Genomic DNA, 144,179 nt, shown 5'->3' on the forward strand with positions numbered 1-144,179 from the left:
GTATTTATTCTAATCTGATCTTAATCGCTCTCTGCGCTGTTGCAGTCACTCCATTTCCTGATGAGCTTCATTAAACCTTCATGAATTTCTATCTAATCAAATTGTAATTATGCCTCTATCATTGTAAGTCAGAAAAATACTACTGCATGCATGTGTTCATCCGTCAAATCAATACTTGACATGTAAATATACAGTCGACTGTGTAAAGTATGTCAGTGCACTCTTTCAGTCCTCTGAAAGCATGCAGCTGTTGTATTGAATTGGCGTCTATAAGAACCTGTTGTTCTAATAGAATTATAAAAGCCATTAAGTTTTATTTTTGAGATTCAATTTGCACTCCCATGCCGTCATCAGGTTACCATGGATACATACAGCATCTGGCGAGCTCTACCTTGTGATTCCCTGTCAAACACATGGGTAAATGTTACCCAATTGAGGCATTTGTAACACTGCATCTTCACTCTGTCGTGTCTCTAATTTTGGAATCCTGTTTTTCAGTCAAACAGAGCTGTGTGTTTCAGGATGTGGCGTGCTTTTGACGAGGGATTTACGCACAAGATTGTATGCAGAGATACACTGACACACATCACTTACATATCTGAAAAGACTTTGCAATATAATCTGACGTGCAGTTTAAATAGCATTACCTATACATTAAGGCTGTCAAATACAATAGAGCCATGGCCGATAAAAGTCTCACAATACACGAGGAGGGCGGAGGAGATCATCAAGCGTTGGCAGGATCCTCTATAGTTTCTGAGCCTTTTGAGCGCAGCAAAATGATGTTTAATATTCATGCATGTAATGACATGCCGCAAACTGTGAAACTAATCAGCTTCATGGAGTTAAAATTTCTAAAAACTAACTGCGAAAATGTCTGACATCCATCTCGTCTTTCAAATCAACTTTCTGAGGTGTCTTTTACTTCTCATTAGCTCCACTAGGCACGTGCATCATTCAACACAAAGAATGTGGACATTCATGTCAAATCTGAAGAAATTCCATCAAGGAGTTCTTAATGTGTCCACCAATATGGGACGCCTTTCAGCCTGCAACATAGTGTGCTGTACGATCAACCCAACATGCTGGGTCAAAAAAAAAACAGTGTAGGGTTACTTTGACCTAAAGTAGTACAATTAAAAGGAAATATATCTCTGTTATAATTCTTTGCTGGGTTATGTAAAAGTAACCCAACACTGTTTTTGTGTTTTTTGACTCAGCAACGTGGGCTGTATAATCAACACATCCCAACATGCTCTACTGTTTTTGCTGAGTACATCTTAAAGTTATCTCTCCTACCTTCCATTCATTTTTATGCACAGAACAAGATTCAACTTGCAGAATTCCTAAAACCCACAATAAAGGCAGAAAAGTTGAAGCATACTTCCTTTTGATTGGACTACACAACATGCTGGGTAAAAGTAACCCAATACTTTTCTTTTTCTTTTTCTTTTACTGAATGTGTTGGGTTGATTGTACAACCATGCTGTGTCACTGTAACCCAAACACTGGGTTTTTTTGACCCAGCATGTTGGATAATACAATGAAGCCAACATGTTGTGTAAAAGAAACCCAACACCGTGCCCTCTGGGATGTCCTTCCAGTGGACAAAATGTGATGAAATCCATCACAGCTTTCAGTGCGCTGGTGCTGCACTGCATACAACTGGTGCTTCTTTCTAATATAGTCATATTTGTGTTTTTTGATTTTTATTTTTATGTGTAAATTAATTGTCTTTGAGTACTTTTGTTTGCAGGCTCACTTGTCTCCAATTGCTTTCTGAGGGACAAGTAAAGTATCTTGAATTGAATTGAATGAAAGCAAATTTACAATTTAAAAATTACCAAAACTTGTTAGACTGATGTTGTAATGCAAGCTTAGAATTACATTTTTGCAGAACAAAGAGGGTTTCACCTACAATGTTTGTCCAGATGTATTTGACAACATGTTTTTAAACAATAAAAGTGATTTCCTCTTATCCAAATGTAAGCTGGGTGGAAAAGGTCAGCTCTCTAAAATTAAAGATGATTCATAAAACCTCAGTATGTGGACATCAAATTAGAAACATCAAACTGAAACACCACTTTTTAAGGCAAAAACCAGACAGCACAACATTCGAAATACAGTCTGTTTGGAAAGGAGCTAACAATAGCATGCTGGTTGAAGATTGTAAAACGTGCGCACAGACAAATGAGCGCACAAGCACGTTCATGTTCATAGACATGGATTCACAAACACAGACACACACTGTTTCTCTCTATGGCTTCTCCATTCATTCTTGTTTACTTTGTCCTATTTTTAGCTGCAGCTCTGCTCAAATGCCCTCTGCTGGGCTCATCAAAGCAGCTCCTTCCTGTTGTCATAGAAATGGACTGGCACGTCTATTAGCCTCTCCGTCCAAAATCAGACTTGCCAGAGGAGGGAGCACAGCTGTGCGTCAGGTGGATTCATCTGTACAGGTAGATCATTTAGACCAAGGGAGGGTGTAAATAATCCAACTGTTATTTCATCATACATGAGCAGAAAAGATCACGTCTCATCATGTAAATATGTCTAATTAATAGAGGGGATCAGGTGTTTCCACCTCAGTCTTTTCATATCCCAGTTTTCTTCTGGATGATCTGTGTATGGCTGCTGTGTGACAGTCTGACATAAGAGAGCCGCATCGGTGATACAGACATGTTCACTCCATGTATGACCTTGTGCTGTGAGCACCAACAGCGCTCCTGGGAATTACACAGTTCAATCATCCCCCTGCTGCTATGGTGCAGCCGGGAAAATTGGTTATTCAGAGGAGCGGGTCCAGCTATGTGTGTGAATTTCAGCCACACATTGTGACTGAATGAGATGTGTTTCATAACTCGCTGTATACTGACTTATATCACCCTGTTTACATTAAATTTATTCACTCCAAATGAGCAAGGATGTTTATTGCCTAGCAACAAGCATCTCAGAATATGTTTAATGCTGATGTTGTAAATGTCAAATGAAGGCCCTAATGTGCTCAGGGTGGTGATACTATATATACATATATTTTATATCAGAAGCTAGTGACTGATAATGGATTTTAAGCCCTTTAGTATTTCCAGCAGTCAGTGTTTATAAGTATGGCTACTTGAGGCAAACATCTCAGTGCAGAAAAACTAATGCCGCAGGAACACTGAGGTCACAAAGTCGTGTGTCTGACTTCATAAATAAGCAAGATGCTGGTGTATCTGTAGATCTCTCCGCAGAATTTTATGACATTGTAAAAATGTAGTAAAGAGCTATGAAATAAAGAAAAATAGGTGGCAAAAGTCCACATATTCTTTACTCTAATAGAAGTACAGAAACTGATTTAACTTCTTTACTCAAGTAACAATGAAAAAGTACAGGCTCTGATATGTATTCAAAGTATAAAAGTAAAAAGTGGCCCTCTGAAGGACATTTCTATCAGATGTTTCTGTGCAAAACTAAATGAACCTCTTCTTTTCTCCACGACTCAATCCTCCTCTGTCTATTTCGTCTTGTTACGTCCTTTATGTTGTTTACATCTCGTTATGTCTTCTTACGTCTTTTGCAGCATTTTCAGTCTCACGTTTCCATTTTTGAGCCAGTAATCTAGTTATAGGTTTATAGATACAAAATTTAATGAGAAATGAGTTGGATAAATATAAACATACAATACACATTAACATATAAGTAGACTTCCCAGCATGCATTGTTCTCCTAAGATATTTTAAAGAAAGCATATGATGAAAACTTGATTTGTCTCCAATACACTTTTCTGTCTTCTAACGTTTTGAATCATTATAAAATTATTTCAACTTGACTTTTTAAGTTAAAGTCTTTAAGTTAAACACTATTTTTTTCAGCATATGGCGCTTGAAAACACCTGCTGTAAAGACACCATAGTCACAAATTGTACCCTCAACCATGTTATATATGAGTCTGTTTTCATTGTACTTTATTTGCTATATTTTTAATATTAACTCTGTTTTGATGAATACATCACTTTGATGTGCTTTTTAATAGATCGTGTGGTGTTACAGAGAATACAAGTGATTATGATGTTACATAAAGGCCATTCTCTGCTCTGAACCTAAAATCTTATGCAACCATCTGAGAGTTAAGAAGGCAAAGACTATCAACAGGTCGTTAAATGCAGCATTTTCCATGGTTTTCTCTGACGCAAGACAGTGAGGAGCTGTTTCCATAGTAATAACTTCCTACATGTAACACAAATCAACTGGAATACTAAACTTAAAATGACATGAAACAATCCAGCATTAAAGCTGTGAAAGGTTTTCATCTAAAATATGTTAATGTATTGGAAAAACAACGCAAGGCTGCAGATGTACACACAAAAATACCAAGAGATGAGACAAATGCACTTTTATTTGTCTGTAGTGTTCTCAAAACATGAAACGTAAAAGTAAAACTAGTTTTAACATATATTTTATTATGTCAGTGCTGCAGTACAATTGATTGAGGATTAAATCAAATCAACAAATATCTGTTTAAGCAGTCCACTCAGACTGAGTGGCTGGTGTATTTCTGAATTGTGATCTGTGACGCCACCATGTGGAAAAACCTGGTAACTAAATTCTGATAGTTCAGTGAGCTGAGCAGGGTGAAAACGTATGATTCACTCAATTATTCATAACTGAAGACATTCTCTTTATTGCATTTTTATATTTTATGTGACTTAAAAATTATTCTGCAATATTAGAAGCACTAATTCCTAAACTGCCTGCAATTCAAACACATTTGCTTCAAAATTAGACGATATATACGTCTGGAGTTCTTGTAGAATTCATCTTTATTCCATTAGTCTGTCTACACATCATTCACAGAGCTGATCCAGTTTTATTCCTATGCACCCACACAGACACGTTTGCCTGGTTATGCCTGCAGTTTGCGTTTGAGGTTGTCCAGCTGCTCCATGTCCACGCTGCAGCCACCGCACACGATCACCAGCAGAGGGCCAGACAGAGTCGGCAGCCGACCTGGAAAGAAGCAGTGCAACAGAAGTGACCATCTTCTCCAAAAGTTTCCCCTCATTAGAAGCAGGACAGGAAGTTTCATGATAATAAATGCTTTTAAATACTTTTTACAGACATGGCTGGAGGTCTTATGATCTAACATGGATGAGAATAAGACCTGTGAGTAAATAAAGACCATTAAGAGCCACATGTTTGCCAACTAGATTACTTGTCCGAAAGGCCTCAGACACTGAGTCACTGTTATCAACAAACAGAAGAGCTCAAAATTAAATCTAAATCTTAAATCTACTACAAAGTATTTAAACACACACCTCTAACCACATTATTTAAATTTTACAGAGCCAAACATATTGTTTCAAAATTGGTGTTTCAGATTTAGTTTGAACTGTTTAAGTGTAGTTGAACTGAATGAAAAAAAGATATTAAATGTAACATTGTTTTATTAAACAACAAGCTACTTTTAGTTAGGATTAAAGGGTGCTTTGTTTTTGCGTGTGCTTTATACATAATGTTCCTTTTCCAACTGTGAAAACTAACAAAGTGGATAAAAATGTATAAAACTTAAAAAAGTGGCAGACAGGACTGAGCGATATCTAACTTTCAGACCAATTGTGATGCGATTTTCAATGATTCACTGAAGGACACAGGAGGTAACTGTGTTATTTTTACAGGGAGAGATGGCATCTCTGCAGCATGACATGGTTTTATGTAGAATATTACTCTGTGTATTTCTTTTGGAACAGTATTTTGACATCTGTTTCTGACAAGTGTTGTGCCTTCTGCTATTTGGAGGTTTCAGTAGGAACAGGGTCCTTCTGTGTTTGAATTATTACTGCTGATATGTTTGTCCTTTATGTCTGTCTGGTGTTTTATGTATATTCTATATGTATGTACACTGCCCGGCCAAAAAAAAAAAAAAAAAACAAGTCACACACTCTAATCTTTTGTTGGACCGCCTTTAGCTTTGATAACGGCCTTTAGCTTTGATAACGGCCTTTAGCTTTTCCAAGATCTTGTATTGATGATAAGAGAGTCGGACCGTAAAGTCTTCTACAGTACATCCCAAACATTCTCAATGGGGTTAAGGTGTGGACACCCTGAACCACTCTTTCACAGTTTGAGCCTGATGAATCCTGGCATCGTCATCTTGGAATGTGCACGTGACATCAGGGAAGAAAAAAATACATTAAAAACCTGTTCATTCAGTATATTCAGGTACTGAGCCGACCTCATTTTTTGGACACATAATGACCTTTTTCCATTTGCTCCAGAGTCCAATCTTTACGCTCCCTGCAAATTGAAGCCTTTTTTTTCTGATAAGCTTTTCTGATAATTGGTTTTCTTAAGGTTACACAGCTGTTTAGTCCTTTACTTTCACTATTAAACAGAGCTGTGAGTTCTACTGTTGATGTTTTACGATTACAACGATTTCACCAAACGTTTAAGTGATCTCTGATCACGATCATTCAACACACCACATTTCTTCCTTGAAGATGATGCTTCACCACCATCCTTCCAGGTTTTAATAACGTGTTGGACAGTTCTTAATCTAATTTTAGTAGTTTAATTAATCTCCTTAGCTGTTTTCATCGCTTGATGTCTTCAGACATGGTTGTTTAAGAAATGAGAAGCTACTCGCTGCATCAGTTAGGGTTAAATAACTTGTTGCCAGGTGAAACATATTAATCACTGCAGTAATTATCCAATGGACGGCTCTGACCTGTTTGCTTAGTTAAATCCAAGTGGTGACTTCTTTTTTGGCCAGACAGTTTATATTGTTTTTTTCTGGCTGTAGCATGGGTGATGAAATGTTCCCACCGTGCGGAACAATAAAGTTAATCTTGAATCTTGCATATAAATGTGCATCGAACCCATGGCCTTTGTTGTGTTACCTTCCTCCTGCAGTCTGTGAATCAGTCCACTGTAGACAGCTGCTAGTGCTGCTCCACACGCCATCTCTACCAACACACGCTCCTCATCTACAAGAAGACACACACACTGAGTTTAAGTCAAATGAAACCAGCATGAAGTAAAGTTTATGTACTTCTAAGGGAGATTATTCATTACAGTTCCTTGGAACATCAACATGCACGCTGAAATAAAGAAAGGGACTGACCCAGGAATGTTTGGACAGCCTGCAGAGCCTGCTGGTCAGTCACAAGCTCAGAGATGACCTTAAGCTCGCTGCACTGGCTGTATTCAAAAGCTTTCTGGCAGACCGTCTTCGCTCCGAGACATTTAGCCTCACTGTGGACACACACACGAGGATGAAGTCAGTCAGTCTGGTGGGATTCGTGACTGCAGGAAACATTTGAGCCACTTTAACCTCTGACCTGGTAATGTCATCCAGGGTTACCACCCTCCCAGCCTTGACCGCCGCGTTGAAACAGTCGGCCCCTACTGTCTCCATGGCGACGACCGGTACGTCTGTCCAGCCGACGTCCTTCAGGCCCTGGATGACACCACAGAGGAGGCCCCCTCCGCCCACAGACAGCAGCACAGCTCCAGGCTTCACGTCGGGACCCAGAGAGGCTGCAACCTCCCCGATCATGCTGGCGTGGCCCTGCCTGGGCGCGTGGCGAGGAGGGAGATACAGGAGGTCATTTCATATTGGCACTTTTACAGTTCAGCCATTAAACTTACAATACAGAAACTGTAACTGTGATGATTGTTTCTACCAGAGCAGCGGGTGATCGAACGGAGGAACGTAGGTGAGTCCTTCAGTTTCTGCCAGTCTGAGAGCCTCTGCATTGGCATCATCCCAAACCTAAGAAGAAGAGGAGTTTACTTCAATTTCTCTTCTAAACTTCATGTTCAATTCTTGTTCTTAAGACTGAAACAGATTCTGAAACCACAAAGGTCCTGTTCAGACCTAATATTAACATGGATCCTCAGTGATCTGATCACGAGTTGACAGCCTGAAGTACAGGTGTAAACATTAATGAATTTCTTTGTGGAAAAAAGATCACGTCTGTCTGTCCCAGCGTGATAATGGCGGCTGCTGTTGAGCCGCCTATTAAAATAAACAACACACTTTGCAAACATGAAGGGACAGTTCACCCAAAAATGAAAATGGCTGTTTTGTTTCCGTTTGAAAACTGGTCACCATTCACTTTAAAAAAATTTTTGGGAGATTCTGCAGCACCGATTTCCTGTGAAACTCCAGCTTAGTTTTGTGGAGTAAAAAACTAAACCTGACCTTTGATCGGTCTGAGGATGAGCAGATATTAACTGAATTTTCATTTTGTGGGTGAACTATCCTGTTCAGTTGTTTCTTTCCTTGTAAAAACATCGTGTTGCTGTGAAGAGCAGCACTGGTAAAATGAGACTCACTGTGGGCTGATAGTTTAGTGTGGTGTTGAACTGAAAACAACAAAAACAGGAACGAATAAACCACCAAACAGGCAGTAATGGACATTCAACTAACAAAACAGGCCTCTGGGAAGCAATTTAATAGCAGGTGTGAACTCATGAAGTCAAAGCTGTCCATGCAATCGGACTACACAGGACGCATGTTAACACCAGCTCTGAAGAGGCTCTAAGAGACATTTACTTACATTTAATATTCTACTTCACCTTGCCTGTGATCTTGACAGTAGCGTCTTGATCCTGGAGTCTCTGAACGACCAGCTGAGAAGAGGAGGAGGGAATGACGATGGTGGCTGGCAGACCCATTTTTCTGGCAACATAGGCTGCAGCCATACCTGCATTACCACCTAGAAAAATGCCATATTATGTTATATAACAGTCACCAACTGATGTAAGTGTATTGTGCATATTAACATGAAACGGTAGAAATGTCACCTGAAGAGCAGACAACTCCTTTAGACTGTCTGGCGAGCTGTAGGAAAGAGCAAGTTTTTTTTTTTTCTGAGATCTACTCCACCGTCAGTCAGTGTTGCCCTTTAATCCAAATGACAAATCATCAGATGATTTTTCCAAGCAGCAGCAAAGGGTTTGAGGGTTCCTACCTGCTGGCAGAGGTGTCCGATGCCACGGATCTTGAAGGAGCCAGAGGGCTGCGAGTTCTCCATCTTCAGGTACACGGAGGTTCCCACGCGTTTGGACATGCTGACGCTCTCCAGCAGCGGCGTGTTCAGGTGGAAATGCTTCGCCGCCATGGTGTAACTGGTTTCAGATGGCAAACAATGTGTGAGATAAGAAGAAAGCTGAGCGTGATAACAACTCAGCAAACGCCTGATGACAGCTGACACAGAAATATATTTTCATCAGGGTGATTAGGTTGTCAACAGGAAAATGCTTTCTTTACTCAAGAATTTTTATATAATAAATTAATATTATAGGTTTCAATGTTCAGACTGGAGTTTCCTGCCCTACTGTGTGACCAGTGCTGCCTTCAACTAGAGTCAGAAACATTTTAAAAGTTAGGAGAAGAGCTGATTGGCTGAAATGTTCTGTACATTTGTCATGACTGATGTGTTTTGTACATTTGTTCAAAGTGTCGTGTGTACTGTTTATTTAATCTGTGTGTACTGACAGTGAAGTTGTATTGCAACTTTTACTAGTTTTATTAATTTTTTCTCTTTTTTCATTTTAAATTTACTATTTACATTTACTTTTTGTATTTTGCTTATATATTAAAATTTACAGTTACACTTAAGAAATGCTGCTGGCAGCTCCCTGCACTTTTTGTTTTATGACAATGTTGGAAAATTCGATTTTCATAAAGCCCAACCAAAATATCAGTCGATCAATTTTTGCCTATATGGGTATCTGCCTATATGTTGTCTGATTTATGCCTATCATGTCTATATTTGATCATTTTTGCTCTAAATATTTACCATTTATGTTTTTTATTTAGCACAATTTGCAATTTTTTTTTAAATAAAAGTATTAAAATACTGATGCAAGTTTATTGTTTTTATTGTCGACCTTTAAAATATCCTGTCTCTTGTGTTAACCACTTTTGAGGGATCCTTACAAAATATGTGTGTATGTATATATTATAAATTCAGTATATCATATTCTGTAGAAAGAATATCTACCAATTCATCAATTTCTTTTTTTTTTACACCATAATATCAGTATTGGCGTCAGCTCCAAAATTCCACTTCCAATCCCTACATTAAACAAAAAGGCACCAAAAATTTTTATTTTTACTGCAAATATATATTGGTTCCAAATATTGGTCATTTGTTTTCCTGATAATCAGTATCAGGCTTGAAAGATTGACCTCTAGTGGAGTAGCAGTAACACAAGTAGGCATGTGACATGAACATGAACACGGAAAAGCAGCACAACTGTAATATTTCTATACTCTGTAAGTTAAGCTTTTTTTTTTTAGTCCATACCTGCTGAAAGTGAGCTTAACTGTTTGTTGTTCTGAATTCAGTAAGTAAAAAACAACAGAAATCCATAATGGAATGAGATCTAAAAATCAGTGACAGCAGCAGACATGTCAAACATGCAAACCCATCTTGATAACATTAGGGATCATTTTATTTTGATGCGTTTATTCAACTATTTGTTGTGATCAGGATTTGTGAATCTAGAGTTCAAAGTGTCTTGCTTTAAGTATTTTGTTTCTCAATCTTCACGCGACTTTTATCCACATAGTAGAACAAATTTGTCCAGAAATAAATGTGTTCTACAAGCTTTGTGAACCTTCATGTTCTACAGCCACAGGAGCTGTTTGACCAGTGACTGTGGGACGCAACAAATACAAAATACAAAACCTTACGTAACGTACACTAACTTACAATGTAACCTATATAATAACTTTACGTCATTACTTAGCAGTCTACTTTAAAGTATTAAACGTTGACTTACGTTTAGACAAAATGCCTTGTTGAACGAGGCTCTGACATTTAATGACGAGGCGGTTTATTTCATACAAAGTAATATTTTCAGTGCACGCTGCATTATGCTATCTGATGTAGCACAGAGCAGCAAAACACGACCACTTCCGGTCGCTACTTCAAAATAAATGTGGCACGTGATTTACTTTTCCAATAATAATAATAATAATAATAATAATAATAATAATAATAATAATAATAGTACTATTTATTCGTCTTACGGTAATCAAATAGGCTACTATTATTTTTAAGTTATTAGTAATTTCAAGTAAACTATAAACAATGGAATATTGACTGTTTGAAAATGTAAAATAAACAAATGAAAGGATCGATGAAAAATGAGAGGACAAAATGTCTGAAGAAAACTTCACATTTTTCTCTTAAATTCACTTTTTTATGTCATGTGGTAACCTGACACATTCCAGTGAAATTGATGATAAGAGGGACTGTACGATAAACTCAGTCAAATACAGTAATCGCACAGTGTGACAACATAGTGAATTAAAGTACAGTTGTAGAAATGAACTAACCTGCGCACAGCCTCCTGTCGATGTAGAGACCTGGATCACCTGTGAACAATAATTCCCCTCTAAAGTCCACAATTTATTACTAAGACATGAACACGTGTGTGTGTGTGTGTGTGTCAGAAAAAAAGTGAGAGAGAGAGAGAGAGAGAGAGAGAGAGAGAGAGAGAGAGAGAGAGAGAGAGAGAGAGAGAGAAAGTCAGCCAGAAAGTTCTACATTAATTTTCTTTGTATGTTATGTGCTTCCCTATGTTTTGTTTGATTTTGATGTATCCAGATGTTCTAACTACAACCAGCTCCTACCTTTGACACTCTTTCTTTCTTCATTCTTTGTGCATTTTATTCAGAAACTTGAGTAAATCGGTCACAGTCATTTATTCTCTGTATGGATTATAATTTCTTTATTATTATTGTACATTAGCTGTGTAGTTACAGGTTGCATATACACAAAGTAATGGTTCGCACTCCTCAGACCAACATCACTCAGCTTATTGCTTCATATTTTACACAGCATGTTAATAAAGGACATGACGATTTGTGTCAAACCCTTCCTGTACACTGGGTGGCAGCAGTGAGTGGCGCCAGCATTGACACATAAAGAAACGAGCAAATGTGTCTAATAATAGTAATAATAATAATGATGATAATAATAATAATAATAATAACAACAATTATAATAATAGAAAAACAATTTCCAAAGCTTTGTTTTAAATAAAACAACAAACCAGGAGAATAATACATTTCATACAACTACTGAAATATGTAAATTTGAAGAAAAAATAAAATCAGAGATGACACTTCATTCACTCTCGGCTAATTTAGCCCCATTCCAACACTAAAGCAGTTAGCCCAGGGATGATGTATACAACTATATTCTCAGCCTTTGTTCAAAATGTGGCAGGGTGAGGCTGGGTTTGCTATGACGATGTTTGTCTCGACTTTGAAGACAACACACAGTAACCACAGGAGTGTTAATGTGATATATTTAAGAGGACTGATGAATATAAAATCCTTTAACACTGAGCTTCTGGTAGATGAGAATCACTGCTTCATTATACTGTTAGTTTTAGAGCCTGGTACCGATACTGACCCAGTATGAAGACCAACATGTGCCAGGTCTTAGTGTGGACTAAGTGTTAATGGGTAAAAACTGGCAGAAGTTTTATTTCAAATTAAAATATTGTCACTTTCTCCTTCACCCCTAAACCCATTTTCTGGGTATTTTGGTTTCACAAATTCACTTCTCACATTCTTGTTTTCCTTCTTTTCCTCCTTTCTTACCAGCAGCAACCATTTTGCTGAACAGATGTTGATATGACAACATGCATCAGTGCTGAGTCAACATAAATAGAGAATAGTAGAATGCTGAGACATCCATAATGATTCACAGATGCCTCTTACAGCATTTTGTGAAATCAAAATGTTTTTCTGATATCAGTTCAAACCTTTTTTTTGTTTTTTTAACCATGCCATAAAATGATATTATCATCATTGTTGCTTGTGTGGGTTGATGTGGACCTCAGCCACCATGCATCAAAAGCTTGCTGGATTCTGCTTCTTTAGTCTTCTGGTTGCAGTTTTCTGTGTTATTTCTGACTAACGCTGCTAATCGCTGCTCCCTCAACAACCTAACTAAACCTGAGTTCTTTTTTGAAGCAGGGCAATATGACTTATCAGCAGTCAGTGTGTTACCTACAGGAGATGCCGGTATGCACACCCCCAGTTTGGAAAGCCAGCCATGTACTACTGTGGACAACTAAATGTAGTTTAGCCACATAAAAAAGGTCCACTGAAAAAAAACAAAAAACAAAAAACAACAAATCCATTTAATTGTACCCTAGACTTGTGAATATTTTTTTTCACCACTTTACTTTGCTGTCAAACAGCCTTTTTTGAAAACTACTGTTATATAAACCAAATATCAATATTAGGCAAGTCAGAAATTTTTCCTTGCAGAACACAGGAGCTGCTGATCTACTGCTGCCTCCATCTGTTAGTTTGTTCAAGTAACTGCGTGACTTCGGTGCTTTAAAATGAGTTTAGATTCACCAAAGTCACACGTTAACACAAATAAATGATTAGATCCAGGCAGCGGTAGAACAGGAACTTCTGGTCCTTTTTGTTTTGGCAGCGGTTTCCTGCCAGAAAAGGCTGTCTGATGGCAAAGTAAATCCATGAAAATATTCTAAATACAGAGTACACTTAAGCTGACATTGATCATTTTTAACGAGGACATTTTTAATGGCTGAAATATCTTTTGTTGCTGACCCTTCCAACAAACACTGCTTCTCCAAACTGGGGCCTCATTAGGGCTGGGTATTGTTTAAAAAAATGATGGCACCAGTACCAATACAAGTAAAAAGTGATACCAATACCAGTGGAGTACTTCATTTGATACCTTTTTCTTCATCATGAAGAATTTTTGGTGTAGTTGGCTGCAAGCAAAACCATATAAAAATGTTTATATGGAGGACTGAATACAGGTATTGTTTGAGTTGAAGTTCCAATACTACACGGTACTGACTTATTTAAATCAATACCTTAAAGGTATTAAGTACTAATAAGAGCCCTATACCTCATACAACCCCACTTCAAAAAATCAGCACTATCCCTTAAACAGTCATTCAGAGTTACACTGTCTGTTCCCTCTTGTCACTTTCCTCTGTCCAACTTCACATCTCACACATACTTTGACCTGATCTGTCCTATATATTTACTGCATTTAAATCTTCACATCACAGTGTGAAGGTGTTTTCAGACAACATACTATGTTCACTGCCATTGAGAATCATTTTGCTGTTGATGAACTTGGTTTTATGAAGATCCATCTGGGTGTTTTCTTAATTAATATCCTACAAAAATAAAGTGGCATTCAAAGATTGAGATTATTTGGGTAAATGTCAGATAAATCTTTATAATTCCAAGCTTTCATGTTCTGAGCTGGAAGAACTCAAAGCTGCATCCAAATTATGGAATAAATTTCTTTTTTTTTTTTTCTGTTCAGCTTCTTTCATGCGGCTGAACTGGTGTGAAGTTGCCAAGCTACTGTTGCTCAAAATTAGATTCAGGCAATTTCTTTTAACTGCAGCAACTCAGTGAAAATATATTATGACTCTACCATAAAGTGGCTCTGTGATTCCAGCATTACATCCAAACAAACGGATAAAAAAAAAGTTGCTTCATCAGAGTTGTGAGCTCCATCTATGTTTCCTTCTTCCTTCAGCCTCCCAACTACCTCCATCCTTTGTTCTTTTTTTCTTGGCTAATGCCTCCGCCCACGTGCCGCTGCTCCTTTTGTGCGTGCACGCGCCCTCTGCGAGCGTGCACGTGGCTCCTGATCTGGGCTTCATGCCAGTGAGCGTTGTCTGGGTTTGATCCTTGGATACAGCTGGAGAGAGAGCAACAGAGAAAGAAAGAGGGCAGGGTCACTACATCATGTTAACATTGTTCTCAAGGTGCCTGAACATCATGGAGGCAGACCGTAAGACACTGTGCGCGGATAAATCTGCTGTTTCCTCTGCTATATCACAGCTAATGTACTGAATGAACAGGGCGAGTTTTGGTGTTTAGTGTTTAGGGGGTGTGGCTTAGTGGTGTGATAAATGATTAACACAGTGATGTATTAAGTGTGTCATCGAAGTTGTCCAACTTTTCTATGGGTCATTAGAGTGGACTGAACTGTGTGCACACATTTTTGGAGAGGTGTTAGTTGTTGTAATGTCTGGTGTTCTCTCACCCCCAGCAGGTTTCTGGGCACGTATCCCTCGCGGTCGTTAAGCCGTGCCCACCACCACTCTGTCTCTGTGTCGTCACGCCGACGCAGGATGGTGAGGGCGTCCCCCTCGCTGAAGGACAGCTCGTCGGCCTGCTGGGCCGTGTAGTCCCAGAGAGCGTAGACCAAACCTTTGTTCATCACACCCAACTTTTCTTGCACACCTTGGACAGACACAGAAGATTCATACTAAAAACTATGGTCTTGAAAAATTATAGAAATAATTATATATTTTATATATAATTATATATATTTCTCTCTCTATATATATATATATATATATATATAGAGAGAGAGAGAAAATTTCTATATTTGGTATTTTCTTCCATAGGTTTGATCAAATTTTAAATGCTGACTCTGTCTGTATTTACATACCATAGAGGAACTGTGAACACTGTGTGTAGCCCTCCTCCATTTCTTCACATTTGTCTGCCGCTGTTTCGACATCACTAATCGTTGTAGCGAAAATGGCGGCCCCGGACTCCACCAGCATCTTACAGAGGTGGACGCTGTTACATGAAGCTGCACAGTGCAGGGGAGTCCTAGGAGGGACAACAGCAAATGTGACTTTAAACATTCCTCAGCTGGACAAGGTTCATTCACCTCTGATACAGAAAGGACAAGGATGTTCCAGTAGTGCAGTTAATATCGAATATCTAATAGGCTAAACACAATTAACATCATCACGAAACAGGCTTAGACATTAACTAAACAGGAATAAATCATTTAACTTCTGAATGCAGATCCTCATTAGACTTGGTAATCTCTTTCTTCAATACTGCTACGGCAGCTGAGTCAAAACTGAATTTAGAAATGCAATTATCTCTGTCATTGTTGCCTCTGAGCTGAGCTGCAGTATCACTGCCACAGAGTGTGTTCATTTCCCAAAACACCCTCTGGTCCTTCAGCAGCCACTGTGCTGTTATTAGACTGCACTATTACATGATTGAATTGAAGGTACTGACCATCCGTCACTGTCAGCTGCGTTCACATTAACTCCAAAGTCCAGCAGGAACTTAACAATATGGTGATGACCAGCGCAGACAGCGTTATGAAGAGGAGTAATGCCTTCATCATTAGGCATACTGGGATTTTCCACCTTAAAGATAGATAAAATGAGAAAAAATACAGCGAGACATTAGACTAGTTAGCTGTTAGACTGATTGGCTACCCACAGCAACAACGGAAAAAAAACGCAAAATACCCACATTGGTTCACTGAGAAACCTTTAACTTAAAGGGATAGTTCTGATTATTTGAAGTGGGGTTGTATGAGGCACTTAATCGATAGTCAATGTGTTACCTATAGTAGATGGTGGTCGACATGTTCCCAGTTAGAAGAAGCTATGCACTTAGCACAGAAGCTAAGCAATGTACCGCTGTGGGCAGGGTCAGCAACAAAATATATCTTAGCCACCTAAAAAAGAAAAACATTAATATCAATTTCAGTGATTGCTATATTTAGAATATTTTCATCACTTTACTTTGCTATCAGACAGCCTTTTCTGATGGGAAACTGCTGTTATACAAGCCAAATATCACTCTCTCCAAACCAACCAAATTCCACAGGTGAAATCAGTCATTTTGTCTTGCAGAACACAGGAGTTGCTGGACTACTGCTGCCTCAATCGGTTAGTTTGTTTGAGTTATTGTGTGACTTTGTGTGTGTGAAGCCAAACAATCCTGTTAAAACACCAAAGTCGTTCACATATGCAGTTTGGTTGGTTTGGAGAGAGTGCTATCTGACCTATATAATGTCAGTTTCCCGTCAGCAAATCCTGTCTGATGGCAAAGTAAAGCAGTGAAAATATTCTGAATATAGCAAACACTTTTCTTTTTTGGTGGACAACTTTAAGTGGCTAAAATACCTTTTGATACTGACCCTGTCCACAGCAGTGTTCCTCTCTGCTTCTAATACAACTCCACTTTACAAACTATCCCTTTAAGCCCCGGTGGAGAGCAGTATAGAGGAGCCAAGTTCCTGAATTCACTGTAAAACTCAGGATAGTGCAACACTTTTTTGAACAGCTTGGAAGTTGTTGAGTTGTTGAGTCTTACTGCCTCGGGGTATGAGAACGTCAAACTGAGCTTTGTTCTGGATGTGAAGCAGCTGAATGTTTCCTTGAGAGTATCAGCAAGAGTTTGCAGTTTGGAGTGTCAGTAAGCACTTTTGTCCAGTCTCCGAGTGAAAGATGTCAGGGATACATGAGGGTTTGTCTTAAAAGATTTAAGGCTTTGTTCTCGGTAGCTCTGTGCTGGTGTAGAAACGCTTTGATATGGAGTGTGAGTGTTCAACAATAACTTTCCACACCTGACAACTGAGACCACCTCTCCCCTGATAGAGCTGCTGAGGATCAAAGATATTAAACTTTGTAAGAATTGTCATGAAGGTATTGAAACGCTTCAAAAATCTTCCAGTTATTGGCAGATCTGTTGAGGCAATCTGTGCGGGGGTGTACGGCATGGTTGGCATGTATATCCTTCTGTTGCATAAGGTAATGTCTTTTTCATTCAACACTGGAACGTATCAAAAGCACAGAGTTTTAGAAGTGTAACCAAACTGGAACCATTCGAATTGATGATGTTCAGCTCTTTTTGACAGACTGCTCAAAAACTTTAAGGGCTCAACAGAAGATTCTCTGGTGAGATTACACTCACATCGCTATATTTTTACATTATCATTTTGATACTATTCTGTCAGGGTTTAGACTGCACCATAACACTGAAAAGGAACTAACCACCTGGTGGACACAGGTGTTAATTTATGGTAACAACTAGTCTCTCCATACAGTAAGTTATGGTCAGGGCTGCACCGTATTTTGATATTATATTGATATGACAACTTTCAGTTCATATCTTTGTACGTAATTGCCATTTTCCAACCAATTGGTCTTACTGCACTCCCAGAAGTTTGAGAGGTTCTCTCTCTTTGAATTGGCTCTCCATGGGTATCTCCATAGGATTTCTGGAGTGTAGTTTTTCATGTTTTCTTGCAAAGCATAAGATGAGTATGGAACCATTATTGATGCCGGGTTTTAAAGCCCTTTGAGTCACTGTAATATAGAGCTATAAAAATAAACCTGGCTTGATTTGATTTTAAATCCGCAGACAGTTAATGAGCATTACAAATTAGAAATATGAAAATTATTAGAAAACAAATACTGTAACAGCATCATCTTCTGTTACCTCATATATAATCCTCTGCACCAGATCAAACTCTCCCTCCAATGATGCATCCAGCAGCAGAGCGAGAGGGTTAAACTTGACTCTCAGGCCGTGGCCTGTTCGCTCTGATGATGGCTTCTTCAGGTTGGTTCGCTTCACCTGCAGCACACAGGGAAAGAAACAGAAAAGCATTGATGGTGCAGAATTTACTGCTTAATATGGCACATTAGCTTTCATTGAGAACAATTACTCTGTTTAGGTTAGCAGCAATATATTTCAAAGGAAAACGCAAAACAGTAGAAGACTTGCTAACAAAAGAAAGAAATGTTATTAGTGTCAATTCTAGCAAACAAAAGTTCTAATTTTAATGCGTGTTTCCCATATCAGGTGTAATTATAATCTATGCCTACCTTTGGCAGTGAAGGTGGAGCAGGAGGTGATGGAGAAGGGGAGGCGTGGCCTGCAGAGTTCTGCGAGGGACTAGAACCTCTCTGGTTGTTGTTGTTCTGGTCCTCTGGCCTCTCAGGTGCAGGAGATGGGCTGGGTTGGGCTGTTGGAGACGCATTATTGGGAGTTTCTGCTTTTGTCATTTCTTTCGATGTTTCTATGGCAACGGAAGGAGGGGACAAGCGGCGGGAGCCCGAGTTCAGGTTTTGAACTTCGCCCTCCGTGGCTGCCACACTGATGTTCTTGTCACCAAGGTCTACATTTCCATTTGCTGAATGGATGTTGTCCATGTCGCCCATGATGCAGTCAGGCTGGTAGAAAGTGTTGCCTGGAATTAAGAGAGAAACAGCTGATCTGAGCATCATCAAACCAAGAACATCCATGGGAAATACTATTAACATCAACATCCTGAGGCAAGGTCATATCATCATATAACAGTGTCTTACCTGAGCCTCCTTCCATGCCTCCTGCCAATGTATTGAACCTGCACACCACAACAGAAATCAGTTTTAACAAAGCTGTCACAACCTTGAGTCATTATTTACTTTTTTATTATATTTAATTAAGTTGTTTTCATGGTGGAGTACAGTTTACAATAGCGCAGACCTCTGGTACAGTAGTTTTTGGATGTTTGGCCCCTGTGGGCCCTCAGGCTCAGTGATCGAGCTCCGTTTCTTCAGGGGTCGTGGGGCATTGCTGAGGCGTCGGCGGAGAACCTCCAGGTCCGCATCACTCTGGTAACGTAGCTGGGAGTGGGCTGTGGAGGGATGAGTGGGGAAGTCTGTGATGTTTACAACTTAACACTTCCTCTTCTATTGAAGAAACTGTTTGATTTATTCTCTGGTACCTACCAACTGGGGTGAGTTTAGTGGGACTTAGGGGACGAGGGATGTTGTCCACGCTGGGTGGAGGGACGATTTGCCCGTCACTGCTCTCAGTTACTGCTTTCCCTCCTTCTTTATCTGTAACATCCTCTCCCCCTGCTTTTACTCCTCCTCCTTGAAGGAAAGGAACGGGGGACGGAGAGGTGGAGGAGGTGGGGAGGATGGGTTTACCGTAGACTATGGAAAAAAGTAAACAGGACAGCGTTATACATTCTCTATATTAGGTCTATGAATGCAGAACAGTGTGTAAAAATCTGTTTTATTCTGCTGTTTTATTACCTGCTTTGACAGTCGTTCTGTTGCTGAGAGATCCATAGTTTTTGGCCTGCGGGTGTTGGAGGTACATGCTGTAGATGGAGCTGCTGTTCATAGTGGCGGGGCCCTTCCTTGGGGACTGAGGCCTGGATGGGTGGTCCGGGACATAGGGACGAACTGCCACCGCTGGTGGGGGTTCTGTTCGCTCTGTTTGTGGGGACAAGGGAGAGGGTTGGGAGGTGGTGGCAGGGCCTAACATTAAAGACAGAGCAGGGAAAATATACAATTAAAGGGTACGTTTGGTATTTTTCAACCTGGACGCGATTTTCCCATGTGTTTGTGTAAATGGAAACTTTTGAAATTGATCCAGCACTGATGGAGAGTGCAGCAGGTGCCACACATGACACTAAGCTACAACGCAATCCCTGTGTACAAGTGTGCAAGTGTGGACCTTCATCATTCCCTAAAATAAGGAAGCTTGTAATCTTTTGTAAGAATTTTATTGAAATCAAATTTTAAAAAGTTGAATACTCATGTCCCTTCATCTTTAACTAAACCCAACCACATCCATCAATAATGTTGGACAAGGTCAGAAGTGAAACAGATTCAAAACTTTCAACCAGAGAGGGCAGCAAAATGCTATTTTATATTACCTTGGCTAGAATTTGGAGGGACAGAGATCCGTTGCTGTATTTGCTGTGAAGAGGAGGATGATGAAGAGGAGGATGAGGTGGCATTGGTGGCACTGGATCTGGGCCAGCCCAGTGTACCAGGGGCAGAACGGGGCAGGGAGCTGGTGGCAGAGTGGTGCCCTGCCGCCTGGTGGGTGGCACTGGGGTAAGTACCATAACCAGAGGGATGCTGAGGGGAGGGAGAGACAGTGAAATGAAAAGAGAGAATCTGTAAAAAGATTTTTCTAAATCCTGACTGAATAACCTCATTTTTTTCCCCCAAGATATTTTTTTCATGAGTTGAAAAGTTCACACAGTCAGAGCTATGCCCTAAAACAGCCTCAAGGAGGTCCTTAGCAAAATGAACCTAAAATAAATGTCTAATCTGGTAGTGAATGTATGATAGTGCTAACTTTCACTATTATCTCTCTATGTGTGGTGTAGAAAGAGCAGAGTACCTGTTCTGGACTGTTGGTCCTCCGATCTGACACACTCTTACTGATGCTAGGCCATGACGCTTCATTAGCTGAACAGACAGAAACAGACGGAGAGAGAGGGGAGGGGGAGCGTTGAGAATGGGACAAAGGTTACAACAGGAAAGGCAATTAAGGAGAGGAAGAGGCAAACATGACACAAACATGAAGGAAAATGACACAGTACAATGTATGTTAAAGGGGGTTAAAGTGGGTGAAAGGTGAGACAGAGTTAGAGAGGAGGAGCAACGCTGATATGAAGTTCTTTATGACAGAGGCTCGCAAGTAAATTTCAACATTCTCCATAGTTTAATGAATAATATCCAAAACAAAAAACTGAAATATTTCACGTCACCCAATGATGATGAAAAAATTTACCACTCGCTTTTTCACTGGCTCCAGTTCTGGAAGTGAGTTTCCCATTCATTCACTCCATTTATGTTTCAGAAAATCCCAAATAAAGAGTTTTAAGCCTGGAACCAAGCCGAGCAACTATGACCGCAAAACATCTGGGACAAGATGAAGATTGGAAATTGGATAAAAAAAAAAAAAGACAAAGGTACAAAATGTGTACACAATTATTTTAAGAGTGAAGGAATTTCTCATCTCATAAACCACTATGAATAATACTGCCTCTTCTTAAATTTAAACTTTGTCGTTATTATAGTGTTTATACTCTTAATAACAGCGTTGCACTTTGTTGTAGTTTGTGATATGTGTGTATATAAATTGTATTCACTGCTGCGTAACGGCATTATTAGCACAACCCATGTTAGCTACCTAGATAGCCACACTGCCAGCAGAACTACCTGTTATATTTTCTATTTTGTAAGGGGTCTGAGAAAAAAACTGATGATTCAGAGATTGCTAAATAGTGACCTAAATATTTTTACAGTAGCTGTCATTTACAGTTTTCCACTCCACTGACGCAATACAAACACACAAGGCAAAACAAATGACTAAAATATATATTATTAGTCATATAAAGGTACTTTACTCGAAGCACAACATAAAATCAGTGCAGTTCATTGTGTTAGATTGTGGTCTGAAGAGAACTACAAGGTCCATTATTTAGTCCCACATAACAATTATGTAATATTTGGAACAGACTCTGAGTCATCAAGTTATTTTTAATTTGATCTGACAAGTGTGGCTTTGAATTGTTTCTCCTCAACATAACAAAAACTGTAATGTAACAAGACAAGCGCTGAATTGCTTAACAACTACTCTACATGTTAGTGATTACAGTGTACACTCCACTGCAAACATGTGTTTAGCATCTTGTAAGTAGAACAGCAACGCCACTAAAGCCCCTGATCACGAGCTTTGGCTGCAAAATTTATGGGTAGTGAAGTTGCTGTCATGGTAACACCTGTATCTGATAATAAAAAAACAAACAAACAAACTGACAATTGCAGTCATAAAACTGAATTTTGGGTGCCGTTTTGCTATTTTTACCAGAATAATTACACTGAGTTGCTGGTTAACATGGGAAAAACTCATAAACACAAAGCTGCTGCCTTGAAGGTTTAAAACGGACTTGACCGACAAAGCTCTTTGAAAATGAAGCCTGCTATGTATGAAAAGTAGCAGTTTTAACGCAGCTTCTGTCTCCATAGAGGTGGTGTTACATAACTGATTGGCACAGTTCAATGCTGCACTAAGGTCACAGTACTGGTCAGTCACTTAATCTTGATCCACTGTTGCCTATTAACCAGTGACAATCCTGGAGGTCAGAGGCCGACCTTAATGCTTCACAGTTTCACTGCAGCTTGACCTCACCTCACTTCCCTATAAAGTAAAGACGAGCTTAAAGGACATGGGAACGACATACCACTGTAGGGTGCTGGCAGGCTTTTTAAGACTGATACTCATACCATAATTAACTCTTCCTAAGTCCCACAGTTTTTTCAAGATTGGTACTTTGGTCAACTTTCCTGTTTCCTGTACTTATATATGCTGTGTGCTAGGCTCCTCTGCCTTAAAAAGAAAACCAAATTTTATGGATTGTTAAAAGACGTTGATGGGGAGTCAGTAAACATAACATATATTTTCATCTTAAGTTAACTAATGTTAGCAAAATGCTATTTAACTGGCTAATCAGTCAAATAAAAATTCCACTACATGTCACAGTTGGCTACAAGTCATCATTCTTTGTCAAAGTATAATTTTAAATGGTTACCTAACCGTTTGGCCTAGCTCTCGGTGGTGCAGCCACGTCACAGTTTTGTTTTGGCACATACCAGACTAATACTGATTAACTACTGAACCTGGGAGTCCTAGAGTCAGTAAGCTGTGCTGTGTAACCGTCGACCGTAACCTGCTGACCTCAGGAAGCAAACAGTCACGACAGGAAACAAACAGTCAGCTCTGTGCGAGGTGGAAACTTGGCAATCTGCCTGAGAGTCCAGATTAGAAGGAGTCACTCGGTATTGTAGAGGAAAGACAGTACAGTTTAGAGCACGGGCACCGTCACAGTACGTCCTGATGCAAAAGACAAAAGCGGTGGCTCAGATTCAAGTTAAAGACTGTAAGAATTCTATCTTCATGATTCAAGCCTCTTGGCAGCATGTCTGAAATATCACTAAATTCAAAAAAACAAAAACTCAACTGTGAGCCTATAAACTATAAGCAGAAAACACACTGAAACACATTATGCTGAATTATATGTGGAATATCTGATGAACATGTCTCTTTATATTTGTTTAGGATTAAAGCAGTAGGTCACCATTTTGGGAAATATGCTTGTTCGCTTCCTGGACAAGAGACAGATGAGAAAAAGAGTACCACTGTCCGATAAATATAAAACTACTGCCAGCAGCTGGCAAGCATAGCTTAGCATAAGAGAGTAAGGAGGGGGAAAGAGCTACCTTGGCTCTGTCTGAGGGTAATTTCTATTAGCACCTCTAAATCTTACTAAATAAAAAGACCCCACGAAGATGCTAAACATGATTTAAAAAACAAAATGGCAAATTCTTGTTTTTACACTTTGCTGTTTGTAAGAATTAAACAAACAAGGTATAACATGTTAATTAGCAGGCTTGGGAGGTGCTGATAGGTGATTATCATCACCTTTCAACAGAGCCACACTAGCTGTTTCCAGGTTTTATGCTAAGCTAAGCTAACTAAACATTTAGCACAGAGACATGTCATCTAACTCCACAATGATGAGAGGGACTGTAAATCTTCAGAAGGAGCAGCGTATATTTATTTTGCTGCTGAATTCAAATATCAACTGTCTTTTTCTGGAATTGCATGAAAACAATGGGCTGTAATCAATCAAGCTGCACCATCATGTCACTGGTAGAAAACACCCACTGGACCAAAAACGTATCTGTCTTGCCAAAAAAAAAGAAGCATCCAGACTTTTAAAGTCTTTCCTATTGACCATTTGTATGGGACATTCAAAAGTAAAGCTTTTGTTTCAGAGGCTCTTGGGTCCTGTTACCACTTTGTAGCAAATATTAGTTTAAGTCAGCAGAATATGAAACCAAGTCCCCCGATCCTGAGGATTTTCAGTGAATAAATAAATTATTCGCTTGTATTCTAATGCTACTGGGAATGCATGGAATTCCTTGCAGTGATTTTTGTTTGCTCTAAGATTACTGCAGACTGTGCTGTGCTTATAGTGCATTAGCATTCATACAGTATAATAGATATTCAGCGGCAGCATTTGTTAGAGAGCCTTAATCTCTCTGATGACAGCAACAACAGCTGTCATGACCCCAAAATCCCCCTTACCAAAAATCTCCTGTTATCTGACTCACCCAGACACACACGCAGAATACAGGCTGTATATAGTTAGAAGTCAGCGTACCTCAGACTTCCTTTCATTCATTTGTTGTGCTTGCCTGTCCAGTACACTGTTGACATGATTTACAACTATGTGTTTTTCCACATTACATAAGCTGGGGGCAATAAATAGAGCTGTGGCATTTGCTTTGGCATTCAAGAACACAATGGGATTTGTATCAGTGCTGGTTCAAGACACTTCACTTACACCCAGTACTTAGCGAGTAGAAATGTTGTGCTACTTTGAGCCTGAGTGTGCTGATGTATTAGTATGTGTCTGACTGGCATACTGCAGAATGACAGTGGCCTGATACAACATGGTCAGTGGTTAATAAGACAAGACTATGTTATGTTCACAAAGCTGATTCTAGCTTGGATTCTAGATGGATGTTGACAGTAATGAGTAAAGCTATTGTGATTATTAACTAAATTCAACAACGTGCCGTGTTAAAGTCCCCATGAAGTCAAATCAGTGTTTAAGTGTTACGCTGTATGTCACCTATACAACAGTATCTAGCCAATTTTGTAGGTATTCTTGGGTATTTTTAATGGTTATTCAGAGTTTGTCTTTTCCTGGAAAGCGATTAAAAATTGTTGATGACTCATCCTGCCCTCAGGGGTGTTACTAAATTTGTGTCCAGTGAAGCATGGAAGGAGAATACATCCATTCACCAGGGCAGACAGGAGTGTTTGTGGGGGCTGGACCTCACTGGACAAAAGCCCAACTTTATAACTTTATTTACTGCTTTGGGTAACACTGGATCATATTTTACGGATTTCCCCTCTGACATCCTCTGCTCAGCTTCAGCTTTCAGTACGCTAATTTATCCACAGAGTTTCCTGATGGACATATAGCTTTAGCAGCTTACTTGTTGCTAAAATAGCTAACCGTGACCGTCAGCAGATGACGGAACTGGCCTCAGCAGCAGCAGTGAACATGGCTGAACCGAGACGAACACAGCCTCAGAGACTGACAGGGAATACAGTACCGAGGTCATTTAGAGAGTTTCCCGATGGAAAGATAACCTCACTTGTTTCTAAAGTAACTTAGCTTAGCACTAACTGCTGTTAGCTCAGTTAGCCGTGACTTAGCCCCAGGATTCCAGGAGCCAATCCTGACCTTGGTATTGACCTATTTCCTGTTGTCAAACTGGCCTCCGTTCATTTCTGAGGCTGTTGTGGTCCTGGTCCGCCCATCTTCACTGGGAGCTTTTATTTCGGGAACAGTCATCTGTTAGGACCACTTTCCTTGCTACATCCATGGACAACAATTTACCTTTACGTCAGTGGTAGGATGGGATAGGAGTTCTCGGACTGTGATTGCAGAAATCATGCTTCTTTGTATCTTATTTTGCTTTTTATCTTTCCTGTTATTATTTTGGTCCATATCATCAAATTAACAACTACTCTACTTATGAGACAGATACCAGAAATTTAGCACCAAAATTATTATTCTAACTTCAGAACTGTAATTGAAGCTGATGATTTTTTTTTGACTGCAACTGACCTTCTCACACTGGCCAGAAAGACGTGAAGGAATAATTGAATATGAGTCTCAGTCCAGACTGTGGTTTGGTTTATTTTCTTATGCCGGGCTCCGTAACCGCAAACAGCTGCTGGCTATCAGATGTCATGTCTGCGTCCTCATACATACGACCCGTACATTTTGAGGTCATTTTCTGTTGCTGATTCAATTATGTTCTCCAGACCATCTGTTCTGTAGAGTTAGAGAAACACACTGCATGGCGGTTTGAATGCACCCTTTGATTTTCCAGCTCAGGACTCAAACTAAGAAAATGTCTGTTTTGGGATTAAGGAGAAATAAAGCACACTTGTGTTGGAATCATGTAGGAAACACTATTAATAGACGCGCTACACCTTAAGGTGCAGATGAAGGAGTGAGGAAGCAGGTGTTGCTAATCTACCACCAATGGAACTAGTTGTGAGTAAGTTTCTCTCGCACCCTCCAGGGACTCACTGTTGTTACTGTCGCCCCCCTGAGGGGACCGAGGTCCCTCCCATGTCTCAGTGGGCTGTGACAGGACGATGTCTAAATCTGACACTTTCCATTGGCTGGGAGGCTTCCTGATGCCACTCCTGTCCTCCTCTGTATGGCCACACCCACCACGACAAGACACCAACCACAACAGTGACAACCACCGACAACAACATCAACACGAACATCATCACAATGACATCAGAACGGTGTCACAAAACAGTCACAACCACCACAACATCAATAAGGGGTCAAAATAATAATCACAAAACCACCAAGGACATGAACACATCACATTTACGATAACAACAACAAATAAGGGAAAGGAATAGGATCCAACAGACAGGAAAAGGAAATGGACAGAAAGTTAGACAGAGAAACAAGACAGTGCAGCTCTGAAGTGAAAGACAGAGAACTAACTGATCTAACTCTTGTACAGTGTTAAAAGATATCTACCAAAACAAAAATGTCCACTGACCTGAGAGGGAACGGATGTGGCTGAGAGGGGTGGGTTTGGGTGGTGGGTCAGCTGGCATGGGGTATCCCGCCTCCTGCCTCCCCTCCGCTGGAACCTGGATGTAGGGACAGACGGCCGCTACTCGACCCGAAACTCCCCCGCCTGGATGGGAAGAGGTCTGAGGGGAGGACAGGCCTCCTCCGTTCATACGACTCAACTGAAGGGGTGCAGAGATAGATGGACAGAATTAGACCTAAAGTATCCTTCAAGAGAAATGAAAACAATGTGCACTGTAACTTTTAATGTTTCAACTTAAAATGTAAGTTAGCTGATTATATGTTGAATAATTGATTTAAAGTCATATTTGATTTTTATTAAACAAATGTTCAGTAAACTTTAAATATAAATTTGAACCAAGAACTGTGCAGTCAGACTTGTGGACATTACAAAAAAAAAGATTTCCTGTGTCTTCACTCTAAAAAACATTGCCGCTTTGACTTGTTTTTACTTCATTGTGTGTACAAGACAGTTAGTTGGCAAAAATACAGGGAACTGCTGCAGTTTCAGTGTAAGAAAGCAAAATATTTTTGTATTCAGCATAAAAGCACAACCCTTGTTGTAATAATGTGCTTTTGTTTCGTTAAGTGAGCACAAAATATTTGTTTTACTGAGCATAATTAACATAAAGTACATATTTTTACAATATTTTTTTGTTCTTTCAGCTTTCATAATATATGCTAAGTGCACAGTGTATGTACTGTGAACTGGTCTTGAACTAACAGAACCTTCTTTAGTCCTGCCCCCTTTAGAACCATGGTGAACTCTTTCCTTGCTAGGGACCTCTAAAAGTGCCGTATAGTCACATGTTAAGTTTTGCAAACATTAGCTATCAGACATATTTAGTGAGCTAACGACTGATATAGTTTAGCTACCTAGTTAGCTAGTGTTTAGCTAACATTAGTAACTTAAGATGGAACTACTGGCTTTATTGCTTTTACAGTGTTTGTGTTAAGCGAACATTAAGTTTTCATATCATTTGTGTGGACTAAGAGTTAATGTCATGGATGAATTGGGCTTTACAGTGACAAACAAACTATAATAAGAGTTATGTTGTGTACTTCTGCTCTCTTCTTATGCAGTCGTTCTCTCAGGTCTCCGATGCGCTGATCCATCACCGTCACCTGGGCGTTCCTCTTGTTCAGCAGCTCTTTGCTCTGGGCCAACTTGCTACTCTGCTCCAGGTTATGACGGTTACGAGCCTGAAACACAGAGTTACGAGTCTTGTACACTCCATTCTGTGACCATTTCCATCCAAAAGAACTTTAATGTGATCATTTCTCGAACAAAGGAGATTATGAAGACGTATAATTTACCTGCAGCTCTTGGTAGAGTTTCCTCAGTTCAAGGGCTGCAGGACCAGACAGTGGTGATCCTTTCTGACCCGTGGGTGCACCCTGGGACCCAGTGAGTGTTCCTTGAGCTGGTGCAGAGTGTAGCTGAAGGCGTCCTCTCCTCAAATCTTCCAATTGCTGGGTCAACTGGTAAACCACGTAGAAAGAACGTATATTAACAGCTCTTTTGCTTGATTTCGACTGTTATAGCGTAACCTCACTCAGCCCTCCATGTTACCTGGTCGACCCGGACCACAGCAGACTGCAGCTCCGCCTGCTTCTCCTGAAACAGGCTGCTGACATGGTCGATCTCTGCAGCTGGAGACACAAACCAGGAGAGGGTGGAGGAATGATGCTGTACATCAAAATTTACCAAAATTAAAAAAGACATATGGTCTATGTCAGATATTATATTTTCTTAGCTTCTCAGTCCTACTACTTTTGGAAAGGACACAGTGACCATGACATTTAAGTTCAAATGGTCACCTTTAACCTTAACACAGATCACAAGGAGTCCCACAAGTCTCTGTTATGGGTCCACTGTTATTTTGCTGCTGCTGCTGCTGGTCAAATCATCAGGAAATATGGACTAGGATCTCAATTCTCTGCTTATGATTTACACAAATTTCAGTATCAACAAAGCCTAATGTGACTCACTGGCTCCTCCTGTCTGCATGCTTGAGCACAACTTTTTAAAACTCAACTACTCTAAAACAAAGACCATTCTGTTAGGACCTGTCTCTACAATAAATAAAGTAAGCAATCTAAACTTAACTACTGATATCACTCCAGTCTCTCCATCCTCTCTTGTCTGAAACTTCTGGCGTCTCATTTGACAGCCTCTCGTGTCACATATGAATAATATCACCAAAACTTAATGCTTTCACTGTCACAGTATCGCAAAAATAAGATCGTTCTTGTCACCATCTGTTGCTGAAAACCATTGCCTGTAGATTACTGTAATGCTCTGTTTTATGGTCTCTCATCATCTCACGTTAACATACAAAGTTCATTTATCATTGTCTGTCAGCACTTTTCAAGCACGCTTTAAACATAAAATATATATATATATATTTTATAATTAAGCTAAATGCATTTTTGCACAGGCTTCCCCGTGTTGTAGCAACACGACTTTGTCACTATTTACTAATATACTATTAATATGTAGTCATAAGTTGCAGTGCCTGTAATCCACAGTCATCATCGGCAGTGTGCTAAGCATGTTCAGGCTTACAGAGGTTCCCGTTGATCAGTTTACTGTAGTCCACTTGTCCTCTCATAGCTCGGATCTTCTTCAGCTTGGCTTCCTGAGTCTCCACCCGCTCCTTCAGCCGCTGCAGCTTCTCAGCTTCTGACTAAACAAGAGAGACAGAAGAGAAGACACAGGCTAAACAACCATTCGCATTTTCATCTAATTTTCAGCCAGCTTTTGAAAGCTGATGAAAGTAAATTAACTGTGTTTCCATAACTTGAGTTGAATAAACAGGTTATATTTTAAAGTTATCTTCCTGTACTCAAATTATACAGATTCACTTAACAGATGGCAATTAGTGAACTTTATAGATTATAGCAGAGACATTTTTTAGTTGGGTTTTCACCAATAAATCTAGGCGAAGCTAACTTCTGGGTTGACCTGCAAAAAAGAGTGGTGACTGACCACCCGACAGTATGTAACCTGAAAGGTGAAGGGTTTCAACCTTAAATATGTTCTTGTGCCTCCTACTGAAGATTTTTTAAAGACTGATAGAAGACAGACAGACAGTCATATGGACCCCACCTGTGTCTGTGCCTGGTTAGCTCTGCCTCCCTGGTGAAGATACCGCAGTCTCTGCTCCTACAAGGGAAAAAATGTGAGGAGATTTTTTTTGCACAGTTGCTAAAAGCATTTCTCTCAGCATAAAACACTTTATTTTTGTGCGTTTGTTTGTTACAACCCATAATAACTAGCTCCTTACTCAAAAATGGAAAAGGCCACCTCCTTCTCCTCTCATCCTCTAACATGTTATGTGTAGGAATACAGATGGAAATTTGTGTTTCGCCAAATCTGGTGCAACCATGTTTTCATTTCTTGTAAATGATCAAAGTCATTACACATTGTCCTTTTATAAATCAAATAAACTAAACAAATGGTGCCTCTCACTTAAAGACAGTGAAAACCTATTTTCTCAGTCAACTCTTTACTAGAGTGATGGATGTAGTCAACTTCAACTGCTTCACATTCATCAAGCTGACAAGGGTGCTGCTATTGTGCTTGTTAGTTTGCTGGAAAATGCTCTGCTCCACTAAATGGTACAGGACCTGAATTATTATCATTGGTAACACCTGTGTTTACTCATGTCATGTCATGTCAATATGGCTGCTGTGAAAAATGTCTATTATGTTTTAAAAGCATTATCACTTAGGCCTATTTCTTCATGATTTAACACCATGCTGAAGCAATGATATTTAAGGCAATACAGTGATGACAGACTAGCTCTGAGGTGAATAGCGTGCAGTATTGTCCTAATGAGCCCTTATTAGCACCTTGACTTCCATACATAACACTGAAAATGTCAAATTTTATCATACAGCATCACCCCGCCACCTTTTCACCATGTAATGTAAAAGTTAAAAGAAATTACTAATATAGTTATGAAATAGCAAAAATAATATAGCAAAAATCCTGGAGAGGAGCAATAAACAGACAGAGAGAGAGAGAGAGAGAGAGAAGAGAGGGCTGTCGTGTGTGATGCTGACGAAGGCAGTTTACACCTCTCTCTGTATCGTGCTGGCACGTAGTACAGCTGACCTGTGTGTCTCTCTGAATACACACACACACACACACACACACACACACACACACACACAGAGAGGAAGAGCGAAATGGAATGTTGGCAAGAAGCCTCCCATCATTCACTGGAAACACACACACACACACACACACACACACACACACACACACACACACACACACACACACACACACACATACACACACACACACACACATACACATTCACACATGCACACTAATAACACATTACATAACAGTAGCTTGTTTCAAGTGCGTGTAGTAGGTGCCAGTAGCTGTGTTTAGGACTCTCTCTGTCCAGGAAGTCATCAATCCATGTTGTATTATATTAATGTAAAGAGGATGGAAACTGCAAGATAAGGAAATACTTCAACACTTGCACACTGGAAGGAAACACTTCATCCCTGTCATGTAGCAGGGAAATTGCTGCTTTTAAAAGTGCTGAATATCAGCAGAAAGTTGCCAGATAAAAACATCAGAGCCACAGTCAGCCTTGAAAAAACCCAAATTGGCCAAATCAAAGTCGGTGGTTGAAAACTGTTCCCTGCTGAAAGCATTTTTAGTCACTTTAGACTAAACAGACATTTTATCAAATATACGGAGAGACTTAAACAAATTAAAAGAATCTGATTTTTTTTTTTTTTTTTTGGCTCGCCTTTCAGACTCTTTCCTGGAGTACAACTCTGCTTCAGCTTCCCAGCAGCTGCGGCTCCCTGATGACCTCATTTCCTCTCAACTCAAAGGACACTTCCTACTGTGGGAACAACCAGGATGTGTGTGTCTCTCTCTGTCACACACACACACACACACACACACAGTGTTGAAACAAGAGCCGAACCGAAAATTCCAATATCTAAATATTTGCTGATTTTCATTATACAGAATATAACACACAGAATCTAAGGCAGGCAGGATATTTTATAGTTTAACTTACAGTTGCAGATTTTGTGCATTTTCCTTAACTCTCATTCTAAGTGTAAGTTTAAGTTTTCCTACTTAACAAATGGCTCCTTGAGACAAAACAACGTCAAATGAGATGCAGTCTAGGCCATTGATTATCAGCAAATACATTTTTGATTGATTAAACTCTTAAGGGCGATTAATTGATTAATGACTGACTTTCATATCTGTTTCACTTGAGCCTGACTGATATATTGGCCAACTGATATTATTGGTCCAGTATCGGTTTCTGTATCATTGTTTATATCGACATAAATGTTGTTCTATATAAGCCAATGTGAAGCTTTTAATGCAGCATTTTCTGATTTTTCTGATCATTTTTCAAGATATATACACATAGACGCATATATTTCCTGCCTCCTTTGCATTCTGAATAGTATATTCTGTATGAAGAATATTGGCTGATATTGATAAACTGACATTAGCCATAAAAATCAAGTATCAGTCAGGCTCTAATGTGATACTGATATAGATCGATAACTGTGATAAGCCAATATTGGGCCGATAATATGAGTAAGCTGACATATCAGTCAAGCTCTAGTTGTTACACACAAAACGTGGAAGTGAATGGTGCTCTACTGGCTCACAGTTGCAGTTGTTCTTTCCTGCCTGTCCTTAAACCCTGACCTGGATCACATGTCCTGTTTCCAAGGAAGACGTATGAGCCCTTGATCCTTACACGCACACACGCACACACACACACACACACACACACACACACACACACACACACACACACACACACACACACACACACACACACACACACACACAAGAATTCCTCCAAGGCCGTAGCTCCTGGGGCCTCAAAGCCGACCTTTTCAGACAGACTCTAATGTAGATAACCTTACACTAACTGACAGGCAATCCATCCAACAGCTCCGTGTGAGTGTGTGTGTGTGTGTGTGTGTGTGTGTGCGTGAGTTACCTTGGCGACCAACATCTGTTGCTGAGCCTCTATTTGTTGTTGTTGTCTTGTGGCCATTTCCTGGAGCTCAGAGAGGGTCAGCTCCACACGGGGAACCTGCACACACACAAGAACACGCACATAAAGTTACATATATTATTACAGTGTGTTTTCCCCTGTGCATCTCTCATCACTGTTTCCATCCATTACACACCACTGAGTTCAGGACTGACAAGATGAAAACAGTGACAGGAGATAAATGCTAGGCTACAGCGCACAGCTGCACACATATCACCTCACACTTTAGGTCATAGAGCACCTTCAGCGGGCTACAGAAATGTTATTAGGCTAGCAGCTGGTGGCCTTGGCAGAGTGACAGAATTATAGGATTGGTTCAGGGGGAAATAGTCAGAATCCTCTCTTCTCATACAAACATCAACATCAGCTGGAAAAAAAACCTCATCACGCTGATCATTTGTCCCGTATTTTATTGTTTTATCGACCCAGGCACACACCAGAACAACTTGTCATGTGTTAGTGGATGTTCTTCAGAACAAACATTTCAATGATTGTAATGTGTGTAAAGGGGGGTGGCTTTGGGTGGGGTGAGGGGATAGAAATGGCTTTAGCAGACAACAGTGGAAGATTTCTGCCCAGCCACATCCTGCTATTGTGTATGTTCATTCATGGACACACACACACACACACACACACACACACACACACACACACACACACACACACACACACACACAGTCTGCACCTGGTCTGGTACATTGACTTTCAGTATGCAGCAAAGCCAGACAATGCAAAAAAAAAGTGACCCTCCCTCAAAATATGCTTGGGTTACTTTCTAAACGAGTGACTACAAAGTTACACCATAAACATGCTGTTAACATGCAGCTCTACACTGCTCTCTCTACTCTTTACTCTTATTTTCATTACTGATTAATTTTACCATTTTTCACGATTAATCGATTAATCATTTGGTCTGAAAAATGCCAAAAAATTGTTAGAACTGTTAGAATTTTCCTGAGCCCAAAGTAACATCTTCCAATGTCTTTTTTTGTCCAAACAAAAGTTCAAAACCCAAAGACTCTTCATTTACTATCACAAATGACAGAAAAGCAGAAAATCCTGATTGATGAACGATTAATCCATTATTGATCAACTAATTGTTGTAGGTCTAAATGTAGAGTAGAATACAATACAGTGCATAATAGACTATCACACCATGCCTTAAATGTCAGCAAAAATGTGTGAATGACAAAGTATGATGTAAAATTATCAGAATAGCTTATTGGATGATGTGTTAATTCACTACAGTTCAGGCCAACTCAGCTGAGACCAATGCTAAAAAAACGTAGTTGCTAAATGGGATTAAAACATATTACTACACAACCAAATGACCTCAAACAGGCTCACAGTTTCATTTGACTCACAATCCAGACTGACACCTAGAATACAAGTATCTGCCATTTTAGGAGTCATTATGAGACGAATTATTAGGACTGTTATGTGTATTTTATATGAATCACAGTGAAAACTGTTGTAGAATAATGTCGCTGTGTGACTGTAAAAGCTTTTTCATCTGTCTTTAAACACTAAAATTATATAAATGAACAAAAATATGGATTTCGGGATAAAAAGGTCCATCGCCTAAAGTGTACTACAGTGTACTATGTTTGGCTGTCAAACACTGGCTGATCAAACGTCATCAGACATGTAAAGCCAGCAGCTCCGACTACAGGTCTTCTTATTGATGCTGTTGTATTGGACGGCCTGTGCTGTTGAGTAGAGCTGCAACATTTGGTCGATTAATTGATTAATTATCAACTATTCTGATAACTGATTGACAGTTTTGAGTCACGTTTTAAGAAATAATGCCAAAATTGCATTGATTTCAAAAGTGAATATTTTCTGGTTTCATTAGTCTTCTCTGACAGTCTTTGAGTTGTGGACAAAATAAGACATTTAAGGACATCACAAGAAACAGTGATCACTGTTTTTCACTATTTTTTAATAATAATAATAATACATAGAGTATCTTATTTATTTTTGTATGTTTTGAGATCTCTGTAACAGTTCACTGGCAACCCTCAATACACTGGAATTTGGTATACCGTGCAATGAAAAAATCCATTTGAAAATCACATAAAAACTTCAAAAATAACGCCCCAGAAATAAGACTCACACATTGTCAAAATATTTTATTTTGCACTAAAAGTAAAACTGTTTTCTGTAAAAAACAGAACTTTCATCAAAACCTTGATAAACTTGGTTAGTTACTTCAGCTTTCTGTACTGAGCTCTCACACAGTTTAAGATGGAAGCTGGAGATATTTATAGAGGCCTGTAGTCACTGGGACTTAAGGGGTCTAGACCTTAAAGTTTAAGGGCTTGAACAACATCAGGGGGACTTCATTCAAAACTCAATTTCTTCCAGAGATGAGAGATAAATGGTCTCAAAGCGACCAAGGATTGCAAGTTTCAATTTGGTTAAATGTTGGAAAAAAAAAACCTTCTCATATCTCGAGGGGGGACTTTAGTGCCATGGCTCAGGGAGGAGCTGATGAAAAAGTCCATTACCCTCAACTGAGCCCCGACGGTTATGGCAATTCTTAGATATGACATCAGTGAAATAAATTAAACCCATCGTCCATATAGCGACTCAGGGAGTGGAAGCTCTAACTCTGGCACCATTAGCTCTATGCTATCAGTACCAGTGATTAATGACACTGATAGCCACACTGTGCTATAGACGGCATCACTGCCTTCAGGCCGACTTACATAATTCTTAAAAACATAATGCAGACACGCAGTTTTTCAACATAATGTAGACTACATCATGTTTGAGACGGTGACATTATGCACATTACCCTGGTTTTCCAGTCAGTGGTGCCATATGTCATCAGCTAACTGCTGACCTGCTGGGATTCTGCAGATCCTCATTCTGATGTGCATTATGAAGAGTCTGCAGATACAAACTGATCTCCTGCTAATGCACTCAGGTCCAGTAGTGTCACCTTAAAGGAGCCCACACAGTGCCAGGATGATTATGATCCTTGTACGCAGCGATGCAGAAATAGAGATTAGTAGAACAGGAACTCCTGACAGTGATCATTAGAGGGCAGTTTTCAAAGTGGGAGGCAGGCCTTCCCAGGGGGGAGAACAGATTCAGGGGATGGAAATGAAAAATACTGCATTAGTTATTAGTTATCTAAGGGAGATCACATCATTGGATTTTACAATTTTTCCCACTCTCGCATGGTGCAAAAATGATTAAATGCCATCGGACAGACCTTTTTGATGCATGTGGTGTCTCCTGAACTTACATCAAACAGCCATAGGCTATCTCAACTAAATTTTTGAGGGTCTCTGGGATCAAATAACATAATCATGATCCCATACGCATCCAGGAATACAGCAAAACTAAGCAAGTAAACCAAGGGGGGGCACCTCGTTCCTTTGTAGATGTAGCTGTATTGAAGCAAAGAACAGCCACAATATTTTGAATTCTGTAAGCAGCTAAACAACGGTTCTTATTTTCAGGTGTTTATGCACAAATGCAAACATACTTATGAACATTATATTCCTAATTCTTACACACTGGACCTTTAATGTTAAGATTTTAACTGAATTTATGGCATATTAGTGTCCGTGTTTTGTGTTAACTCATCTTAATTTCTTTTTTTTAGCTCACATGACTGGCAGTGTAACCTGATCGGACAAAGGTCTGAGCCCTCCTCGGTAGCCCAGATGTTTTAAAGTTTTATTTACATCTTGAATTTTGGGTTCTGGTGTCCAATTTCATTCCTATTTCAGCAAACTCATTTTTTTCAACCAACTTGATTTTTTGATCCAAAAATGAAATTTTGAGCAACTTAAATACAGTTCTTCTTTGATATTGGAATCAATTTCCTGTCATTTGTGTCACATCTTTAAATTTGCAAAGCCTAAAAAACACATTTAAAATCAAGCTCCTGAAGTTGCAACGCTTGAAATGACCATGAGAGAATAACAGAAGGGAATTCAGACTATTTAAATTTGGACAGATGTTTTTCCAGATTAAGTCTTTAAGAGATATGAATTCATTGCTTTTTTGCTTCTATAAACTTGAGTTAAAAAGATTAATTAAAAAAGTGAGTAAACACATTTTAGAGGAACCCTCCACTGAACCTGAGTCTCAAACTCCAACTAATGAATCCTTGATTCTTGGAGCTTTAAAAACTACATTACTGGCCACCAGAAACAGCTTCGTCATCAACCTAAAAAGATAACATTTATACATATATGTGGCTTTGTGAAGCTGATACACACTATTTTCATTGTAAATATCCTCGACAATCTTACTGGCTTGCTTGCTTAAAAGCCTTAATGTGGAAGATTTCCATCAGTTGGACTGAAGATCACTTATCAGTCAAAACAGTGTAGCCAGTGATGAGACATTGCTGTCCTGGAATTATCTGTCAATAAAGTTTAAATCCCCTAGCTCCTGTCTATCTTTTTAATGATGACATGCATCCTACAGCTACTGAAAAGTTACTAGTTCGCCTAACACTTCAAATCAGCGTCATGTATTCTGCTGCTCACGCTGTTAAACACTCTGTACAACATCCTGCAGCCTGCGCCGCTGCTGTTTGCCCCCCAGCTTACATTAACATGCAGTTTCTATCAGCCTCCCGCTGTGCTGTATTTACCTGCAGGCTGTCCCATGTGATCCTGCAGGAGCGGACTTTAATTTTGCTGCATTGTCCTTCAACAGTGAATTCCTGCACCAAATCCACCTCATTCCACTCCATCCTCACAGCCGCTCAGTGAAAACAGCGGAACCTTTAATGGTTTCAGATAGGAAAATGCTGCCAGAGGCTTGAAAGAGGAAAGCTTGAGGAAACGAGAGCGATCCTTATCACAACTTTCTCTCTCGTCCGCCCCGGTGATGTGCTGTGATTTACGGCACTCTCTTCCCTCTATCGCTCTGCCCACGCTCCCTCCCTCCACCCCCCACCCCCCCCGCACCTCTTTCTCTCTCATACACTCTCTCCAGTATTGGTGTGTTCTCATATGACGTGTAAAGCCCACTAATGTGGCACTGCATTCAATTACTACAGTAAACAAACATGGAAACCTCTAAAATCATCACCTCCATCCTTTTTTATTACTTTCCCCTTTTTTCCATCCTTCCATCTTTCTTTATCAGAATGATTCTCTTCTTACACCTCTCTTCATCTCTCTAGATCTCCCTCTACCCTTTTGTTTCCATCTTTCTTAATCCTCCGTCTCTTTCTCTATCTGCATCCCTTCATCTCTCTTCCTCTCCTTCCTTGTCATCCCTCTCTGCAGCTGGCTTTTTGCTGCAGCGACATCCCCTCTTCTCCCCCCTCACGCCTCCCTCTTTCTTTCTCCCACTTTCTCTCAGAAGGGAAATCACTGCACCACAGCCTGATGGGGCACTATAACCGCTCTCAATCAACCTCTGTCTCCGGCTCCAGATGTGTGTGTTATGAGGAAGATGATGATGATGATGGCGATGATGATGGCAGATTAACAGCCGGGGCAGCATGCACAGCGGTCTCGTGGCACACATTCCTGCCAGACGCGCCCAGCAACACACACACGTGCACACGACGTGCATGTGCGCGCACAGACACAAACACTAGAGTAACAGCTGACTCCTGGTGCAACATATCGTCCTCCTCTTTTTCCTCTGGTTCTCTCTTTTTCACTCTCTGCAACACACACACACATGTGACTTAACTGCTGCGTCACAGATTTTCCCAACACACATCTGTCTCACACAGATAAAGACACACACACGCACACACACACACACACACACACTGGTTTCTGCCAGTGCTGCTGTTCTGCGTGAAGGCATCTGTGACTGAGTGGGCTTTGTGTGTGTGTTGGCTGAACATTTACAAACAGAAAATACAGGACTATTAAAAGTGGTATTCTTAGTATTAAATATAATGTATTAATAGTAGCAGTAGTATTGAAATTTTGTGACATTTCAGTAATACTCATTAAGCTTTTAAAGCTGAAGCTGATGTTCGAACTAATCAAGTTTTCAAGTTCCCTTTAGATTTGGACTCAGGCCCTTAATACAATATTTACAGCACAAAAGGACATCAATATTCATTAAAATTTTGACTTTTGGGGAAATTTGGCAGCTCATCAAAGGAAAAACATTCAAATTGAGCAGGAACTGTTGTATTTATTCGGACAACAGCTCTAAGATGAATCAAACACATCAAAATCATCATTGCTTTCCCTGCACATCATGGATGAAATTTGAGTGATTTATCACTTTGCACAATCGCTATTCACTGTTAGTATTTCCTCTCCTTCCAGTGTTCTCCATTAGTCCTTTTCCACCAACATGGAACCAGCAGCATTCTGGTTTGCAAACCTAATTTTGAACAATAAATTGGTTTGAAACCCCAAACGCTGATTCAGAGTTGGAACAAAAAGAATGCAGGTTCTTCTTGGGAACCATGGTGGTACAGAGAGGAGGTGAAAATGACTATGGGTTCTATCTTCTGTGGCGCACAGCGCAGTTATCAGTGCTATTTTCTGACTGACGCAGCTGTCATTTTCTCCAGTGTCCATGTTGTGTAAGAAGCAAATGTACTTGTGCCCATCTGTGCGCCCACGGGTGTGTTGGTCTTAAAATGAGACGTTGTCAGGCGCATCTTAAGGCAGTAAGACAGTAAGATGAGACTACAAAGGTGGGTTCACAACACACATACTCTGCTTCTAAGGCACTGCAGTTAAACCATGGGTCATAAAAAATCATATTCTGATATATAGTGGATGAAATTAAATTATTAATATATTAAATTATTAAATTATTATTTTGATCAGAGCTGTCTAAAAAATGATTTCCTCTGGAGAGATTCTTCTGTCCTGACTGTCTATATCTACAGATTAGTTATTATTATTATTTGCTGCACTGTCCTTTTGTGCACATAGAAACAAAACTGAGGCCTCTGATTGTTAAACCATCGCTTAAATGATGTTGATGTGATTTCTTTATTGTGTGATATATTGTCCTTAATAATTGACTTTAATGATCAGAGAAGCTTTTCAATAATTAATGTACAACAGTAGGGTTTCCATGTGCGCTGTAATGTCACAGCAGTCATCCTTCTGTGCACACTCACTGTTAGAACAGGGAACATGTTCCATCTTATCTCATCCACCTGCATCCCAGCCGTTATTAATCACAATGTTAATTTTATATAAATTTTATGAACCGGCCTGCCTGACCAGCTCATTAAACACAGTGCATCACAAGTGGCTCATTTCAGCTTCTCCAACTTGCTGAGTCCATCATTCAAGTGCACCTGGCTCTCTTAAAGGGAATGGGAGACGATGTTCTGATTGCTTTCATTCATGTTACACCCAAAACACATTTATAATTAATAAAAAGTTAAACTAAAAACAATCCCTCGGCACCTTACTTTGCACCCAGATTATGTGCTGTTCAAACAGCAAAGTGAAGCTGGACATGCCTTTGTGCCTAAATATCGTCTAAATAGGACAAGTCTGAATATGCTGAGCAACTTTCTTGACTTACAAACATATCTTTTGAATGGACAAACATCATATGTGTAATTCATGGCACAATTCAATATTATTATATTACCATTTTTTCTGGAGGTCCTGTGATGGTCCACCAGAAGGAGAGGAACTAACCCTCTACTTTCTAAGTTTTTTAGTTCACAACTCACTTCACAACAGGATGTAACCATTACAGTAATCTAATTGATCAAAATCTGGACCTTAGCCATGTTATTAAGATTAACTGTATTCTGAGATTCACAGGGCACTGAGTTGGATAGACTCGACCACACAACATTCACTCATGTCATTTCATTTTTTTCCGTCCCATTAAAATAGCTCTGATGAAAGCCTTATGAAAGCTTCCCTTTGTTCATCTAAAAAGAAGACTTTATTGTGCTGAATAAAACTGTGACAAGGTAAGCATGGTTTTGGGTTCGTCTAAACACTGAAGCCTACTAATAAAACAGAAGACCCGAGGCACACGTCTCATGAACACTTTTCCGACACCCATATTCAGCCAAATTCCTTCGTAGAACCACCTTGTATAACCAGTAGTGGTCATGAAGGTGTTTTCTAACAGAATATCATTCTATCTCACTTCACAATGGACAAAGAAAATCCTCCAAACCAAAGCAAAAAATAGAAAATAAAAATGAACAAATAAAAAATTGGCCTACTTTTTTGACAACTGGGGCATATTCCTATTTGTTGAAGTCAAATTTGGCAACACTGTTAGAGCTGCTTACGGGCTTTTCGGTAGCAAATTCTCAGTACCATCAGTGCTGGTTAAACACATAACAGTTCACAGAAAACTCTCTCCAATTCTCCTTAAACACAGTTAAAATGCCAGACTTGAGTTTTTTAACACGAGGCTGTGTTTCACTTGAAAGGATTCCAACACTGGGCGGGCCGTGGACCAGCTGTTTAAAAACAGTTGCGTGTAAATGGGTGGGGCATCTGGTGACGTATGGGGATACACTTGAAACCGGGGGGGGGGGTGCATGCTCAACTGCTTGTGTGACCCCGTGCCAAGCACATCTGCTGGCAGTGTGCCAACATTTATGTCTATGATGGGAAGATCACTGATGATGATGATGACTGCAGCCTTTTCTCAGGTTGGCAAAAGAATTGCTGAAATTTGAAACTGAACTTTTGCAGCATACCAAGAATACAATATTTATTTTGCTGTTATTAGTACTGCAACTGTTATTTAGTCATACTGAATTATTATAGTTTGGTTAGGTTTTATTTATTATGCAAGTGTTTTGATATGTTTAAGTATACTTAAACTGCTGATAGTTAGGCCTCAGAAATGGATAAGCCTTTCTTTAATGTCATCAATCATCATTTTGTACTTCAGTTCAGGCACTGTTTTGGCACTTTAAAAGTTCAAGTAACTTTAATAGAACTATAAAAAGTGAGAAAAGTGCTAACAAGCAGTCATTCAGAACAACTACATTATAATGCGAACCACAGCCATCTCATGTTGTTGCTGCTTGCTGGTCTTTGTGGCTCTTTCACATATGTTCTGATCATGGTTATAATCTGAAGCACATGGGGGATATTTGACCTTCTCAGTGTGCGAGTATTACATTTCCCAACAGTGTGTATGTTCTCAGAGTTATGCACACATATGCTAGCACACACACATAGACACGTTGTTCTGATCATAGGTCTCATCAGCAGTGAAACCCATCCCCTTCCCATCTGCTGTACGCCTCCAGTAAAAATATTCCTCCTAATCTACAATAACAACCTTCAGACATTCCTGCAGCCCTGGCCGGACCGAAGGGGAAACCTGTGTTATCAGAACCGCTCCGGCGACTAGCGTTCACACAGCAGGGTGGCCTGCTGGATACAGCAACCATCCCGCAGCTGAAAGGTCACATCTCTGAACCCCACCACAGACAGCTTGTCCATCAACGGACATGTGTCCTGAGTCCTGAGAGTGTCCTTTGGCAAAACAATGAACAGCAACAGCAGAATTTAGCACCAAAAAAAGACAAAGACAAAGATTTTACCATAGCATCAACTTCTATTATTGTCCCTAAAGACTATCATATAACCCCCAGAGGGATTTCTGGTGATTATATACAGTGAAAATATTCATCTTAATTTATGTCAACACAACCCCTGACATGTGTGCTTGGTCAAGAGCACACAAACACACACGCAAATACACACCTAACTTCTTAATATATCCCTCAGCAGTGCTTGCGTGCACAGCTGGGAGGGTTGGTTGACGCAGTTGGATCAACAATAATGTGTGTGCGCGTGCGTGTGTTAACTCGAAACGTGTGACAGTCCCTGTGGTCGGCCTGAGCTTAGGGGCGAGGTTTATAGGACGCCGACTTGGGGAGGAGAAGGAGGGAATGTTGGGAGAGGACTGCTGTTTGACTGGTCCAGCCCACACACACCAGAGGAAAACAGAGCTCCTCTTCACTGTCTGAAACACAACAGTGTGGAGCAACAAGAGGTGTGTAAAATCCCTCTGTAATTTTACTGTACAGATATCAAGTCATATGAAAACCCACCTCGGCTTCTTTCGTTTGCTTGTTTCAAGAAAGAATATCATTAATATGAAGATATGAGATTATTAAACAAGGCTAGGAGTCGACAGTCATGCTAAGAGTAGCAGTACGCCACTGGTCCGAAAAATGCTACCTTGGATCAAAGGCCCATTTGTCCAACTGCCTGCTATCCCCCCAAAAGCGCCCATTGCTCCAAACTTGCGCACATAAGTCAACTGACATAACTAACACACTTAACCCGAACCACTGCTCCAAAGGCCTATTGCTCTGAAAATACACTCTCCCTGAAGTTGTTAGGTCAGTGACTGCTGGCTCTGTCCATGGTGCTGAATCCACAGGGACTTTGCCCTTAATAGGCTGTCTGTTGCAGACAAACTTCCGCAATGGGCTTTCGGAGCAACGGATGCTTGTTTTTTGCATAACGGGCTTCCAGACAACCTAGCTTTTGATCCAGCAAGACTTTCTTAGTCTTTTGGGGTTTCGAACAACATGTAACAAGACAATGCTAACATGCTGAGTGTTAGCAGGTATACTATTGACCATCTTGGTTGCCATCTTAGTTTAGTGTTGGAAATGTCCCAGACAAGTTTCCCTTTCACAAACAATTTGCTGGAAACCACTAAAATAACTTTTTAGAGGTAGATTTGTAAGTGGCAAAACTTCGAAGTTCTAGCTAGCTACATGGCACGTCGCATTGCACTACGAAATGGCAAAGTGAGAAAATTAACTATGAGTGGGGCCCTGACACAGATGATGTCAGAACATAAATATGTAGCACAGGTTAAGAGCAAAGAAGCCCCCCTCATACAGGCAATGTTAGCATTTTTTATTGTCAGCATGTATGAAATTATGAAACTCGTGCTGTTTGTCTGCACAAATTAAGAGCATAGAAGTCGCCCTCATCCTGGATATTCATCCAAAACCACCAGTCTGCCACCTCTATTGATCAGCTGTCACAGAGAAACTATAAAGAGGTCAAAATTATCATGGAAGCATCAATCATGGAGCTTGTGTAAATTCTGCATAAATCATTATTAGAAATCATAACCATAAACACACAGCAACTTTGTGAGCTGTACTTTAAAATGAGCTTTTATTCCTCACAAATGTATGAGCAAAATCAAAGGGGCTCTGACTAGATCAGAAGATGCTAATAGATAATTATGCAATGGTGTTTCTGTCTTGGCAAATTGAAAAATTTCCATGAAATATTTTTACAATTTGAGCAGTTTAAAGCACAAAAATAACAACTCATGTTCATTTCCTCATAAGCTATCAGTTATTCTGAGTCTCATATGCCCATGTTCACATGTATTTCACAATGACCTGGCTCTAAAATCTGTCAGCTGGAAAAATTTGAAATTTTATTTAAAGGTAATGTAGATGATAACATGATGACCACATAACTGGGATTCATCCTTTAGGGATCATTAATACCTGTGTAAAAAGCCAAGCCAATCCATTAAGATATTTCACTCTGAACTGGAATTGTACAGCTATAAAAAGTGTAAAGTATAGCTTCTACTTTTTCTGAGTAAAAGAATGACATCAACACAGTCTGGTTTCATGTTTAAAGCCGAGCAGGAAGACTGGCTTATCCTGAATTTCTTAGTCATTTAAGTTAGATTAAAAATACATTTTTCAGCAGTGAGTAATGACATTAGTATTGAGAAGAGGAATGAACAACAAATTGCTGTACACTAAAAAATCTCCTCTCTCTCACAAACACACACACACACACAACTGTCAGCCCTGTCATGTTTACATCATTCTGTGGGAAGAAACATCATCTTGTGGGTGTGTCTGTGTGTGTGAGTGTGAGTGAGAGGTTTTGGATATGATTATATAGAGGCCAGAGTCACACCCTGACTTGCAGTCATGCATCCCTAAAGGTAACACACACACACTCACACACACATAGACAAAATAACACTGTCAGGGCCAAACACACATGGACAATGAGGACACACCTTGCTTGCACACAGTGTCCAGTTTTCAAAAGATGCAGCAGACCACACTGACCTAAACTCACTCTGCGCTCTGATTCTCTGACACCAACACGCACACACTCTGAAACACATGGCAAGAGACCCACCCTGACACATGACACAGACAACGTGCTTGTCATGCAGTTTGTGTGTGTGTGTGTGAGTGTGTGTGTGTGTGTGAGTGTGTGTGTGTGTAGCTTGGATCGTGAATAAAGTCAAAGAACATCTTTGAGAAACTTAAAGGGAAAAGAAAGTAAAGCACACTTAGACACGGTGAAAAACACATTTCAAAGTCACCTCTACTTTCACTCTTATTCCCAGTTTTTCAGGTGTTCTCTTATGTATGAGAAGCTGATGTGAGGAGAAGCCAAAAAAAGTGTAAGGTGGATAGAAAGTGTAAAGCAGAAACACACTTTTTTGAGCTTCTTCTGCTTTGCTCATGTGCTCATGCACACACTCATACAAACACCCACAGAAAAGAAGATTTCCAGAACTCACCCCCACGCTCCTGCCTTGCCTCAAACTCTTTGTTTCTGCTCAAAACGGAGTGCAAAAGGTAGAGGACGAAGAAAGACGAACACCTCAAGACAACTGTGAAGGAGTGCGTGAGGTGAGAGGAAGAGAAGAGGAAGGAGGAGGAGGAGGAGGAGCTGTTTGGCTAGCTAACAATCCTCTTAGCCTGGTTATGTCATGGGACCAAGCTAATCCTACCTTCACTGACTGACCAACACAGGCAGGCACACACACACACACACACACCCCTACATACACATAGACAGTGGCTGACTAACCAGCAGACTGACCATCACAAATACACTCACACAAACATGGCTGCTGACTGGCTAACCGAGGCCTAGCCAACATGTATAAAGCTGGTGTCTAGTCTGGGATCAAATACAAAAGCCAACATGGTTGAAAATAGCTGTTAGTGACAAATAAAACGCTGCTAGCATGAGATCAGCTGCTCTTTTTACAATGTGACTCATTATTTTGGAGGGAACATAACAGGATAGAATTAGCTAGCTAAACAAAACATGGTTAGCTAACGGCAGTCATAGTCAGCATAGTAACAAAAGGCTGAATCCCAATGTATGTCTTTTTCTCTCTGTCTTTAAAAACATGTACAGTAAATACTACAGTACATATGGGGTATATACGTGACTCTGTGTGTGTGCGTGTGCGTGTGTGTGTGTGTTTTCACATGGTTCTTACTGGTAGAGAACTATAATCATCACTGTCACTAATCCGTGGGCTAATCCTCTAGACTACACACAGACAAATACACACTAATGTGCACACACTTTTTTATAGTAAATGTGAATACTCACACACACACAACAAAACACGCGTAATGTTTAATTTGACTTCTGTAAATTAAATGAGCCTCGTTCAAGGATATTTAAAGATCCAAACACCATTGTCTGATGGGGGTCTGGGCTGATTTTTTATTAGTGACAAACAATCCAACACTTTATATTTAGTCTGCCAAATGTCACAACTTAAAAGGAAAATTTTTATATTTTGGGAAATGGGGGGAAAAGGTTAAAAAAAATCATCCACCCAGCACCTCTTAACACATTATATCTAGTCAAGTCAAGTGAATTTTATGTCTATAGCACCAAATCATAACAGAAGGTATCTCACCAATTCAATTCCCACCATGAGCAAGCACTTGGCAATAGTAGCAAAGAAAAACTCCTCTGTTTGTTTCGTCCGTACAAAAACTGAGATGTAACATCAACAGGCTGTGTATTAAATGGGGGTTACTTTGAAGGCAGGTGTTTTTCACCTTTAAACAGAGGCAGGCTAGCTGTTTCCCTTAGTTTTCAGTCTTTATGCTAAGCTAGGCTAACCATATCTTTGTTGTAGCTTCACATTTAAAGAACAGGTATGAATGCGGAATCCGTCCTCTTATCCAACTCCAGCAAGGAAAGCAAAAAAGCGTATTTTACCAGAATTTTGATTAATATTGTTTTTTCAGGGGCTAGAATATGCTGGAATTTGTATCTGATCTTTCTCATGCTCTAAAACACGTGACAAAAAAAAAAAACATTCAACATTGTCCTGCCATGAAATTGTGTTTGTGCAGAGGTTTTTATACCCAGACGTTAATGCAAACAAACACTGGGATTGGTTCTATGCACACATTGTCCAGTCGTGTGCAATCAGTCCCACCTTCACCACAGACCACTGAAGAATTCTGTAGGTGTTGGAAATGAACCGAAGCTTTAAACAATGTCATTATGTGCTGTAGTGTCAAGATTTTATATGCACCATGCACAGTAGATCCTGGATGTTGAGACGGAGCTAATTAGAGATGCATAACACAGCCTGTCCTGTACCCTGAGCCCAGCCCAGCTCCAATGTGTGTGCGTGTGTGTGTGTGTGTGTGTGTGTGTGTGTGTGTGTGTCCACCTACCCTGTCATTAGCACCCTCTGTTGCTTCTGTGGTCCAGCTCTGCTCCAAAGGCTGCTGACTTCCTGCATATAAATGAACAATGAAAAGAGATCTGAGCAGAGATATTGAAGGAAAGAAAAATGAAAGGGACAGGGAGGAGATGAGTTTTTTTTGGCCAGGTAGACTGCTTAACATGTGACTAACACACACACTGATGTACAGGGAGAGTGGGCCTTGGCCTTAATTATCACTAATTTGTGTGTGTGTGTGTAATATCAAAGATAAATGAACAGGCATTAGGGTGTGAAAATTCACTTTCTCTACCATTATACTGCAAATAAATCACTATTACCATCACATTTTCATATTTTCGTGTGGTATGAAAATATAATATTATGATGGATACCTTTTGCTATTTTTCATAACATTCATGTTCTTGTTTCAGTATTTTACTCCGTTTTCTGGTGTTTAAAGTGTGTGTGTATCCTTGTTAGCACTGTCCTTATTTACACTCAGTTGTTCCTACATAAGGACACCAAAGATGTTGTTGGCACCTTTCCTGTTATAACAGCACTAAAATACAGAGGACACGGTGTTGCAGCAAGACTGATTCTGCACCGGCTATATGTAACACAAGATCAAAAATATCTAAAAGAACATTTAAAAGAAATGCCAACACATTAAATTATAAGTGGATAAAGAGGAATCTCCCCCCATCATATCTATTTCTTGCTCCATCTTTTGCTCTGTCTATAATCTATAAATAGCATCACTGGTTTTAATTCTACTAAGACCAGACAGGTCCAATCTGGGCTAATCCTAGCCAGCTCTGAGTCTCACCTCCAGTCAATAGAGCAGTTAATGCAGTGCTTAACATCCAGTTGAGCAGATGAAACGGTGTCTTACAATCAACAGAGAACTTTAAACAGTACTTATATTCAATTTAGCACTTATGTAATTACATACCGGGAATCTGCCACACTATGACAGTTAAAACAGTGTGCTAAAATAATCAACATTAATTTATGGATGCAGGGAGAAAATAGATCATAATTAGCTATGGTGAGCCAGGATTCACTTATGACTAATTAATTACCTCTGCTCCATCCCAATAAGAACATTTCACTCTCCATTACAGGGCTGATTATTTGGTGGTGGAGGAGAGCGGTGCAAGTTTTTTAAGAGGAAGGTGATGTTTGCAAACTCAAAAAGGCACCTTCAATAAACCACAGAGGGCAGATGAGGTCAAGTCATTGTTTTGTGTGAAAACTTAAAAATAAATACAATAAAATAGAGTCACAGTCTAATTTAAAAATACAGCAAATTCATGATCTTTTTACTTCCTTCTTGATTGTTTAATTTAAGATTTAACAGTGTTAACCAGTGATCTACAGAGTAGTCTTAATCTGATCTGATGCTTCTACCAGGAGAAATCACTGTATCTTCCTCATTACAGTAACATTCTCTCCCATGAATATTTCCCATTTTTCAGGTACGTTGTGGACTTTATGTTGAGAATGTTAGGACATTATGACATTTTGATGAAGTTAGATTTATGTTTTGTCAAGAGTAACAAAACCCTGTACCTTTGCAGAGTGCAGCCACCACATATTTACATGTGCACATTTTGAAACATATTTTGCACTGTTATCTCTATAGTATGTTTCATGCACATTAGTAGTAAGTTTTGTGAGACTTTAACTCAATTTAAACTGCTTTTGCTTTTATATTTTTCATGGTAATGTGAGAGAAAATATGTCAAGACCGACCATCCAGAGTCTCTTCACCAAATTACTGACATTTAAATAAAAGAGCCTCGACTTACTCCAAATGTCAAATATGGAAGTTGGTGTTTTCTCTGATTGACATTTTGCATTATGCAAATCTTTTTTTCTTTTTTTTTTTTTTTTGAACGCAAACAAAATCATTTTCAGTATCATTTTTTCCAGCTGGAGGCCAGTAACATAACATTGGTTCTTCATGAGTCTCTCCAGAAACTTGATTGGATGATGCTGGATTGGTTAAAATAGTGGATATGGGGAATTAAGTGTCGACTAGCTGGGAATGAATATCGTTAACATTCGCTGACCAGGAAATGAAGGGAAAACTTTTTAAACATAGGAGGAGAGTATCAAGTCTTTTCAAGTGAAAAGGCTCAGGACTGATTGACGTCACGGGTCATTGGTGTTACGGTCCAATCCAATTTGCAAGTCTTTTTTGATTTTATCAAGTCGAGCCTAAACTCATCAAATCTGTGACACAAGTCTGACTCGAGTCCAAGTCATGTGACTCGTGTCCACACCATTGTAAATTAGCCTGGGAGACGCTAATCCATTAGGATGATGTGCTGCGCTGTTGGCTACTTTAAGAAGCTGCTTTATGAGAACAGGTGAAGAGCCAAAAACAAGCTGGCAGCAAACCAGCCAGTCCCTCATAACCACTGATGATGTGACCACCTCTAAATTCAAATGTATTGACAGCTGTATGCAGGCTGGCAATTATTCCTATCAAAGCCACATCTGTATTACATTCTGCTGCTGGAAACAGGAAGAACAGGGGAAAAGCAGTCTCCTCTCTCCACAGCAGGTGGCTGCCTGCAGGAACCGCTGCTCTTTTTCTCTTTATCTTCCTCTAGATCTTATCCTGCTGCTCCTAAACCTATTACAGATCTGCTGCCATATGAACTGTGACTGGATGGAAAATGACAGGAATAGAAACTAAAATCTGTTCATTGCTGCCAGAACATTTGACAGAAATGAGAACAGATGTAACATAAAGGCCTAAATAAATGTTTAGATACAGATACTAAAGCTCAGATATTATAATAAACAATCAAAACACACACATAGGGAAGCATTTATGGCTTCTATGACTCAGCCAAGTTGAAAAAAATCTGGCTAAAAAAGTGTTATGATTAATTTATTATTCAGAATAATCTTCACAGTTCACAAGCATACGATAATAATGAGATTCTAATGAATGGTAATGATGTTTTTAATGAATGGGGGCAGAAAAGGGAACGCACCAGCAGGTGGTGAGGTTGTCCTGTCCCTGCAGGGAGCACACACACACACACACACAAAAACACACCAGTGCTACAATGCAGGGACAGTATTAAAGCAGAAACCCTGCTGCTGTACACTGTGGGCAGTAATATGCACAAATATTACACAATCATGCAATCATTCTTCTTTGAACAGAGGAAAGACGACCATTTGCCATGGCTGTTTTGGTTTAGCTGTGAACTGGTACATGCATATTTTAATGTTGATGAACTCAGTTCACAGTTGAATTCTCTGAAGCGCCGAGGAATTCAAACAGCTATTTTGGCAGAAAATCATCTGACATTTGTGCAGCAGACCGCACATTTTTCTGTCCTTGTCTCTGCCCCCCCCCCCCCCTCCCCTTCACATTTGCTCTGTCCATGTTATGTAACTCTAATCATCTTATCTGGCTAATTACTGACCAAGCCCCTGACCTCACCTCTAAACCTCACACACACCACTGGCTCTCTGTGTTTCTGTGTTTTCGGCATGTGTATGGTGCTCAGAAACAAAAATGTTATATATGTCAATCTGATAGAAGTTGTTTGGGTGGATTCAACGTGTATGCGTGCTTGTTTTGCTGTACCTTGTGTCCAGGAGGGGCAGTGTCTGAGGTAGAAGCTGACCTCTGGCCTCCTGGCTCCCCACTGCTGGAGAAGATCCAACAGTAACAACTCTAGAGGGAGAACTCGCTCTGAGGAGGGACAGAGAGGAGGAAACGTTAGCCAGGACATTACAGGGTGAGACAATTTATCCAGAGAAACCAGGAGGAAATGGTTCATAAATGAGATCATTATATACATTCGGTTACCACTGCATACATTATGATGGAGTCCTATTTTACTGCACATTTGAACAATTACAGTTAATAACAGTCTGACATGATCATTTCGGATTCCTCCTTTTCCTGCCATTGAATTCTATTAGTATCATATTGTAATAAAATATTATAATATTCAGTGTAAAATTTTAGTCAGAGTTTGGTGCGTGAGCTCCGACCTCATTACTCCCTGCAGATATGTTTACATAGAGATATTGGATATTATGAGCCAATATCTTAAACCCTGGCCACAGCCTGCAGGTGGATGATAGACTGGTGGTGGGGCTGAAAGCACAGGCAGCACAGAGAGGCAGAGGCAGGGATGGGAAATTTTACAGGGTGCGTTTGGCATATTATTATGGAGACAGCAGTGCAGCTCAAGTTGATTACGTCAACTAGCTTGCAGAATTTTTCATTTAAATTTATATCAGTATTGTAGCTAGTAAGAAATCAATAAGTTAATAACAATAAGTTAATAAAAATGTGCATAAAAGAATACACAAGAGAACCAGGATGTTTTCATGTGATGTAATAAAGCAGCAATAACAAACACAGAGCCTTGATTTGAATACTTCACCCAGTGCAAACATCACATACTGTAGTTTTAAAAGGGGAAATAAAAAAAAAATATGTGTGGTTTATTAAACCCTGCAATGCTTAAAATGCTTAAAATTATGATTTATTCTGTTTCATAGACATAATGCATAATCAAAAAGTAGACAACAAAGCATTAACCCAGCCCACAAGAAAAACTAAAACAAAATTGGACACCAAAAATTGTGCTCAAGTTTTTGAAATGATGTTTTTTAATACAAAAACTGACAACTTGATCTAAGTGTGAAATGTTTTTTTAAAGGCTAAAAATGTATTTGGTTTATGAATACTTTGTATCACCAGCTAAAACACATCGCTTATGCGTGTAAATATTTGCACATTTATATGATTAAAGCAGAAAAACTGAAAGGAAAGAAAGGTCGGGGAATTACAGTGTTTACAAAAACCCAGCAGCAATATTCTCCCAGTAAAATCAATCAATCCATAGCTAATACTAACACACACACAGACAAGAGCTTAGAGGCCATACACACACCAGTCATGAGGCCAGTTGTGGCCTTGAGGCACGGCCTCTCGTCACACAGCAACACTTTAACACAACACCATTTATTATGTGCCGCCTCACAGTGTCACCCTCGAAGAAACAGTATAGTATTAGAGCCATTTATAGCCTGTCTGACCGCTCAGTCACACCGCAGCGCTACACAAACACTCTGTGCGGTTATGTGGATCACTATGATTGAATGAATGTAGGACATGCTTTAATGGACACAGCAGCTCTCAGTGTCTGGATGTGATGGACTGGTCCATTCAAGTTTACAATGGCATACGGCAGGCACTCAGCACTCTATTGATTTCACACACTGTAAGTGTGATATAGGTCTTACTTTGTTTACAATTAGCTTCACAGCAAACGATGTAGGCCAAAGTCTCACCGTGATTATCCTGTCAGATAATTCCAGATTATAATCATGTAAATACTCTAATGCTCAAAGGGCTGTCAAGAGGGTTTCAATAGCAATTATATTAGTGTCGGACACAGTGATGATTAATGTCTGTGTGCATGTGTGTATAGAAATACAGGTCTGACAACTATATATAAAAAACTGTACAAACCCAAATAGTGAACACAATAACTGCAGAAAGTTTGTCTTAAATTTAACAACTTGGATATTGAGCAGATTATGTCCTGTGGATATTGTATCAGAGATGAGTTTTCCTAATATTTTTAGGAACTTCACATACAATTCTCTGTGTTTATTACATAATTAAAGGGTGTCTTTTTTGACAAATGCAGTGTTCTCTTCTCCCTGATGCCTGACCACTGTTCTATTAACTCTTTGGTTATTCTAACTGCATAGTTTTCTAATGCAGAGTGTGTGTTCTTGTGTGTCACCCATGCCCTTATCTTGTGAGATTAAAACTTTAACAACAACAATTTCATTTAGTTTCGTTCACAGAAATGAATGAAATGCTGAGAAATCTCTTTTTCTTACATCAAAGAAGACCCTCCACCTCCCATAAAGCTCTGGCAACCCTGTAGTTGGGATCCGGACCCCAGTGTTGATGCTTTAGATGAACTGTTCCAGAGAGCTGATGCTACAAGGCAGATGTTCATGGAACACCATGTAATTTATTATATTATACAGTATATATAATAGTTGATCGTCTGCATAGATGGACACTTTTTAAAAGGTCTCTCTCTAATGGTCTTACTTTACCTCTCTTAATTATTCTAGTCCTAATTTCACAAACTAAGAAAAACAGCCATGTTTAGGATAATGCATTTTACAGATGATCCAGTGCCCTTGTAAATGGTTTGTTTGGAGAATTGTCTCAACTCATAAAGGAGCGCTCCTTTCTTCAGTTTTATGGAAAAATTCAAATTCATCCAGTTTGGAGATTAGTGGTTGGGATGGACGGATGGATGGACGGATGGATCGATGGACTCACCATGGCCATTCCATACTTCAGATAGGTGACACTCCCCCTCACCGGCTTCTTTGCAGTATTCGACCACGTCAACCACTCTGGTTGCTGGAGTAACTGGGACCTCAGTTAGCATCTGCTGGGTGTCATTGAGGTAAACTGTCAGGATCACCTGTAACCATAGAAAAAAACATGCAAAATGTCATAAAAATGTCTTAACATTTACCACCTTACTTGCCTGATACCAGACAGCCTGACATGGCGTCCACTCAAACGGATTTCTGTGGGGGAAGGGGATTTGATTTTTCTTAACCAATCGCTAGAGACCAGTGTATACAGCACACAGCAAGACAACACTGGACAACAGCTTGACATTGTCGCTGACCGGTTAATCATTAGTACTGCTCATTGGATCGATTGCCTTTTAAGCAAGAAACCAGTTTTGTGTCATGATGCTGGATGAATCAGTCATTTTGGTAGAGTGGGTGGATTGAAAGGTGTGTACACAGGCAACAACCTCACCATTTCAGGAACATGGATGGATGAAGTATTTCTCACTAATTACTGACTGGAATCCAATAACTTAGCTAACCATCACTTAACCAATCAATTAACACATTGTCAATAACAACCCCTGTTGAATTACTCGGTCCTGCTCCTTTCTCGGCAGGAGCGGGACTGAGCAATTCAACAGAGAAGAACAAGAAGCAACCCGGATCAAAAGAAACTGAATAAAATCCAATCAGGAACAGGCCATTTAATTCCAGCAGGTTTAAGGCAACTTGGCCTGGATAACATCATATAAATGAGCTGCAGATTGTAAATTTAATCTAATTAGATCAGAGCTTTCAGGATACAGCATATGTTAATGTCAGGTGATAAGAGACCCACTGAGATGTCTGGGAGGGGAAAAGAAGCACTCTGTTTAACAGCCACTGATGACAGCAGCTTGTAACGTGATCGAGCCACCCATCTCACTGGACAACACATTCATCACGGCTTTAATCTCCTATCAATACCACACAGACACAAACATGCAATTCCCTCTGGACTCACAACAAAGGTTTAACCTAATCTAGATCTAACCAAATAAAAACTGAATTGATCTTGTCTTCGCATATTTAGTCTGAAAGCTTCAGAAATCAAGTTTATCTAAATCTTCGGTAAGATTAGTTTAGACCAGTAGAATAAAATACAGTAGAATACTACCAATATTGTTACGATAAAGATTTTAGTTTGGTTCAAAATATCGGAAAAAAGAAAATACATGACTTCAGCGTATCAGCTGGCCAGCAGTGATCCCCCCTGAAATCACTTTGTTATCAAATCCTCCAAATTCTGCAGCCAAAAGATTAAAATAGCAATCAGAAAAGGACATCCTGTGTTATCGCCCGTGATGTCACTGGCAATGTCACTGGTGATGATGTCATGTCAGATAGTCAGTCGGCAGTTGAAAGATAAATTTAGGGTAATCTGGGATAGGAACACACAGACACACAGAGGCACACACACATACAGATACACTTTTAATCTCAATGTTGCCTTGTCTCTCTGTCTCTATTGCACACACACACACACAGTACATTGTCCACTGTCCACACACACACAGAGACATACACTCAAAATATATACTGTACACTAATCCACAGTACTCTATACACCTGTCCCAGATCATGTGAAGTAATCTCTGGCTGCATGCAGACAGACTGAGCAGGGACACATTCTCTAAATCTTGGATTAGACACACACAAACACACATATACAAACACACACACACATGCAAGCCCTGCAAACACAGTAGGGGTTTTACTAGTCCACAAACCATTAAAAGTAGGCTAATCGTGGCCTCACAAGGATAAGTAATGTTTCTGTTTCACATGTTAAAACACATCATTTGTCACACTGACGGACTGTTGGCAGAGTTGAAAGGGTGTTTTATATAATCAAATCATTCAGAGTGGTTTTTCTCATCAACAAAATACTCATAATTCCCTGAAGACACTAACACAAAATGTTGACTGTAAATGCAGCACACACATACACTCATTTGGCACGGATGAGAACTTGATCAAGCATGAAGCCACAAATGGTTTAATATCTGGCACCATTATGGAGGTCAACTGCAGTATCAGCTGTTCAACAGACCCTTTTCACCGCAGCCATTTTGACATTAATATTAGTGCAAACACAGGTGTTACCAATGATACTAATTAAGGTCCTGTTATATTCAGATCAAACAGTCAGGGTGCTGCTACACTAAATGGTACAGAACCTTCATTAGTATCATTGGTAACACCTGTGTTTACACTACTATTTCAAATCAATATGGCTGCTGTTAGGAACGTCCATTATCAATGAAAAACAAAATCAGTGTTTCCCAACCGTGTACAACCTGCTCCGGAGCTGCATCTACTATGGCTCAGTGCGTTTTCCTCTAAACGCTGCTGGTGGAGTTTTAAAGGTAGAGGCAGTAGCATTTGACCGAGCTGTTCATAAATGCATCAGGACATCATGTACCAACGTTTTGGGTTGTTATATGTAAAACAATGAGAAAAAATAAGGAAACACAGACAGAGGGCAGGGTTTCTGCAGACAGAGCCACCACTACACACTTCTAGTGGGTCATAAGTGATGACTGAAAGGGATTATGTCTATACATTTTTAGGAAAATGTTGCAGATTATACCTTTAAATCTCGTTTGGCTAGCTATGGATTCCAAATCCAAAAAATTGAATTTAATAGTTGTGACAGTTTTTTTTTTCCTTTCATGGCAAAAAATGGTCCTTTTGACAGCACAGGTTGCCAACCCCTGCCCTGCTCCAACACATCTGACTCAAATGAACAGGTCGTTATCAGATTTCTGCGGAGGCTTGATGATGAGCCGATCATTTCAGTCGGGTGTGTTGGAAGAAGAAGACATCTGATACACGCAAGTCATTGTACCCCCAAGATCACGGTTGCGTGGGGAAAGACTGTCGTCGCGTGGGTGTAGCTTCATTCAGTAAAATTAGGAAGTCATTTGTCATTTTCAACATGCATCTTACTGTGACGCAAGAACCTATTTTCTGTTTCCTCTCTTGGGAAGAAACAGCACAAAAGTAACATTCTTCATTTTAACCTCAATAGAAACACTAATTTTAGTGACCAACAACTCACAAAGTAATCTTCTACCAAACACCTGTGTTGAACATACTGGGATTTCTTCACTAAGAACAAAACAAATAGTGTTTTATACATCTCTGGTAGAATCCTGCATTAAGGCCCAAACATACTGAAAGCATCATTTTTAAGTAAATCTACTGTTTTAAACGGGCGGATGAGCACCAAAAGCATTATGAGGCACATCAAACTGCCTTGATGCCCCTGCTCTGACCTTGCTGAGATTTTGGAATTTTTTTCTGCAGCTGCAGTACCTGTTTGGAGAAAGCTAAAAGGAATGAAAAGATGAAATCAGATGGCTGGTCCAGAGTGGCTTTTCCAGTTTTCTACTGCCAGCAAACTCATGAAAGCAGCAGCACGTACCCAATTGCCCTCCTTCCTTATGTAACATTATAGGCTACTCAAATAGAAATGTAATGGAATAGAAAATTAACCAGAGGTATCACTAAAGCATACAAATCGTGCTTGCACTATATTTAAATAGCGACCTTTTCCCAAAGTACTGCTGGTTCTGTGGTTCGAATGTGTCCGTCTACACATTTTCCAAACGTGATTATTTGCATCGGGGGGGGGGGGGGGGATAAAACGGGTACGCTGGACTCTTCATCATTCATGCCTTCTTGTAAATTTGGCATTTAATGCAAAACAGTGAATCTCTACACAGTCAGGAAAGGTAAAGTGTGTGTCATGCCCATAGTTCAGTTATAAAATCCCAGTGTACCACAGAGCTCTTGTGCTGGGATGCTGACAGAGCTGGCTGGCTTCACAGCGCAGGAAAAATATGAGGGTCATGTAGGCTGATGTAGGGGTTCAGTGTGGTGCTTAACTAAAATAAAGGAATAAACAGATGTGCAAATGGACAGTACTGGACGTTTACATACATACAGAGCAGGGAAGTGGGATCCGATCATAAGAAGCATCTGGAGAGACACTGTACTGCCACGTGTGGACTCAGATACTCAGAACTGTCTTGTGATTGGACACATGACGGGTTTTAAAACCAGGTCTGAAAAGGCTCTAAATGAACTACTAGATGGTCAACACAGCGTAGAACACAAACGCAACTTGACACTCGTACAATACTGTTTCTAACACGCAACACTGGAAGCAACAGATCGATGTGGCCAGCCGAACTCCACCATCCGCAAAAAGCAACGATTCAAGCCTGAGGTCACTGAACTGGACACCCACTGACTTTTTCATTTCACTGGTGAATGGTAAATGGATTTATACAGCCTTTTACCCAAAGCACTTGACATTTTGCCTCTCATTCATCCATGCACTTATACACACTCTCACACACACACTCACACACACACACACACACACACACCAATAGCAGCAGAGCTATCATGCAAGGCACTGGCCTAATTATTGTAAGCATTTTTTCAGTAACCTGCTCAAAGACACTTCAACATCTGGACAGGAGAACCGGGGTTTTACTTTCCACTGTAGATGAGATTCACTGCTTTTTAGTATCTGACTTATATATTACACTGTTTCCTCTTAGCAATCATTAAAGAAGTTTATCACTAATTACATCAGCTACTTAATTCCTGATTCCTGAGTTTCCTGTCAAAAACAACATGTTGGTAAACCGTGAACATGTATACGGGCCTTTTTCACAGCAGATATTTTGACTTGTCATAGAAGGAAAAGCACAGGTGTTACTAATAATATTAGCGATGGCTCTGTTCTATTCAAGCGTCCCAGTGAGTCATGAGTCTGACTGTGAGCCAGCAGGCACAATACCACGACCCTGACACTAAAGCAGCTGAATGGAATCCTTCCCACCTCATTTTATTATTTACACCTGTGCCTTTCATGCTGTAACATGTCAACATGTCTTCTGTGAAAAGGGCCTGTCTTGATATGGATAAATGATGTGTTTAGAAACCCAATCGGCTGTTTACACCCTCTGTGGACTTTCAGTATGGCCGCTACAGTGTTGGTTACAGTATATATCCGAAAACCCTCCATAGATAGACCAGACTATATAGGTCAAACACAGGCCAGATTCATAGTAGCAGTGAAACGTTAATCATTGAAAAGCTTTGATAAGCGTATTGGAATTCTCCTCAAAAACTACTCACAGTATTACTTTTGTAACCACTAATGTTTACAGCATTATCAGTAGCAGGCATTCAATTTTGAGTTTTTCATTGGTTCGTTTGAATTGGACAGCCTGCAAAAATGCACATGAAACTTTTTGACAATAAATCAAATTTTAAGCCTAATCGGTAGTGAAATATGATTTTAGATGTAGTAGATTACACAGTGATGCATACTTAAAGGCAGAATCAGTAGGTTTTGTCTGAACTGTTCATAGACGCACCAGAGAGACAGCTGATTGTTGGCTTACGTTCCCACACTGTAAAAAAAAAAAAGAGTTGAGAAAACAAGGAACCAGCCTTCACCAGATTTCTGAGTTTTGAATCAAACTCAAACTCTGAAATAAACTAAAGAAAGTTTTGCCAGCCTATAATCTTTTGTTAAGATCATTTATGTTTCGTCTTTAGATAAACTTGAATCTTTGAATTTTAGTAAATGCTAAAAAATTTGTTTCAGATTTGTTCATAGTGAACTGTGGACCTGATATGTCAGCAGTTGGATGCTTGAAAATTAAATTGTTGCAATTTCACATAAGAAGAAAAGTAAATAAAACGTAATTCATTAGTAAAACTTTTTCAAAAATTAGGTGTGTAAGTTGGGCTCAAAACTAAAAACTCTTTTTCAGAAAGTGGTCTTAAATTTTGGGTTTTCTCAAATTTTTCGTTTTTACAGCGCACTACGTGAAATATCAAAGTTTTGAATTAGTAAAGCATCCGGACAAAAATAAAATAAATAAGATAATGAGAAAATAAGGAAATACAGGCAGGGGAGTCTTTGCAGATACGTTAAGGCCACAATTACAGTCTTAAAAAAATACTCACAAAAGTACCTCAAAAAATTACTTTATTAAAGTAATGTAAGTTGTAATTTGTTACTTCCACCCCTCGTTACGAGCGCATGCTTCTTCTGATCATTGAAAATTTAACATGATGAACTCATTGGAGGGACATGAACAGGACTCAAAAAATCACACACACACACACACACACACACACACACACTCAGATACACAGAGGCAGATTGAGTTGTGGTTTCTAAATTGCCTCTGGTGCTGAATGGAGCGACTCTGGCTATTTTAGGCATTAGAGAGGCAGAAAGAGATAGCCAGATAGTGCGACTCTGTGCAGCAGGCGAGAGTGACAAACAGCCCTGTCTTCTCTTAGTTAGTCTGCTGCAAAAACACATCAATGCTCATTTTATTAGCTGCTCCAAGGCATTTCTAAACACAATGTCTTAATTGTAGTCGGGTGGAGGGATGCCACAGTGGCTGGCTTGGACTGTCTGAACTGAAACCCCAACCTGGTGCCATCTATTCCAGCCTGATACCAAACAACACCAAACTCCCCTAAAATCTGTGCTTTCCTAACACACAGCGGCCTCACCGTTAGGTTAGTTTGACCAGCTGTGGTGGTAAAAGTATTTATATACAAGAAAACAAAAAACATGCTAGTGCAGGCACCAATCTTTTACTAAAGCTCTTCTGTCTGTCACTCACCGCTGGTTTGGTTTTCCTGCTTTTCTTCCTCTCCTGTTTCCTGCATTTACTCAGTTTGAGGTTCTTTGACAGACACACCAGTCGCTCCAACACCAGCCTGAAGAAACGCTTCATTGGAAAACCATCGACTGAAAACACACACAGAAGTGTGTGGATGCACGTCTGTGTGCATGTGTGTGTGTGTGTGTAATGTATAGATAGGTAATTAGTGGTGTCAGGTGGAGAAAGTGGTGGGAGAGAGTGTTTGATGTGTCAGTGTCAGTGTGAGCGTGTGAGGGTAGGAAATACAAATATAAGAGTGTGTGTCAGTGAGGGAGGAGGAGGGGGGAAGGGAGGGGAGGGAGTCGGCTTTCAGTAAATTTGAGGAGAGGGTGAGGAGGAGAGGATGATGGGAGATAAAAAAGAGAATCTGGACACTTTTTTATGCCTGTTAGTGGGAGTAGACCGGGATATTGAGTTTTTATTACAAATCTGATATGGTCTAGTCAACATCTCTGATATGATTGAGCTGCTACTATTTTTATTGTTTACAGTTAAGTAAGAGATGTGACCTGAAAAATCATTTGAGACTTTACTCATCAGCCTCAAATGTAATTTTCAACAGGTCTGATGTACCTGTACAAGCTGAATGTGGCAAATAATCTTGCTGGAAAAGTTAAGGTTCTCATCATGGTATTTTCATACTAAACACTCTATGGGTAACATTAAATAACTGAAATTTTCAGGAATTTACAAGCATGAAATTGTGATAAAAGAGTGAATGCTACAATGATCAAATGTGCTTCAAACCAAATGTTATTGGCCATGAAAAGCTTGTCAGTCTGTCGCGCAGTACGTGTTGTCATCATTAGAAAACAGTAAAATCTTTTATTGTTTTGCATTGGCAAGGGTTTACAGGAACAAATCAGCTCAAAATCAAAAATACATATTTTCCCTCTTACTAGCAGCACTACAATCCATCTAGATAGTTTTGGCGTGAGTTACAGAGTTTAGAGGTATCAGCCGTCTGTCCTCTCAAAAAATATACTAGAAGGAACTAGATGGCGCTCAGCTCGTGGTGCTTAAAAATATATTTGAAAAGCTAAGTTAAGTGCATTAACTCATGGATGAGAGGCTTGTGCTCACGACAACTCAGGATGTAAACATTAATGCCGCTCTCCTGAGCGTCCTCCACAGAGCTTTAACTTTGTGTCCGTGTATGTATTTTTGAATTTGGGGTGAACTGTCCCTTTATTCAGCTGATCTAACGCACACAATACACACTTTACATATTGTCTGTATACTCTGTGATGATCTTGTACTTAATATGCGAATACCATGATAACATATATATATATTACCTATTTTGTGTGCATTGGACTATTTTTTATTTTTGTTTTTGTCTTGGTATCAAAAGAGCTACTGTATTGTTTTTATATATGTGTACATGTATATATATGTATATACACACACACATATATATATATACACACACACACACACACACTAGTATTGTATCAAAGTTTAAAATTCTGGTATTGTGACATTATTCCAGTCACAGTCTATATGTGGATTATTACACTACTAACCTCTTGAAACTTCTTGATTAGTTCTAGCATGTGACAACTGAATTGTGAAGTCTTAAAAAAGTCCCAGACGTTGATGCCAAAACCCTTTTTTTTTTAGCTCAGTGTCCAGCAGAGCTGGAGCCGGCCAGGTCACTCAGGGTCAAGACTGAGACCTTCACTTACAAAGTCATTTAATGGCACAATACCGACACATACCGTATTAAGACACTTTGTTTAACTGCTACTTATACACTTATTTAAAAAGCTTTTTTTTATTTAAATGTGACTATTATAATTCTGATTAGAGTAGAAAAAATCTTCACATTAATCTTAATGACAGACATGACCACCAGCGATGGGTCTAGACTTGAGGAATGTACCTAAAAATAACCATAAACATTACTCCTTCATACACAAAATATTAGCACAAGTATCTGCATTAATACTGGCTGAATATATCTGTATATGTTAGATGTATTGGCTGGTCAATGTGGTGTGGAGTGAAGCTGTCCAGAAGCAGCAGTGGTAATGCTGGAGGGGGAGAGATTACAGAGGCCACACTGATATACTGCAGCATGACTGCACTCTTACACACACACACACAAACACACACACACACACACACACACACACACACACACACACACACACACACACACACACACACACACACACACACACACACAGAAAGGACACAGAAGGTACATTGGCAAAGGAGCGGTCTCTCTCTCTCCCTCTCTGTGTCTCACACAAGGTCACATGTTTGGTGCATGTGCGCAAAACAGTGCATCTATTGGAATTGACAGAAAATCAGTAGACAGCGCAGAGGAAACACGACAGACACGAGATGAGATCCAGAAAACAAGCTACTACACCAGTGTTGTCATCACATTAATACTCCCTGTACTTACTAAATAAATTCATTGACACACTATAAATAAGAAACAAAATCTGTTAATCTCTTTTTTTCTGTTTCGGCCTCCCCTCGTCCCTTTACTCCTGACCTCTATGTTGCTCCTGCTCACACAGATAATAAATCTTCAGTCACAGATTAGTTCTGCGTGGATCTGACTGATATTTATGTCCCACAATCCTTTGCAACCACTGACTGGAGATGCCATACTAAACTATGAACCTTAACCTGAAGCATTTCGCTTATCAGGATGAACTCAAAATGAGAAAAAAAAGAATTTTGAGAAAAGACAGAAGTACTTTCTGTAAGAAACTTCAGATGCACTGCCTTGTAAGAATGTGTGTGTGTGTGTGTGTGTGTGTGTGTGTGTGTGTGTGTGTGTGTGTGTGTCTCCACAGGAACCGGAATTTTTATAAACAAAATGTTCTTCCAAGTTGTTCAAAAGGAACCTTTCTGCACTTCCACCCACTACAGACAATACAACCACACACTGCAACAGAGATGGTCAAGATTCACACACACAAACACACGCAGGCACACAAACACGCATGGACTTCAAACAATAAAATAGGTGTAGAAATAAAAAAAAAACAGCATTTATACAATTTTACAACTGATTAAAACATTTAAGACATTGTTTTTATTCTAACCAGAGTGAATGAGAGTCTTGCTCAGGCATACCAAGACTGGTGAAAAAGTCACATGGGGCATGACATCATGTCACCAGCTGCCCACTGAAAGGACAAATGTATGGAGAGCTGCAGTCAAACCAAACTTCAGGTTCCTGCTACAGAAACGAAGAGAACCTCATTAACATTTGTAACAACGTTAATAACATAATAGAGCCTTTCTCACCCGTGTGTCTTGTGTTACATCCATATTTCAGATAAGGACAGTCTCATACAGCTGTGTATTCAATATTTCTGTTTTAGCTGCCCTTAACAAACACCATTTCCCATGAGCCCTAGAGCTGAAGTACAAGAGCGAGTCGAGGGGTTGTGGATAGTTGAGACGTGTTTGTGATAACAGTGGGATATGGAGGACTGACCACTGTGACGTTTCAGACATCAGAGATTACAACTAGAAAGGTGATCTTATGTATTTGAATAAACCAAGTTATGATTGAATAAGTTGGTAAATTGCATTGACAGAAACTTTTCATAAGAGGTGTAGTTTTTTTTTACATGCTTACACAGTGACCATTATTCAACTGTGTTAAAATCATAAATGTTTCAGTTTCTTATAGCAGCTGCTGAGGATGAGAGAATGGACAGATCACAATGTGACATCAGGACTTCAGCTCTCTGTCGAATACGATCTAAAACAACACTAATCATAAAGTCTTTGAATATGTAGAATTTGTTTTGTTTATCTTCAGAAGTCACGACTGTATGTTGGGACTAAAGGCTGGATTATACTGCTGAATGGACGGCTGCAGACACCATGGACAGCTATTAGTTTTGTCTATGCAATACTTTTTGGGGGGATTTTTATATATATATATGTATATTTCTAGAGTCCACTTGGAAGATACGTTCCCTTGTAGACGGTGTGTGTTCAGTCTAGTCATTCTATAAGCAGGAAACTTACAGAACTTATGCAGGGTGAGGACATTTCCACATGTTAAAATGTTATCCCTTCTCTTTTTTGGTTTTATTCACAGCAGGTGACTTCACTACAGTCATGATCAAATTTCATTTTTGCAGGCAGCTGAGTCTTTTTTGTGAACGTGAACTATGTAATGGTTATGCTTGGCTTATCTTTGCTTATCTTTTTGTAGGTGCTAAATCATTTTAAATGATGATGGACTCTGCAGGGATCTGGGGGTGTAGTGTGCTTATACCTGCTGTGCAAACCATTCAAGGAGAGTGGTCCTCCTGGGAGTGAAATGGTTTTCAGGCTGTTCCATCTGTCACACTGTTGTTATGTCTGCCCAGTGGCTTTATTTCCAAATCCAGTCCATTGTCCTGGCTCTTCCCATGTGTTTCATTACATCTCCTAAAATAAACCCCTCTCCTCACAAGATCTAGGGCTACACCTGAACTCTTTTTTTTGTCTTAAGTGAAATAAGGAATCAGATTATTAAAGAGCAGCTGGTGGAAGCCCACACGGTTTTAATTTAATTTCTGTGACATTTGCAATCGACGGTCTGCTGCTCACTGGTTAATGATGAATCATGGGAGGGTAGAGCAGCTAGTGTGGGAGTGGAGAAAAGCACTGCCTTTTAAATATCACAGAAGAAGACACCCGCTTTAGTCAGTACAGCAACCAAAATTAGGAAAGTATTACACACAGGAGAAAATAGCCGTGCCATACTGTCCCTCCAGTGAGGCAGCTTCAAGTAACACCTGCTAACAAACTGCAGGGATTTACAAGCTTAAATTTAAAGTAGGACTCATTGTAGACTGACTGATGATATGCACGAGTCTGTATTACATTACCACTGCACTTTAGGAACTGGGTTGTCACGTTTATCTAAAGCCATGTGCAATGAATGAACAGTCACGTTCTGTGGTAAATTAGCTTCTTAAGTCACAGTAAGTACAAACAAATTGATATTTCTGTGTGGACTGGTCCAACAGCCCGTTATTACGAAGCCAGAATAGTCCAAAAGTCCCTGGGGAGTTTTGCCTTCAATATCTGAGTGTACTTTGATGTACAAATGTCAGGTGACCTCTGTCAGCATTATACCATAACAATAATAAACACATGATTAATCTTGGTTTGGTTAGGTTAAGGCACCAAAAACAGTTAAGTGTGTTAGTTATTGTCAGTTAAGTTACATATGTAAGTTCGGAATAAACGGCATTTGTTGTCTAGATTGTCAGACAAATGGGCTTTTGGTCCAACGGGACATTTTTCAGACTGAATAACAGGCCGTCAGATCGATGTCATGGCACCACTCCTGTGGTAGATATTTCTGACAACAGAGTGACTGTATCAGAGTAAAGCCCTGCCAAAACAAATATCTAAAGACCAAGATAATCAAGACGCTAAAGTAAAGTAAAGCTTATGAATGAAAACAAGAAAGAGTGGAAAGAAAGAAATCCCAGTGTAGCAAGTAGCTTCGCTGTTGGCAGTTGTTGAGTTGTCTTTTTATGTGTGTGTGAGTGAGACACACCACAGTGTGGAACACAGTGACAGCTGAAAGTGATTTGTGTTTCAGACGCCCCAGCTCCCACTGCCCACACCCAAACACACACTCACACACATCAGTCAGTAGTGTCTCTATAGGAACTGCATGTGACCGGTGAAACACGAGCTTCCAGCTCATTGAGAAAGAAACAATCTTCTCACTTCTGAACTACCACAGTGTCTCCTACTGTGTGTGTGTGTGTGTGTGTGTGTGTGTGTGTCTCTGTATTGCTTATGTTCTGAACTTTGTTGAAAGTTTTCTACATCAACCAGAACGAGTCAATACATCGGCCAATCAATTATTGAAACTACTTTCATGTTCAGAATAAATTTATTCAACCCTGCAAAAGAGAAACCTGCTTCATTATTTTTGCAACATTTCTAGTTTGCTGAAAAGTTTTTCCAATAAAGATGTGATTCTTTAGAAATATATGGCAGACTAGCAGACCACAGGATCAATATATTCATTGTATCTCCCTCTGTAGTATATACTATACTTTGTTGTACTTAATTTTAACATGCTATTTAGTGTTGAAAACCTACGCTAGAATCGAAAAATGACTATTTGCAGTAGCTACGATGTTAATTGTAATTTTAAAATGCAATGTGACCAAGTGTTGTTAAATGTCTGTACCAGAGTTTATGGTAATTCATCAAGTAGTTAGTTAGGTGAGAGAGTTCAGATAGTTTAGATAGTTGAGATGTTTCAGTCTGGACCAGGTGAATGGCTGACAGAATCAAAGTTGTTAGCATGGCTAATAAATAGCATATTATGATTGAGTGGAGTATTCTCATTCTTGATGGGAAATGAAGCGGTAGCAGCAACATTGCCAGCTCTCTACCCAGGAAAATATGTGTTGGCTACTCGACATTTCAGAAGAAGTTGCCAGATGATATCATGCTCTGTTTTGCATTTGCTGTATCAGTCATGTGAGCTGCCGGCTGTTTGCAGAAGTGAGGGCAAAGCTGTGAGAAGAGCCATATGGAATGTGATTTAAGGGTCAATACAGTTTCCCCAGCAGTCTGAATAATTTAAGCAGACTTGTTGCAGCTTTAGGAAAATACTTTCAGTCAGGACTGAGAGTGTCAAAATGTGTGAAAACTGAGTGGACAGTTATAGAGACTAAAACTCACTCTATTCCTGGAAAAAGGATGAAGAAAAGGCCTGAACCAGGAAGGACATTTAGGGTGAGGTCAAAGGTCAAGGAAGAAACGTTCTCTGTGTTTTTCTCCCTCTTTCTGCAGTAAACACATCTCTATATCTTCAGTGTATTGTTTGGAGCTGACAGCAGCCCAACCCAGCCACAAAGTGTAGTGCTCTCAGTGTGTGTGTGTGTGTGTGTGTGTATGTGTGTGTGTGTGTGTGTGAGAGAGAGAGAGAGAGAGAGAGACAGAGAGAGACAGAGCAATAGAGAGAGGAAGACTGAGAGAGGAAGGGTTGGAAGGAAACAGGAATAGTCATGGTTTACTGATTTTAGTGTTAGTTTTCAGGTAGGAACTCTATTATGATTTTGAGAGATTTTTACAAAACAATTTTTACAGCCTCACTCTGTACTGTTTGCAAACTTTAGACTGTGTACAAATCTCTAACATCCACTAACTTAGCATACATCAATAAAACACCTTTAGGTGTTTGAAAACTTCATCAAATGCAACCCTTGGAAGCAGAGGATAATATAGCGGATAAAAGTGTCAAAACAGCCAAAAGAAAAGCAAGACTTTTGACTGAAACCTTCAAAATAAAAGCCAGATTGATGAACTTGATGGTATAAGTTTTGAGTCTTGCAAAAAACAAAGGGGGGTGGGGGGGTGGGGGTTTGGTCACAACTACATATATTTAATGCCACATACAGTAGATATATTGAGATACATGTATATGTAGGGTATAGATATATGGCATAGATCTGCCAAAACTTCCTAAACAAAAGTACTTGACAACTCCAAACGACTTCTAGCATCCAAATATCAAGTTTTACAACATTCAGCTTAAAAGACTACAGATTTCATAACCATCTTTACGAGCCAGAATAATACGAAACTGTTGATATTTGTAGATTACTAACAACTTTCTGATTAAGGGGAATTTATTTTAAAATAATTTTATCACACTGGGGCTGCAACTCATGATTATTTTTACATTCGATTAATGTGTTGATTTTTTTTCTCTATAATGGATAAATAGTTGTTTAGTTGTTAATAGTTGACATAGAGATTTTGGACTTAAATAATATTCAACCCACTCAGGCGACTATCAAAGTAGTTGGCGATTAATTAAATAATTGATTAATAGTCAATTAATCTTTGCAGCTCTGTATCAGACATTAAAATTTCTCATCCTTTAAACACTGAAGACACACACTGTATTAAATATGCACTTGCACTTGAAAATGCACTGCTTCCTTTCATTTACTGTTGAAAATACCCTCTTGGAGATGATTTATGAAAGGCTGAAAACAAACTCCATAAGATAGGCAAGTTTTCATTTTGAAAGAGCCAGCTTCCTGTTTTGCTCTTGTTAAATTCTGTAAATTGATACAGCTCAGACACTGAACACGGATTTTTAATTCTGTTTAAACGTTTTTCATTTCTCTAAAGTCATTTAACACGGCATCTTAAAGCTCCTTGCCTCAATGACCTTTATTTTGAAAATATAATTCTTTGATAAAAGTTTTTCCTTTTCTTTCCTGTCATCATTTTGGGAATAGCTGACGTGAAAATACGTAAACATGACGACAAGCAATAAAAAGTTGCATTTGTTTTTTTTTTAAATATAAATGTATGAAAATATTTTCATAATGAATATTTCAAAATCATAATTTTAATTAAGTAAGCTAACGATGTGCCGTTTAGCTCCAGTTTTAACTACATTCACCGGTCCGGTTTTTACCGGTTTTTCCTTCAAACTGTCGCTATCTCTGAAGTTATATAGTACTAACAATGCCGCATATGTTGACCAAGACCATACATTTTCTACAAACCACATCCTGTTTGATAAATTTCATCAATGAAAACTCACCGGCAACATTGCTGCTGGTCCGTCAGTCCTCCTGTCCCGTTAGAAAAATAACTTTCTCCTTATTGTCCTCCTCCCTGTCCTCCACTCTTCTTCTTCTTCTTCTTTTTCTTCTTCTTCTTCTGTGCTTTTTTCGGTCACTTCCTCTGATTTCAGGTAATTTCCCACACATCCAGATTCTTCTTCTACTCTCCCTGCTGTGTGTCCAGCCAGATATCCAGATGCTGAGAAAACTAAAACTCCAGCACTTTCAATCCCTCCCTTTTCCTTCCTCTCTCTCTCTCTCACACACACACACACACACACTGACTTACACACACACACACACACAAACACAAACACACACTGAATCTTTCTCCTCTGTTTTGCACTCGGGGAGGAAACACAACTGCCTGTGAGAAACCTGGGAACAGCAGCAGTAGTTTCATTATCAGAGTTTCAGTGATTTCGTCCTGTGGTCATCAGCAGGCGGTCCTCCGGGTCTGTCTGCCGGGTGAACTGGGTCACCGTCCCGCTCATCCCTCCCATCAGCCCCCGCTCTCCTCCTCCCCCTCCTCCTCCTCCTCTCGATAAATAGCCTACAGGCAAAAACTACTGACAGAAATAGCTGGTGGAACAATCACTAATATATAAATCTATACTATTTTCCAGAGGTTAGTTTGAGTGAGAGCGCCCTCTCCTGGCTGTGTGAGCAGCAACAGTGTTTTCCTACCGTATTAAAGCAAACTTGAACTTGTGACAGTTCACATATACTTACAGTGTGGACCTGCAGTATAACATATATGCTTTAAACACATACATTTCTGCTGCCAGGGGTCTCTCAGTGGTGGGAAGTAAAGTTCAAATACTTAGTCACTGTCTTAAGTTTTCAGGTATCTGTGTTTATTTTTCTGACACCTTTTTAGTTTTGCTCTCTACATTTGAACACAAATATCTGTACTTTGTACTCCTTACATTTCCAAAGTGGCTTGTTACTTTACTTTGAAAGCCTTTGAGTGGAATTATTGATTACTTTTATTTTGCATTATTGCGCGTTTCCCTCCCAACATCAAGACTGATTTTAACCTCAAAACTAAAAAGATGTAGCAAGACAAAATATTAATCTTGGTGTCTATCTTACCTCTCAATCATACTTATGTTCCACTTAAAGCCCACAAAAATGCACATGCACCTTTGGATGGCAGAGGGTTAGAGGGTGATACCATGCAGCAGAGGGGGGGGGGGGGGGGGGGGGGGGGGTTCATGTATGTTCAGAAATCATGTACAGCCGCTTTAATGTTATTGGAAAATGCTGTTTTGACAAATTAAAAAAGAGGAGTGATTTTGACTATTGACTATTGCATACTGAGCACACACACACACACACACACACACACACACGGTCGTGTAGCTTACAGCGAGCTTAGAGATGTTCAGCTGTCATATATTGAGCAGATTATCACAGAGCTGTCCTCTCCCGCCAAGGACGCTGTAGGCCTCTGCCTCAGTGTGTGTGTGTGTGTGTGTGTGTGTGTGTGTGTGTGTGTGTTCTGACTGATCATTTTAAAGTCACACTGTACAAACCATAATGATAGAGCACATTACAGAAGACTCTTAACTTTGCTGACATTTCTTTAGTATTGTTCCGACACACTGCACTGAACCGACAAGAGCTTTTGTTGTGATGTTTCCAACCTTGTGAACAGAAATAGACGATTCCTTCTTGCCTCTGAAAAACATTATAAAACACTAAGAAAGTGTTCTTTTAAATTTCAACCTGAGTGTTAATGACTTTAATGTAAAGTTCATTACTGCCATCTATTGCCCACAAGAGCAAACAACACTAAACATGGAGACATTTGAACTTGACCTCTTTGTACTGACTGCTGTGGAGAAGTAACTATTTTCATGTCTGCATATCAGTACATTAAGATGATCAGTGTAACGTCTGTTGCATTTACTCCTTACACCTAGTTGCCAGTTTATTAGCTATATGTAGCTCAAACTAATGCAGACTAACACATCAGCCCTGCAATAAAACCTCCCATCATTCAGGTTGTAATGTTGAAATGGTGTCGGAGAGGTGTTGATTCAACTCTATGTCCATTCTGGGTGTATTTTAATTTGTTGTTGAACTGTGTTAAGTTGTACGAAGGTGTTTCTGTTATTCAGACTACTTATTCAGAACTTAAATTGTAACAGTTCAACAGGCCATTTTTCATTTTTCTATGGCCTGCAAGAGGCTACAAATCAGGCTTACATGTGTGTGATATAATAATAAAACTGAGGGACAAACATCTGAGCTACCTAGAGACATCTGAGCCAATAGCTTTTTAAAGCACCTGTGTGCTCTGATTGGCTACAATAGGATTACACCTGCTCTGCACCTGCCATTAGCTGTCAAACCTCATGTTGTTGTCTGAGCCGGTGGACAACAGACAAACTTAAAGTTAAGTTAAATGTAAAGAGGCACTATGTGTCAAACCACGACTCCTTTTCTGGTGGTTTTCCTGACGACTCAGGAATAAATTAATGAACATCTTACTATATGAGTTACTTGAATCCTTTCCCTCCAGGAAGTTGCAGTGTTGCAACATTAAACCAATCCCCATCCCAATCCTGCATGAATTTGCAATTTTGTTTAACCGCTACAACTTAACACAAATCTGACCAATCATCGTAGCTTCCCGTGAGTTCCACCAATCATAGCACGCAAACGTCATACATGTACGTCTCAAAGAACTGACTTAATGTTATTAACTTTTTTGTTTGCATTTTTATTTCTTTTTATTCTGTCACAGGTACTGAAAAGAACTCAAGATTTATCATTCCTATGTTTCCAATGCTCTGTGCAGTTTTACATTTTATAATTTTGTGTTTGCTCTTTTGACCGAGATTAAACTCCAAAAAGATTTTTGGACTTCTTCATGTACAAATAGAGCATATTTTGTTAAAATCATTGTAATACTGAGTGCAGAACAGAGTGGTTTTATTGTCTTTGATTTTTATGAATTATCCCCCAAAAAACTCAACATTTGCTCCTGCAGTTTCATTGCAAAAGACACTGAAAAACATTGCATCATGCATCACATTTTTTTTTAGAAAAGCTGCCGTGAAATCAGGTATTTAAGCCTGCAACAATCCCCCAAAAAGCCTTGAAATCCTGGAGGGACTGATTAATTGAAAAAGTTTTTCTCTGTGGGCCATGAAACCCCAGTGTGGCCCACTTGTTATTGAAGCTGAAAAGCCCTGCTGTATGATTGTGCTCTACAAATAAACCTGAATCAAAAGAGGGAAATAAAGTATTGTACTCTACTCCGACTAAGAAGCTCTTCTTCTCAGTTCACTGATCTGACATTTTTATAAAACCTGTTCCAGGATGTAATGTGACATTCAGTCAGTTTTCTCTTTGGGTGGACATGAAAGAAGGCTGTGATGAAAAGTAACATTTCCTCGGATACGTTTTCCAGAACTGAGTCTCAAAACCAATTTGTGGACATTTATTGTGATCATCCACTGTGGCTCTTTTGTTCAAGGTTAGTTCATGTGCGTGCGTGTCGTCAGGTCACTCAATAAAACCAATCAACCTTGAATCATCCATTGGCTCTGTGGGATGCTATCAGTCCAGCGTGACAGCAGCATTCACACAGCATCACCACGGCCAGAGGCAATCTCTCACTGTCACACACGCACACACAGATACAGAGTTCAGCGAGGTCGGGTCGGGCTCAGCCTCACGTTGGTCAGCTGCCATGATGCAGCTACAGACCTACATGCAGTCCAATCACTGTGGCCTGGAACTGTTGGAGAAGCAGCCTGGCTGCCTCTAAAGCTTCATTTATAAATATTATTATAGATGTGACTTTGGAAATATGAAACGTTTCCACTGATACAATGATCCTGACCTTTCAAAGTGAAATGATTGACAGCCTCTGATCATACAGATATATGTCTCTTTCCAGAAATCATGACCCAGCCGTTTCATGTAGGAACTACTTTCTTCCTGCAGTAGAATCTACCAGAGCTACTTTTGAATCTACATGAACTACTTTCTTTATAATAGAAAAAGTATGGTTCCTACATGAAACTCACAACAAGATCTGCAGGTTATCTTGAGTAATGATGACTGATTGAGTCATGAACACTGGTTTTGAATTTTTAAATATATTTTTTGGTACTCTGAGTGCCATTTAGTTCCACTATATTAGAGAAAAGACGGGCATTTCTATGACCGATTTGTCCAAAACTCTGCAACTCACACCAAAACAATCTAGAGGAAGAAAAAAACTGCAGACCAGGGAAAAAATACATATTTTTGATTTTGTGGTGACCTGTTCCTTTGAGTGTGACAAGTCCATGTTTTCTTTGCTCATGATACAGATCCCATATGGTCTAGCGGTGAGGATTCCTGGTTTTCACCCAGGCGGCCCAGGTTCGACTCCCGGTATGGGAACTAGCTTTTCAGTGACACACAGCAAGAAAGTACAAGGTCAAAATCACAGCTGGGTCAGTTCCTGTTTGTGTGTTCTCCCCATGTTTGCATGAGGCTTCAGTCATGGTTACATTAGAACTAATCCTGCATTCAGGTGGTGAAATGAATTCCCAGATAGGAAAATTCACTTAAATGCTCCCTCTTGTCAGAGTAACAACTTGGACTGTTGGGGAAAATTTGCTACATGAGTTGTTGTCTGTTGACATTTCCATACTGCCTATCAAATTTTTGCTCATGTAATTTGTTGGCTGTAACCATTAGTTATCCAGATAGAGTGACCTTTATTCGTTTGAAAAGTGATTTATTAACATTAACCCTGATAACAAGTCAGGTAAAGCAATATTTGAGTCTTTTAACTGAATGTACTGATGCAGCGTCCATATTGTTTCCACATTATGACCTACAAGTATGAACACACCGAAGTCAGAAGAATGACTTCCTGACTTGGGAAACTGGACTGTTCAAGGAGCACATGAATGCAGCATCATTCTCTTGTCAGTGCCGTGTACGTAGGCAGTGCTTGAGAGCTGGAGTTGGTCCATTGGCGCTGCACAGTAGCTATCTACTGCTCCTTAGGTGCAGAAATTTAATTCACACAACACTGTACTGTGTAGGATGGTGTTAATGACCAATAAAGTTGATTATTATTAGATGGACACATTAAACTAGAAATAGGATGGTTATCAAAATAGTTGCAACAGACACACAAGTTCCAGTACTAAACACTTTAATTTTCTCAGAAGACTAATAGAGTTTTTTTTTTTTTTTTCCAAGCAGACAGACATTTCACAAAGAAACACTGTGGAATCAATAAATAAATAACAAGTACAAATAGATAAAAGGTACAGGGAAAGAAAATAAAACCTATAGAAAAAAAATAACATCACAAAGACCAACAGCATCTTACAAACACAGCAGCTGACCAGACAGCTAGGTAAGTACAGAGCCGGAGATTGACGAGAACTATGGTCACAGAGGTTTCAGTGGCAGCCATGTTGGCTCCACAGTCCTGCTGTTCCACAGGGGTTGTGATAGGAACACAGAAGATATTCAGGAGATTGTCCCATTAGTAAATTTAAGTGTTGGGTGATGGGGCACCAATATAATCTACGTTTGTGTAACTAAAATCTCACTCATCCTGCTACTTACCATCTTAATTAGTATGCAATCATGTGTTTGCATGGAGCCTACTATCACTCAACAGCACATTCTGGACTGTTACTAAGACTAAAGTTGCGTTTCCACGACAGGAACTTTCCTTATGGTCAAGGGGCCTTTAGAGGTGTTTCTATAGCAGGAACCAGGGTCTAAGTTAAGTCCCTGGGGAAGGTAGTACTTTCCAGAAGTAAAGGAACTTTGGGCATGGGGCTGCTAAACATTTCTGATTAGTCGAGTACTTGCAGCATTTCACTTCAGTCACCATTTTTTTTTTTTAAATCTGCAGCTGCAAACCAGTTTTTTGTTTTGTTGAGTTTTGTTTTGTGTTGATTGTGGCAGGTAGTTCAACGTGGAGTTGTGGAAAAAAGCATCAGACACATGGACCGAAAAACAAAGTAGTAAATCATGATCAGCAGCTTGAATCCCCACCATGCTTACTGTTGTTGCAGTGTTGCAACACTAATGATACCTGATATAGTTGCATGCAAAAATAATTCAAACAGCTGTCACTTCCACCCCCCCCCCACAGGTCTTTAGACCCAGGTGGAAGCACTGATGACTATAGGATGAAGGAATCTTTTAGCTCCTTGAAAAGTAGTTCCTGGGACTGTACGTATGAGGTACCGTGGGTGGAAACATGGCTTAATATGACACACTGTTTTATTCCACTCCATCTTACAGTATGCATAGCTATAGAGCACTGGGGCAAGAGAATACCTTGGGACATATTGATCATTTTACTTGTGTTTTTAACACTTGACAGCTAACAGGACAATCTACCAAAACCTTTAAGTGTTCATTAATGAATACATTCACCAACTGACCTCTTAACATGTTGGCCTCTTGCCATCTTGATGACATTATGAAGGACAGTGTCAAACACTTACAGCCAACACAAGTTTGTTCTAGAGAAGCAGACTGTGCACCTATGACTCTGACTTGGGACATACAATAGGTAGATTGTAGTGTTGTTTAATACAGCATACATCACATTTGCATCAAACTTAAGAGTACGTTTTCAGAAATCATCTAAACTTTTAATCTTTAAGCAAATTCTTTAAATAATAAATTATCATGTGTGCCACATTCCGGCAGCAGGACATTGATTTGGTCAGTGAGGAAAGATTGGAATAAATTAATCAGCCTGATGTGCAATAAACCAGCAAGCCTCTGCAAGCACATACGGCCAACTATTTATTTAGCATTTGTAGTGTTGTGGCTTACAACAAATATCAAGCTCCAGACCAGTTTAGCATCACAAGAATGAATCAACTCTCAAACACCTCCCTACTAACACAGAATTGTCTACAGAGTCTCATCCCACTGTCAAAGTTTAACTTGGAACATGCCTGTTATCATTAACAGCATTTATTGTAGCTGCCAGTTGTTACACCTTTGGAATAAATATATTTAACTGTTTGATTTCACAGTGATTGTGCTGACAGTTAAAATTAACCTATTAACTGTGGTATTTCCTTTTAATTCATTAAGTATTTTTGCTACATTTTAAGGTGAGGTTACAGACTAAGGGAGCAGAAATAAAACCTTTTAACACCAATTCCTAGGTTCATTTTTGCTGTAAAGCTGTTTATGTTTTGAGAAGATTTTCAGAACTGTGCCGTGAGGTCCTTGAATATTTAGAAGTACATTAAGTGCTTTGAGTAATTTTCACGTGCTTTAATGTTTCCAAAAATTTTCACCCAAACATGTCAACTTTCCATTTAACATCAACAGATGAAAGTCTCCTGTGAAGCTGCAGTGAAAATGTATGGGGGCTGTGGATTCCTACTGTATACAGCAGCTCTGTCCATTGGCATCTTTGGAGCGCAGACATAGTTTAGCTTTGTAGTTTTCCAGGTAGAGCAGCTGCTTGGAGTTGAACGCACCACGACGCTTCCTGACAACACGAAAGAAACACTTTGCTTAAAATAGGTAAAAAAATATTTAGAAAAAGAATGACAGGTGTGTGAGCAATTACAGGAATGATTCTGAATGTGGTGCGTGAAAAGACAGCAGCTGTTTAACTGGGAACAGTAGAGTCACTGTTTTGTACTCACAGTCTTATGAAGTGCACAGCATCTTCATATTCCATCCCACACTCAATTAGAGCCAGGGCCACCAACACAGGAGCTCTGAGGACAAACAAAAGATTCAAATGTACGAAAAGCACAAACTTCAACTCAGTTTCTGTGGCCAGCTTTCCTCAGTGGCTGGTATCATACCATCTTGTAAATCTGGTACAACAGAGCTTAATACTGTGCAAAATTACTACAACTGGCAGTAAATGCTGGGTTTAAACAACAGATTTGGTGCAACTGAAAAAACCCAAAACCAAACTGACGTGAGTGGACATCTAATCTATCTTAGTAGACCGTTCATATGTAATAAATGCAACATGTTATGTTCCTGTGAGCACTAACCGTCCTAGTCCAGCTACACAGTGCACAGCCACACAGCTCCCAGGCTCTTCTTTAAACTTGGTCTGCAGCAGGTTCAGCCAATCATCAACCACCTGCTCTGGGGGGGCAGAACCATCATCAAATGGCCAATCCTGGAAGAGAGATCGAGTTGTTACTTGATTTTGCCAATTTGTTGCAACAAACGTAAACATCTTCGTTTCATGTGCAAAGACATTATTGGAAATTTATCATAAGCAAAATTCTCTGCAGGGATTTATGACACTGGATCAGGTTTTAACCATTTGAAAGGGATATGCAGCCAGCTGCGACCACAAACAGGATAACCCTCTTTCTGAGATAACTTGTGATTGGCCAAATTCTAATGGTTAAGATTTAAACTTTTACAGAGGAGACAAGAATAATCCTGACTGGAAACATCACAAACTGTTGTGGTATGTGTACGGCCCAGAACAGCAGGACTTTGCAGCGGGTGATTAAAACCACCCAGAACATCACTGGTACTCATCTGCCGAGCATCAGTGTTATCAGGGAGGGGAAGTGAACTGCACAAATGATATTAAAAGACAATACCCACAATGGCTTATCTTACTTAATTCATCCTCAGTACTCCTCCACGTAAATAAATATATTTTTTTAATTTTATTTCTTCAGCCGATCCACTGTATATAATTTTATGGGTTGTCTGTTTTTTTTTAATGAGTAGCAATAAGGGAACTCCAAATCTTGCTATACGAGCCTGTTGTGTAATGATAAGCAATTCTCTTGTATCTTGTAGTTTGTGAAGCCTGAAAACAGACGAGAGGATGTGCAGAGGTCTTCTTTTATCACAGAATTACAATACGCTGAAAGATTATACATTTTTAGCCAATGGCAAAAAAAAATGAATGTTCCAGGGAAGTCTATAATATTTTCATGTTGTCATTGTTCAGTTGTTAAGCTGACAAATTCCAAGATTGTAACCTTGTAGCAATTTTCACCCTCTATAATTTGAACTTCCGGAAGCGGTTGGATATCTTGCAGACCATTTGTGCTTGAATTACCAGCAGATAAAGTTTATGATCTTTAGATTAGATACATTTTATTAATGTACATTATTGCATTGTGTAATGCAATGTGTGTCTCTGTAACTTACCAGGACCTGTATGCCTTCTTGTTCCACTGGTGCCTTGTCATATGTAGCAGCACACACTCTCACCAGGGTGTTAACTCCATAAGCCTTCAGATCCTACACATCAAAAGACATTTTAACACAACATTTCACTGTTGCTCCCCCTAAAAATAAAATAAAATGAATGAAATAAATAAATGAATGATTAAAATATGTTCTACCTCTATAAACTTTCCCAGTTGTGCATTGGTGGGGTTGTGCGTGATGAGGAATCTCAGACAGTCATAAGTGATCTCCACTGGAGCCGGTCGGTTCATTTTTAGACTCACAAACGTTTGTTAAGTAAGATAAAAAGATCAGAAAAGTACTGTGCTTCAAAGAATGGAGTAACAGACAAAGTCTTCACAGGAATTTAAGTAAAAGACTTCTAATTGTTCAAAAAAATTGTTTCATTAAAAGAAAAGCCAATTATGAACCAAAAGTTAAAAAAACACAACACAAGACCAATTTCTTGAAAAAGAATGGGAGGAAAATCAAAACTTTTCTTGGCAATAAACGAAAAACTAAAATTGGCGTGGTTAATAACTTATTAAAATCTAGCAGAGTGGCATCAAAAAGACTAGAGAGAAGACACCCAAAGTCCAGAAGAAAAATTGAAGACAGATAAAAGATCTGTCCTTCCTTTCCTTCAAATCTATTAGCCCATTCAGAGAAGACTCGTACGAATCAGAGTAGAAGAGAAAAGGAAAAGCAGGAGAGAAGAAGAGCTGCGAAGAAAGTCCCGGGATAAAACCGAATCCTCCCCTACTCCCAAGGACAGGTGACAGGCTGAAGGTTGGCTTGTCTTCATATGGGTTGAACAGGATGGCAGTAAGGACCTGTGAGGACATGGAGACTGTTATTGACTTTTTACACTGCTTTAAGAAAGCCGAATAATAGTATACTTGATGTACATTTAATCTTTTTTCTTATAATTATTAAAAATACCAGTAAAACTTTTCTATTTCACTGCCTTAGTGTTATTTAGGATTTTATTTATATAAATTAAGACAATCAACTGAATCAAACAGTATTTTTTTTTCTGTTTTTTTTTTTCAGCCCCGAAAATCCAGCATTGTTCATCCTCTACCAAATATAATTATATACCGAGAACAAGATTTTCTGTTCTGTCACACATTTTACCTCTATTAAACAAATGCAGCTTCTGCACCATGCGCAATCAATAATGCTAAAAGTGCCATGAGGATCGATAATTTTACTATTTTGGGATGCTTACAGATAGTAGCTGGTGTTTGTTTGAACTGGATGAAAACAAAACACAAAAGTGGCTCATGCATGTGTGTGTTCAAACACTATGCTGCACTCCTTGACAACATCAAACCTCTACTATTAAAGGACTGCCCCATCAACACCTGGCACACCAGTAGAGGAGGTAGCAGCCACATACAGCGACTCGGAGGTGGAGCTTGAACTTGCTCACAAATGTATGCTGTGTTTAATCAAGTTGTTTTGAATGCACCACAAAGCCGAGTATTTTTATAATTAGCTTAGTTTACTGCCTTAACTATTTTCAGGCACAACATGAACACACTTATGGATGTACTGTGTTGTAGTTTGATTTTGTAATGGTAGGTTATTACAAAAATTGTTGCACTGATGGATATATGGACATATATCCCTTCCCAGGCATCAGCTTGCTTAAAAGAATAATTAAAAACTACACAGGTAGATTTGTAGACATGTCAAACAATCATATTTTGTAAAATTGCACATTTAAACAAATTCGTTCTCATGGTTACAACTTGTCCCATAATTTTGCTCAAAATACAATCATTTTAATCCTTTGGAACAAAGGTTAAACATTTCCCTTGAGGCAATGCTGCACCACAAGCATTTATACTACATACCTGTGTGCGTGAATGGCAGTGTTTGCGCCTAGCTGGTCTCTCCTGTTCACTTGTCCACAATAAGCAGCAGGTGCTGGGCTTGGCAGAACTCCCCTCCAAGCCTCGCAAACGCCATACATGTGCAGCCTGACAGAGAGAGACAATAAATATCAAATCGCAAGTGTGATGTGTTGCCACTTATTTGCACTGTCTCTAGAGATAGGACAGTGTTGCAGTGACTCGCATTGATATACTCACTGTGATGAGAGCTGAGGAGATAGTTCATTGAGCGGACACAGGAAAATGTGACGGCTCCGGGATGTAGACACACCATTGATGATGATGCTGCTTTTCTGGGTCCTGGCTGACAACGGCCCGCTAGCTTGCTGCTAACCTGCAGCATAAAGGAAAGCATGTTAATGTTGCTCAGTCACAGGAGGCACAAAATTTGTTAGAAATGTATGGCGAAATACCATTTTAAAATCGCATCATATTCTACAGACTTGGAAAAAAAACATGCTTGTTTGGTACATATCCCACAAAGAAGAGAAAAGTCACAACATAATCATTTAAATGTGTTTTTCAATGAAAATGGGAAGGTAAAAAAGATCATTTCCTCTAACTAGGGCTGCAATGAATTATTCTTCTGCATGATAAATTGATTAGTCTATTGATTATTTTCTTGATTAATTGATTTGTTGTTTGGTCTATAAAATAAAATATTTTGATCAGTATTTCCCAAAACCCATGATGACATCTTCAAATGTCTTGTTTGTCCCCAAACCCAAAGATATTCAGTTTAGTGTCATACAGGAGTAAAGGAACCAGACGATATTAACACTTAAAAATTTAAATCAGAGAATTTTGACCGTTTTTCCTTATTTGACTAGATTATCAAAATAGTCGGCGATTAATTTAATAATTGATGTGTAATCAGTTAATCGTTGCAGCTCTACCTCTAATATCGCAAATCATACCGGAAGTGTTATATCAATCAAAGTTACAACAACTATATTTTTTAAAAATCATTCAGCCCTAGTGTGTATAACGGTTAACTTATGTAGCCTGACTAAAAGTATGTAGGTGCCTCTCTTTGTTTAATGGAAAAACAAAAGCTATGATTTTACATGGAGTTTGGCGTGGCGCCCACTGGAGAATAAGGGAACCTATCAAAGCTACAGTGACCTGATTTTACATCCGCAAGTTGCCGACAGTAATTTATAAATAGTTAACGGTACAGTACAATAGACAACTTGTTAGAAGCTTAAAAAATAGCTTACTAAACCTTATATACCTGTACAGTAACCTAATAATATTATGTTACAGAGACAACCCCTTTGGCTGTTAACGTTAGCTACCCTGGGCGATGTTCTAACGTTAAATTACCCAAAGCCAGCTAGCGAAACGTTAGCTTTATGATACTGGTAGCTCTTTTTAAAGATACATAAATTACAGTATTATACGACACAGATTATAACCTAGTTTAAGACCGAATGTTAACATATGATTTAGAAACTACCTCAAAAGACAAATGAACAACGCCATCTGTCATTAGAGGCTCCGCCGCCAGCCAGGTCATATAAAAACAGGTCAACAACCATGTAGCTAATGTAAGCTAAGCTAAGCTAGCTGCAAGGCTAACGGACAGCACTCGCCGGTTTTCAATAACAACTAAATGACAGCGTGTACAGTGACCTTGTTAACACATTAGCTACAAAGTAATAACAGTTCTTACATCGACATTAAACACACAGGACTGACATAACATCGCTACTCACAAAACGCAGTAGTTTCACGAAAAATCCAGACGCTTCTAGTGACAGAGAAGAGTCTGCGAAGGAGACATGTTGAACAGAAATGTCGAGTTAGCCACAATAATCACAGCAAGTTCCGGCTGCGAGCTTTCAAAAATACAACTGATTTTAAAAAAGCACTCACACACTCATTTCATTGTACGAGTCTTCCTTTTACTTTGTAAAGAAAAGTACACTTCCGGTAAATCAGCCTGTCTTCCGCCAACTTAACGAGTTTAAAAACAAAATCACTGTTGCTGCCGGAGCACCCTTGGCAGTAACTTCATATTATGTTGCATATTTATTTTGTAAAATTATTATTATTATTATTATTATTATTATTATTCTTATTATTATTATTATTATTATTATTATTATTGTTATTATTATTATTATTATTATTATTATTATTATTATTATTATTATACAGAAGTAATTAAGTTTGAGGAAATAAATGAGGGTGTTCAAAAGGGAGAATATGACATATAAAACATAAAACAAGATGTCCATGTTCTCTGCCCTCTAAATCACATTTTATCTATCCAGGCGGACTTGAAAATTCTAACTCGCTTAGTAATATCCCATTTGTTCAATGTACTTTATATTATAAGGCAATTAAGCAGGCAAATTGTCATCTGAGATGTAGGCTGATGTCGACGTCATTGCTGCCATCTGCTGGTTGAACACAACATAGAGCATCTACCAATATACAGCTGGGTGATGCACTATCTGAATGTTTTTTAAAGTTCTTTAATGCTGGTGTTTACCTAAATTCCACAAAGAAACACACACACACACACACACACACACACACACACACACACACACACACACACACACACACACACACACACACACAAAATAATAATAAAAAGACAGACTGACACTTTAAAATGAGCTTCCTGTCTGTTCAGAAAGTTTTCAAACCTTTTTCCTGCTGGTATGACATTTTCTACAGTGTTTTAGACCATTAACCTACACACATTGTTATAAGGGTGTGATGTTAACATCACTGCCAATAGGAGCTGGAGCCATTAAATACCCACGACTACTACGAAGTCATTTAACCCAGGACTGAATGCCGATTTTACACTTTCCCACTGAAGACAAAAGCTAGGTGTTAGTGCTTTTTTGTTCTGTGTATAAGGGGATTAAGATGGGCAGGGGCCAACTTTAAATGGTGTGTTTACAAACAACAAAAAACAAATCTTACGTAACGTACCTTTAACCACTGTGGGGTGGTTATCAAAGTCATTGATAACACTTGATTCATTAAGGCTCCTGGCTTTTCTAACAGCAGTCGTTAGAGCTGCACAATTTGGTAAAAAAAAAAAGAAGTCATATTGTGATTATTTTGAGTGAAATAGTGACTGCAATATGCAATGAGTAATGCAATGAGTAAAAATGAGCAGTTTTGCATTACAATTTTCATGTTCACTGAAAAAACAACCAATTAAAATTGTGATGATATGATATTTACCAAACAATCATGTTTTCTTCCATCTGGAGAAGAAGGTTTTTAGGCTAGCTCATCTATGCTACAGTCTGTCTTTACTACAGTACCTCATTATGATGCTGTTTTCTCATACATTTTTCCGTTTGCAAAACATTGCAACTTGGCTCTGGTTCTGCAATTTGGATATTGCACTCAGCCGTATTGCAGTTTTCTTGTGACAAATTGTGCAGCCCTAGTTACGGTCACTGGAGTCACCTGAGGCAGTCATTTAAGCCTGCAGAGGTTAAATTCCTGGATCTCCAGAACTGAAGGAGCCTCTGGATGAGATGTGAAAAGTTTTCAAGGATCTACATCCATGTCCAGCTGCTGTCGATTCAACCCTTCTTGGATAACCATTATCTGAGAATCTTCACAGATACTCTCATACAATTAAATATTCACAGCTTGTGAACACTTTTCACATTTACATTTTGTCATTATCTCTCTCTATGTTGCTGAAAGTTACTGAAACTCTACAATACATTAAATCTGTTTAATTCTGTTACACTGTCGCCATGTGAACACATCTGTAAAAACACATTTGCATTGCTTTCTAATCCCTGAGTAACAACACTGAGGGTGTGGCATCTGCCTCTTTCTGTCTTACTCTTTTTCTCCTACACACACACACACACACACACACACACACACACACACACACACACACACACACAGACCACAGGCATTCTGGCTGGCAGGGATGGATGTTCTGTCTCCCTGCTTGCGCCACAAAGCATATGTGTCTGTTTCTTTACCTATTTATGAGGGCTTAGGTTACATGGTTCTCGTAGGGAGTGGTGTCTTCCTGTATCCTGCAAACTGACAAGACAGAGCATGCAAAGTGTGTGTGTGTGGTGACGTAGCAGCTGCTGAATCTGGTTTGGCAGGATTTCTGAGGGAAGGGCGAGAGAGCAGAGACAGACACAGAGAGAAGAGAAAAAGGAGCTGGAACTAGTTTTTCTTTCACTACATTTAACTTAACTGTTGTATATTCATCTTTTCCTGTTGGTGCGGACATACTGAGGTTTGGTGTTTGAGCCAGGTTTCAGCACGAGGTAAGTTTCCTTTTGTTTCGTTTTCATTAACTTCAGTGTATCACATGGTGAGAGTGAGTATGGTAAAGAAAAGAGAGGAACCAGAGTGTTTTGAATTCAACACAAATAGTTACAGTGATGTTATCTTCCTTATTTACCCCAAAACAATACAGATACAAGTTCATTGTGCCCACACAGGGGAGAAACCACCATCATTCCACCTAATAAGAAAAAAAGGAAAGGGAGTAACTTTCCTATTGCGGTGACTAAGACACTAGAATTTAAGTGGCTATTTATTGAGCAATCAATATGAAGAGGCACTTACAAAAAGTAAAATGTGGTGTAGATTCAACACAAAAATAGTGGCGTTGTGGAATGCAGCCCATGAAAAAGTTAAAGATTTCCATATGCTGACTTTCACGATATATTGAGTAAATGTACAGTGGTGGTTTAATGAAATTAAAATAGTTTGCTGAACGTCACAGTCATTTTCAACTGATCATAGACATATTTTGGTTCAGTGGTTAAAACATACAAATACTTTTGTAGAATCCGAAATGGTTTTTTGATAGTTAAGGAAGGGTACTATGTGGGTCAAGGCAGCTGGATGGCACTTCCTGGACCAGATTTGATATCTAATAAAGTCTTTTTTACTTATCCTGTATGACAGAGACAAACTAAGTGGCACTAGAGTTAATCCAGAGTTTAAAGTGTTAACACTGAAAAGTTCTCAGTGCTGAGCCTCCCCTGTTTTGTGAAATCTAAATATTTTACCCTTTTCTAAACATTGTGTGATCCTACACTGCTCCAGAAACCATACAGGCATAAGGATGGTGTCCACCATATGGATTTTATTTCTACCCTTTATGGCCTCTAATGTGGTCGGACATGAAAAGAAAAACACTGCCCTCACATAACTTTTATTCTATGTTATGGTTAACACTTTCGACACTGAAAAGGACAGCTCATCCCAAAATCAAAAAAATGTGTTTTCCTCTGGCTTGTAGTGCTGTTTATACATTCCGGTTTTGTTTTAGTGTGAGTTGCCGTGTTTTGGAGAAATCAGCAGTATGTCCTGCCTTCTCTCAAATGTAATGGAACTATTCGGCTTGTGGGGCTCAGAAAAAGAAAAAAAAAGTTTTAAAAACTCATTGCTAGTGTCTCCACCATGAATGTTTACTTCCTGTACTGTCACAAGCCTCTCCTCCATGAGTAAGTGCACGCTCTGTACGCCTATCTGAATGGGTTGAGAGCAGTGAATAGACTGCTCACAAGCTCTGTGGATTGTCTTGTCATGATTTCTGGAAAGAGACATTACTGTTGAGTTTTTCAAATGTATTTTTGGCCCTTTGAGCACCACAAGCTGAGGGCCATTAATAAAAAAAAAATAACAAAAACGGAGAAAAAAAGAAATAAAGTAAAAATAAATACATAAAAAAATTATAAAGGGGAAAAAGTATATATATTGTATATGAAGAAATTAAAAGTTTGTGCAAATGGACAACCATTCATACTTAAAACCACTACGTCAACCTGTACATGTATATATCTATATATTGTTTTATCTGCGCACAATCTACGATCTGTGCATTATCATGCTTATATGCATATGCTTACATAGACCATTACTGGACAGTCCACAGTTATTTGCATCATGATCATTTAATCCAGCTGGATAGATTGCATGGATTCAAAGTGAGAAATTAGAGGCTGCCAATGTTTAGAAATTTGTTTTAGCTGAACCGTGTATGCTACATTGGGTGAACTGTCCCTTTAATTCCAGGTTTGACGTTTGACTACAGCAAATAGGAACATATGTGCTCTGCTAATACTGGATCAGATTCTATTAGGAAGTTGTACAATAGAAGAAGAAGCACAAACCCGGTCTTGTGTAACCATAGAAACCATGAGAGCTCAGTAGAAAACTCTGCGCTGATTGTGTACATTAGATTTTCTTTCAAGCACATAGACATATTCTTTAAACACACACACACATGACCCAGTATCCAGGAAACATAAACTCTGAAACCTCACACATCTGCCAGGAGGTTCATGATTGAGGTTATATTTATATTAGACTAATGACATGGGGCCGTTTCATTCACGAACCTCATTACTTTTGTGCACATGCTGGCGTTTCCACTGTGTTCATTCAGCAGCAGCAGAAAAGCACACACACACACACACACACACACACACACACACACACACACACACACACACACACACACACACACACACACACGGAGCAGCTGTGTGGACAGAGTTAACCGTGTCACCAGGATGGAGCATGAAGATAAATACATGTTTGGGTTAACAAAAAACACACACAGCACACAAACATGTAGCTTTTAATTCAGATTTAAATTGTTTAAGGTTGTGTGTACCCTACACTTCAGAACCAGCTACAGTAAAGGTCATGTTTCCACGGTTTTAGGGCATAAAAAAACTGTAACAGCTGGTCCACAGGCAGTAAAGTCTATATAACTGATGTAATGACAGAAATGCTAATTAACAGCTTTCACTACTGTTGATGAGCGGAGCAGCCATATTGGATTTTGAGCATGAAATACATCTTGAGGAAGTGTTCCAATTGAAATGTCAGACAGATTTACCAACTCAAATGGAATGCACCATAAGACACGCTAACCAGCCGCTGGCTCCAGCTAACATGTTATGCTGGAGTCTGCGGCAATACTGTACTTTACTATGGTCATGCCAATAAAGGCACTTTGAATTTGAATTTGAAAGAAGGGGAATGAGTGATTTCCCAAAATATTGAAATGTTTATTTAAAGGAGAAACCAGTAATATATTTTACTATAATAAAATCATAAAATGACCATGACATGTTATCAGAGATGAAGGAAACATGTAAAGTTGAAAGACATTCTACTCTGACAGCAATGCCACAACCACGGCAACTTTTTGTTTGCTTGTTTTACATTAATTAAAGTTAATGCCAAATGTTTGCAGAACAGGTACGTGTCTGTGTACAAGTTGTAAGAAATCATCAATAATCTTCTAGAAGACAGATGTTCATAAGGGTTAAACTGATCAGACAGTGGGGGACTCGTCGTCGCTTGTTATAGTAATTTACGATGTTGCATACACCCTGTGTTTTTGCAACCTGCCTGAGTCTGGGGAGAAGCAGTCATGGGGAAACGACTTGCTTCAACTACAGAAAATATATTGAATAGGATTTCAACCTGTTAAATATACGGACTGTGGCTTCAAATCACTATTTGGACTCCTGTGCTCATTTTTGCATGCACAATTGCTACATATTCCTCGTTTAAATTGAGGTATTGCTTCTTTTGTGTGTTTGAAAAGTGCTGGACGGTACAATCATGTCAGTATTAAAAGAGCAGATGGAACAGAATGATTGATCCATCAGCCATTGCAGCCAGCTAACAAAGCCATTAATTTTCCACCCTGAGTGTGACATGACTCCATCTTCTCTGGCCTGGTGGACATCTTGTTATGGCTACTGAAGTGTGGACTTGCATTAGTGAAGGGCCTGAAAATCTTAATAACCATGAATAACAATTTATGAAGCGTTTTAAAAAGTCAGCAGGCTTTCAACTCAATCGACTCGGTCAAGAAACACATTCAGACGTGAGATGAAACAACGTTTCTGCCTGTACCTCTCCAGGCACTTTTCCGAACAGTTTCATACATGCCCATACAAGCTCTTTCTCAGACACACCAGTTTCGGGTGCAGTTTTTTTTTTTTTTGGCATCTATTGGCTTGGGACAGATGTGACTAATCCTAAAATGTTTCAAGTCTAAATCTGACTTTATTATTTTCATGGAGAGCAAAGACATTTAGAGACAGTTTCTAAGGAGATCCCACCAGTAATTCAGTCTGTTTTATCTTGTCATGAGGATGTGAAAACATAACCTTCTTTTCGTTCTTCCTGTGTTTTACAGGGTGCGCTTGTTTCTGTCACCTGGGCCAGTGCAGCAGCAGGGATGAACTGGTCAGGACTGGAGAGTCTGCTGAGTGGAGTCAATAAATACTCCACTGCGTTCGGGAGGATCTGGCTGTCCATGGTGTTTGTGTTCCGGGTCCTGGTGTTTGTGGTTGCAGCGCAGAGGGTTTGGGGTGACGAGAGCAAAGACTTTGTGTGTAATACTCGACAGGTAAGACAGAGGACCAACACTGGTTTGTCTGTGCTAACACTTCTGTACCTGAACTTCTGAAAAACTTGTTTCCCATTAGGAAGTACAACAGTAACATCAGTCTATAATTGTACCTAACTCCTCTATGTGAGTTTGTTGATTAGTTGCAAATAACTCATACATACGTTCCATTTACAAAGACCAAATTTGCTGTTTTTAACCCAAATGTGATGAATTTACTATTTATCAGATCACAAATGAGACAAGAATTAGGTTGGAAAACGATGCCTCACTGATCACTGTACAAAAAGACAATTTTATAACTTTATAACATTATTTTCTGGATCTTATTTTATGGAATAAATATTTTCTGGATTCCCCCCTTATGTTCTGCGGTTACTCTGCCTCATTTCTCAGTGATTTACTGAATTTCCTGGTGGACAGATAGCTTTACTTGTTGTTTTTTCAGCTTTATCAAGCCTTCTCTGCCTGGCAGTGCAAAGCTCCTGCTAGCAGTGCTTCCTGCTTTAATACAACTGTATGATGCTGTTGGCGAACAAACGATTATGTACTTCTGCTTGTGCAGCGGACATCAGTTGTGTAGGCTTTCCCTCAATGTGGGCCAGGACACATTTGCACGCACACTGCTAAAATAATCTGGCCATATATGGACCAGACCAGCGATCAGATCTCAATGCATCTTGGGGAGCATTTGCGCCTGTGCTTAAAACTGTCTGCTTGTGATCCAGTCACCCAAGATGCATGCTAACGCCAGGTGTAAACAGGAAGTAGGAGTACCACTCAAACAATGAAAACAGTTTAAAAAATTACATTTAATACATAAAACCTGAGTTTCAGATTTTGTTTGTGGAGTTTGAAAGACACAGGGTTTTATCAGGCAGAGAGGATCTACTGAGTTGCATTATGGGAAATGTAGGATCCAGTGATTTTGTAACATGACCTCTAAGTATATCTCAGACTGTTGCCTCAATCCTAACCTTTTTCCTCATTTTTTTCTCTGGTGAGTGCTTCAAGTTTATTAAAGTGCAACACCAACTCTCTGGAGTAAGAGCTAGGCATTCAGTGCAGACAGCCTTATTAAAGAAAAGTGCTGACTTCTTAGGACTTAAACACATTTGTAAGCTCACCCATGCAACTGGAAGACTGGTAACTAAATCATCTCTGTCTCCGTGTTGAATGTTAATAAGCATATAGAACACAAGGTAACTGGTAGACGATCTGCACTATCTATTTAATGTTAATCGTAATCCTAAAAGAAGTCAACTACAAAATGCTGACGTTGGGTTTGTTTGTAAGAGATGAAAGTGTGCAGCAGTTGGAATGTTTCTTTTTTTTTGGTTCCAATTTATGTCTATTATTATGTTTTTCCCCTAGAAAGGGTTGCAGGTTTAGATGCATTGTAGCTTTTCACCAATATAGAGGCATATAACCTTCATCACACCCTCTGGGCAGCACTAGTGGTATTGTTTTGTATTTATCATTTCATGACAGTTGCATTAGCTGTGGTATACTATAAAAGTATTGCCTCCCTGTATTTTATCTCTGATACAAATGCAACAACACACGCTATCACTCATTTTACCCACAAGAGACATCACAGTCATTACAGAAAAAGCAACTGTAATAAGTTTTTCAAAAATTTGTTTCCAGCCTGGCTGCACCAACATCTGCTATGACCACATCTTCCCCATCTCCCACATCCGTCTGTGGGCGCTGCAGCTGATTTTTGTCACCTGCCCGTCCCTGATGGTGATGGCTCATGTTAAATACCGCGAAGGAAAAGACGCGAAATACGTGGCGTCGCACCAAGGATCCCACCTGTACGCCAACCCTGGCAAGAAGAGAGGAGGGCTGTGGTGGACCTATCTGCTGAGTCTGGTCTTCAAAGCTGGATTCGACACGTCGTTTCTTTACATTCTGTACAGGATATACCATGGATATGACCTGCCAAGGTAATGCCCCTAACATTATCTCAGAAAAGTGTGAAAAGTCACCATATTCACACGGCGGCCATTTTACTCTGATGGCACACTCAGGAGGGAAACAGGTCATATAAACGTAGGCAAACTGACAAATCATTCCACCGCTTCCCGATTGAACAGCAGCTACAAATACTATGTACTAATACTAATATTGTCAAAGACGTAAAGGTCTACACTAAAGGTCTACATATTAAACGCATATATTTGAATATTAGATAATTTGTGGCTGATGCATGAAAATAATCTGTTATATTTCAGATCATTATTTGACGGATCGATTAAATTTTACTTGATCAACCAAATTTTTTACGTCCAGTTAAAGTTATCATCCCCACCAGTGTGTGAATATGGCTAATTGAAGTTATTGACTCTGATCTATTGAAAATGATATTTTCTCCTGTTTTGGCTTTAATCTGCTCTACTCTTTTCTTTTAGGTTGTCAAAGTGCTCCCTGGAGCCGTGCCCCAACACCGTTGATTGCTTCATCAGTCGTCCAACAGAGAAAAAGATCTTCATGTTGTTCATGGTCATATCCAGCGCTCTGTGCATCTTCATGTGTATCTGCGAGATGATATATCTCATCGGGAAGCGTATAGCCAAATTCGTAAGGGTCCGACATGAAAATGAGAGGATCGTGTTCGCTGATCATCATGAGCTCACCAACATGGCCCTACCCAGATCCCAGTATCGCAAGACTGACCCGACGCTGTCAGCGAGCCAGCTGAGTTTGAACAAGAGGGAAAAAGTCAGAGAGGATACCATAACTACGACCCTGTAGGACTTGTTTCTAACAGGAGCACGAGTTACCTGATAAAAACTTTTAAACCAAAAGACTGATGAAAGGGCTGATCCTGTGTGTCACGATCCTGTGACCCAGCTGGACATGAAACATTCATGACTCTCCGCTGGAAGGATCTCCAACAGCACTGAAGAGGACTACTAGAGTATTACAATATTTGGATATCACGTTTGTAACTTTGTACCATAGATCACATCATGTTATGGCTGACAATAAAAGGAGGAACATGCAGAGGCTGACTTTTACAGCACAAATGGAATCAGATGTTGCGTGTGACGGCACTGCTGATTGATTGTTATCGGAGGTGATCATGGGTTTGATCATATTTGCATGTGTCTGTTTGTCTCTGTGTGTATATCTGTCTGCAGCTAATCTCACATACTACTACTGGACCCGTCAGTCTTACATTTTTTTTGGTGCACATTTATGACTTTATGCTCAAGGACCTCTCGTGTTTGTGGTGATTCACAGTTTCTGAAAAACTATTTTATTGTTGGCTCTGTTTTACACCACCAACTGCTGACTCCTCACTTCTCTTAAGAACTGGTGGATTCTTTTGTTGGCATTTTGACTTTGAAATTGACGTTTTACATCGCTGGTCTTGTGAAACTGTCTGAGGTTTGTTTCCATTTAGCTGGTCTACTCTGGTCACACCTTGACAGTGTAACCTGAATATTGTCTCCTCTTTTATTCCACTACTCTGGTGCGCACACACTGGACATGCAGCTACCCTGCACTTTCTGTTCCCCACCCACATTTCCACACCTGGAGGTGATCTGCACTCTACTCAGTGCACTCTTCTATTTGATCATGAATCAACATCAATATGTTGTTTTAATTAAAATTTTCAGCTTGATGTAAGAAATGTAAATGACTGTTTTTAGTTTTTTCATCACTGTTAATAGCTTTATTGATTGTGTGACTGAGAAAAAAAATGCCTTCTAGTGCTCTGTACGCTCGTATTTCTTCTACTAAAGGGACCAAATTGCTGCAAGGAAAGTTGATGAGCTGATGCCCCACATGAACTCTTGAGTATTAAAGTATAACTCTTTATCGATCAAGTGGATCAGAGTCGCTCCTGTCTTCTGCATCTGACAACCAGCATCTGATTCCCAGACATATCCTGTAGGGGGCTCAGTTATCAAAACTCGAAATTTGCATTGAGATTCAAAGTTACTGCAGAGCAGACTACTTCTGTTTTGACTATGAGTCAACTGGAATATCATAGTGTGGTTGTAATGTGTAGGTTTTTTTTTTTTTATAAGACTTGTTTTTCTTGATCTTTTAGTGTGATATTTAATTGATGATAAAATAAAGATGCTGATCAATCTAACTGTCTAGTCTTTCTTTTCAGACAGGTTTATTCTATTAGGTTTTCCCCACAGATATGCAGGGTTTGCATATACAGCAATATGGGTGGCAAACTTACTAAAGAAAAAGAGGACTTCAAAAAATGTATATTTATAGAATTCAGCAGCAGGTGTTGATGAACAGACTTGGTTTGTATTTAATATTGAATCCAGAGTTTAATATTTAATACCCTAGAAATTACTTCACTTCACAGCAAAATTGTTTTTTCATGGTAGAGTGGCAGGAAAAGCACAGGTGCTTTTAATAACATTAACAATGACAATAGCCTGTTGTGCAAATGGATACCTTCATTTTGTTGGTGAAAGGCAGCCACGGCTGTTACAATCTCTGATTTTCACTACATGATTAACTGTGCTAAAATGAAATCACAAGAAGGATATTACTGCAACATCTATACCAAATTTGACACAAAAAAAGAAGACGCTATAAGTCAAACTTATCTTTAACTATGTATATTGTGTGTCTTGTCTCTTCTTTTTGGCAAATAAATTGCACTCAAAATATGAGAGTAGGGAGGTGGGGAGATAGTCTGTAGCCAAAACTGTAACTGATTCAGGAGCATCCAGTATGTTTAAGAGGTGCTGGGTTATTTGCTGAATATTATCATATGTGTGTTATTAACATGATATCGATATCAATATTTCATTTTTAGGTATCATGGTTATTATCAATATTGGTACACTGTGCCATGCCTACAAGCAGGATTTGATTACAGAAAATCATTAAACAAATGTACACATACAGATAAAGGTTATCAAAGTGTACTAGAGTTGATCATATTGAAAGGTTGTCTCTGATAAAACTGTTCTGTCATCAGCTTTTAGTACCACTAGATGGCAGCATTCTCCAGGTTAAATAAACCAAAGTATATCTATCTATGCACATTTTGGGGGATGTGGCTTAAGAGTTTAGATTCTGCAAGGGAGTTATGAACACATTGATTTTGGGGAGTGGATTTTGGGAGAATCCACAAGCCTTCAAAACGCCATTAAGGTAAAAAAAACAACAACTAAACAACAACAACAACAAAAAGCAACTACGTGTCAACGGTGTGCATTAAAGGCTCTGAACACAGCTGCTCATATGGGACACAGGTACCCCGAACATACATGGACAAAAACCTTTACTGCTGCCTTCACGTGCTTCTTGAAAATCGTTATTATGGTTTTCACCCATCTTCCAGTAAACCAATACTAAAAGAAACTGGGTTTTGTATTAAAGTAAGTTTAAAAGTAGGATTCATTCCTAAAGTGCTGTTTTCATTGACACGTTGTCACGTCAATCATCTGCTCTGATAGTGCGACTTTATTCAATGCGGCGCAGATTTGTTTTATGCCACTGCTGTAATACTGCGACCAGACACATTTTCCTTCACTTAGAAAATATCCGACGACGAGGATGGGATTCGAACCCACGCGTGCAGAGCACAATGGATTAGCAGTCCATCGCCTTAACCACTCGGCCACCTCGTCTGGGCCTGCAATCGACACCGTTATTGATAGGTCGGCGCATTAGTGGTGTATATCGCGATACGTACAAGTGGTGACTTTGAGTCCACTTAATATTTAAGTAGATGTTGTTGTTCTTACTTTAATGAGAGAAACTAAGCTAGGTAAAGATACTAATAACAACAAACAACCAAAACCCTGGCTGATAACTAGAACAACGTGTAGCCTACAGTAAGTGTTAGCATGTTTAGCTAAGCAGAGTGCAGCATGACATACAGTATCTGTCCATCAGAGGGAGCCAGAGACCAACATATACAGTTAGATATTTTTAACCATCTGATAAGAATTTCATTAAGTGGGTCTTACTTTAGCATCTGTTGACATGTGAAATATGTTACCATAATTAATTAATAATTATGTAAGAAATCCCATGACATATTCTTATCTTGCTATGTCCACAGCATCAGTTATTTGGTTTCAAGGACAGACCTGTTCATGGCAGCCATATTGATATGGTATGGTAGGTAAACACAGGTGTTACCAGTGAGACTAATTAAGGTTCATTTAGTGCAGCAAAATGAGTCAATACACACAACAGCAGGACCCTGACAGTTTGACCTGAATGTGACGAAACCTTAATTAGTATCGTTATTAACACCTGTGCGTATCCTTCTATTTCATGTCGAAATGGCTGCTGTGGAAAAGTTCTGTTGAAAGGTTTATTTGACAAATTCAAATAATATCAGTAGTGAAATGTAATATTGTGCAGTATTGTGTGAAAAAGGATTTTAAAATGTGTCTGAAGGGTAAAATTGAAAGATTCAAAAATATAAATGTATGCAAATATACAGTTATAGTATAGCAAATATATTTGCAACACAGCATTAATGTATGACCTTCTTATGATATTATATGCAGGGCATTGCTGAATCAAGTCTGACTCAGGTACATACAACCTCTAATAGTTAATTTCCTCCAATAATTAGTATTATAACAGCTTTTTTGTCCCTGTCTTAAGTTCACAAGCAACATTTTTTTAATTATATATATTATATAATATCTTATTTGATCTAAATCATCTTTTTTATAACACTGCATCTAAGAAAGTACAGATTTTTACGTCAGTGGTTTTCAAACTGGGATCCAGGGACCAACAGGGGTCCTTGTGTGAGTTGTAGGGTGTCCCAAGCAAAAGGGAGGAATAGTACTAGTCTGATCATTGATTTACTGGTAAAACTATATTATCATCACACTTCTTCTAATGACAAAATGCTCTCAAACTACTGGTCCATGGCCTCATGTGCATCAATTTCGGGGCTGTTTGAGAACCCCTGATATAAGTGATTGTTTTGTGTTTGTCTGATATAATGGCTGGACCCGACCTCCTCACGACAACTACAGGTTTAAAATTAGTCTAATGCGCCAACTTGATCAGTGTGTCTTGAGGTGTGAATCACAAGGCGAAACACAGACAGAGGGGATCGAACATTTATTTACCCTTATTAAAAGTTACAATAAAACCATTAACATCTTCAAACGATAGCAAAATAAAGAGAACCAAAAATATTGGCCAAAACATATTTACAGAGACAGTTTGCAGATAAAAAGCTCACATTTTGTACACAATCCCAACCCCTGCATCGTCATAAACTCTGAAATGTGAACACTGCAATACTCAAGAAGCTTGAATGTGGTTTTAGTCAGAAAAAGAATCAAAATGCACAAACAAAGACATAGCTCTTTTTCCACCTCCCCTCCTCGATTTTTCACTTTTCTATACATGACAAAATACTTGAAATTTGGGGGTAAAACATAGGAATGTAGAATTCTAAAAATTAATAAGATCATTTGAAAGGTTTATGTGTCCATATAACAGTCATTTCGAGTGAAGGAGATGGTCTGCCCCGCTCCGCGACAGTGACAATTTTTAGATCCCAAAAAAAGATGAGAAAGAAAAATAAAATGTTATAGGGCTGCCACGCTGTTATAAAGGATGCTTCTCCATGAATTGGGAAAATAAGTCAGTATTCCTGATTCGCTCCACATCCAATCCATTACCTTCGCCACACGCCAGTCTCTGTGTACCATGAGGGGGCGACACAAGCCGACACTTTCATCATGAGAGGGCCCGGTGAGATTCCGTCTGTCGAAGAACTAATAAAAGGCAGTGAACTGGTGGTTGAATCAGCAAACGTGATATATCCTTTGTCTTCTTTTGTAGTTTTGTTTATAACTTTAAGAACGTGGCACGAGTCTCTCATATATATATTTATATACTTTAATCTTGGAAAATCAGTTCAGGTGCCGCAGCAGGGTGCAGTCACTCTGCCTTGGCCTCGCCCTCAGAGGCGGCAGGTGTCGTGTCCTCGGCAGGGGCGGCGGCGGCAGCCTCCTCGGCGGGCGCAGCCTCTGTGGGTGGGGCCTCCTCTGCTGCCTTGGTCTCTCCCTCAGGTGCGGCGGCGGTCTCAGCATCGGCGGCCTCTCCTTCTTTGGCCTCAGCAGCCGGCGTCTCCTCTTTGGTTTCCTTGGCCGCGTGGCCGTTCTCCTCGGGCTTGTCCTCGGTCGTGGGGGAGGTGGCCTCCTCCTTGCCCTCCTCGCTGCCCTTCTTGCTCTTCTTCAGTGAGATGCCCTTGAACTTGAAGGAGTTCTTCAGGGAGAACTTCTTCTTCTTCTTGGCATCCTTGGCGCCCTCGCCCTCTGCTTTTGCGGCCTCGCCCTCGGCTGCGGGAGCAGGTTCGATGGCGTCCCCGGCGCCGGCCTCGCCCTCCTTGGCGGGTTCGGCTGTGCCATTCCCGTCCGCAGCGGCCACTTCCCCGTCGGGCTTGGCTGACACATCGCCGTTGGTTTTGACATGGCCGTTCTCCTGCACAGAAGAGGAAACATTAGTTACAGATTAAAATAATCAAACTGGGTCAAAATAAACACACTGCCTCTGAAAACAGAAAATCACTCAAATATACAAATGGATCAACTGTAGATGAAATGTGGACTAATATTCCAAATAAATCTAAAGAGATCTAGCATATGACAGATTAGCATTAGCCCATTTACTCCAATAGTTAATCCATGTTAGACTTGAGGAAAGCTGCTTGCCCTGACAGCGGTTCAGAGAGGGGAGGGGGCGTTCGCAACAGCTGTTTGCATGACTCAGAGCAGACACATGGGGGCAGTAGAGCTGCGTCTAAACGTCAACACAGTTTGTGAGATGGGGAACAAAGGAATCCCCTGAAACCTGGTTTCTGCTCTCATCTCAGAGCTGCAGCTCACATCCACGCAGCTCTCTGCTTGAGAATACAGCTAGTAGACATCAGCAAGAGCTAGAGTGAATTTATATTCAATGAGCACTCATTATGATGAGTTTTTTTTTTTTTTTTTAATTTTTTTAACTCTGTAAGTCGGCCAACTCCAGTGACCAAGTTCATCAACATGTATGAACTGGCATCACATAATGATCTCTTCTGATCTGGGGTTGGATGTAGACAAACCACTCATCTAACTACAGAATATTCAGCAACTACTCACACTTTAAACTTATTCCTTGACCTCTTCTTTAACTATATATCTATACATGTTTATCAGTCGGGGCAGAGGGGGCTCGAACCGCCGCCTGTCCGCGCCTTGTTTGCAGCTCCGCAACATGCGCCTCCAGCAGAGCGCATTTGCATCCTTTGCACCGTTTGCCTCACATCTTTTGTTCGACGTGAGCGCGACTATTCCTCCGACTACAGCCAACTCATGACAGAAAACATGCTCAAAACTCACATTTCGATCAGAATCTGCCGTCTTTGGTTCAAATGTGCGGTTAAAATCGACCCACCGGGAGCAGCAGACTGAATTAACAAAAGGAGGTCCGGGGCGCGCTGAGCGGGGACGAGCATGGCCACTCGACGGCTGCTCCGCTGGAGGTCCCCCGGATTTAAAACAACTAGTTTCAGCGCCATGGAGCTCATTTTGTCAACAGCTATAAGGTTAACAGAAGGCTACGGACATAATAACCTCAGTACAGAGTTTCAAAGAGCAACAGCCTGGCTCCCATCACCGTGGCACCCATGCTGCCAGTGGGCGTTGGGTGCCATGTGGCTCCCCGCTGATGCTGGGCACGGCACGGCCCGCTTCACTCACCTGGCCGTTGGCTTTGGCAGCAGCAGGGTCGGCGGCGGCTTTCCCCTCAACAGCTACTCCACCCCTGGACAACTGGGCTCCCATTTTCTCTCCTTTAGGTGACGTGAACAAAAAAAGAAAATCGAAAAAGAAAAACCTCGAGGAGTTTTTGAAGATTTTAAAAATCCAGCTCTGGGATGATGGGTGAGATCTTTGCCCAAAAGAGGTTAAAAAAAATCCGACCCGGTCTCCTTCTCCCTGGTAGGTTTGGAAACGAGAAGATCCCCCTCTCTGTGAGCGTGTGGACCCCACGGCGGCTGAGCTCAAATTAAAGGATGTCGGTGATAAGACTGTGAGTATTTCAACCGCGCCTCAAAATCGACCAGAGACTCCTCCCATGGGCGTGACAGCCGGGCTCTGTCCAATCTGCAGCCGGGGGGGGACGGGCCTCCTTCACCCCCCTGTCACTGCAACAGTCTGCTACTCAACTGGAGGATCAGCAAGACTTTTCCGCTGTTTCTCATGTCTGGAAGATTTTGGGCATTTTCAACTTTTAAAACTTTTCTGGTAAACTTACTTAGGACTTGTTGCAAGAAACTGAGACTAAGAATAACAATCACAGATAATCTCTTCATGTGGATGTCATTTCCATCACACAGGAATCCCCAAACTTTTTCATGCTGGTGTCCATTTTTCTGTAAATTATTTTGAAATTTGAAGATAGTAAAGTCTTTAACTTTTTTGTGCTGGGGACCCTGTTAGTCCCTGGACCCCAGTTTGAAAACCACTGAAAGTAAATTGTGCATAATGTTGTATACGGATGTTAAATTGATAGCAGACCCTTTTCACAGCAGCGATATTGATTTGAAATAGTGTAAACACGTTACCAATGATACTAATTAAGGTCCTGTTCCATTTAGTGTAGCAGAGTCTTTCCAGGTTCCTGATTCTGTTTGACCTGAATGGAACAGGACCTTAATTAGTATCAGTGGTCACACCTGTGTTTACTCTACTGTTCCATGTCATAATGGCTGCCATGAAAAGTACATATTTTCTTATTGTTTTGATGTGAGCGAGAGCCCTGGTGGCACACATGACATAATGTGTGTTTAATGTTCTAAATTATGCTATAACTTTGCTGGTGAGGACAACAGACACAACATAAAAAAAATATTTTATCATCTTGTGTGATATTTCTGCAACAAAAAAGTTTTTTGTTTTTTTTCTCTTGTAAAGTAGCAGAGGTTTGCCTCTTGAGATCTCATGGAAGTATTAAAATTAGCCAATATTGGAAGGGAACAGCACTTTTTGGGTGAACTGTGCACAGCTCCAAGATATACCTATGATAAAAAGTTGCAGATAGGCATTTTTATCTGGGAAGGCTGTGAACCAGTGAAAAGATAACGAGGAGACACACACGCCCTCAGTGGGATGGGTGCAGGATCACAAAAAATACCTGAGTAGAGAGAGAGAGAGATATGCACACTGAAAATCCATCTTAAATATCCATAATTCCTCATATATAAACAGCGTGACATAATAAACAAGGTGCAGGAAACCTTGCATAATTCATTTCACACATTACACATATAGAATCTTTTCAATAAAATACACAGATCTGTAATAAATGCTTATGTAACTGTTTCATCCTCACATACACTTTGAGTGACAATAATAATAATATATATATATATATATAATAATTGGCAACTTATGTTCAAGTTTAACTGCTACCCTGAACTCTAAAAGAGCTCTATATCAGTTGGATCAGACATTAAACGGGTTTTACTCCCTAATACAAAGTCTGTAACATCTGATTGAGCCCAGGTGTGAATAGAGCAGGTCACTGTGCAGAGAATTCACAGCAATTCTTGATTATGTTTCTATCATACGACTAACTCTGACCCTTGTCCGCATTCACATGTGCTATAAACAAAACATTGTGATTTCTGTGGCCTTGTTTTTGGATCATGTCCTGCCTCGCTGATAGTCCTGAACGAATGCATTCATGGGCAGCTGCGGACACCACGGATGCTTAGAGCTCGCTTGCAGGACACGATCCACACATGCCGAGTAGATCAACATCTATAGCGACTGCATGGACAAGTGGACGACGTGGTCGCAACAAATTGGGGGCATGTGGATGTCTTCACAGAGCCTACGAGTACACCATCTGATGACGAAGGTTATATCACACAGAACCGAGTGGACCTTTGCATATTCACAGACATGGAGGGCCAGTAGGTGAGAATGTGTCTTCCACCAATCTCCTGTTGCGTGCAAAAATTGTGAAAGGACAATTCTGGACAGTGTTTAGACCTGATTCTACAGAGTTCACCGGGGGGAGAAAATGGCCATGTCTATCACAGTTTGAGTTCTTTAGCTAAAATCCTCAGATGATTTTGATGATCCGGTTTGTCAGTGCTGAAAACTATTTGAATGAGCAATGAAGAACTCATTAACGGCCTCAATCGGACTTTTGAGTGACAGGCCCGGCTTTCCAAGAGTAAACTTGTTACATAACCCGCAGCCAGCTCTGCACTCGGCGGAGACCTTGCGATGGCACTGGGGCTGCTTTGTCACCGACACAGACAGGGAGACAGTGAATCAGCCTGTCAGCCAGTAATGAGGTCTCTTGGCCAGACGAGCAAATCCCACGATCGCAGCAATGACACTGCATTTTTCGGGAGCCCAGAGCTGATGGGTTCCTCTAGTGATCCAGCGGGGTCAGGGGTCATATGTTTTAAGCTGAGTTATGAGAGCCAGCGGACTGCTTCCACAGACGGGCCAGTCATGGGACAGGGTCATTTTCAAGCCGTTACTCTTGATTCTGGCAACGTTAACCAAATTATCCCTTTCGTTCCCAACAACAAGGCCCTCATTTATCCCACAGATGAACCCGTGTTAACAAAATGGTGCTCTGTCTGCTTGTCATCTTTATAGGACTTCATTAAGTGGGATTTATGATTTCCTCTTATTAAAGTCCCGTATTCTTCGGAGGCATCCCTTTATGGCTCCATATGTCTCTTTCCCTCTCGTTTCCACCAATCTGATGGCACCCCCCCCCCACACACACACACATGCACATACTCACACAAACATGTCACAGCCGTGGTATGCGAGGCATGCATACGCCACCCAGAGAATGATCTCCATCCATTCAGTGGGCTGAGCCTCCCACAGTGGAATACACCCTCAGGGGTTCAAAATGTGCAACCCCCACCCCCTCCAACCAACCACCACCCCTCCATACATTCTCCCAAACTGAGTCAAGAAGGAGAACAACATGTTTGAAAGATGTTTTTAACCCCCACCTCAGCATCCATAACTCAATCGCGGCGTGGAAATTCCTCATCGGTCTCTGATGTGGGATGTCTGAATCGGGCTGTCGCTCCGATGAGGTCTATACATTAAAGTTGTCACATTACAAAGGGATGCTCCCCGTTTGATGTTAAGACATGTTTTCACAGCAGGGAAACCAAACCTCTGCAGACAGACTTCTGCCCATGACTGAGCATTTCTTTTGATTGTTTATCGCTCATATACAGCAGTTGAATGTAACTAAATACCATATTGTACCATACATCATGAATCTGTTTCCCTTCAGTTCAGAGGGAAACAGTGTACTTTTTACTCATTTATCTGACAAATATAGTTGCTTTGCACTCACGTAGAGGTGATATGTTAAATTTAAATATTTAACTGCCTGGGAACGAGACTCAACAATCAACCATCTTTATCCAGAGTCACTTATTGCACCTTTAATTTGCTGGCCCACTTTGTTATATTGTAGACAGCAAAAAGTTCTACGAGGGTTGAAACACAGCTTATGCTAAATATGAAGCATGCTTAGTTTAGCATACAGACTGGGAGCAGCGTTTCCATACTGCTTGAATTAACTCATTTAAATTAACTTGGATTATTTTCATTCTCACTGGCTCAGTGTTCAAATCATACTAAAGATGATGAAGGCCATAGCATTCAGTCAAATCACGCACACACTCCTACTACACACATAGTGATGATGACAAGGCCTGATTTCCTTGAGAAAAATGAGATTGTGGCTGGAGGACTTCCTCTGGCCTCGGCCTGCCTACTTATTTCTGTCACGTTTAACGTAGTGCTTCTTCTCCTCTTCACACACTTTTTTCCCTCTGAGCTAGTCAATGCCCCTGTTTGTGTGGCTGCCCATTTTTCATGCCCTGACACAGGATGAGCTCTCAAATCCCGCTAAAAGCCTCCATTGTCTCTCTCTCTGCGAGCCAACTGATGAGCATCTCAAGTAGAAAGAGAGGAGAGAAAAAGGAGAGTGAGAGAAAAGAAAAGAGAGGAGGAGGGCTGGAGTGAGAGAGACGAATCAGAAACATGTCTCTGGGGTTTCTTTTGCTTCAGGGAGGAGAGAAGTTATCTTTATGACAGTCACCTTGAACACATTACTTGAGCATATCAGCGTGATGAATATGTAATTTCCCAGGGTTCCTCGGTTCCTCAGCAATTCATGCATACACAATCACAAAAACAAGAGTGCAGGCTGTTTCCTGTGTGTTTCCTATGGTTTGGTGAGACATTGGTGGTTAGAATACTTGCAGTTTTGCACAGCTGATGGCCCCAAAACCTCATTAGTATCCAATGCAGAGCCATCCTATGAGGCAAAGTCATAAAATAATGTGAGGAATATAGTTAGCAAAAAGTGGATTATATAGAACCACAACAAAGTTTTAAAGCAAAAACACTTTCAACATTTCCATGAAATGAGCAGTGGAGTGCTTATTGCTAACACATTTTCTTTAAAACAGGCTGCTACTGGGGGAATTGTTGCAGACACTGATTGGCTTGTACAGTAGCCAATAGTGGTACGTTCCTGGACTGAGAGCTTCCAGTGAACATGGCCAGACTGAGACAATAACAGCCTCCGAGTCCAACGGAGGCCAGTTTGACGACAGGGAATAGGCTAAAGTACCAAGGGTTGGCTTAAATTCTGGGGTTTGGCTCCTCGCACCCTTCGACTAACCCAGCTAAAGCAAGTTAGGTAACCATCAACTACTGTTAGCTTGGTTTGCCCTGGATGCTGGAAGTCAAACCCAGCAAAAACGCCACCTTGGAATAATCTTGGTGCTGTATACCATGTTGGTCTCACACGGCAGCTAACAGCTAATAGTAACGGTTACCATCAGGAAACTCTAATTCAGTGTACAGAAATATCCAGGAAGGCTTCTGTCCACTCTAGTGAATTGATGAATTTGTCATCTATGCTCTGTTGTGTCATAATCAATAAAGCGTTTCATTGAATGCAAATTTACTAATGCTCTTGAGTGCAGGATGTGTCATCAACCTTTTCAGATCATTTTCCAGGAAGACAAACTCTGAAATACCACCAAAAGCACCCAAGAATACTGACAAAATGACTATTGTGTCATTTCGGGGCCAGATCCTGGCACATAGATCAACTGATTTTGACTTTATGTGAACTTTAACATGTTACAAATGCAAAAGCAGCACTGAATTCTCCTCAAAAGTCACATATAAGCAAAGATGTAAATTAGATTTTATATGTCTGATTTAGTTGGGCATAAACAGAACATTTGCATTGCCAAGCACCTAATTACAAGGAGAATCAGGTGCACAGCCCTCTTCAGTGGTATGAATGGGAGTGCGTTGACTTAAAAGAAAGCCCCTTTGTAATGCTAATTTATTCGATCAACTGGCTTATTGACTGCAAAAAGGCCCTCACCAGCAGGCAACTACAAAGCTGCACATGGCAGCCATCTTGACCGGGGGGGCTTGTGCAGACGTATCCGTCTGCTGGGCTCTGGCAGTGGCTCTCGGAGGAGGTGGAGGAGGAGGAAGGGATAGTAGCTGGGATGTCCATTGCTCAGCCAAGCTTGTCTCATTGATAAACTTCACATCACCGGGGAACTTGGAAACACAACACAACCTGCAAAAATGGAGGGAAACCAACAGTAATCATGTTGATGTGTGTAGATCTGCCTCACACCCCCACCTCCCCCTCTTACTGTCTCCTTGCGCCAAAGGTGGCAGACATGACGCGACACACCCCTCCCTACACTTCTGCGTGCGAGCAGACATGCCATGGAGCCGGTTACCATGGCAACTGCTGCTTCTATCGACGTCTCCGGCTGATGTTACAGGGGGTACAAGGTTTGGTGGGAACCCAGTCAGGAGGAGAGTGGGAGAGGATATGGCTTTGGCGTTGTTTTTGTTTGCCTTATCATCTCTGAATTGTTTATTTGAAATGACTTTGACTCCCACGATTTATGCAGCCGAGACTCTCAACCTCACTGTGACCACAGGGAAATGAAGCGTGGTTTCCTTTTAACCTTTACCCTCGCCACCTCCCCGTCAAAATCTCATCATAAATTCCTTCTCTCAGTTTAACCGACTCTACATATTCTCCCTCTCCGCTCCCCATGTTTGTCTCTGACATCAGGCTCAGGCCGTCATAGGCCAATTCATGCAGCAGTGCCTTGTTTCCATCTGTTGTCATAACATGCAGGCCAGGTAAGACAGCAGCGAGAAATAAAACAGATGGCGAGACAAGTAAAAGGAGAGGGCGAGGGGTTAAGAAGTACAGAAAATGTTGATGAGTGAACCAGAGGGAGAGGATAGGGGCTGTGTGTGTGTGTGTGTGTGTGTGTGTGTGTGTCAGACAGGGGTGTACAGTAGTACGGCAGCTCATCCCCACTGGCAACAGCACTGCAGCGTTACTAGGTCAGTGTGCCATCATCTCATTCATCATTATCACAGCCTGCTCTTCCTCCTGCGCTCTCCCTCTTCATCCCTCCTACGCTTTCTTGCAGTTGTTCTCTCCTTCCCAAACACACACACACACACACACACACGCACAACACAATGTGAGAGGCACAGCGTGCCAGAGACAGAATGGAAACCAAACCCAAACACACTCAGACAGAGCAGGTCTGTAATGTTTGAGTCCAAGATGGAGATGTAACACAGATTATAATGAGGGTCATCCAAATGCTAAAAAGCACAGATGTTCTGATGAGTCACCCTTTGTAAAAGATTAATGATGTAATTTGTAATTAATGTCTTAAATGTCATTAAAGGTTAATAATCATTTATGCATGCTTTAATAAGAGCAAATTTTGTTTATCAGGTTGCAAAAATTACCTTTAGCTGATATTTTTCCTGCTTCATCAGGGCACAGTCTTTCTTGGCTTAGCTTAGCTTCTTCACTTTCTTTGCACTTAGCCAGCTCTTTTTTAGCCATGCTAGTGCCATAGTTACGTTCCCCAAATGACAAACAAATTACATTCAGCTTCAACTTTACTTGATGTTCAGGCCTGCTGCTAACTGACCCTTCTGAAGCACTGCCCCTTTTTGGAACCATGGTCAACTTTCTCCTTACCTCTACTTTGATAGCAAAATACTTACTACCTAGCAAGCTATTCTACCCTACATCAATTGTTAGCTAGATGGTTAGCAAGTGTTTTGCTCTAGAGCAAAATGCTACTTTACTAGTGCATAGCATGTCTAAGTGCAGGAAACAGGAAGGAGAAAGCTAACCAAGGTTTCACCTGGTACCAAGTTTGCTCAGCTGTCATTGGAGCGCAGAGCAAAAGAAGGCAGGGTCAATTAGCTAATGTTCGTGATAACTGAGGCGGTGAACATGGTAAACATACCTGCTAAAAAAATCAGCATGTTAGCATCGCCAATGAGCATTTTAGCATTCTGATGTTAGCATTTAGCTAAAGGCTTTAGTACTGCTTTCCTGCTAATGTGACTGCTGACCCTTTGTCTTGAGAAACCTTAATTTATGAAGAAAAACAACTAGGTTGTTTTGTAAAAACCTCAATCCAGACTAACACGGAATAAGAGGAAAAATGTTAAAATCTTTTCAATAAGAAAGAAACAAAATTGTGCATCACATAAACACGAGTTAGACAAGATCAATACTAATCTCATACCTGTATGCTAGCTTGGCTTGGAGGTGGATAGGTTAGCATAAAGACAGGAGAAAACAGCTGCCTAACACTCGGTATGAATGTGATGCATGGGGTGCCTGGATAGCTCAGTTGGTAGAGCGTGCACTCCATGTACAGAGGCTGTGAGTCCTCTACAGCTTCTGTAGGTTCAACACCCCCAACGCCCTTTGCTGCATGTCATTCCCCCACTCTCTCTCCCCATTTCCTGTCACATCTTCAGCTGTCCTGTCATTAAAGGCATAAAAATGCCCCGAAAGATATAAATAAATAAATGTGATGCATTATGTTTGTTTAGTTGGTACAAAAACCAAAGTGAGTAAGAAAAACAAGTTGCGATTTCATAGGTAATGTGTTGCACAACTATTTTAAACTTTTGGACTTTCTGAAGACCCCACTGGTTGCTCTATCTATCTGTTTTCCAAGTCATTTTTTACTTTCCCCCATAGAAATTGTTTTATGGTCTTTTATTAAATAACAGTAAAGACTTAAATTAATTATCATCAAATCTAGGGCTGCAATGGCTATAAAATGTCAGAAAATGTCCATTCCAGTCCAGTGTGGTTTCTAAATATCTAAGCTGGACAAGCCAAAACCCAAAGATATTCAGTTAAATATGAAAATTAACAAAGAAAAGCAGGACGTCTACATATTTTAGATGCTGAAAACAGCATTTCTGCCATATTGCATTAAAAATGACTTGTTTAGTTAATCTTAACTTTCTTGATACTCAATTATCCAAGTATCAAAACCGTTTAATTGTTTAATTCTTTTTTACCACTTGCCTAATTGTGCAAATGAGTTGCCAGATTTATTTGGTGAACATGGCATTTTACTTGCCCTGGCAAGCGGGCAATCGTCATTGTCGAACCTTGGCTGCAAAGTGATGGAAAGTGAGACACATGGGACCCTTTATCAATGACTTAATTAGAATTAGTAACTGCAGAATTTAAGTTTCATTGTAAAAGCGTACTCTTTATCTCTTTCTTTAAAGTTAGGTGCAGTATGCCTTATCAGAAAGTGGTATTTTGCTCTAAATGACCTGTCAAAGTCACAAAGTGAAGAGAGCCATTATCTCCACCATTTATAAAATCTATGTCTCATTCTGTCAAAAATCACCCAACAACAGATTCCCTGTGACAGAGAGACAGACAGAAATCAATTATCCCTTGTGGACAGGAGGACAGATACCCTGCACTGTTAAAAGCAGCCCGATAAAACATAATAGGCCATATTTTATGACAGCTTTGCATTCCTGCATATTGTAAAAGGGCCTGAGTGTTGTGAGACCACACGTCTCCCCTGCTGCTCAGAGGTAGCTGGCAGCAGAAGTGTCGTTTGTTTGATATACACAAAGACATATATATAACAACAACCACTTGCGTGTAACCACATGCAAACAGATTAACCCTCCACCACCGCTACACACACACACACACACACACACACGCCAACCATGCACAGACAGACTCATTAGCTCATTTCTGGGTTATCGGCTAGCCAGGGCTTTTTTTTTTCCTTTGGCCAATCTGTGAGCTCATCACTCTCCCTGAGCCCAAGTCAGATTTTTCCCCCTGCTCCTCAAACCCTCCCCCTCCTCCTCCTCCTCCTCCTCTACCATCTTCATTGTAATGCAGATTTTAAGGATGGTGTGGGGGATGGGAGCAGGGTGGTGGGGGATGGGGCAGAGAGGAGGTTTGTGGCGAGGCTGCGGTTAGTGTTAAGTATGACCTGGCATCCCCGCTGTGCCTCAGCGGGCGGTCCGGCGTGGGCTTGGGGGAGGGGAGCCAGAGAGAGAGAAACAGAAAGAGAGAGCTTCGAGGGTTATCCCCCAGCCTGTATACATGACTCAGACATCAGATATCAGCATACCGGCATCGTCTTGAAATAAAAGATGGCAGACACACCCCTCGTATCCCCCTCGGATGGACCTTCATTCGACAGTAATCTCATCCAGGAGTGGAACACAGAAGAATAGGATGTTCAGTGGTGTTTTGTTCTGTCTAGACATAATGAGCTTAATGTCACTGAGGTCATGTTGTTGTTCCCTCTGTCATAGACTAATACCATGTCCAGCGATCATTATTTGCAAATGGAAACCCATTAATCTGTGTATATATCTATGTGGAAATAGTACAGCCATTACTGTAACATTACTAATTTACCCACACAGATTGTTCAGCTGCTGCGCTGACTGATATGTTATGGTAAGATTGGGGTTTTTCTGCAGCACTGTCATCATACAGTGGAATAAACTCATCTTCTCTCCTTAACTTCAACTAAATATGCAGGCTTTAGTTGTTCAAGTTATTTAAACTTAAAATTTCTAGTGTTAATTTTCAGACCACTTCAGAATTTCCTTAAGTTAAAACTCTCCTGAGAACCTTCTTTTTTATATTTTGAAGAAAATATATTTGATGAAAACTTGTTGCGTGTCTCTAATACACTTTACATTGACGTAATACAATAATACATTCAAGGTTGCTTGTTTTCACAATTATGAAAATATTGCAAACCATGACCAAGGTTAATGGATTCAGTCACTGTGTCAAGGTGTGTATTAATATGTGTATAATCACGATGTGTTTCTGTGTGTGTGCATTTGTAGTCTGCCTAGTCTGCAGCTTAAACTACAGCCATGCTCATCCCAGCTGTCTGAGAAGTCAAACCTTGACTGAGCGCATGCCCTCCAGTGACAATGCACCCCACCCCTCCTACCAAACACACACTCACACTCACCAGAATGGAGGGCAGAGATGGTAGAGTGCAGAAAAAGGCCCTCTGGCAAAAATAAATAAATGTCTGGAGCCGATACACGGCCATTGTGTTTTAATGAGTTGTGTGTGGGATGGATTCATTGACTGTGCACCTCTTATTGCGCTGCAAAAAAGACAGCCAGCTCACTTTTGTTGTTGACTCCTCATTGGCCATTTGATTACACTGACCTGCACTCTAAAACACACAAGAACGAAGTAGCGCACAGATACATGCCTGCTTCAATTAGAATTCGAGCGCTGTTAACTTGTTCACACAGACATTTATTATAATGATAACCATGTGATGATTTGTTGTTCTAATTTCTTTGGATCTTACTGCAGATTCGGTTACAGAAAGTCAATGACACATAAGGAAAGTGGATGTTTGCCAAAAAAGATGAAGGGACCCGAGGGATGGGCTGCCCACTCACAATGGCAACACTGGAAAAAAAAATCTAATTTTTGTGTAGATCACTTTGCTTTGGTTGTCATTTTGCTCCACTTTTCCATTTTATCCATCTGCCATTGCAGCTGGGTTGTCACGGAGCATCATTGCAGTGTGTTGCGCTTGTTTGTGAGTGACCTATTTTTAACCCACCCCCTCCATCTTTTGCCCCCAATTCTCTTTCTTGTCCTCCTCCAGTTTATCAAAACATGGTTACATAAAAACAGCTCCCTTTGAACCAGCTCTGGGTCGTCACTGTGGCATGAACATCTTTGTGAGTTATTAAATAATTCAGAAAACGGGGTGAGGTGTTGAGTCTGGGTTATTTAAATTTCACTCTTGAGAGATATTCTTAGCTCAGATGTGGCATAACGGAGACTTGTAACTTCAGTTCACAAGTTTATTTGAAGTATTGAGAGTCACTGAAATGGAAGCTACAGAGCGTTTTCATCTCCCACAATGTGATTCATTTCTGAGTGAAATGCACATACTGTACATTGTTACTAGATCGGGGGAGGACACACCTCCTGCTACAATGCTGGTCTTCGGTCAAGAAAAGTTTTATATGATGGTTTGGATTAGCTAGTTGTCCAGATCAATTTATTGAAGTTTCTTGTTCTTCATACTGCAGACTTCACTTAACTTCAGTGCCTTATGGTAGGGTAAGTTGAGCTGCTGGGTCAATTTACCTCTCAGCATTTGGCTCACTTTGCCCCATAGCCATTTAGGAAAAAACTGCCTATCTTAGCAATTCAGGCCATTTCAGCTAAATGATTCACGTGGTTTTATACACTGGAAAATCACCAACATGTAAAACACGCATTCATAGATCTGGATAAATTCACTTTGACATGACAGTCATTATACCTGATATACAGACAATTTACTCTGACATGGAAAAAAGTTTTTTTTTTTTCTGTGTGTGTGTGTGTGTGTGTGTGTGTGTGTGTGTGTGCGTGCGTGCGTGTGTGTGTAAATTGGGGCTTCTGCAGGATTCAACAAGTTAAATCCAGGATTTAGACCATTATGGATGTAATTTAACATCTATTTCACATCCATACCACAAAAAATGACCCACTTTCTTGCATAAGGTGCAGCAAGCTTTGAATTTGTTGTTTTCAACATGTTTCAACCAAGCACTGTTCTAAAGCCAGATCTCGCTGAACTTACATTTACCCATCTTAGTCGTAAGTAATGTTAGCCATATTGTGACACACTGGCTGAGTGTGCTCCGATATTTTCTGAGTGGGCTGCACAGCTTTCATTAGTGGTTATTGGTTGCACGTTGTTTTTATTTTGTAGTTGTCACAGCATGATCAATGCATTTCCCCCCCCAACACAGATTTAAAAGCAAGACTGAGGTTAATGCAACTTTTAAAAGTGATGTTTATAAAAAACCCTGTAAATACTCAGGGTACGTACCACTTCTCCCATGTGCTTCTGTCCATCACACCCAGATAGAAATGATGTGTAGAGTTGCTTTGAAAAAGCTGGTAGGTTAACTTACCCACCAGCTCATCTTACCCCATTCTCCCCTAAGTTAAAGATAAGTTGTGTTTTACAGGATGAGGCAAAAGAGCCATTTCGATTTAAATACACCCAAAAAAGACTTTTTAAACATATATTTTGCAAATGCCATAATAAGATACCATGAAACGTTTCACTGTACCTTTAAACATCTGCTGCGTCTGTGGGTTTGGTTGATCACCTGAAGACCTCAGATGACAATCATGCAAATTAGGCAAAGAGTCTCCAGCCTGAGGGGTGTAACTGCGTAAAGCTCCCTCTTAGATTAAAGACTATGAGTCCACAAAGACAATGGCTGCCACTTGCCAAAATCTCACCCAGCCTGCTGACACTCACCTCTAGCCAGCCTCCACAACTTTATTGTCACACTATTAGAAGCTCTACACTTACAGCAATGCCAAGAGTGCTGGTAGCCTAGTTTGCCTTGTTTTCTCTCCATCTTATCGGTGCTTTAATTGATCTAGAATCGCCCGACTGTGTTTGCGGCGCAGCAGTGACCTCATCTCCAGTGGTCTGCTGAGACAGCTAGCATTGATTTGTGCTAGTTTGAAAAAACTGCCCAGTTGAGTCTGCACTAACCTCCCGCTTGCCTACGTCTGGTTAGCCCATAATACTCATGGTGACCGCCTGACAGTGATTGCAAGTGATTGATTAGGAATTGATTGGTTGAAACAGTGGATAGGGAGGGAGGTGGACTGAGGTAAGGACATGGAGATACTGTGGGCAGTTATTTACGTCTCATGAGGAAATGAGTGCAGTCAGGTTGGGCCAAGATTTACGGTTACTGCCCGTATTATGCTCTTGTACGTTCACTCCTTGTCAGAACCTGAGATACCGCCCTGACAGGAAGATACATTAAAAACAAAACGGGATGAATATATCTCCTGCTGACAGGTACAATATGAAAGACACCTGCTCCAACAACGGCAGAATGAAGAAAAAGCCATTTGTCAGACGCTTCCTTTGTGTGTCTTCCCCTCGGGGCTTACTAACAAGGTTATCATGGGTCAGTGATGAGCTGGGACTGGAGATCAATTGGAAAGCAGTTAGAAGACCCTCAGTGTCTGTCCACAATGGAGCTCAGGAGGGACAGGGGGTGACAGCAGGCACGGTATTGGGGCCAAGGGCATCACTTGGTGAGGGTCCCCAGAGGTTATGTGCGCCATATGACCAGGTGCTCCGTAACATCCTCAAATACCCAACATGTAAGCCGATCAGGCACCATTCAGGACCGTGTGGGAGATAATCTGCTTGAACTCTGTGACAATGGTTTAGATATATATAGAAAGCCATGATTTGATGACATTGTCAGTTCTTTATTGATGTCATCAGAGGATTTAAGCCTATGGATGTGTAACATAAGCACATAACCTGTGTCACAGGGAGATGACCAGACTGATGTGGCACACTCACATCAGGAGCAATTTGATCATGGTCCATTGTGGCCTGATTTCTGTCGCCTGCTGGAGCGGAGTGCCCTCTGGGATAGTGGCGGGATCATTATGGTAAGCAAAGACTGTTGAACTATCAAGGCTATTTGGTGTCATGGTTTGTCCCTGCAGCGTATGATGGATTTGATGTGTCTAGTTATGGGGCAGCTCTCTTTTTCATTTGCTTAAGAATTTGCCCAAAAGCAACTCATTCCTGGAACATTCCAGGGTGTCCGATTTTCTCCCCTCAAATTTGAAAGTATGGAGATAGCTGAAACCATCATCCTCTTACATTCCAGCTATTTGAGAGTGGATGGAAAAAGGAAGAGCTCCCAGAATCTTTTATCCCAGGTTGACAGGATTTTGTGGATAGGCAGATAATGATAGTTTAAAAGTCACAGACTGTTTTTCTGCTCTCTACAGAACATTCAGAGGATTCTCTAGGAGCTGTATGACAGCAACTGGATCTGCTTGAGGTTCTCGTGGACCATTGAAAGGCTTCTCCAGCAGAGGCCTTTTGGATTAGAACCAAAGAAGCCTTTCAGATGAGAGACGAAACGTCTTCAAGGACCTCACGTGAGTCCAGTTGCCTTCATACAGCTCCTATAAAATACCATGACCTGGATGATTGATGGGGTTTTTCATTGGCACTTTCATTGGCCGAGTCAAGTCAAACTGTGTCACATTGATTTGCATTTCCAGTGCTATTTATAACGTGCTGAGCTTTGATGAGTAGTGCCTGAGCTGGACCTCTCTGAAGTGTGTTAAACTCACCTCCAAGCAAGTTGTGGTGACGTCTTGTCCACTGCGGGCCAACCAACAATGACCCCCCTTCTTCTTTCTCTTTCTTCAAAGACATTTTTAAAAGTTTCTTCATATTCCTAACTGAATCTCTGTAGTTTTAATTTTAGTTTCTCTCCTGCCTTGCAGTTTGTACTTTCAGGTATCTGCTTTATTTTACTATTTCAGTTATGTTACGTTACTGCTGATGAAAATCCAACATTTCCTGATTCTGCTGCTTCACAAAACAGCAGACCTTTATTGTGAAGAATTTAAAGCAAATGAAGTGTTTATTTGTTGTTTTGCAGCCGCTTGATTCAAGCTAAGCTTGTATTCAGTGAAAAGACATGCTTTCAAGTGGATAGCCCAGCTGTAATGGAGCAGTGCCGGGTTGAAGTGCCAAGTCAAACTGAGCCAAGCCAAGCCAGCACATCTGTATGAACAAGGAGCATGAGAATCCTCACAGACCCATTGAGAGGTTTCTTTTAGGGAGATTTATGGGGGTGTCATGGGTGCCTGGGTGGAGGCAAGTTGTCCCTGCTAATGGGCCGAATGACCCCCATCTCCTCAAGGTCAGGGCGAGCTGGAGTAATTAACGACCAGTGGCAAGGCACTTTGACCACCTTTATCTCGGCTCCTGTGCTATCATCAAACACCTCAAACCTTCAGAGACTCCTGCTTGGCTCGGAGTTGACACAACAATCAACCACACACCTGTGTGTATCTCGCTCACACATCCCTCCACTCACACAGACACACTCAAGGTTGTCCAAGGACACAGTGTTTAGCCTGATCGATGAGCATGTCACATGTGTGTGTGTTCCCAAAGTGCTGTGTCACGGTATAACAAGAGGTTGTTTCAGGTTCTTTCTCTAATGGCTTGGCTTTAGGGAGAAATAAAGCTTAATGAGCTGAATGCTCTGGTATTCAACATAAACACAACAGCAGATAGTTCTCACTGCTGGGCGTGTTTCTAATGTCCCAACCTATAGACCCATCTCCTTCCTCCCTTGTCCAATGACAGACTGAATCCCCTTATAAGGGCTAAAAGAGTTCAGAGCCTCGAGCAGCTTGGCAGCCAAGAAGTGACTGTTGGGCCTGATGTATGGCCTTGTTATTCCAAATAGTGAAGAGGAAAACGGCTGATTATTGATATCTGCTAAGTGTCCAGGATGAGTAATGTGGCTGTCCGACTAAGCAGCTGTTCACCAAGCTTTTGGCAGGTGGAGGAAATCAATAGCAAGACACACCTTTCAGATGAGGATAACGGATGAGAGTTGGGGCACTGTAATGGAAAGATACCCATCTTTGCTTTGGCCTAGCTGGGCCTCTCCGGCAATTGCCCAGACAGTGAAGACAGTAATGACACAGTGGTGATGAAAGCCAGTCCAGGAGCTGTCGGATCTCAAACGGACTGTGTGTTTGACCGCTGGTGTCTGTAATTCTGTTGAGGTTTGCAAACAGACACAGAGGCTTAAACACTGTCAGAGGTTGCAGAGCCATTATCTCTCTCAGAATGGAATCAGCCACTGTAACTCTTTCTCCAATCGTTCTCACACCTCCCATAGGCTCAGATGCAACCTTGTATAGATTAAGACAGCTCTCATCAGCCTTGACACGCTCCCTGCAGGCATGGAGCACATTCCCTTGCTGATGCCCTTTTCACTTTTTCATCAGCTTGCATCATTTCGTGTCACATATCATCCACTGAGACATCAAAGATCGTCGGCCAGGCAGTTCTGCACACACACGAACAAGTGACATTATTTTGTTTTCATAATTTAAGTGTTTTATAAGAAGCACATTTGCAGTGAGTAAAGCCCCATTTTATTTTGGGCAAAAAACTCACTAATGTCCACCAACATCTGGCTTTTGTCTTCAGTGGGAAAAGGTGCACTGGCATCCACTCCTGGGTCAAATAACCCAGCAGTAGTCATGGGTATTTATCACCTCCAGCTCCAATCAGCAGCAATGGAAGCATCACACTCAGACGGTGGTGGCTCTAGACCACTTTTACTGGGGAGCCAGACTGGGGCCAGTTTTGTCAGAGGGGCACATTCGACATGGGTAGTAATAGTGCACAAAAAACAACATAAAATACCATGCTTGGTATTTGTTTTATAAAACAGTATCCGTATCAGTCACATGGTGTCTGTGCCATATCGTTGCAAGTAAATGATAATTTTGTTATAATTGTAGACTTGGATTGGGGGGCTACTTTTAAAAACGTCTTTCTCTCTGCTCTATTTTTTCAGCTTACTTGTGTTTAGGAACACACACTCACGATTACCTGATCAGCAGTGATGTAAACATGACATTTGCCCCTTTTTAGGCAGAGGCAATGAAGGCTTTTCACCTCTGACACAACTTCTGTGATTCTTTCATTCTTTTTTTCATACACAAGCTGCTTAGCTTGACTCGGCGCATTATCCCAGCATAACAAAGTTTGCATCTGCTTAAAGGGTATGTTTTAATGATGTGCTTGTCTTTTGTCAGGCGCCTTAATGATAGATAAACATTTCATTTCCTGTAAATTCTTCACAATAAAAATCCCCATTCATTTTGTTATCTAGGAGCTTTCATTATACAACAGCAAATTCAGGAAATGTTGGGTTTTCATTGACAGCAATTTAATACGTCTATCGGCTAAAAGTGACATGAAATGGCAATATAAGGCACAAACCTCAAAGTACGAATAACACAGGAGAGAAACCAAACTTCAAACCGTAGAGATTCAGTTCGAAGCTACAGAAGTGCAGTAATTTTCTTGTCAAAACAGTATAAGAAGCACATTTGTGGTCCCTGACTCCTTTGTCTTTGACTGCACGTCCTGATTGTCACTGTTTCAGAGGAAAAGATACAGTAAAGCAGCCTGTCAAATTACTGCTAACACCAAATGACTCTTTCTCAACCCTCTTCCTCTCCATCTAAGTCCCTCCGGTCGCTCCTCTCTCCCCTCCATTGCTGTGCAAATGGATTATTCTTGTAGCTCCCAGTCTGGAGGGAGGGTAAAGTGGTGTGCTTGTGTCAGGGCACAGTGAAATATGCATGTGTGTGTGTGTATCCGCATTTAGTGTGTGTGTGTGTGTGTGTGTAGAAAAGAGTGAAAAAGAAATGAGACAGAAAGAGGAAAACAGATGGAGGAAGAAGAGTTCAGTGTGTGTTTGATTGTAAGACTGTATGAGTAAGATTCAGGAGGTGGGGGAGAGAACGCAAAGGAGATGAAACTCACTGTGGTTAAACGATGATGAAATCTGCATCTATTCTGCATATTTGTGTTTCTGTGTCATGGTGGCCTATACACCCTCATCTATGTAAAGCTCAAGTGTGATCTGTGCATTTTTTGCCCTCTCAGGCTGGCGTTCCACACATAGACTCCCAAAATAGAGTCATATCCATTAATAAACCATGTACCTGCTGTGCATCCCAGTTTTCATCCAGTATCCCTGCAGCAGAGAGAGGAGGGGACAGTCAGTGGGGCTGCCTGTTAACAGAGCTGGATCTGTGTAAAGCCCTAAGTCACCACTATCGCTCACTTCAGCCAGCGCTTGCAGCTTCTCTACATTATTAAAAATGTTTTAATGGTCAAATCACATGAAATATTCACCCTCATCTTGTCATTCACTGTCTCTCTGACTCCCCACCTTCCCCTTTTGACCTCTTCCTGCCCTCATACTGCTTTTTTCTCACTCTCCGTCTTGCTCTCCTTCTCGTTCTCACTTTCCCTGTTGACTGAGCAGCGGCATCAATGACAGGGGTCTAAGTGGTTGCCATGACAATGCCATGACGACGTTGATGGAATTCATTTGGCATGGCAGGGATGACATGAATGGAGGAGCTTGAACCTGAGGAACCTCACGTCTGGTGGCTGTCTGCAGACGGCGAGAAAGTAGACCCAATCATCCCCCCTGCAAACACGCATAAAATACACACACAGTTGTGAGACATATTATATCTCCATCATGAAAGCTCCAGCTGCCCCAAAGCCGAGGCTGAATACGGTTTGATTGTCAGAACACACAGTCAGGCGTAGTGACAGTGAGAGATGGAGTCAGCATGTTCCCACTTTAACTTGCTGTGCTCCATTGCATTCTAATAACAAGACCAGCTCTTTAAACAGTCTGTTCTCACTCCCAGTGCATTCAATACAGCAGCTTGGACGCTCGACTTTTGCTGTATGATGCTGTAGGTACCCCTCAAGTGTCATTTTCCTCTTTAGTGTTATGTAATGATTTGCTGTTGAAGTCAAAAGACTTAGAATAAAGAGTGAGAAAGTCCTTAGTCAGAGGAGGTGAGGTGGAGTGATGAGTCAGTCAATACTTTCACCCAGGGTGAAACCAAAAGTGAACATTGATTTCTTTTTAAGTTGTGGAAGTTACATAACGTAAGTAAATTACATGATGTATGTAAGTGATGTTAGGTACATGAACTTATGTAAAGGTACTCATTTTGTCCCAAACCACTTATCGCATTTAGCATTGAGCATATTGTTGGATTCTTGTTTGGGCAAAATCCGAAAAGTATTAAAATTGATCCAATAGAACCACAGATATCGTCTTTTTTATTCCACACATTCATCTTCCTTGTCAAGATGGTGCTCACATTACCCACAATGCAATGTGCCCTCTGGCAGATTGATCAGAGATGAGGGTGCATCATGGTAATAAATGTGGCCTTGAGTCACCAGCCTTAAGCAGAGATAAGTAGGCTACAGGTCTGTTAAACTCACTTGTTTTCACACCCTCGATTTTGTTTTTCACTTTCAAACTTGTAGTCACGAGCCACAGCTGACTGAAGTGACATCACAAGAGGCAGTTATCAGATTTTGCATATCTCTCACAGGAGCCACAAAAAGTCTACAACTTCTTATTTACATATGCTGTAGAAGTCTCCAAGACTTGCAGCTGTGATGAAATTGGTGCACTTCTCCTTTGAGATTCAGGTCAGGCAACTAAAACATTTGGTGCGGTGGTCATGAAACTCATGAAAAATGAAAAGTCAGTGTTCGGTTTGTCTGTTCGTGACTACTGTGGATAAATGGTGGTGCAACATGGTGGCCTCTGTGGAAGAAGACCCACTCTGTTGATATAAAGTGCTCATTCTAAGGTATCAAAACCTCAACAATTCTGAAAACATACTTTTAAATAATATATTCCATTTCTGCCAAAAAATCCCATAAGTCTTATGCACAGGACCTTTTAAGTTGGGGAAAGATCATGGTTACGGTAAATATACTTGGACATGCAACACGCCATTTTGACATGTTACCAAGAGGGCGCACTATGTCTTGTGTTAACACTGAACATAAATCCTGAGGTGTTCATTATGGACGTAATTCTCAGATACTGAACTGGTGTAAACAGAGAGGTGGGAGAGTTGGAGGCAGGGCTATGGCTTAAATAAATATAGGACATTTATGATTAACTGAAGCAAAGGGTTATGAGTCTTCATATGACAAGTCTGGTGTGTCCTCTCTGGGGAAAACAAGCAGGTTTTGCAGTGATAAGTTGTGGACGATCTGCATAAGGCGAGCACCACCACTCATTCTGCCACACTCACCACCGCTCTCCTGGAGCCTGCAGCAGATGAGGAATCATGGGAGGTCAGGGTGGGCGGGAGTTGTGATATGACATCACATCCATCATGGCTGCCACAGGCCCCAGCTGCCACCAGCTGTTGTACATTAAGCAAAATGCAGCAGGCGGATTTGGCTGAGCCAGTTATGGGATAACTTAATAACATTACTCTGTTAGGGGCTGCCTTGAGCTCTTTATTTCATAATGCATCGTGGTTTTACCACCCAGCTCGCCATCTAACTCTCAGAAGCTGTCGTGAACTTCTAAGCTGATTACTGCACCCTGTGATGACTTTATGGGTCATTACGATTGGCCTCTGCTCATCGGTCAAGTCTTACCACACCTTGTTGTCTCTATCTATTAAAAAGTGTTGACATTATGTTACTGTACAGATAGAAAGGCAGAATTTCATCAACAAGGCCATCAAATCAAACGCTCGATCTTTCCCTGGCCCCTGGCTTAACATGACTGGGTCTTAATGCTTGCATGGAAGTAGGTTAAGTGCCCTGTGCCAACACTGAGTGCCACCCAGCATGCCTGCATTAATCTGACCCACCACAAGAGCCACACAAGTGTTCCTTAGTGAATTCTGAGAGCTCAGAAAAACTCTCCCAGACCATCGAGAAAGAAAGTTGTGAAAGTCTGAAGTCAAAAAAGAGATGAAATATCTGATGATTTCTAAGAAATACCAACATTTTTCGACCCCCTGTTGGTTTGCTGTTGGTCTGGGTGTGTGTTTGATGTGTGTGTGACTGAGGGAAAGAGAGCTAGAGAGAGGGAATGTGTAATATGTAGCAGGGCCTTTTGACAGTAATTGTTTGGGATGGAGGTGGCAGCTGTGGGAGATCTCGGGGGCAGAAAGGTGATAGTTTGACCCTCCTCACCCTCTGGGCTTTAGTCAAGCCGTGTCCACACTAATGGAGATAAATTTGAAACAGCATCTTTTTCTCTCAGTTTTGGCCTTCATCCATGCTAAATTGGCCTTTGCCACCATCAAAAACAAAGCTTTTCAAAAACATTGTCTGGATAGAACACATTTGATAAACTCTGTGGATGAGGGATATGTAGCTTTTTGAAAACAGATACAACTCTTCTGAAACCTTCACAGACATGGTTGAGTATGTCTAAAGTTATTCATATACTGTCAATATGCTGTCAGGCTACTGCATAAGCATAAAATTGTTATTTGAAGGTCTTTATACAGACCTCCATCACCATCTTCCAGTAGCAGGACAGGAGGGACCCTTCTCCAACTCATTTATTTTTGCCAAGAGTACAAGGCTTGAGGACTTGAGACGAATCTCAAGTCAAGACTTATGTGGTGACCTGAGTCCAAACTCCCCATCTCTTTTCCACTACTACTGCCCTTTTAAGAAAACATATTTGCTATATCTTGCTGCCAACCCATGGCATGTAATTACAGGTTATAGTCAGTATTTGGTCCATAAAGCATTAATTACATCAGTAACAGTGCAGACTTGTCCTTAAGTGAAGATTTGACAGAGTAGTTTAACAGCACCAATAAAATACAACAACATCACACCAATGAAATGTATGATATTTGAAGAAGTCATTTTTATAGCGCTCTTGGAGTGTGTGGACCGTGGATTGTTGGCCCCTCCAGTCCCAATACTCATTACTGCCATCTACTCACAATAACAGCTCCCTGTATTAAGTCTCACCTCCTCCCACCAGACTGTATCAGACAGCATTTACCTGCCCTTTGCTGCTAACACCTGTTACATGATGTCTGGCTTTGCCTCAGATCACAAAGGCTTCTTCTTCAGCTATCTGAAAATTTCACCCTCAGATTTCCCATCTTCTCTTTTGATTGCATACTGTCTGGCTCAGCCACCTGGCTTTATTCCTCTGCCTCTATATTGGCTCTACGCTTGTTAGTCTGCCTCCTTGGCTGTCCTTTAGCCGGCTCAGTAGGAGGGTATAAATACCTTTTACAAGCTTCCCTCCAGTATCTTTCTTTACCTCATCCTGTCCTTCACATCCTTCCCTTAGCTTGATTCTTCTTTCGTCTGCCTTCCTTCCTTTCTAGTCATTTTTTTTTCTGTATTGAGAAAAACATGTAGGAGGTCAGACAAAAGATAATAAACATAGCTATATATGTATATTGTACACTATATTTGGTCACATTTTAGTTTACACTACGCTAATAAGATGTAATAAGCCAAACACTGTTTCAAATTAGACAAAATAAGAAATATGTTCTTTTTTAAACAGCATTAGACCCTTAGTAGACCCTTATTGGACTTTATTACAGGATAATTAGGGACACAATACAATTACAACTACATATATATTTGTCTATATTTGTGACTGCACAGACTTACTGTAATACTGTAGGCAGGTAATATGATTTGAGGTAGGTGTCGGTCATGGCTACTCTGCCAACTGCGTCAGACCACCCAAAGCAGGCGTGTCTCAAGTAACAAATAACGGATTTCACTCAAGTTTACAGTTCAGTTCTGTTGTAATGTGTCCCAAATTACCCTCCAATGGAGTCTAATAATGGTCCAACAGTGGGAAATAATACACTTTAGTTTACAGTGTAGTTCTGTTGCAATGTGTCCCTAATTTTCCTCTAAGAAAGTAACACATTATTTCTAGTTTTGTCTAATTTAATACAAAGTACAGCTTGCTAGATCTTATTTGAGCACTGTAAAATAAAATGTGACCCTATGTTTTTGTGTGCATCCTACACAAGACAAAAACAGACTTACACTGGTTAACGTTTTTACATACGAGTGCAGCACACTGTAGCAGCATGTGTGAATGTCATCAGTGGTTATGGCTGCTTATGGACAGTGGAGTGGGGTTCAGTGACAGTTTCACAATGATAAACCCAGTGGGCACGAGTAGGGAGAGAGGAGTGTGTGGCTCAACATGCAAGCCTGGGAGCCATGATCTGTCCATGGGGGTGGTATTGGGGGGTGGGTGGTGGGGGTTGGACCAGAATCTGCTTTGGCCGTTACAGCAAATCTGGGTCAGTCAGAGGCTGGGAGAGAGAAAGAGAGAGTGGCTGACCTCATTGCTCCTGCATTATCATTATTTTCCCAGTCAGTCACTACGCTGGGACTCAGGGAGGCTCTGAACCAGGAAATACGTCCGATTCCCCCTGTGACAGCACATGTGCGCACACACACATTCACATACGCACACTCACCCAGGGGAGAGGAAACGTGGTTACGACAGCCCTGAACCGAGAGGTCAAAGGTTACCATTACAAATGGCTCACTCTCACGTTCAGTCATTCAAAATGCACACTAATCACACTCACACACACACAGACGCAGAGTGACCCTGAACCCCTCTCGCTTCCACTGCTACAGGATCATACATCTCACGGATGGAGATTTCATTTGCGGCCATGAAGTGGGCCCCATTTTCTCACCATCTAAGTGTTTCCTCTCTAATCTCTCAGGCTCTGTGGCATGAGCAGAGCAGTTTGATGAAACACCAGAGCCATCAGTGAGAGAAAACCATAACGTGCAACCTCTTTAAAGGGATAGTTTGGATTTTTTTGAAGTGGGCTTGTGTGAGGTTACTAATGGCTAGTCAGTATTAGGGTAAATGCCAACTGAAGCCTCCAGTTTGGAGAAGTAGAGAGGGGCATCACCACTGAAGCTAAGCAATATACTGCTGAGGACAGGCTCAGCAGCAAAAGGTATTTTAGCCACTTAACAAAAAGTCGAGCTAAAAAAACTATATCACTTTAAGTGTATGCTATATTCAGAATATTTTCAGTGCTTTACTTTGCTGTCAGACAGACTTTTTCCAACAGTAAACTGTGGTTATACAAGCCAAATATTGCGCCATCCAACCCAACCAATCTCCACTGGCAAAATCACTAATTTTACCTCACAGAACAAGGGAGTTGCTGCTCTATTGCTGTCTTAATTGGCCAGTCAGTATGTGTTATCTTGTGACTTTGTTGTTTTAAAGGGATAGTTCAGATGCACAGAACACAAACTAAGTGACAGTTAAAAGCAGCGGTGGATCAGCGACTCCCGTGTTCTGCGAGGTAAAATACAGATTTTCCCTATGGAGTTTTGGTTGGTTTGGAGAGAGCAATATTTGGCTTGTGTAATGGCAGTTTTCTGTTGTTAAAGGCAGTCTGACAGCAAAGTAAAGCAATGAAAATATATAAGTATCACGTACACATAAATGGATGTTGATTTTTTTTCTAGGTGGACCTTTTTAGATGAATAAAATGCTGTTGATCCTGACCCTGTCCACAGCAGCTCAGTCCTTAGCTTCCATGCTGGCGCTCCTCTCTGCTTTTCCAAACTAGGGACATGCTGACTGACATTTACTGTAGGTAACACAATGACTGTCAGTAAGTACCTCATACAGCCCTACTTCAAATAATCCAAACCATCCCTTTAACAGCACGCCTGTTTGGATCTCTAAGACACAAACCAGCAACCTCTTCCTCTTTCATTGCCTCACTGGCACTGACTGCCTTTTATTTTTTGCTCCATTTCTCCCGAGCCCGTCTCTCCCTTACGAGTGCTGAACTCCTGCCAATGACTGTTAGAGGAATCTGATTTGCGCTGATTACATTAACATCCTCCAGATGTTCATAGACAGAGATCTGACACCTCTGTCCCACAAGTGTCTCATCTTGGAGAGCAGAGAGATGCGAGGCTATGTCTCGTCAGAGCTGTGAGGGAATGCTGCCTCTCAGCACAACACAGGCGGATGTGTGAGACGGACTTGGAGTGGGTTCAAAGGAAATGAGGTGTGAGCTTTAAAGAAAAATAAAGCTAAGGAGGAGCAGGAGCGAAAGACAGAGGGAGCTGGATGCAACTGAGTGATTCAGAAAATAAATGAGCAAAAGGAGACAGAAAAGTGTGCAAGAATAAAGAGGTGAAACCAGAGAAAGTAACCTTGATAACAGGAGGTGAGTCTGTGCAGACGATACTGCAGAGCTGCTCAATTCCCTGGACTGCCCAGTCCATTTGTTTGGTTTTGTCTTCACGGGGTTTGGTGTTTGTGGCATGGCCACAGGAAGTCAGCAGCCCCCTGGGTCTTCAGAAGGGAACATGATCCTTTTAATAAGGCCCAACACGGTCCTCCACCACTGCCGTCATCCTCAAAAGTCCCTTCAGGCTCCGGTGTAGGTCTCAATTTGGCCTTCAAGAAGGCCCAACACCACACATGGATCAACATGGGGGCCAAGCCCAGCCTCGTAAGCAAAGCCAACATGTTTAATAATTTGTTACTGTAAACAGGGTCATAAGGTTCAAGGAAATCGTGGATCTCATCCATTGGTCAAAACCATATCAACAGTTGTACTGGACATGAAAAAGTTGAGTCGTCAACCAATCTAATTTCTTCCTGGATATCGTTCATCATGGAGCACCATCAAGTTCTGTTCATGTTGGCTTTGAGGGCATATCAGCAGACTTTAGAGGACTGCACATATGAGCATCTCATGAGACATCAGGTTTTAATTAAATTAATAATGCAGGCATCGCTCACTTCATCACGATTCCACATTTGTCCCCTGCCAGTCCACATTTTGGTAGCAAACACAGTTCACCAGTCACCAGAACAAGAAAAGAAAACATATTTTAACCAATGGAATGACACAGAATGGCTTCTGTGGTTGGTTTGATTCGTGTTAATACCAGGAATGATCTGTTCCAGAGTTTACCTGACAGCACCCTGAGACGAGACCTTCCAGATGGACCAGAGAGCAGTGATTTTTTCTACACCAGTTCAAGCCTGGTGTTTACACCAACCCAAACCAACCGCACCAGGGAGGTAAATGCTCCAGGGATCGGTTCAACAGGACTAAATTAACCTGGTGTGAACCCGCCCTGGAACACTGCCTGGCTTTTTAACTGTTAATTACTGGCTTCTCAGAAGATTTAAAGTCAAATGCGCTACACAGCTGTCCTAGACCCCAGACTCTACACCTCCTCTTTCAGCTTCACCACTACTACAGGCACTGGCATGGAACATGATCATTATACCTGACCATAAGTCCCTGGGATGGTGGGCTGGGGTTCGTATAAAATTCTGCACGCTTCCAGGTAACAAAACCCACAGCGTAACTGTCGGTAAAACATAATGTATGGTACTCACTGTGTAAGGAATGTGAGTGGATGATAGGAAATCATCCACCCCTCCTTGGCAAGCAGAAGTCATCATCCATCATTGCTGAATGATCCAAAATTGGAAACAGTTTGGACATTTTTACCGACTCTCCAGATATGATCGAATGTGTGCGTGTGATCATATTTCCTCCATATTTTCCTCTCAGCACATTCCAGATTGTCTCCCATGTGTTGTGCTTGAATGTGAGCCATGTGAAGCCATGTATCACTCCAATGCATCCTGTCGCGGAGATCACATTCCTAAAGGTCCAGCAAAAATCTGTATGTAAAGTTCAGAGTATCAGATAGAGTTGGATTTGATAAATGTGATTCAAAAATTTCAGCCATATCAATACCAAGGATTTTCCTTTGTATCCACTCTTTTCGTCTTATTTTCTTCACTCTTGTCCCTGACTGGTATCTAGAGCAGCATATCAGATTCCTGAGAGGGAACAGTTTCATATTTGAAGTTCCTGTGTATCTTGGATTGTGCACATACTTGTGGAATTCTTTTTTTTGTTGTTGCGTGTTTTATCTGAATCCCGTGAGCTCCAGCTCAAATGCTACCGTCCTCCTGTGTGAATAAAGGAAGAATCAGTGAGACAGAGCTACAAAGAGGAGATAAGGATCAGAGGATGTACATGAGAGGGAGAAAACAACTCCTGTATGGATTCTAACCTCAACTGGACCAAAAACCTCTGGAGAAAAATGTTTTGAAAACATAAACTCACTGAGACCAACTTCTGGTTAAATCTCCTAACTATCTAAACCCCAGCATTCCTTCAGCTTCATCTCAAGATGGACGGAGACAAACGAAGGAGAATCTCCCTGCTATTTGTAAACACGGACAACCAGAGGAATGTGAGCTATGAAAGCTATGGGTTAGGTACTGTTTACACATGCATGCAAACACACACAAATGCACCGCACCGCATACACACACACTGATAACAATGTACTGCAAACAATCTGCCACTTCTGGGATGCCAATTTTCGCAGCGGGCATGTGCGTGCCTGACCGCATTCTTTTTCATGTTTGTGTCAGAATAAGTGTCATTTTTGTGGCACTTCCTTGCCGAGAAAGGAAATCTATAATTTTGCTCGGTGGAGATTTTCTTTCACAATGAAGACGAGAGGATACTTGTTGACTCCGTGCAGTAATTATACTAGGCTGTTGTAAGTGCATTCTTTCTATGTTTTGGATTTCCAGTTGACAGGGCCTGAGTGGAACAACAGAAAGAGCACTTGAGGCTGCAATGACCCTGTTCAAGGTCAGCTGACTGAAGGTGTGAAGTCAGCTCCTCTGTAATTAAACAAATCTCTAAAGTTTGACTATGTCATGTCATTATATTATCAGGTTAGTCTAACCGTCATTATGAATTACTGTATTGGTAATTACTTTATTATTATATTTTAAAATTAAATGTAATTTAATGTTTTATTACTGCAATGAAATTTACTAGTTAGATGGTTCATTTATTGACTTAAAGATGGGGTAAGTGATTCTGGAGGAAGACAATTGATTAAAAAGAAAATTGTAGGAAAGAGGGCTTACTGTAGTACAAGAATGAATTTATTTGGGGTGTTTGTTGGGTGTAGAACACATTATGTACACAAAAATCACAAAAAACACCAAAGCATTGTCTTTTCTCTCTCAATTAAAATGCCTCATTGTCACAGAGTTGTCATGTTAGACCTTAAAAAAAAACTCAAGCATTTCAGCTTCAAGTTTTGAGTCAAATGATTCCCTAACACAGTGGTTCACAGACTGGGGGGGTTTGAGCCACTGCAAGTTTAATGTTTTAAAATGTTAATAAAGTTAAATGAATATGATTTATGTAGGAGAAATAAACAAACAAGAGTTTGTTAATGCTATCAAGCTAACCTTTATTTCACTAAAGTTCAGCTTGAATCCTTTTTTTTTTTTTCTTCAAAATATTTTTAGTGGCCTTTGAAGTGAGGAATGGATGAAAAAGTTTGGGAATCACTGCCCTAATGAAGAGAGTGCCTTGGAGTTTTTTTCTTTTTGTGGATTTCTGTGTAAAGATAATTGACTGTTGAGTCTTGGTTCCCAAGTAGTGAAATACTGATGCTTTGTTGATAAACCTAAACAGATCATAACCACAACATTGTCACATTGTAAAACATAATCAGTTTGTACAACGTGTAAAATTTAGAAACAACATGTAAAGCTCTAGGGTTCCCTTCTAGACATGGCTGTGGCTCAGTCCAAGTCACCAGCACAAAGTATCTATGGTCGACAACCTGGAAATGAGACTCAATAATCTTATATCTGTCTCCAGAATTGCCTTGGGTCATTCGTACATTGATGTATCTTGATGTAATCATCACGTCAAAGGCGAGGGTGCTGACCTCAAGTCTTTCCTTGGAGTTTGATTGAAATTCCCGACCCTGTAGCTCATTTTACAGGATTTTTCTGAATGGTTCTTGAGTGTGATGATCATGACATGAGCTGGGTCTGCTTGATGGCACTCGAAACTGAGGATCCTGGACAAAAAAACAACCCATGCCTATCTAGCTTTGCAGAATATGAAAATCTAATCCCATGCATATTCTGTGCATTATCAACCCTTGCAACATCCATATAGTATGAGCAGTGGCAGAAAGTCTGCCTGTGGTACATTGTGGACTTGAGTATGATGAGGACTTGAGGATTTGGACAGCCCTCGCCACTAGCAAGCTTCCTGGAAAGTGGCCATTAAGTATAGTGAAGTCTGGACATTTTGATTCAGCCATAAGGCTTGTTCTGTCAGAAGCCCTGCTTCTAATAAACAGATGTTTGCTTTCACCCCAGCCATCTAGAGGGCCAATAGTCATGTTAAGGAGAAATATGTGATATATTTACTGTAATAAATCATTAAATTACCATGATGTCTTTAAGGAAACATTCTAAGTTGAAATACCGGCTTCTCTCACAGCAACACTACAGCCTCAGTGTCCTTTGAGATGTCCATTTCCACACATTTATTAGATCAAAAATGAATGCAGAATGTTTGCTGAATGAGTTAGTGTCTGTCTATAAGGTGAAATTCTCCACTTAATACTCTTGTGGAAGGAGCAGATGTATATGACAGTTAAACTGAACAAAATGTTCATGGAGTTTGGCAGGCAGTCGCTGAACTCCATCTCCAGAGTGTGTATTTTCAGAGCTCTAGGTTTTTGCCTTCAGGATAGCAGGCTGAAATTTACATTGACCGACACACACTAAAACATAACGATTGAGGATATAACTATAGTGCGTCCTTTAACAAGCTTTTTATTACATGTTTAAGCCCTTTAGAGAGATATTTCATTTGGACTAGTTATATTATATTGTGTGATAGTTAGTCGATTATTAGATGCTGCAAGCTCTTTCCTTCAACTGGAACCATTTTAATTATTTGAATTCAGATTTAAAATTGCTTCATGGCAGCAACAAAGTGGGACGAAAGCTTCTGAATGAAAATTAACTTCCTCATGACTTGCATGTATGTGAATGAGGAACCACTGCACACTCATTACTTTCAGTCTCAATATCTCAGGGGCTTTCTAAACGATCCCTTCATCATTTCATAATGATGATCTATGTTCAGGCAAACTCAACACCTGGAACGTTGCTCAGACTTTGAATCATATGATTTTACCTCTTTCAGTTCCTCCTCCACCTTCCCCTCGCTCTCTGCCCCCAGGTCATGCAGGAAGTGACAGTACCCCACTGGGCAGCAGAGCATACGCAGGATGCCTGCTGATCGTCCCACAGGAAGAGGAAGAGCCTCTACATGTTTTCCCCAGAGATATGAAGGAATGACACACGTGTGAAGAATTGTCAGAAAGAGACAGAGAGAGATCGGAATCTGAATCTTTGAGTCAAAGTGTCGGGCTGATAAACGCTCAAAGAATTTACAACATCTGCGGGAGCCGGGAGTAGTGGATATTAGCTAATAGTGGCTGCGCTGAAGTTGAGTCGCAGATTACTGAGACTCTATAGACCAAATACTGATAGCAGGCCATTCATTCTCAGTGACAAAAGAAATGAACCATCCAGATAAGTGGAGTTAATGAAGTAGCAGATATGAAAGATGAGGATATGCAGTTAACACAGGACATAGTGCTTCCGGCCTCAGCTCCTGGGAGGAAAGAGGAAATCCTTTCATAACCAGTGAGCCTCCACTTGAGACTAACAACACAGTGTAATACCTGGACGGCAGATTAATCAGCTGCCCTAATCATTCCCTGACTCTGCCAATTCACCTTAAGACTGGGTTGCACCAAAGAGATGAATTAAATCTTTTTGTTTAGTTCTAATCAGAGTTGAGCAAAACCTGGTTTAAAATGAGCCAATCTAGAACTGAAATTAATTAGAGTTTAATCAATATGAAGATACTTGCTTATCCAAATAAAAAAAACTGTTAACATATTATTACAAAACATGACATTGTTTGTTAGCTAGCTACAAAGTAAACAAAAAGATTAGCTTGTTTGCTAGTTAGCTAAAAATGTAACAAAATGTTACATTGTTTGCTAGCTAGGTAAAAAATTAGTTAGCCTAGATAGCCTATTCATGATGGCTTGGCAGTAAAGCTCTAATTTCTCCTTTTTTGATAAAAACATAGTAGCTGAATTGATGCAGCAATATGTCCAAATGATAAAAGATGGAAAAAAACAAAAACAGACAACAGCACAGTAAAGAAAAAAGAGACAACTGACAGAGTGTTTAAACGGATTGATTACAGTAAAAGAAAGAAGAGAGGCATGATAAAATTCAGTTGTGCTGAGTTTGTCCTTTAACTCACTTTGAGCAACTTGATTATTTTGCTCCATTATAAAGGGTAAATCTCCTCGGATGTAAGTTTAAAGTTATTTGACCACATTATAACATTTTGTTGCAACAAAATCAAATGTAATCCAGATTTAGAGTAAAAACCAAAGTGACAATTAAAGACATGTCTAAATTAATCTCTTTATTTTAAGATTGTTTGGTGCATCATAATGTAAAGTTAAACCATGATTTAATTAGATTTAAAAACTATCCTTGGTGCAACCCGGTCTAAATATCTAAACAGGTAACCTTTAAGGAGCATAACTCAATGTGATTTCCTTTTTACAGTTTCGAAATGTGTTGTTCCACCGGGTTTGACACCTCATATAAACCAGCCATTTTTGCTGAAGCGTTAATGGTCCTGTGACACACTTGTCCTAGGGGCTAACTGACCGAGCAGTGGGTCTGTTTGCCTGATCCTGCCCCATTAACCCACCCCCAGGAGAGATCAGAGGAGTGACTTTCTTGAATGTGGCCCCATCCCGGCTGCCTCTTAAAGGCAGTCCTCTGCCAATTAGGACCTCATAAACAAGGAGAGGGGATATCTTTAAAGGAACAGTTTGGATTATTTGAAGTGTGGTTGAGGTACTTTACCTACAGTGGATGCTGGTCGACACACCCCAGTTCAGAGAAGGAGGAGTACCAGCACAGAAACTAAGCGATGAAGTGGCCTGGACAGGGTCAGCAACACAACACATTAAAAGGAACCATTTAAAAAATCTATATCAGTTTAAATGAACGCTCGATTTAGAATATTTTCACCACTTTACCATGACATCAAAAAGCTGTTTCTGTTGAGAAACCATTGCTATTTAAGCCACATAATGCTCTACCAGACTCCATTGGCTAAATCACTAATTCTACCTTGCAGAACATGGGAGCTGCTTTTCTGCTTCTAATCGATTTGGTAGTTTTGTTTGTGCTGTCGTGTGACTTTGGTGCTTTACAAAGTTAGTTTAGATTCACTGAAGTCACACAATTAAGCAAACTAACAAATACATTGAGGCAGTGGTAAACCAGCAACTCCTGTGTTTTGTGAGGTATAATTACTGGGGTTACCTCATTCAACCCCACGTCAAATAATCCAGACTATCCCTTTAAAGTGATAGGGAAGAGGAGGGTTTGGGATTGTAAAATCTAGACTTTGTGTCAGACTGAATCATGTCCACTACCAGTAAACAACAGATAGAATACGTTTTTAGATTAACACAAGATATTAATCTAATCTTTTTTTTTTTTTTTTTTTTTGCCTGAGTGTCCTGCTATCTACGATCTGCATGACCTACATTCTTTCACAAAAAAAATGTGTGACTATCACTTCAGTCATCTTACCAAACACAAAAACACACTCCCCACTCAGTTGTGATGAATGTTTAGATATTGGTTATCTGATTTCTCTCAAAGTTCACATGGAGGGTGCTGCACTGTTTCTAAGGACAAAACTCTGAAGCAAGTGATGAAGGGTCAGTGGACTGTTTAGATTAATGCACAACTAACTTACACTGATGGCTGGAAATTGCAGACTTTCCAGTTAGTGACAACACTCCTGAAATGTTGAAGAACCGATCTTGGCACAAGACAGGCAAGACAAACAGTTCACTCCAAAATCAAAATCCATATATATGTATTTCTTTCTCTGTGCTCTTTATCTATCTAGTTCCATTTAAGTGTTTACAGCAAGGTCTGTAGATTATCTTAGGTAACATTACCATGATTCCTGGAAAGAGACATTGCTGTTGAGTTTTCAAATGTTTTCCCATTATATTTGACAGAAGGCAGACATCTCGACGCCCAGTATCTCCAAGACTCAGCAACTCACACCAAAACAAAAGATGGACAAACAGCACAACAGGTAAGAGAAAAAAAAAAAGTTTATCTTTTGATTTTGTGGTGAACTATCCCTTTCAACTGTATAGAGAGTTTATTGAAGACTGACTTGTTAAAACCATGTCCATCTCTTATCTTGTGTTTCTCCCCTTCAGTCTTTCTTTACATTCCTGGCATGCTTTAGTAGAGCAATGACACGTGCCGTGAAGAATGCTGCCTGAGAGTTTAAAGGACTCCTGTGTGTCTCACTCCTCGTGTACTTCCGACCCTTTAATCAGCGTGAGGGAAAACCAAAGAGAAGTCTCAAAATTTGGGAACTTTAAATGCTAGATAAATGAAACGGGGTCTATTTATGTTCAATTCACAATAATTCTGTCTCTCTCAGAAATAAAATAAAACTCATTCTTTAGAAATATTTTTTAAAATGTGTAAATCCAGATTCAAAACTAAATAGAACTCTGTTGAAAACTAATCTCCATTTAGTAAATCCAATTTTATCGATGTAAACTGAGATTAATCCGTAGACTACTGAGATCCTCAGTAGTATGCTGGTATGGAGTGTGTTAGGTATAAAGGTTGAAGGGGGACCAACTTTTGGCTGCTCTGTATTCCCTTACAAAACGCTGCACTGTTTGCTAGCATTGTTTGCTAGTTTTGTTTACTAGCTAAAAACTTAGTTAACTTGGTTAGCCTACTCATGATGGCTGGGCAGAAAAGATCTAATTTCAGGTCTTGAGAAAATGTTGAATCAATGGAACAATATGGCCAATTAATAGAAGATTTAAAAAATGGACAAAAGTACAGTAAGGAAGAAAAGGACTGCTTGAATGACACTTTTTGCTTAATCCATCTAACCTCTTGATATGTAGCAAGATCTTTCTTAATTTTAAGCTAGCTTTAAAGTTTGTCACTACGCAACTTACTTATTGGGGCAACCCAGCCTTACAGTGTGTCTCCAAACATTCCCTGTAGCATGGGGTGTTTTCCCAACATACAGAACAGCCCAGCACAGGAAATCACACATCTTTTGACAGGAAGTTCCATCCACACACACACACACACACACCAGCGAGTCAGGAAGCTCTGCCAGCTTGGCCCGTCGGTTCATTCATAAATCTTGACACACAAACACATACAGAGCATAACCACCAGAGAGCCCAGCAGACGAAGCTTTGTGTCAGTCAGAGATGCAGCAACTTCTGACAGGATATGAAGAGGTCAGAGGCCAGCTGGGTTTAAGTTGGGATCTGTGTGGGTGGTTTTAGGGGTTTACAAAAATAGGAACTGGATCATCCTTTGACTTCGGATGTAACCTCTTCATCTTCAGATGGAGCTGATATAGGCTGTAAAGTGGAGAGGAATTTCCTGGAAAGATGCACATCACATGTCTTTATAGCTCAACTTTTTGGATTCCTTTCTCTTATTCTTTCTTAGGCCCAGAGAAAGTAAATGTTTAAAGGTGACCTCTAAGATGAAACCAATTTTACTGTGCACACAGGGCAGTTGATCATAATAATAAAAAGATTCCTATCGCAAGGGCCCTTTCAAAGTTATAGTGCATTCGGGAGCTCCTCAGCAATTTTATTTTGACTGGAGTCTGACCGGCTATTAAAGGAGACCATAAAAGACAGATATTACAAAATAACCTCCAGAAATATCTTCCTAAAACTTGTGAAGCTTCATCCTTGTACATCAACACTCACATACAGAGCCCCTACAAAAGGTGACATCACAAAAATGTTTTCCACAAGAGCACAGTTTTTCCCAGAAGGGGGGCATAGTGAGACAGAAGTGTAACGGGTGATGAAAAGTGTAGCGGAACTGTCAGAAGACAGACTTATTTGCCCGGGCTTGCCCTTCACATGGCCCGTGGTGTTGTGTAATGAATGGGGCTGTGTGTGTCAGGGAGTACAGTATGTGTGACGACATGTGAGTATACATGAATAACATCTGTCTTGTCTGAGAGTGGTTTTTTCAAGGTAGGAAGGGAAGTTTTTGTGTCAGTAAGAGGAAATGTGAGTTAAAGACGGGAAACGAACAGGAGGGTTCGCTACATCATCATTGTGACCTCTGACCTCTTGTCATCCTGGTAATGTTAAACACTATCTGTGGGCTATAGCGCCAAAGTATGCTTCTCATTTATGGCCTTTAAAAGAATACTCACTGCTTCAACATGTCATGTCAGAGATATCATGTCTTATATTCCACCCATTCTTCCTCCATGTCTAAGCATGTGGCCCAATACTGTTTTTACTTGAGATCCGTCTCAAGACCACTTTTTTAAGGTCTTGGTGTTGGAGTCTACCACATTTTTACTGTGCCTTGTCTGATCTCAAGCAAAGAGGACTCTGGAATATATTTTAAGACTGGTCAAGATCACAACTGCTGTGTTTGATTTATTTGTTAACATCATCATCACTTCCTGCTTCAAATGTGACCAGTAACTTGACTCATTTGAAATTTTTTGATACCGTTACAGGCTATCATCCCTTCTCTCCCTTTCACATGCAGTCCAACAAAGTCGATGCGGGTGACGGGAGAAGAAGCTGTGGCTGTCAGCCAAATCTTCTGTTCATCTGCAAAACAGCGTTCAAAAAAAAGCACACCGCAGTTTGTAAATTCTGCAATGCAGTGCTTAAGGAGACAGGTGGGACCACATGAAACTTTTAACAGTACATAGAATGTAAAGCATAATGAAAGGTGAGCTAAGTCTAGGTGATGCTAGCCAAGCTAGCTAACTATGTTAGGTTTTTGCTGGGGATGAACAATGACAAGACAAGATATATAAAGTTATGTAGCTATTGAGTTACTCCAGCATAGCCTAAATATTACATGCCGCGGTTCCACTTCCTCTCCTCTGTCATAATACACTCCTTTAGGTGGTCTACTACAACACTGATCTACATCACTCACAATCCAATTTGGCCACCAGAGGTTTGGCTATTGTGTTATGCTAGCAGCAGCTAATGTAGCTTTGAGCCTCTAGTCTCAAGCAGAGATGAGGAGAGGTCTCACTTCTTTTTAACTCTGCACTCCCAGATTCTTTTCATTTTCAAACTTGTAGTCTTCAACCCCAACTACCGCTCACTCAAGCAACATCACTTGAGGCAATTTATCAGGCTTCATGCAGCTCTGGAGGCACAAAAGGCTTTAAACAACTTTTTTAACATGCAGTAGTACTCCCCAAGACCTATAAACAGACTTTGATATGTAAAATTAGCACAGTTCCACTTTAAGGAGGGCAACAAGGAAGAGGAATTGGATAAAAGAATGTGTGAAGACTTTGAAACCCAAGAAGGAAGAGGCTTTCTTGAATCAAAAGGTTTATGTCAGTAGATTGATTTTTTGGGAAATACGCTAAGTCACCTTCTTGCCAAGATTTAGATGAGATGATTTATACCAATACCACGCCTCTATGCTGAATATGAATTTTCATAGAAGACAGTTAGCTTAGATTAGCACAAAAACTGTGAACAGGAGGAAAAAGCCAGCTTGTTTAATCTGCACAAAATGGACAGGTGAAAAAGTTGTGGTTGTACATTTGAGTATGTTAGTTGGACTATTTCTTGGCCAAAACCAGTGACTTCCCAAAGTCTTGGAGACCTCAGGAAGTCACTGCCCCGAGCCACGAAACACACAAGACTTATGAAACTATGTGCAAAGCTAAGCTTACCATCTTTTGGAAGTAACTTTATATTTAGCGTAAATAAATCAAATATAACCTGTTAATTGGCAAGTTTCATAAGTGCTGGAAGGCAGATGTTGTGACCTGTTGACAGAGCTGTGCTGAGACTGCAGATTGCAAACATCTCATTCCCGAAATGGCTGCAAAACAAGAATTAGAGCAGCTCCAAAAATGTTGATATAATTCAGTCATCCTGTTTTATGACCTTCACGTTAAGGTGAATGATGGGTTGAAAGGTGAACCCAAAGTTCAAGACAAGTCATTCTGGGATTTCCCTTAAACTTAACGGGAACATAATGACTAAAAAAGACATCACTATCTGCTCTCAACAAGGAAAACAACCTCTGATATGTTGCATCCATGCATCCGTGGTCCTCTCCCCTATTTCCAGGGTCATCACCCCCTCCTTCCACCTCTCCCAGCCCTCTCTGACCCCTCCTGCCCGGGATGCTCATCCTGTTTCCTATAGTTTCCTCTTCCCTGTGGACAGGAAATGGCTGGAGCCCACGGATACTCACACAGGGGGGAGCCGGCAGGAAGTGATCTCACTGCAGCACCTGCAACCAGGAAATAGAGCAGCCCCAGCAGGGAGGTGGAGGAACAGAACGTGTACGCTCTCTCTCTCTCTCTCTCTCTCTCTCTCTCTCTCTCTCTCTCTCTCACACACACACACACACACACACACCCACACACACATGCACATACACACACATATATATACACACAAACAAGAGTCTAACCCACAAACACCCTCTGACTTCCCCTACAGCTGTTGGCACTGGAACCACAACACAGGAAACAGAGTGTGAGCAAAGTTGTCAGATGCACAGAGCGCAGCGCCTCTTTGCTCAGACATTACTGCCATCTGTTTAACTTACACACACATACACATATATACACACACACACATACACACAAACACACTGAAACTTCTTATATATCAACTGGTGCATAAAGAAACAGACTGTGTGGGTCTTTATTTCAGGGTTGTCTTTGCTCTCTCGCTCAGGGTTATACAGGCTGAGGTAAATAACTTCTTCATTAAAGCTTTAATTCAATTTGGGGCATGAGGGGTTTCTGGGGAGGAGAGTGTGTGTGCATATAATTGTGTTTGTGCTAGGGGGATATTCCCTCAAGCATTGTTGATAATCTGGAAAGTTTGAAATTCCATTACCTATTTAAGAAATGCATTCCAAGGTCTTATTGATTGTGCAGACGGTCGAATAATTTGAGTTAACGAGGAGTGGCGTACCACTTCGTAAGGCCTGTCTCGCCTCTGAACTCATGCCACTGTCGGACGATGACAGGGGGATGAATGTCTCCTCTGATTCCAGTGTCGATGTGCACATCTAATTTTTACATCTTGTCTGACATCTGTCCATGGAACACATCTTCAAATGCCTCATGACATTAAAGGAATAGTTTGACGTTTTGGGAAACGTTCTTCAACATCACTTTCTTGCGGAGTATTTGAAGAGTAGACAGATGCTTCTCTTGTGTCTGTACAGTAAATATAAAGACTGGACACATGTGGAAACAGTTAGCTTGGCTCTGTTCAAAGGTAACAAAACCATCATCTCTAAATCTCACTGTTTAACGCGTTATATCATGTTTTCTTTAATCTGTACACATATATTACTTCCTGGAGTAACGTAACTCCTCATCAATCTGAAAAATGTTGTTTGGTTTTTGTACAGATGAAAGAAACTGCTTTATATATAACATATTAAAGCAACTGTGGAATTATTATTAATGACATTGGAGGCAAGGCACTTGGGAGCATGTATAAACGTCGGGTTTGGATTTTCCCAGAAAAACTGTCCACCAACTAAGAAAGTCATGGAAGGTCTTATTTTTATTGTTACATTACAATCTGATCACACATTACCAATACAAAGCGACAAATACATGTAAATTGCTGTATGTAGTAACTTTAATTATAGCCTTAGAGATGCTAAGCTAATCTAACTGGCTGTTCATGGTACATTCATTTTTGCTGTGCTGCTTCTTTCTTAACTCTCAGCAAAAAAAACAACTAAACCTATTTCCCAAAATGTCAAACTGTATGTACAACAATTTGTTAGTCATTTTGCAGTTTCCTCATAGTATTTGAGGATATGAAATACAATATATGGGCAAAAGTATGACACATGGGGTATCCCACTATTCTCCTTTTGTGTACAATAGTCTGCTTCCATCTTCGTAGCAACAGTTTGTGGAAGGCCCTTTCCTGTTTCAACATGACAATGCCCCCTTGTATAAAGGCAGGTAAATAAAGGATGAAGTGAAACACCAACAGTGAGCCAGACTTTATCATCCAACATCAGTGCCCGACCTCACTAAAGCAGTTGTAGTTCAATGGGAGCAAGTCCCTGCAGCCAGGTTCCAAAAGTGAAGAATCTGTTATAGTTGCCTATCAAAGAAATAGTTTGGAATTTCTGAAATGGAGTTGTATGAGGTACTTATCTACAGTTAGTGTATTACCTACAATAGATAGGGGTTGATGCAGCAAAGAGAAGAGAAGCAAAGGGGGTCATCAGCATGGAAGGTCAGAAATGTACTGCTGTGGACAAGGTCAGCAATAAAACTATTGGCTATTATATAAATATTTTAGCCACTTAAAAATGTCCCATCTAGAAAAAGCAATGTCAGTTAAATGTACACTATATTAAGAATGTTTTCAGCTCGTTGCTTTGATGTCAGACAGCCTTCTCAGACAGAAAACTGTTGTTATATAGGCTTAATATTGCTCTCTCTTGCTCAACCAGACTCCCTTCAAAAAGCATTCATTTTACCTGGCAGAACACTGGAGTTGCTCATCTACTGCTGCCTTGATCTGTTAGTCTTTTTGTGTTATTGTGTGACTTTGGTGAATCTGAAATATCCTTTTAAAACACCAAAGTCACCCAACAGCACAAACAAACTAACAGATCAAGGCAGCGGTAGAGCAGCAACCCTTGTACTCTGCAAGCTAAAATGACTGATTATGCCAGTGGAGTCTGGTGGCTTTGGAGAGAGTGATATTATGATTGATAGCAGTGGTTTCCAGTAAGAGAAGGCTCTCTTGTGGCAAGATAAATTGGTGAAAATACTCTAATTATAGCACACACTTAAATTGATACTGATATTTTTACTGCTTCTCCAAACTGGGTGCTAGTTGACTGCCATCTACTGTAGGTAACACGCTCACCATTGATAAGTACCTCATACAATCCCGCTTCAAGTAATCCCGATTATACCTTTAATTTCTCATGATCTGTGAATAAGATGTCATACAATCTCATATGAGTGTAAAGTTTAGCTGTCCACATACTTTTGACCTTTTGAGGAGTTTTATTTCACTTATTATAGAATATGTTATTATTCATTAAGCAACTCCCTTATACTATCTGTGGATATGAAAAAATCAGTTACAGTGGAGTGACTGTGACTTTAATGAAGTGAATATGTGCTGCCAAGATAGACCTCTTCAGTTCCTCCATTAGCCAGTCAATGGGAGTGTGCAGTGTGTGAAGAGTACGCACTCTGAATATGAATTGGCTGCACTGGCAACAGACTACTGTACTTCACTGCCCTGAATCAGACTCACTCACAAAGGCTGAGAAAGTGTGTGTGTGCGTGTGTGTGTGTGTGTGTGTGTGTGAGAGAGAGAAATAGAGAGATGTGTGCCAGGCAGATAGTGCAGCCCACTGACATACATTCTCCAGATGGAAAAATGGAGATTTACTCCTTTTTCTCTCGCCCTCTCTGCCCTCCTCCCCCACCGTTTAATCAGACTTTACTACGGCCGGCTCATTCCAGAGTGCAAGTGAACCATTTTGTATTCTGTGCAGGAAAACACTCCATTCCTCTTGAGTGTTTCTGCTGGTCGTGCGTGTTGGAGGACCACAGTGGAAACAAATCTGCACTATTTTTCTTCTCCTCACCCGACCTGCTGCTTATCTTCTCAATAAATCTCTTCCTGTCTCTGCAGCAGCACATTTATTTTCATTATAACACAATCTGTCATCGCACAGTCTTAAAAAGTGCAACAACAAGCCCCCTTCTTCTTCTTCTGAATGCTGCATTTTTGTTTTCATCCCTCCCCCTTAAATCCCCTCTGCAGTCCTCTTCTGTTGTCAGAGCAAGGACCCTTGTGATTCCTGAGATTCCAGACTGCCAAATACAGAAATATTTTTCCACTAGAGCTCTCATATATCAGTATGTATATATTCTAAACATGCCACTGTTGTTTTTGCACTGCAGGCAAGAGGAGTGAAAGAATAGTGTTGTGCTGCCAAATAAACACACTGCAGATATTTATAAGATGGGTCACCCAGTATGTTCCCCTGACGTCGCCAGCAGGATTAAACACTAACACAAGAATGATGCTGCATCAGGAGAGTGGGCGATTTACTAATCTGTCGCTGCCTTTGAAGGCTTGGCATGCTGGACCTCTGCTGTACAACACTGCAGGTTTGTATGAAGCGTCTCATATGTTCACGCAGTTGTTCGGATTTAAAACCAGATTTCTCTTTGCGTTATTAGCGAATGTAAACATGTTACACTTTACATGTGCGTCTAAGCTTTAGTCAGACCTCCTGACAGTGTAATGAGCCCACGCCGGCCTGCTGTAGTCTGTCTTTCAGCAGGATGTTGAGTGAAGCAATGCATCCTGGGACTTTTCTCGGTCACATGTAATGACCAAGACCTAACCTATCTGGCCTGCTGCCACGCCGCAAACCCCTTCTGTGGTGACTGTGTTCCAAAGAAAAACAACAATGGGTTAAGGAGGAGATCAGGGCGGGTAGACGCCTCAACTAAACATTGGACTTAAAAACAGGAGGCTGCTGTTGGTTTTCTGTTTCCTGTAGACAGTCACCGTTTCCTTCTGTGTCTGCTAGCCATCACCAAGATCATTTCCCAACCTTAACAAAATCATTTAAAACTATAATATGTAACATTTTAACATTTGTTATATATTTTGGTTGAGTTTTGTGTTTCCAGCGCGGGTCAAATAAAGAGAAATCCATTTCATCATTTCAAAATAATGATGTGTTTCCTACTAACCATTGCTGGCTAGTTGCTAGCTGCTATAACTGTAACTTCGACTTCCTGAGTAAAGGAAGTTAGCGAATGTGGCAAAATTTATTGTGAATAAAACTTACCTTGTCCTGTTTTGTGATACGGTGGTTGGCTTAAAGTCAAGATAACAACTCCCATAATCACATTTCAATCAAACTATGACTTTTTAAAATTGTTTTAATATGATTGCTGCTGATTCTGTCTGAATGTGGCTTTACTGTGGCACCAATAATGTCAATGTTTATGAACTGTCCGTCTGGCAAGAGATACACAAGTCTCCACTCCCAGACTACAGAGCTACAGTGACAGTAACAGGTTTGGAGGGCCTTGACAAAAGATGTCATCCTGCCTACAGGGGAGTCAGATCAGAGCTTCGTTTTGGAGAGCACTTACAAACAGTGTGTTTTGTCATTTAATTCAGAGGACTTGTTGTGTCGATAATGAGCTAAATTTCAGCATTAAAGATTGTTCCGCACAACACAAAATCCATCTGCTGATTATTTATTTCCTCCTGTAAACAAGCAAAGGTCAATAAAATAGAGCAGTCCATTCAGAGCTCTCTTCCTGAATTGACCCCCATCATGAAACATGGCTGCCTGCCAACAAAAAGAGAAAAAAAAAGGTCCTATAGCGTTTACAAACCACTTCCAACATATCAAGAAGAATAAGGAAACACATATTTTGAAGAGGAGGAAACAAGAGAAGTAAGAGTTGCCTTTCTAAAGTTGAAGGACGAAAGGTGCTTGTCACCTCCTTCTCCTCCTCCTCATTCAGGGTTTCGTTTTGTTGTTCTAACACTCCTTTATGTTGTTTATCTGTCACACTATCATTGATTTCCTTTGCTACTTCTGCAATGTTCTGTGCAGTCAGGAAGGTGATATTGGAATTTTTTGACTTGTGCTGATATTTATCGACCGCCACCCACCACCCCCCTCCCTCGTACTCCCTTTTCTCTTTGCCCTCTCTCCTCCACCGTTTATTTTTCACTCTCTTTCTCTCTGCCAGCTGTCAGCGCTGGCAGCGTGCCACACAGGCGCTTGCCGCTCGGCTAGTGACAGATGCAGCGGCAGTCAGGCAAAGAGGAGAAAAGGAACAAGAGTTAAAACAGAGAGAGAAAGAGGTCGAAAGAGAAAGAGCAAGAGGGAATGACAGACAGAGAATAGAAAAAAAAAAAAAGGGTAGAAGACGAAGAAGACGAAGAGGGATGAGTGAGACAACGGAGAGTTGGCCCTCCCCATTGTGTCAAAAGGGACACAGCGCTGGATTAGGCCACGGCCAATAATCACAGCCAGATGGGCTTTAGAGGGGCGTGGACAGAGAGGGAGATTGAAAAACAAGATAGGCTGGGACATTTTCAGAGTTAGGTTACAGCACAACTTTATTCTGACATTTCTAGTTACAGCCGTGTGTACAGTCAATACATTAAGTTAACAGCTTCCAACACAATGCTGCAGCCGAAAAGCACTACAACTCATTTCCTCGCAAGATTGCATCACTGATAGGCCACATCTGTGTGGCATTTAAGTCATGTTGCCCTTTTTTCCCCCTTATTAACATTCCAGAGCCCATTCCTGAACCACTGACACCGTGAGATTACCTTGACCAAAACATGGCTGTTTCCCTCCAGCTTCAACACAAATTGCAGCGGCCGTTTCTGTTTTTCGAAAGAGCGATTTGTCACCCGTATAATACGTTCGTATCAGGTGTCAGGGCCTCTGCATTCACTCCGAGAGAGTAGAGAAACCTCATAGGACGAGAAAGTTACTGGAAGAGAAAAGGGCCAAAAGAGAAAAACATATCAGAAACAGGCTGAGGAATACATTACACATTGTGATTTTTATTTTTTATGGAGAAAACAGGATTCAATGGTCGCAGTTTATTTTAAAGCACACCAATAAGGCGTAACAAGCTAGAAATAATATGTTCAGTATTATCAGTCCCTTATTAGTCTTTATTAGAGAGGACACATTACAGTGGAACTGCACTGTAAACTAAAGTTTCTTGTTTCCCATTGTTAGACCCTTAATGGACTTCATTAAAGGGTAATTACAACAAAAGCGTACCCTAAACTAAACTGTATAATTTCCCACTGTTAGACTATTATTAAACTTTATTAGGGGGGTAATTAGGGACAGGCTACAACAGAACTGTACGGTAAACTACAGTGTATCGTTTTCCACAGTTGGATTGTTAATAGACTTTATTAGGGGGGTAATTAGGGACAAATTACAACAGAAATCACATAACTGCTACCTGAAACATACCTTCTTTGGCTGGTCCTAAAATTTGCAGAGTAGCCCAGACCTATCTTCCTACAGGATGCGCAGTGATCCATTGAGAAAATATTCCTTTACCTTTAGAATTTTGGCCTTAAATTGTGGTTAATTGTGATAATGTGACTTCAGTGCAGCTCTGTGTGAAAAATTACTGTCTAATATAAACTAAAGAGTCTCTAATAAAGGGTTTGATACTGTCTAATAAGGACAATTCTAGTTTTTGTCTAATTTGATATGAAGTACTACATGTACATCTTATTAGTGCACTGTAAAATAAAGTGCAGCCGATTCATTTTCTTACTCTCTTCCTTTCAGCACTTGAGGCACCCTCTCCCTCAGTTTCTGCCAGCGATACCTCCACCTTTTCACCCAGAAAACAAAACACAAGTTAGCATGTTTGAACAGCTTTGCTTTGCACAACACATGTAAAATTATCATCTAAATGCGAAGTGTTACACACAAGATCTGGCCTTTTAATGAGTCAATGAATGGGCATAATCACAGTCGACAGGCCTGTGAACTTGGCCGAGGCCTGCATTGGACCAACAAAGACACAAACACACACACAAGCAAACAAACAAATGAGCCCAGACAAAGCCCAGCTCCCCCGCCACCCTCCACCCTGCTCTCCACCTTGGCTGTTCAGCCTTTATGTCATTGTTTTTTCCCCCAGTTTCTTTGTCTCTTCTTCTCCCCCCATCTGGTGTGTGTGGACACGGCCTCTTGGTGCTAATTCACTTCCTTGGACACCATCTGCTGTGTGACTTTCTACAGTAAACTGAGCCTGGCTGGTCGTCTCAGGGAGGGACCGGGCTGTGTTGTCACCTGTTCAGCATGCCGCCTTCTGCTGCCCGGCGTCGTCTTTCACTGGAGGCTACGCGCATCGACAGAGGAGAGGGTGTGACGAAAAGGGTGTTCGTCAAGCATTAGCACTTCACTTATTTGATTTTCAGTCCTTAATGACTGACTCATGTCTCAGAGCACCCAGCAGAATCATTTGTTCTGTCTAAACTGGTAAATATTCCACTCCATCCTCACATGGACTTTTTCACTTTGATCACAACATGAAACAGAAGCATAATCTGTATTCATAATCACCATAATGAGGTGGGTAAATTACAACTTTGCAGTTGTCAAAGTTGATGGAGCTGTGTTGAGAAATACAAAGTAATATAATAAATAATGTAACCAATAAACTGTTGCTGTTG

At 40.4% G+C, this 144,179-nt stretch overlaps 6 protein-coding genes and 2 non-coding genes across 13 annotated transcripts in view; 2 read left to right on the forward strand and 6 right to left on the reverse strand.

Annotated features, from left to right (window-relative positions):
• Positions 1 to 4,884: 4,884 nt before the first annotated feature.
• sdsl (serine dehydratase-like) lies at positions 4,885 to 10,912 on the reverse strand. Its single transcript, XM_084742955.1, has 9 exons — positions 10,776 to 10,912; positions 8,957 to 9,113; positions 8,790 to 8,826; positions 8,562 to 8,701; positions 7,664 to 7,752; positions 7,319 to 7,552; positions 7,102 to 7,232; positions 6,878 to 6,964; positions 4,885 to 4,988 (listed from the first exon to the last, which is right to left on the reverse strand). Exons 2-9 carry the CDS (start codon positions 9,104 to 9,106, stop codon positions 4,885 to 4,887), a joined length of 972 nt encoding a protein of 323 aa, XP_084599081.1. The 5' UTR covers positions 9,107 to 9,113; positions 10,776 to 10,912.
• An 802-nt stretch (positions 10,913 to 11,714) lies between these two features.
• LOC146310491 (apoptosis-stimulating of p53 protein 1-like) lies at positions 11,715 to 69,789 on the reverse strand. 6 transcript variants are annotated; one of them, XM_084742095.1, is made up of 24 exons: positions 69,499 to 69,789; positions 54,146 to 54,293; positions 51,404 to 51,511; positions 47,795 to 47,856; positions 33,310 to 33,405; positions 30,408 to 30,464; positions 29,865 to 29,985; positions 28,869 to 28,948; positions 28,613 to 28,777; positions 28,358 to 28,498; positions 27,261 to 27,456; positions 26,750 to 26,893; positions 20,980 to 21,047; positions 20,504 to 20,711; positions 19,875 to 20,102; positions 19,563 to 19,772; positions 19,318 to 19,468; positions 19,158 to 19,195; positions 18,675 to 19,039; positions 18,286 to 18,423; positions 16,066 to 16,199; positions 15,476 to 15,642; positions 15,065 to 15,264; positions 11,715 to 14,716 (listed from the first exon to the last, which is right to left on the reverse strand). In XM_084742095.1, exons 1-24 carry the CDS (start codon positions 69,505 to 69,507, stop codon positions 14,675 to 14,677), a joined length of 3,276 nt encoding a protein of 1,091 aa, XP_084598221.1. In that variant the 5' UTR covers positions 69,508 to 69,789; the 3' UTR covers positions 11,715 to 14,674. The 6 variants fall into 6 exon arrangements, with proteins under 6 accessions (XP_084598221.1, XP_084598218.1, XP_084598220.1 ...); XM_084742092.1 differs by lacking the exon at positions 69,499 to 69,789 and adding an exon at positions 60,888 to 61,150 and having other exon boundaries at positions 26,765 to 26,893; XM_084742094.1 differs by lacking the exon at positions 69,499 to 69,789 and adding an exon at positions 60,888 to 61,150 and having other exon boundaries at positions 19,875 to 20,057.
• A 4,066-nt stretch (positions 69,790 to 73,855) lies between these two features.
• Positions 73,856 to 73,927, forward strand: trnae-uuc (transfer RNA glutamic acid (anticodon UUC)). Its single transcript has one exon. It is a non-coding gene; the product is annotated as a tRNA-Glu (tRNA).
• Positions 73,928 to 76,305: 2,378 nt separating this feature from the next.
• ptp4a2a (protein tyrosine phosphatase 4A2a) lies at positions 76,306 to 82,460 on the reverse strand. Its single transcript, XM_084742658.1, has 8 exons — positions 82,317 to 82,460; positions 80,797 to 80,932; positions 80,560 to 80,685; positions 78,874 to 79,530; positions 78,677 to 78,769; positions 77,545 to 77,675; positions 77,182 to 77,256; positions 76,306 to 77,021 (listed from the first exon to the last, which is right to left on the reverse strand). The coding sequence occupies exons 4-8, from the start codon at positions 78,967 to 78,969 to the stop codon at positions 76,910 to 76,912; spliced, it is 507 nt and encodes a 168-aa protein (XP_084598784.1). The 5' UTR covers positions 78,970 to 79,530; positions 80,560 to 80,685; positions 80,797 to 80,932; positions 82,317 to 82,460; the 3' UTR covers positions 76,306 to 76,909.
• Positions 82,461 to 84,576: 2,116 nt separating this feature from the next.
• Positions 84,577 to 92,080, forward strand: gjb9a (gap junction protein beta 9a). Its single transcript, XM_084742388.1, has 4 exons — positions 84,577 to 84,881; positions 88,793 to 89,005; positions 90,656 to 90,957; positions 91,423 to 92,080. The coding sequence occupies exons 2-4, from the start codon at positions 88,835 to 88,837 to the stop codon at positions 91,763 to 91,765; spliced, it is 816 nt and encodes a 271-aa protein (XP_084598514.1). The 5' UTR covers positions 84,577 to 84,881; positions 88,793 to 88,834; the 3' UTR covers positions 91,766 to 92,080.
• A 2,467-nt stretch (positions 92,081 to 94,547) lies between these two features.
• trnas-gcu (transfer RNA serine (anticodon GCU)) lies at positions 94,548 to 94,629 on the reverse strand. The gene has a single exon. It is a non-coding gene; the product is annotated as a tRNA-Ser (tRNA).
• A 1,450-nt stretch (positions 94,630 to 96,079) lies between these two features.
• On the reverse strand, positions 96,080 to 99,042 carry marcksl1a (MARCKS-like 1a). Its single transcript, XM_084742793.1, has 2 exons — positions 98,728 to 99,042; positions 96,080 to 97,468 (listed from the first exon to the last, which is right to left on the reverse strand). The coding sequence occupies exons 1-2, from the start codon at positions 98,809 to 98,811 to the stop codon at positions 96,926 to 96,928; spliced, it is 627 nt and encodes a 208-aa protein (XP_084598919.1). The 5' UTR covers positions 98,812 to 99,042; the 3' UTR covers positions 96,080 to 96,925.
• A 43,034-nt stretch (positions 99,043 to 142,076) lies between these two features.
• The window catches only part of LOC146310497 (uncharacterized), a 10,960-nt gene continuing 8,857 nt past the window's right edge, over positions 142,077 to 144,179 (reverse strand). Inside the window, exons 3-4 of the mRNA XM_084743247.1 lie at positions 143,273 to 143,332; positions 142,077 to 142,459 (exon numbers count right to left, since the gene is read on the reverse strand). Coding sequence (XP_084599373.1) covers positions 142,441 to 142,459; positions 143,273 to 143,332 — 79 coding nt within the window. The 3' untranslated portion in view covers positions 142,077 to 142,440. The remainder of the gene's footprint in view (positions 142,460 to 143,272; positions 143,333 to 144,179) is intronic.

This window comes from Lutjanus erythropterus, chromosome 18 (assembly GCF_056507025.1).
Source record: "Lutjanus erythropterus isolate fLutEry1 chromosome 18, fLutEry1.hap2, whole genome shotgun sequence".
Classification (NCBI taxonomy): domain Eukaryota; kingdom Metazoa; phylum Chordata; class Actinopteri; order Lutjaniformes; family Lutjanidae; genus Lutjanus; species Lutjanus erythropterus.

Excerpts from the sequence above, each read along its gene's own strand:
- sdsl (XM_084742955.1), bottom strand. The coding sequence starts at position 9,106 with ATGGCGGCGAAGCATTTCCACCTGAACACGCCGCTGCTGGAGAGCGTC. Across the intron at positions 8,702-8,789 it reads AGGAGTTGTCTGCTCTTCAG|GTGGTAATGCAGGTATGGCT; the intron begins GTGACATTTCTA and ends GCATTTTTCTAG. Across the intron at positions 7,233-7,318 it reads ACCCTGGATGACATTACCAG|TGAGGCTAAATGTCTCGGAG; the intron begins GTCAGAGGTTAA and ends GTGTGTCCACAG.
- LOC146310491 (XM_084742091.1), bottom strand. The coding sequence starts at position 61,001 with ATGAAGCGTTTCTTCAGGCTGGTGTTGGAGCGACTGGTGTGTCTGTCA. Across the intron at positions 18,424-18,674 it reads CTCCACCTTCACTGCCAAAG|GTGAAGCGAACCAACCTGAA; the intron begins GTAGGCATAGAT and ends TGTGTGCTGCAG. Across the intron at positions 15,265-15,475 it reads GTGTTCACAGTTCCTCTATG|GTGTGCAAGAAAAGTTGGGT; the intron begins GTATGTAAATAC and ends TGTCTGTCCAAG.
- ptp4a2a (XM_084742658.1), bottom strand. The coding sequence starts at position 78,969 with ATGAACCGACCGGCTCCAGTGGAGATCACTTATGACTGTCTGAGATTC. Across the intron at positions 77,676-78,676 it reads AAGAAGGCATACAGGTCCTG|GATTGGCCATTTGATGATGG; the intron begins GTAAGTTACAGA and ends TCTCTCTTCCAG. Across the intron at positions 77,257-77,544 it reads TGTGTAGCTGGACTAGGACG|AGCTCCTGTGTTGGTGGCCC; the intron begins GTTAGTGCTCAC and ends GTTTGTCCTCAG.
- gjb9a (XM_084742388.1), top strand. The coding sequence starts at position 88,835 with ATGAACTGGTCAGGACTGGAGAGTCTGCTGAGTGGAGTCAATAAATAC. Across the intron at positions 89,006-90,655 it reads TTGTGTGTAATACTCGACAG|CCTGGCTGCACCAACATCTG; the intron begins GTAAGACAGAGG and ends ATTTGTTTCCAG. Across the intron at positions 90,958-91,422 it reads CATGGATATGACCTGCCAAG|GTTGTCAAAGTGCTCCCTGG; the intron begins GTAATGCCCCTA and ends CTTTTCTTTTAG.
- marcksl1a (XM_084742793.1), bottom strand. The coding sequence starts at position 98,811 with ATGGGAGCCCAGTTGTCCAGGGGTGGAGTAGCTGTTGAGGGGAAAGCC. Across the intron at positions 97,469-98,727 it reads CTGCCAAAGCCAACGGCCAG|GAGAACGGCCATGTCAAAAC; the intron begins GTGAGTGAAGCG and ends TCTTCTGTGCAG.